The sequence below is a fragment of the Loxodonta africana genome, chromosome 14, assembly GCF_030014295.1.
Source record: "Loxodonta africana isolate mLoxAfr1 chromosome 14, mLoxAfr1.hap2, whole genome shotgun sequence".
In the NCBI taxonomy this organism is placed as follows: domain Eukaryota; kingdom Metazoa; phylum Chordata; class Mammalia; order Proboscidea; family Elephantidae; genus Loxodonta; species Loxodonta africana.
This window is the reverse complement of record NC_087355.1, coordinates 76,646,986-76,791,164: the sequence shown is the minus strand read 5'-3', so window position 1 is coordinate 76,791,164 and position 144,179 is coordinate 76,646,986. Positions and strand designations below refer to the sequence as shown.

Here is a 144,179-nt window from a genome sequence, read left to right as displayed (position 1 = left end):
TTTTTTTTTCATACTAAGTGTATTAGTTGCCTAGGACTGCTATAACAAAGTGTCACAAACTGGGTGGCTTGAAAAAACAAAAATTTATTGTCTCACAGTTCTGAAGCTAGAAGTCCAAACTCAGGGTATTCATAGTGCCAGGCTCTCTCCAAAGACTCCAGTGTAAGATCCTTCCTTGTCTCTTCCAGCTTCTGGTAGCTCCAGGGGTTCCTTGGCTTGTGGCAGCATCACTCAAATGCCTGCCTCCACATGCCAATCTTCTGTCTGCCTCTTTTCCTCTTTTTCTAAAAACACTAGTCCTATTGGATCAGCACCATCCTACTCTAGTGTGACCTCATGCTAGCTTAACTAACTGTATCTGCAAAGACTCTATTTCCAAACAAGGTCACATTCATTGGTACCCGGGGCTAGGAGGTAAGGATATCTTCTGACGGGACACAAATCAAGCTATAACACTAAGTCTTCAAAATCTAAGGCCTATTTTACACTTAGCCCCATTGCCATGGAGTCGATTCTGACTCATAGTGACCCTATAGGACAGAATGGAACTGCCCCATAGGGTTTCCAAGGAGCAGCTGGTACATTTGAACCTCAGATTTTCTGGTTAGCAAATAAGCACTTTAATCATTGCACTGTCAGGGCTTCTATACTTATAGCACATCTCCAATTGGACTGGCCACATTTCAAGTGCTCAATAGCCATGTGTGGCAAGTGGTCAACAAACTGGACGGTGCAGGTCTTCTTCAAGGCAAGCGATCTTTTACTCCTCCTAGTATCTCCACTCTACTCATCTTTATGCCTGGGGCTTGCCTTATGCCTACGCAGTATCCATGCTTTTGTTGCATAAACTTGAGCTCCATTTTCACACTTCTGCATGTGCCATCTTGCCTGTACTTCTCTTGCCACTGCTTAATTGAGTGGCACTATCATCATTTCTTGAAGGTTTCCCATAAGCCCTCTCTCTCTGCCCTCAATCACTAGTTGGCACCTCCCCATAGCTGGAACCAGTGAGAAATTTGTTCACAATGTGCCAGGTAATTATTCAGCTCAACACTGGTGTGGCTTCATGGTGTCCTGGTTGACTGCCTTCAGTCCTGAGCACCATACCTAATGAGCAGATACCAAGGGATTGGAGCCAGTTAAAAGGAGAGCAGCAGGGAGTGATAAAAGGTGGTGGGAGTCGGGTTTACATGAGGAGGCTGGTAAAGTCGAGTAACGTGAGCCTGCAGAGAAGCTGAGCTGGGTGAGTTGTTTGGACCGTGGCAGACACATGAAAGGGTATGCCGCGGACAGGGACCAATTATTCTCATTAGCCAGGAAGCAGGGGCTTGATCTGTGGCAGGACAGTTGAGATCAAAAAGCCAATTGCTATTGAGTTGATTTCGACTCAGGGTGACCTTGTGTGTGTCACAGTAAAACCGTGCTCCACAGGATTTTCAGTGGCTGATTTTTCAAAAGTCAATTTGCAGTCTTTTTTTTCCTGAAGTATCTCCGGGTAGTCTCGGTCTTGAGCCTCCAACCTTTCAGTTAGCAGCCGAACGTGCTAACCGTTTGCAGCACCCAGGGCTGCCATTCAGCTGTTCATGTGGTAGAGAAGAAAGAAGAGGCTGTGGCAACAAACATACCACTGTCCACTATCTACTCTGTCCACTTGCAAACTCTGTGACCTTGAGCAAATTACTTAATCTTCCTGGGCCTTGGTTTCTATAGCTTTAAAATGGGAATAGAATTTCAACTTTAAACGATGTTTGAGTAATAAATCATGTAGAACATATATCGTCAGACTGTAGCTCTCTGCTTGGCTTAGATAAAAGATGTAAGAAAAAAATGACTTCCTTTTTCAGCCCCTTAGAATCTCATGCCTAGAGCTCGGGATCACAGTAGGTAATATTTGTTGTTATCGTAGTTGTTAGCTGCCATCAAGTCAGCCCCTAACTCATGGTAACTCCATGTACAAGATCAGACTGTTGAGATCCATAGGGTTTTCACTGACTGATTTTTCAGAAGTAGATTGCCAGGCCTTTCTTCCTAGTCTGCCTCAGTCTGGAAGCTCCACTGAAACCTGTTCAGCATCATAGCAACATACAAGCCTCCACCGACAGATGGGTGGTGTCTGCACTGAGGTGCACTGGCCGGGAATCGAATTCAGGTTTGCAAGGAAGGTGAAAGTTTTACCACTGAACCACCACGGCCCTTTGCAGCTAATGTTCATAAGGGATGTATTTTTTGATGGGCTCTATTCTAAGTGCTTTACAAACATTAACTTATTTCGGATTTATTTCACAACAATTCTACAACATAGGTACTATTTTACTCCAATTTTTAAATATGAGGAAACTGAGTCACAGGGAGGTTAAGTAACTCACCAAAGACTTCACAGCCAGTAAGTGACAAGGCTGGGACTCAGTCCCAGACTATCTGGGCTCCCAACCACCTTGCTTATGTTGCTTTGTGAATGAGATGCAGATCTAGTTGGTGCTCCTTGCTCCATCCCAGTGGGCCACAAAGGCTGACTGTCTGACGTGTGGGTCCTAGAAAGGACAAAACTGAGCACAGATATCCCTTCCTCCCACTGAGATCTGGTTGGGAATCCCATTCCATTAGGCAGAAGTCAGCTTAAAATTGAGTGTAGCCCCATTGAGCTCTGGGGTCTTCAAAGGGCTTATGTCACTGGCAGGTGGAGAGACAGAGAATTGAGTGGACCACAGTGGACACAGAAGGAAGGGATGGGTGCTGTGTGCTGGCTGGCAGCAGTTAGGGACTCTCAGAATCTAAGGACCCTACAGTTGGGCAGCTTGTGGTACTTGTAGGAAGAAGAAAGCTTCTGAGTGTCCTTGCTTATCTTAGAAAAGATGAAAGCATCTTCAAAATAAGAACAAGGGTCATTTGCTAAGTGCCCAAAAAACAGGTAAACAAAGATAGTGCAGACAAGTGCAGAAACAGGAGAGGTCAGTTCCAACTGCGAAGGCACAGTGAAGAAGGAAGACAACTTACTTTATTAGGCGCCAACCATGTACCACCTATTTAAATGTATGGTCAACCAAAAACCAGCTGTAGTCTAGCCGTGCCGACTTGCGGAGACCCCACCTGTGTCAGAGTAGAAGTGTGTCCCGTAGAGTTTTCAGTTACTGATTTTTCAGAAGTAGATCACTAGGCCTTTCTTCTGAGGTGCCTCTGGGTGAATTTGAACCACCAGCTTTCCAACTAGTAGCCAAGTACATTAACTGTTTTCACCACCCAGGGGCTCCGAAATGTATGGTAAACTAAACCAAACCAAACCCATTGCCATTGAGTTGATTCCAACTCATAGTGACTGTATAGGACAGAGTAGAACTGCCCCATAGAGTTTTCAAAGGGCGCCTAGTGAATTCGAACTGCCGACCTTTTGGTTAGCAGCTATAGCACTTAACCACTTCACCACCAGGGTTTCCATAGAAAACCTCTTGCCATTGAATCAATTCTGACTCATAGCGACCCTACAGAACAGAATAGAACTGCTCCGTAGGGTTGCCAAGGAGCAGGTGGTGGATTTGAACTGCTGACCTTTTGGTTAGCAGCTGTAACTCCCTGTAGCTCTTAACCACGGCACCACCAGGGCAACCCAAATGTATGGTAAGTATCATTAATTCCTCCTGTCCGGCTTTTTTTTTAATAGATGAAGAAACAGACACAGAGGTTGTATAACCTGTCCAAAACCATAGAGTCAAATACGGTAATCAGGATCCAAATTCAGGCCTGACTCTAATACCTAAGCTCTGGTAGACCACGCTGTCTCCACTGGGGTTGACAAACATTAATCAAGTGCCTACTAAATATGAGACACCACTAAAGAAATTGTTGTTGTTGTGTGTTGTTGAGTCAATTCTGACTCATAGTGACGCCACGTGACAGAGAACTGTCCCATAGGGTTTCCTAGGCTGTAATCTTAATGGGAGCAGATCACCAGATCTTTTCTCCCACAGAGTGGCTGGGTGAGTTCAAACTGCCAACCTTTCGGTTAACAGCCGAGCTTTTAACCTCTGTACCACCATGGCTCCTTTTGCAAAGAAACTAGACGTGCTTAATCCCTTTTAGGAAGGAAATCTTTCTTTCTTATTTTCTCCCCTTCCCCCAAATCCTTGGCTGGCTTTGGACTTCTCAGGAAATCAGACTCTGTCTGGTTTCAGTATTTCCCAAATGTCTGGGGAGAATAGCCCTCATGGTATGGGATTGTGAGAAAGTTGTGCACTTTTTAATTCTCCGTCTATCAGTTTGGTGCTACTTCTTAACACCACTCCAGCATTCTCACCATCATTTCTAAGTGAAGATGGAACAGGGCTCAGGAACAGAACTTTGGGTGGGCGATGTGATGGAGCCGGAATTTAATATCATTGCTATGTTTACGTAGTATTACCCTCGACGGCGGTTTTATCTATTTAGGGTGACTGATACTGATTTTCCATTTATGGTAATGGTATAGTTTCCTTGTACGGCAAATTAATTTAGGATAAAAGTGACTCAATTAAAAATATTAGGTCGATGATAGTGTGTGTGGCACACAGACCTGTCAAAATTGTAAAGGCAATCCAGCAATGGCTGAGGTTTGGGAACCTGATCCAGGCCAACATTTTCCTTTTGTGGAAGGGATCAAAGTGCCAGCGAGAAGTTTCTTGTTTGTCTCCCAGCATCCCTGCTCATGTTAGCACTGGAGCAAGGTCTGCCCTGAGAACTGGAGACTTAGGTGATAACTTCAGCTTTGCCCCAGCCATGTGCCCTTGGGCAGGTCACTTGACTTTTCAGAGTTTTAGATTCTGCTGCGTTACATTGACCGGTGTAGTCCTTTAAAACCAGCTGCTGTCAAGTTGATTTCAACTCCTGGTGACCCGTGTGTGTCAGAGTAGAACTGTGCTCTGGAGGGTTTTCGATAGCTGATTTTTTTTTTGGAAATAGTTCACTAGGCTTTTCTTCCAAGGTGCATGTGGGTGGACTTGAACCTCCAACCTTTTGATTAGCAGCTGAGTGTTAACTGTTTGCACCACAATGGGACAGTAGTCCTTTAGTAGTTCCAGATTTTCTTTGGGGGTACCCTACTACCACCACTTTGTCGTTTGATCTCAAGAATTCTAACCGTGGGCTTTGTGCTCTTGTTTGCAGGGTGGGGGTAGTAATGCAGGGGAGAATGCGAGGAGCGGTAGGAAAATGTTGCCATCTATTCAGCCTCTTCATGCTCTTTCTTGTTAGAGTGGTAGGTTTATTTGCCCCCAAAGACTGGGTTAAAGCGATGGCTCCTTTGAACCAGTAGGCCACCGATTCCTTTAGAGGGGCGGTGTGGGAGCAACACTTCAGACAGCACACTTTCCAGGGTGACTTTATACTTAATGTCTGGTTGTATTTTCAAGACACATTTAGCTTTATTAGTGACTGCCAGGATACAAGAACAACGCTGGTCAAATTTGTCCTATAAATGGATATTAAATTGTGAATTTTCAAATTCTTTTCAGTATTTAGGCATGACTGATTAGAAAAGTTAATAATATCTTTTGGTCTGAGACCTGAAGTTATAATAATGCCTTATATTACCATACTTTATAGAGCAGGGGTTGGCAAATTTTTTTTATCTAAAAGGCCAGAGAGTAAATATTTGGGCTTTGTGGGCCATATGTTCTCTGTTGAACTGCTCGACTCTGCTGAGATAGTGTGAAAACAGCCATATACAATATGTAAAAGGATGAACGTGGCTGTGTTCCAATAAAACTTTATTTACGAAAATAGGTGGTGGGCCAGGTTTGGTCCATGGGTCACAGTTTGCCAGTTCCAGCTCTAAGGTATATCTATTTTTCTACCCTTCCCTCTGTGGCACATGCATATACACACATACACTCACATCTTCAGTGATGTTGTTTAAGAAGCAAGATGAGTGGTTAAGGAGGGCTTCAACTGAGACAAGACCCTTTTGTGTACTTTACCCAATGTCCTACAAATCATGAAACAGACAAAGAAGTACACATCTTAGAAAGAATAAATGAGATATAAATGTAAAGTGCCTGGTATGTAGTTTAAGTACTTAAACCTGTTGCTATGGAATCGATTCCAACTCATAGTGATCCTGTAGGACGGGGTAGAACTGCTCTATAGGGTCTCCAAGGTTGTAATCTTTACAAGAGCAGACTGGCATATCTTTCTCCCACAGAAAGGCTGGTGGGCTCTATACGACCAATCTTGTGGTTAGCAGTCGAGTGCTTAGCTACAGTGCCACTAGGGCTCCTAGTAAGTACTCAGTAGTTATTATATTCCCAACTCCATGTTATATCCCCACCCTCCCCTGCAACATAATATTAAACCAGAACTAGAGTCTCTCCGTTGTTTACCCACATTCACAAAGCCCTTGTAGCCCAGTTCCCTCCACTCCCACATCAGCCTGGGTCGTGCAGACGAAATTTTCTCAGGTGCAGTGTGGCTGTTCTTGGCTTTCTGGCCTGCTGGGCTCCTCTGCGTCTTGGGCGTGGAGAAAATCAAGCAACCTCTTCCAGGAATTCACTGGGAAAGAATTTCTCGGCAGCCTGCCTAAAAGCTATGCTGTGTTCTTAGAAAGCAGCTGTTGTATCTGGTAAGAGTTGATTATGTCAAACCATTGGCAGAAGCTGTTCTTTGAGGACTGACCCCAGTCTTAGGGCCCCAAAGGCTGTGAATGACAGCAGCACCACCTCCATGGGCAAAACCAGAAACCACCACCTAAACAGTCCTGGGAGGGTGGTGCATCCCAGAGGTTGGAGAACCCAACTGAGCTTCGGCTCACTCCCTGCAGATTGAGATCCATCAGCTCTGCTTCCTTTGAGGCTGGAAATAGTGTCAGAGGAACAGAAGACAAGACAGAACTCCAGCAGGTGACCAGGGCTTCCTGCTTCAATTCTGCCTCAAAGGGGCATTGTGTTAGCCAAGCTCAGTTCCATTCTCACTCTTCTGTGTTGGGACAAGGCCTCTGCCAAGCTTTCTATCTTGGTAGCTGTCATTGTGAACCTGGAGTCATTGAAAGTGAGAGCTGAAAATACCTTAGCCTAACTCCTTTTTTCCTATCATAGGAGACTGAGAACCAAGAAAGGTATATCACTTGTCTAACATCATGTAGTCATAATGAAAAGCCAGGTCTCCTCAATTTTCCAATTTTGTGCGATAGCCACAGGGAGGTTTTTGAGTTCTTATTTGAGTCTTTTAAAAAAGTTCAAGTATTCAATGACTTAACAGAATATTCATCCTCTTAAAAAAAAAAAGAAAAAATTTTTTTTTACTTCATAATCCAAGTTGTCAGCCAGTCCAGTCCTTATGCCTGCATATATTCATTTAATTTATTCACTAATTTATTATTAATTAATTTCAAAAATATTGATGCCTTCTGTGTTTAAATTACTATAATTAGGTTGTGTGTGTGTGTGTGTGTGTGTGTGTGTGTTAGGAAGGAATGTTACAATAGTAAGTCTTTCATTGTTGTGACCCGCAGGTATTTATAACCTCATAGATTCTAGGGGTCAGAAATTTGGGAAGGGCCCTGCTGCACAGACCTCTCTTGGGGTGTTTGCTTGGATTGTAGTCAGATGTTGTCCAGAGCTGCATCTTCTGAAGGCTTAGCTGGGGCTGGAGCATCCATTTCCATGTTGTCTCACTCACAGGGCTGGTGAGTTGGTGCTGGCCGTTGGCTGGGGCCTGAGCTCCTCTTCACGGGATGCCTGAGTGTCCCTGTAGCATGGGGGCTACTTTCCCCAGAGTGAGCAGTGCATGAGCCCAAGGTGGAAGCAGCAATGCCTTTTATGACTTAACACTGAGAGTCATACGCCTTCATCTCTGCTGTGCTTTATTGGTCAGATAGGGCCAGCCATGAATCAATGAATCCATGTGGGAGTTGGTTCCACAAGAGCATGAGAACCAGTAGGTGAGGATCATTGGGGGCCATATTGTAGATCAGCCTCCACATACTCCAAGTGAGAAACATGTGGATAATTATAACTCTGTATAGTAAATACCATGAAAGAGGAAGTATAGATTTAGGGAAGCAAATGATAAGTACAAATAACCTTATCTAGAGGGTAGAGTGGTTTAGTAGCGGAATTCTCACTTGCCATGCAGAAGACCTGGGTTCCATTCCCAGCCATTGCACCTCATGCACAACCACCATCCATCCGTCAGTAGAAGTTTGTGTGTTGCTATGGTGCTGAACAGGTTTCAGCGGAGCTTCCAGACTAAGACACACTAGGAAGAAAGGCCTGGTGATTTACTACTGAAAACCAGTCAATGAAAACCCTATAGATCACAACAGTCCAATCCACAATCAATCATAGGGATGGCGTAGGATTGGGCAGTGTTTTGTTTTGTTGTGCATGTGGTCACCATGGTTTGGGGGCTGACTCAATGGCAGCTAACAACAACAGAGGGAAGTGTGATGATAGTGGGGCTATTAAAGACTTTTTTTTGAGAAAGTATTTAAGCTGAGGTATGATGGTTTAGTAAATTGGACAGGGCTGGAAGTGAGGGCATGAAGAGTATTCCAAGCAGAAAGAACATCCTTTAGGATGCATCTTGAATGACATTTCCTCCAAAACTCTAGTCCTAGGAGACTCATGGCAAAAAAAAAAAAAAGTCTTGTACTTAAATAAGTTGAGAAAATTAGTATACTTCTGTTCTTCTGGATCCCTGGTGGTGCAGTGGTTAGGAGCTTGGCTGCTAACCATAAGGTCAGCAGTTCAAGTCTACCAGCCACTCCTTGGAAACTCTTTGGGGCAGTGGTACTCTGTCCTCTACAGGGTTGCCATGAATTAGAATTGACTTATCAGCAATGGATTTTGGTTTTTTGGTTTCGGTTCTTCTGAGAGGTTTATAATTCTCAACAATACACTAAAGGCTTGAGAAAATTTGCACTAAAGATATATTTTAACAGTTGAACCTTAAACATTTTACTTGGATCCGCAATCAACACCCGTGGAAGCAGCAGTCTAGAAATTAAACAATGTATTGCATTGGGCAAATCTGTTGCAAAAGACTACTCTTTAAAGTGTTAAAGAGCGAAGATGTCACTTTGAGGACTAATATGCGCCTGCCCAAGGCCATGGTATTTTCAATTGCCTCATATGTGTGTGAAAGCTGGACAATGAATAAGGAAGGCTGAAGAAGAATTGATGCCTTTGAATTATGGTTTTGGCAAAGAATACTGAATATACCACTGACTGCTAGAAGAATGAACAAATCTGCTTGGAAGATCTATAGCCAGAGTGCTCCTTAGAAGCAAGGATGGAGAGACTTTGTCTCATGTACTGTGGATATGTTATCAGGAGGGACCAGTCCCTGGAAAAAGACATCATGCTTTGTAAAGCAGAGGGTCAGCAAAAAAGAGGAAGACCCTCAATGAGATGGACTGATACAATGTCTGCAACAGTGGGCTCAAACATAGCAATGATTGTTAGGATGGCGCAGGATAGGTCAGTGTTTCATTTTGTTGTACAGAGTTACTATGTGTTGGAACCAACTCAGTGGCACCTAACAACCTAGCAACAACACTAAACTGGGTTAAACATGGGAAAACTTAATGTTCTGCAGAGCACATTTTGGGAAAAGCTGCCTTAGACAAGTATAATCAGTGCTTTTAGTAGTTTCCAGATCCTTGCAGGTGTTCTTCAGTAATTTAGAGGGTTAAGGGAAGAAGTCATGCCTGTTTCTGTTAGTTTTCTTACTTGAAAATCAGGGATCAGAGAATTCAGTCATTTACCCATGTATTGGAGCCCTGGTGGCACAGTGGTTACGAGCTACGCTGAGCTATGTCTGCTAACCAAAATGTCAGCAGTTTGAATCTGCCAGCTTCTCCTTGGGAACACTATAGAGCAGTTCTACTCTGTCCAGTAGGGTTGCTATGAGTTGGAATCGACTTGACAGTAACAGGTTTGGGCTTTTTTTTTTTTTTTTTGGTACCCATGTATTAGTGAATACTCTTTTGACTTTAAGAGATGAAACCTGATTCAAACAGGCTTAAACTAAACGTGGGAAATTATTAGGCGACCTAGTGACAAGATCAAGGGTAGATTTTCAAGATCTGCTGGATCCAGGTGCTCAAATCTGGTCATCAGGAATCTGGGTTACCTTATTCTCAGCCAGGCTCTTCTCAGTTGGTGGCTAAGAAGGCACCAGCAACTTCAATTTACCATCAGCCATTTTAGTAAACTTGGGAAACAACATTTCTGATGGCCGATGGCTCCAGCCAAAGGCCAATGATGGACTCTGTAGCTCTGGCCTGGATCATGGGCAAGGAGTATATAATTTCACACATTGGCCTTATCTGGGCCAGATACCTACCCCTGGGAGCCAAGAGGTTGGGGGAAGCCCCACCCAAGCCACACGTATTTACAGAGAAGGGAGAGGTGGTTCCCGAAATAGTAGAGAGGACTTCTTAGAAGAAGGGATCCAGACAAATAAAAAAGGTGCCCACTACTATCCCCATTTTTTAATTCCTCCCTTATTAAGTGTTAGTTTCTTGGCTATACACAGAGAATTCAGAGATTAATTGTAACCCCTTAGAAGGCACAGGGTCATGGAAACCAAAGAGTTACTCAGGCTTGGTGACTACTGAAGCCTTCATTTCTACACCCAACCTCCCAATGCAAGAGTTCTAATTCATGCCTCAGAGAAGCTACAAATGCCCACCTGGATCTTGTACAGACGGAGTGACAAATGTCTTTCTTGTACTTGCCAAGGGCAGAACTGCTCTTGTTGTTAATTGCTGTCGAGTTGGCTCTGATTCCTGGTGATGTCATGGATAACAGAACAAAACATTGCCTGGTCCTGTGCCATCTTCATGATCACTGGTATGCTTGAGTGCATTGTTGTGGCCACTGTGTATTTTGAGTGACTTTCAACCAAGGGGGCTCATCTTCTAGCACTATATTGGACAATATTCTGTTATGATCCATAGCATTTTCATTGGCTAATTTTTGGAAGTAGATCTTCAGGCCTTTCTTTCCTAGTCTGTCCTAATCTGGAAGCTCTTCTGAAACTTGTCCACCATTGGTAACCCTGTTGGTATTTGAGATACCAGTGGCATAGCTTCCAACATCATAGCAACATGCTAGCCACTATAGTACAACAAACTGACAGATGGATGGTGTAAAGAGAGATGGGAGTAATTCTTTCAGACCAGTCGTTCTCAACCAGGTCTAGGTATCAGAATCATCTGGAGAGATTGTAAAACCCAAATGCCTGGATTCCACCTTCATAGATTTTGATTTAATTGGTCTGGGGTAGGGGCAATGGGTATGGGCCTTCTTAAAAACCTCCCAGGCAATTCTAATGTACAGCCAGAATGGAAAACCACTGCTCTAAAGACCATGAGCTGCTTGAGAGCAGAGCTGTCTTTTGCTCACCATTGGCTCCTTAGCCCCTAGCACGATGCCTGGCATATTGTAGGTGCTCAAGAATTATTTGTTGAGTGAATGAATGAATGTCTCTCTGCTTGATTCTCTTTTATATCTCAATTAGTAAGTGTTAAGCCTTGGTTTTCCCCTCTCCTCCTACACACTTTGAATCCTGAAAATCAAGGGCCAGTGTTATCTGAAGGACATTACATATCTTCAAAGTGCAGTGTGCCCAAATCCCATGAATTCTCACAGCACCATAGTGAGGAAGGGTTTTTCCCTTTCCCACTTAACTAACAGGGCACTTAATCAGAGATCACACCAATGATTTGCCCCCAGGCCTCAGAAAGGAATAATGATAGGTTTGTGGGATCTTTGATGCAATTGTAAGTGAGCTGATGGGAAGTGATTAAACCTACAATTTGGAGACTTAAGAGGTTAATACAGGCTAGATGTTTTGAATCTGACTTTTGATTTCTGGGACAGGTGACCAGCATTAGATTTACCTACCTCCACTTTGAAAGCACTGTTTGTGTTGATGCTGCCTGGGACTGCCATCAGACCCTGTCAGCTGTCCCTGCCTCAGCTGTTCCTCGAGAGCATCCAGCGAGACGTAGGTTGTTCTAGTTCTTCCTAGATCTACAGAGGCCACTGTATCAACAGTCCTGGTTTCAGGAACTGGTGGGTTTAGACCAGGGATTCGAACCAGTCCAGAGCGGTTCAGGAGTGATTCAGTAATTGCCGATGTAAACAAGGGCAGTGTACACTTTGTATAGCAACCACATTCAAAACAGGACGGTCAGTGGCCAACTTTGAGAGGGGTGCCTCTGTTTGTTTCCTGTTATTGTTGTTAGGTGCCCTTCAGTCGGTATCAACTCATAGTGACCCTATGTACAACAGAATGAAACACTACCCAGTCCTGTGCCATGCTCATAATCATTGTGGTGCCCGAGCCCATTGTTGCAGCCACTGTGTCAATCCATCTCATTGAGGATCTTCCTCTGTTTCACTGACACTTTACCAAGCATGAAGTCCTTCTCCAGGGACTGGTCCCCCCTGACAATATGTCCAAAGTACATGACATGAAGTTTCTCCATCCTCACTTCTAAGGAGCATTCTAGATGTACTTCCTCCAGGACAGATTTGTTTGTTCTTCTGGCAGTCCATGGTATATTCAGTGTTTTTCACCAACAACGTAATCCAAATGCATTAATTCTTCAGCCTTTGTTATTCATTGTCCAGGTTTTGCATGCATATGAGGTGACTGAAAATACCACTTTAAAGAGGTCTTTTTCAGCAGATTTGTCCAATGGAATATATCATTTGATTTCTTGACTGTTGCTTCTTGGGTGTTGATTGTGTACCCAAGTAAAGTGAAATATTTGACAACTTCAATATTTTCTCCAAGTACTATGATGCTGCTTTTTTGGTCTAGTTGTGAGGATTTTTGTCTTCTTTATGTTGAGATGTAATCCCTACTGAAGGGTGTATTCTTTGATCTTCATCAGTAAGTGCTTCAAGTCCTCTTTGCTTTCCACAAGCAAGGTTGTGTCATCTGCATGTCACAGGTTATACTAATGTGTCTTCCTCCAATCCTGATGCTTTATTCTTCCTTGTATAGTCCAGCTTCTCAGATTATTTGCTCAGCATACAGATTGACTGAAGTCAAAATTGAGGGACTACAGATTTGGTTGCTATACAACAAGTATGTGGCTCTTATCTACATTGGCAAAGAATTGAACACAGAAACTTCCAGCCTGTGGCTGATGCTAAACACAATACTGCAATCATCAGTTGAGATAGAAAAGAGAGATGATCAATTTATCCACCAGGTGATGGTTCTCTTTCCTTCCTGGACTTACATAATTTAAACCTGATCACTCTTTCTGGTCTAGTATGCATCACCTTTTTCTGCAAATATGGGAAACTTCTTAAACTTAAAAAAATATATATATTTTTGCATTTTGTTGAATGTTATACTGCATATTAGGTTCTCATTTGATAATTTCTACAAAAGTTGTTCAGTGACATTAGTTACAGTTTCACAATGTGTCAACATTCTCACAATTGTGTTCCATTTCCAGTACTCGTGTTTCTCTGTCCCTCCTTGTCTTCTCCTCTTTGGTTTAGAGTTATTGTTGTCCTTTTGGTCTCATATATATGGTTTTTTAATGGAGCCCCTGTCTTAGTCATCTAGTGTGGCTGTAACAGAAATACGAGTGTATGGCTTTAATAAAGAGAAATTAATTTTCTCACAGTCTAATAGGCTACAAGTCCAAATTTAGGGCATTAGCTCCAGGGGAAGTCTTTCTTTCTCTGTCAGCTCTAGAGGACAGTCCTTGTCATCAATCTTCCCTTGGTCTGGGAGCTTCTCTGCATTGGAACCTTGGGTCCAAAAGACTCATTCTGCTCCCAGTGCTGCTTTTTTGGTGGTGTGAGGTCCCACTGTCTCTCTGCTCACTTCTGTCTTTTATATCTCAAAAGAGATTGGCTCAAAACACAATCCAATCTTGTAGATTGAGTCCTGTCTCATTAACATAACTGCAACCTATCCCACCTCTTTAACATCATAGAGGTAGAATTTACAACACAAAGGAAAATCACGTCAGATGACAAAATGGTGGACAATCACACAATACTGGGAACCATGGCCTAGCCAAATCGATACACGTATTTTTGGGGGACACACTTCAATCCATGACAGCCCCATAATCACAGACAATATCCTTTATTTTGTGTGCCAGTCTGTTACTTTGCTAAAAAGTGACCTCAGGGGATAGTTTTGTTTCAAAGTTTAAAGAGTATCTTAAAGCCATAAACTCAGGGAGCCCTTCAGTATCAACTGGTCAAGTAAGTCTGGAGTTTTCAAAAATTTGAGTAGTTCTGCTTTTTCTCCCATTCTATCTGGGTCCATCTACTGTGGCCCTGATCAGAAAGATCGGTAGTAGTAGCTGATCACCATCTAGTTTTTCTGGTCTCAGGATAGATGAGGCTGTGGCTTGGGTAGGCTATTAGCCCTGTAGACTAGTTTCCTTTCTGGGACTTTGGTTTCCTTCTTTCTCTTTTTCTCCTAACAAGTAGTGTCTTAGTTATCTAGTGCTGCTATAACAGAAATACCACAAGTGGATGGCTTTAACAAAGAGAAGTTTATTTTCTCACATTCCAGTAGGCTAGAAGTCTCAATTCAGGGCACCAGCTCCAGGGGAAGGCTTTCTCTCTCTGTTGGTTCTGGATGAAGGTCCTTGTCATCAGTCTTCCCTTGGTCTGGGAGCATCTCAGTGGAGGAATCTCAGGTCCCAAGGTCATGCTGTATTCTTAGCACTGCCTTCTTGGTGGTATGAGGTTCCCAGGTCTCTCTGCTTGATTCTCTTTTATATCTCAAAAGAAATTGGCTTAAGGCGCTACGTGATCTTGTAGACCTCATCAATATAACTGCCAATAATCCATCTTATTACATCATAGTGATAGGATTTACAACATTTAGGGAAATTACATCAGAAGATAAAATGGTAGACAATCATACAATCATAGAAGGGAATCATGACCTAGCCAAGTTGACAGACATTTTTGGGGGACACAATTCAATTCATGACAACTAGGGACCAATAGTTGTATCTTAAACGACCACTAGCAAGTTTTTAAGACCCCAGATGCTACTCACTGCACTAGGAGGCAGAACTTGAAATTTGTGGTGCCAATTGACTGAGCTATCCCATGAAACTAAGGCTGTATGCTTTCAAACACAGAAAACAAGTCTCACAAGGTGTTTGGGTATGTCTAAGAAGTACCTATAACTGTGTCCTTTATGATTATCTATGCATTCCCACGCATATCTCTATGTACACATACTTTTAGATACTTCTATCTGTGCACGCATATGCACTCACCTGTACCTACTAGTACACATATGTGTCTGATCACCTACATATGTGACCATACACTCATTTTTTGGTTATTGTTGTTGTCGTTGCCAAATTATGTATGTCATTAGCACAAACATCCTTTTCTTTTGTGCACTTCTTAGTGGCATCGCCTTCTTTGGTCAAGCTGTGCTCACTACACTCATATTCCATGCTACTTTTCCCATTACCCAAAATAAAAATATCTACAATCTAGAGAAAGAATCCACCTTCCATCTCACCCGTCCCTGGTACCACCCATGAACATTGGTCTCTTTATCTCTTGTCTTCTTATAAAAGTGGGATCATAAGATATTCGTCCTTATGTGGTTGCCTTATTTCACCTGGCATTATGCCTTCCAGATCCATCAATGTTATAATATATTTTGTGGACTTGACATTGTTCTTTATGGTTGTATAATATTCCATTGTGTGTATGTACCACTTTTTGCTTATCCATTCATCTGTTGAAGGGCACTTAGGTGGTTTCCATTTTTTTGCTATTGTGAATAATGCTTCAATGAACATATTTCTGTTCATGTTACTTCTATTAGGTCTCTAGGGTATATACTTGGAGAGTGATTTCTGGATCATAAGGTAGTTTTATTTCTAGTTTTTTTTGAGGAAGTACCATGCTGTTTTCCATAGTGGTTGTGCCATTTTACATAGGAATATTAACTCTTGACTAACTCTGCACAAGCCCAGTGATCCCTAGTTCTTTTGGAGCTAAAGTGAAGACTTTTCAATAAGATTGAAAATGCCTCCCTTGAAGGATTAGGGAAGACTCACTTGCTGCTGTGTGTAAGGAACATAGCAGAATGGGTGGTATATAGCAGAAACTCGGAGAATACTCCCTTACTTCACATTGATGAACATGCCTCCTGCTGAGCACCATTCTCCTATGTTTCATTCATTTGTTTATTCATTCACTTAGACACTATTATCCAAGTTCCACCACTAGCTTTGTAAGTTTGGGTGAGGTACTTGCTCTTTCTGTGTCTTTATTTCCATATCTGTAAGATAGGAATATTAACGGTCTTTCTCTTGAGGTGTTATAATGAGGATTCAATGAGATAACACACATGCCTGACACATAGTAGACATTTTATGAGTGTTATTAATATTATTATGATGTTGATGTTATATTATATAGGTACTAAGTATAGAATATTGAATATCTCAGAGTATAAACATGGACTAAAATAACAGATTTGAGAATGGAATCAAGGTCAAGAGAATTGGCACTTTTTGAGCACCTCCAGCATGCTCAAATTCTTTACTTAAAGCCTAACACAATAGTCCCTGGATAATTTTGCATACATCCAAGATGGTGAAAAACAAGAGTGATAGATGTTGGACGGGGCAAGAGAGTAAAGCCATGGATTAGTGAGTTGAACCCGGAACAAAGATTACAGTTAATGAGAGACAGGGATCAGAACCATGGAGAGCTCTTAGGAGAGGTAATGGGACACCATAAGCTGGAACAGAAAGAGTTTGGTACCTCTATCTCGGCTTGGTGGGAACTGAGGCATTTGCCCTGTTGGTCCCTTTGGCATTGACTTCTGTGCTTCCATGGAGATTCCTTGAAGGATATAAACTCACCAAATCCACTTTTGCTTTGCTCTGGAGATACTTTAGAACATTGTCCATCTGTCACCTAGAGACTTTTATTGAAAGTTTCTCTGGAGAAATTTTCTTTGGACTTTTCCAAGGAAAACTTCTGTCTCTTTTTGCCTCATGGATGATGCAAAGTTTTGATTCTGATAGTGTCTCCTCTTGATTTCTGGTTCCCAGGAACCTCAGAACATAAATCTCAGCATAGGCAGGACTTTATGACTGTATTGTTTGTACTCTCTTTTTCTTCAGGATCTAGTGATTCCTTCCTCTCCCATAATCCTTTACTATATTTTCCATAGTTGTGATTTTCAAATTTATATTTATCAATTTTATTTTGTGTATTTCCCATTGAAATAAAAAAATAATATTTTTTTATTTCCCATTGCTGTTGCTGTGTGCCACTGAGTCAATTCCAACTCATAGTGATCCTATAGGACAGAGTAGAGCTGCCCCATAAGGTTTCCTAGGCTGCAATCTTTATGGGTATGGATTGCCAATCTTTTCTTCCGTGGACCTGCTGGTGGGTTCAAACCACTGACCTCTCAGCAGCTGAGCACTTAACCATTGTGCCACCAATTGTTGTTGTTAGGTGCCATCAAGTTGGTTCCGACTCATAACGACCCTATGTACAATAGAACGAAACACTGTCCGATCCTGCACCATCCTCACAATCCTTGTCATGTTTAAGCCCATTGTTGCAGCCACTGTGTCAATCCATCTCATTGAGGGTCTTCCTCTTTTTTGCTGACTCTCTACTTTACCAAACATGATATCCTTCTTCAGGGACTGATCCCTCCTGAAAACATGTCTGAAGCATGTGAGACATAGTCTCGCCATCCTTGCTTCTAAGGAGCATTCTGGTTGTACTTCCTCCAAGACAGATTTGCTCATTCTTTTGGCGGTTGATGGTATATTCAATATTCTTTTCCAACATCAAAATCAAAAGGCATCAATTCTTCTTCAGACTTCCTTATTTATAGCCCAGCTTTCACATGCATAGGTTGTGATTGAAAATACCACGGCTTGAGTTAGGCACACCTAAGTCTTCAAGGTGACATCTTTGCTTTCAACACTTTAAAGACATACTTTGCAGCAGATTTGCTCAGTGCAATGTGTCTTTTGATTCCTCGACTGCTGTTTTCATGGGTGTTGATTGCAGATCAATGTAAAATGAAATCCTTGACAACTTCAATCTTTTCTCCGTTTATCATGATGTTGCTTATTGGTCCAGTTGTGAGGATTTTTGTTTTCTTTATGTTGAGGTGTAATCCATACTGAAGTCTTGGATCTTCATCAGTAAGTGCTTCAAGTCCTCTTCACTTTCAGCAAGCAAAGTTGTGTCATCTGCATAACACATGTTGCTAATGAGTCTTCCTCCAATCCTGATGCCCTGTTCTTCTTCATGTAGTCCAGCTTCTCAGGTTATTTACTCAGCATACAGATTGAATAGGTATGATGAAAGGATACAACCTTGACCCACACCTTTCCTGACTTTAAATCATGTGGCATCCCTTGTTCTGTTTGAACAACTGCCTCTTGATCTATGCACAGGTTCCTCGTGAGCACAATTAAGTGCTCTGGAATTCTTCACAGTGTTATCCATAATTTATTATGATCCACACAGTTGAAAGCCTTTGCATAGTCAATAAAACACAGGTAAACATCCTTCTGGCATTCTCTCCTTTCAACCAGGATCCACCTAACATCAGCAGTGTCTCCGGTTTCACGTCCTCTTCTGAATCTGGCTTGAATTTCCATCAGTTCCCTGTTGATATACTGTTGCAGCCGCGTTTGAATGACCTTCAACAAAATTTTACTTGTGTATTTTTTTTAAATGATATTAATGATATTGTTCGATAATCTCTGCATTCAGTGGGATCAACTTTCTTGGGAATAGGCATAATATAGATGTATTTCCCACTAGTATCCTCAAATCCTTCAAGGAAGAAGTTGAGCTCTAAAAATTCCAATAAATAAATAAGAAAACACATGTCATTTCTTACAAAAAGGGGACGAAGTGAGGCAAAGCGCTGAGGGATAGTATGGACAGATAAGAACAATGGCATCCACCCCATCAAGTGAGGCAGAATTGTTTTTGTGATTATCTTTGACAACTCTCCATATTTCTTGACTCTCACCTCTTTGTTTACTAAGTTCTTATTTGTATAACCTGCTTTTATGACTTTTATCAGATTTGACAATTAGCTTCATTATTTGGTTTAGAACTTGGATTTTACCTTTGTCTTTCCATTGACTCCCTGCTACTCACCTATTCCCAGATCATGGTCCTCATACTTTATATTGAGCATATGCTCATGCCTGTGTTTTCATCCACTTCTCATCATTGGCTCATGTGTGATTCCACCTCTGGGCCTCATCTATACCTGCTAATACCTTTCTGCCTAAGGGTCCAGAGTTGGAATCCATTCCTGGACACACCAATCATGGCCACATGCTCAAATCCATTCCCCATCCAGCTTGACACCTGCTTTATTGAGGAAACTAGAACATAATGGCTTTTTAACTCAAAGAATTGGACCCAGTAGTTGACAGTCTTTAGGGTCCCTTCCAACTCTGAGTTTCTATATTAGAATAGTGGAGAACAAGTAACATGTGTAGCCTCAATGCACAGGTCAAAACAAGCACTCAATAAATGTTCATTAAAAATGGTATAATACTGTACAGTTTTAGTACACCTAATACATTTTTTTTCACTTGATCCACACATGTAGCAGGCATATATAGTCCCATATCGGAGATGAGGAAGACTGAGTTCCAAAGACATTAAGTGATTTACTCAAGGTCAACAGAAGTAGGAGGTGATGAAACCTGAGCCCATGAGTACAAATCTTCTGATTCTAAAGTTCAGTCTCTTAGCATTGATTACATAGACACATTTGTAGAGAAGGAAAGGAAGAGGTATCTTGGGAGGGGGCACATAACCCACCTCATGAGTTCCCTTTCATGCAAGAGAGTCTTTAAAATACTCTATTATTTCCCAGGAATGGATACTTCATAAACACCACATTTAGAGGTGGGGAAAAGTCTGCAGAGCCTGAGGCAGGGAAGGTTAGCTTAGAGAAAAGATTTCTTACTCTAATTATGCCATTACACACACACACACAAAAGAGGATAAGCATATATTATTACACTTTTACCTATACTGGCAATTAAGATTGTAATCTGGGTGACTATTAGAGCTTGTAATGAGATTATATCCCCCTATTAAAAGCATGATCCAGTGGCGTAATAAAGAACATTTCAATTCTACTTAGTATGCTATTGGTCTTGAGGGAGATGTGAGAAGGCCTTCAAAGCCACCATAAGTGAAGATTCACACCAGAATGTTTAGGATGCTTGCAAGTTCCAAGGTATCTAAAATTAAAACCTTTTTTTTTTGTATTTTTTCCCAATTCAGTTGTTCCAGGTTTTGAAATTTTTACTGTCTTTTCTTCTTTCTTCTTTTGTTACTATATTCCTGAAAGAAATACTATAATTTAAAAAAAAGTCATCAGAACCAGTAGAGAAATGTATCCCCATATGATGCATTTGAAGATAATTTTTAAGCTAAGTGCCATAGCAATGAAAAATATCTTTATTATCATTGTCCAGATTTATGTTAACTTTATAGCATGTCAAATATTCTTTTCTGATGATTTTTAACTTAAAGATGTCCAGTTGTTCTCAAAACTCATTGGTCTCAAAGCTACATTCCTATTCATCTGTTGTCTGGGAGCCACTTGCCATTTTATGCTTCAATTTTCTGTACAAAGTCCACAATAAGGATTTCCTGGGGAGGAAATAACAGTGAACCTACCTCAAACTGGTTGGCTAAAGAAAAACAAAAGTTAGTCTATTGATTTATTTAGGTCTCCTAAACCAGTAAGCCAGTTGCTGTGGGATCAGTTCCAATTCATGGCAATACCATGTGTGTCAGAGTAGAACTGTGCTCCATAGAGTCTTCAACGGCTGATTTTTCAGAAGTAGATCACCAGGCCTTTCTTTCAGTATAAGTTTTTGGTAGTGTATCAAGGCCTTCCTCAAGAAGACCCAGCCTCCCCTTCATTCAAGGGGTTCTAGGTCTGTAAACCGGCTCAAGTGTGGGAATTGGTTGAGAAGCTGCGACGATCTGTTTTGGTGATTCAAGTTAGACTTCTGTCCATTTGACCTAGCACTCTTACTTTTACAGATAGAATAAGAATTTAATAGATTGCTCATCTATTTCACTCATAGGGGCACCATGACTAAGTAGCCAATGCCACAAACCCATACGAGTCTGACTATTGTGATTATTGCTCTGACTCCATTGTCCATTATGGTAGCCATGCTCACCTTGTCTTCCACCATTATCCCATATCCTTAATATTCATTCCCATACATATTTCCCAGATATCTGTCTGTTTAAATTGGTAAAATCATGCAGTTCTTTTGGAGTGTAGTACACCTCCCATGGGTCATACTTTGTACCTCACCTTTTGGGGTCTGATGGAACTTAAGTCTAGTTATAAGTCCAGAAATACAGATGGGTGGTGAGGGGTCCCGAGGAGAGTCAGCAGTGTCTTGCAAAGCAGCTACCTTAGGGGAGGGAGGCCATTACATACTCTTCCAGCAAGCTGGTTAACCTTCTCAGTCAGAGGTAGAAGGGTTGCTTCTGGTGGCAAAGAAGGCTTAGCAAAATTTAGGGATTCAACACCCCCAGGCTAATCAGGATTTGCACAAACGTCTGGATCCAATATCCAGAATCCCATTCCTTCTCAGTTAATGTCCTCATTTGAACAGCAAACACCTTGTGAGCTTGGGAATTGAATTTGCGTTGTAATTTTGTCACTCACACAATGAAAACCTGGGTTTGATTTTCAGCAATCTCGGCTCTGTGACTACAGGAGATAAGGGTAGACATAGATACAGATTTTGGTACTGAAAGTGATTCTAAAAGAACAAAATCTTAAGAATCAAATCAGTTGTTTGCAGCTACATTTTACAGGTAAGGAAGATGAGGCTTAGAAAAGTTAAAAATTTGTCAGTAGTGTCCACAATAGTTAATGTTAGGAATATAAAAAACAAACCAATTGCCTTTGAGTCAATTCCAAGTCATGGTGGCTCCATGTGTTGCAAACAGTAGAACTCTCCTCCATAGGGTTTTCAAGGTTGTGACTTTTTGAAAGTAGATTATCAGGCTCTTTTGTAGTGCTGCTAGGTGGGTTTGAACTGCCAACCTTTTGGTTAGTAGCTAAGTGACTTAACCATTTGCACCACCCAGGGACTTCATGTTTGGGATATGTTGTTGTTGTTAGGTGCTGTCAGGTTGGTTCCAATTCAGTGTGACCCCTATATACATCAGAACGAAACACTGCCCATTCCTCTTCCATCCTCACAATCGTTGCTAGGCTTGAGCCCACTGTTGCAGCCACTGTGTCAGTCCATCTCATTGAGGGTCTTCCTCTTTTTCACTGACTCTCTACTTCACCAAGCATGATGTCTTTCTCCAGGGACTGGTCCTTTCTGATAACATGTCCAAAGTATGTGAGACAAAGTCTCGCCATCCGTGTTTCTAAGGAGCATCCTGGCTGAACTTCTTTCAAGACAGACTTGTTTGTTCTTCTGGCAGTTCATGGTATAGTCAGTATTCTTTGCCAGCACTGTAATTTAAAGGAATCAATTCTTTCTCAGTATTTCTTATTCATTGTCCAGCTTTAGCATGCATTTTATGAGGCTATTGAAAATGCTATGGCTTGAGTCAGGCACAACTTAGTCCTCAAAGTGACATTTTTGCTTTTTAATACTTTAAAGAGGTCTTTTGCAGGAGATTTGCTCAAGGATCCACATCATTTGATTTCTTGACCGATGCTTCCATGGGCATTGATTGTGGATCCAAGTAAAATGAAATTCTTGACAACTTCAATTTTTTTCTCCGTTTATCATGACGTTGCTTCTTGGTCCAGTTGTGAGGATTTTTGTTTTCTTTGTGTAACCCATACTGAAGGCTATGGTCTTTGATCTTCATCAGTAAGTGCTTCAAATCCTCTTCCCTTTTGGCAAGGAAGGTTGTGTCACCTGCATATCACAGGTTATTAATGAATCTTCTTTCAATCCTGATGCTGCATTCTTTTTCATATAGTTCTGCCTCTCAGATTATTTGCTCAGCATACAGATTGAATAAATACAGTGAAAGGATTCAAGCCTGACACACACCTTTCCTGATTTTAAACCATGCAATATTGCCTTGTTCTGTTCAAATGACTGCTTCTTGGTCTATGTACAGTTTCTAGACGTGCACAATGAAGTATTCACTAATTCCTATTCTTCTCAATGTTGTTCATAATTTGCTATGATCCACATAGTCAAATGCCTTTGCATAGTCAATAAAACACAGGTAAACATCTTTCTGGTATTCTCTGCTTTTATCCATGATCCATTTGACATCACCAGTGACATCTTGTTCCCCATCCTCTTCTGAATCCAGCTTGAATTTCTGGCTGTTCCCTGTTGATGTACTGCTGCAACCACTTTTGGATTATCTTCAGCAAAATTATACTTGCCTGTGACATTAATGATACTGTTACATAATTTTTGCAGTTGGTTGAATCACCTTTCTTTGGAATGGGCACAAATATGGATCTCTTCCAGCTGGTTGGCCAGGTAGCTGTTTTCCATGTTTCTTGGCGTAGATGAGCAAGTGCTTCCAGCACTGCGTTCATTTGTTGAAACATCCCACTTGGTATTCTGTCAATTTGGGTTATAGATATACTGATATCAATAGTAGGGCTCTTGTCACTATTCCAGATTGTTGCACTTGCTGTGAGTTTTTTTTTTTTCCTTCCTGATGCTGGCCCTCTATACAGCTTGACCCAGAAGTCCTTTAATGTTGATCTGATTGAACTCTAATTTCCAGCAAATGACTCTTGAGTTTCTTTACGGAAGAAATCAAAGATTCGTAGGGAAACAGGATAAAGAATGTTCATTAGGCACCATGACAGTAAATTTTGCTATCTTCATTGTGTAGTACAACCCATTGTTTATCTAATCATCTTTTAATTAATTGGCAATTAAGGTTGCTAAGGATGTGAAGATGCCCGTTAATACAAGCTTGGCAAATTACTCTCCTGATCTGAGGAAAGACAAATTTCAGTTATCTCTCTCTCTTTTTTTTTTTTGTGAAATCAGGATCAGTTACCTTTTCTTTTATAATTTATTGTTCATATTTTTCCAGGAGTGCTCAATATGGCAAACATACTGGAGAAAGAGCATAAAAATCATGTTTTCTATGTAGCTATGACATCAACTTCCTTTGTGACCTTGAATAATAGGCTTACACTGTCTGTGGTCGTGGCTCAATTTTTTTTCTAATCTCAATTGCTGGTTAAGTTGACACTCAAAATAACTGAACAGGAGAATGAGATATAATTAGTTTATCCTGTCTTTGGACAAAATCATGGATGCATAGAATGATAAGGAGCTAAGAATATCTTCTCTCCAAAGTCCTCACTTTGGAGAAAACAAAACAAAAGCAAACAAGAAAACAAACACAAAACAGAAAAAAAGATAGAAAACCAAAGTGAGTGCCAAGTAATTTAATTGCCTCTTTGGCCATCCAAATTGACCTATATTTTGGTTAAACTTTATAAACCTAAATCCATTCTTTACCTTATTTAAATAAGCTTTAAAATACATTTGTCACAGGCTATTGAAAGCAATGCACCATAACCAATGAGATTAAAGTGTGTTCCATGGAATATCACTAGGGGTCCTTATGCAAAGTGTATTGATGATAGCACAGATGATCCTTCCTTTCAACTATCTTTGATCAACTATGTGGACCCTAACATCGCTAATTAGATTGTGCACTTTATAATCCAATACTAGTCTAGACAAGCTGACGTCTTTTGCCATCCTTCCTACTCTTTCTACCCCAAGAGGATCTTGGCTCATGGTTTTCCCTGAATGGAAAAACTTTCACCCTCTCTGAATCCCAGTCTGCCACTTGTCTGGATGATCTCTGGTGACATCTCTGCAAAAAACATTTTCTCTCTCTTTTTGTTAGAGTCTTTTTAGAATCTAGTCTACTTCGCGCCCCCCCCCCCACAAAAAAAAACCATTGCCATTGAGTCAATTCTGACTCAAGTTGACCCCATGTGATACACAGTAGGGCTGTAATCTTTACGGAAGCAGATTTCCAGGCCTTTCTTCTACAAAGCTGCTGGGTGTGTTCGAACTGCCAACCTTCAGGTTAGTCTTGTTGCTCTGGAGTTGTTGAGTGCAAACTGTTTGCACCACCCAGGGACCTGTTAAGAATCCAGTAGATGATGGATAAATGCCTGTTGATGGAATGAATGGCAAGAAGGTGGCTTAGATGTATGGATTATTGTAAACTCCACTCACTTTCTTGATTCTAGATGTGGTCAGAATGTACCTACTTGCACTGAACATATTCTGTGACTAGGACTGATTGGTTTATCATATCACCGAAACAGACTCGATAGGTGTGATAAATATCAGCTGGTAATATATTAAAAAATGGAGAGAAATATTTTGTAAAACATAGGGATTAGGGGATTTATTAATATTTGGGGTACTACTGCCCTCTATGTGTTGGCCTAATGCCATTCTCATTTGGGATTTCTCAGTTCAATATTCCAATATTTGTGATACCTAAAAAGAGGAAGAATTAACATTTTTGTACTTACCATGTGACAGACTTTGTGATGGGCACCTCACATACATTATAACATTGATTCCTTCAACAGTTCTGAGCTGCAGATTAAAGAACTCAGAATCAGAAAGTTTAAATAACTAGTCCAAGGTCACAGAAAAAATCAGCAACAGAAAAAAAAAAAAAAAAAAACCTGAATGCAAGAATATCAGGTTTTGAAGTCTGTTTTCATCCAACCATGATATCCTCAAACCTATAGATTTTGAAAAGACTATCTCTCTGGTCCTCAGTCTGCTCCCTGCCAGTGTGGGTATTATTGTTTCCATGGGTCCATGAGCAAGGCAGGCCCACTGGCCAACATGACTCACAAGCCACAGCCGGAAACTGGTACCTGAGAAATCTTATAAAAATCAGTCTGGTTTTTTGGCTTCCTCATTACCGCACCCAGGATAATTATAATTATATGCCTTTTGTCTGTGGAAACTAATATCAAAGGTCCTGACAAAGAGTATCCCTGGTGGGAACTATTATTATCCCCATTTTATGGCTAGAGAAACTGAGGTATGGATTCGTTAGATGCCTTGCCCAAGGTCAGTTGATGAGTCAGAGAATTGAGTCTACATCTGTTGGACTACCAGGCTACCTACAGACCCTTGTACCATAATTCTGCTCTCGGCCCAAAACACCTGCCATGTTTATTAGACTAGTATTACCATTCCCTAGGTAAAAATTAAGGGATTAATTCCAGCTAAATCATAGCATTTGTATTATTGTGAGGTCCATGAGAAATAGGCTCTGTCTCTCTGGGAAATAGGTCACACGTCCTAGTGTTTTTCTTAGGATTCTGGAGTAGGGATCTTGGGAATGAATAACACCAGATCAAGAAATCCTCAGCCACATAATCAGAGGCCATTTTCATCCCCTGGAGAGGTTCAATTTAGTGGTCACTTAGAAGGCTTAGAGCACCTTGCCTTTGACTAACACTTTGCCCGTAAAGCTCACTGAGTTGAATGCCATCATGCAGAGAGCAAGAGGCAGATGGAAAGAAACCTCAGTGTGTTGGAAGACTGGGCTGATTTCAGAGTCTGCGTTCAGTATCTGGAGTTGTATTTGAGAGGGAGTCCCATGACTTGTTTTGTGTGGAATTTGTATGTTGTTGTTGTTAGCTGCTACTGAGTTTGCTTCGATTCTGGGCGAACTTACGTATAATAGTACAAAATGTTGCCCTTCCTGATAGTTGATATGTTTGAGTCCATTGTTGTGGCTCTTGTGTCAACTCATTTCATTAAGGGTTTCACTTTTGCTGACCCTCTCCGTTACCAAACATGGAGTCCTTTTCTAGCAATTAGTATTTCCTGATGACTTGTCCAAAGTAAGCAAGCTAAAGTCTCACCATCTTTGCTTCTAAGGAGCATTCTGGTTGTATTTCTTCTAAGATTGATTTGTTTGTTCTTCTGGCAGTCCACGGTATATTCAGTATTCTTCTCCAGCACCACATATCAAAAGCATCAGTTCTTCTGTCTTCCTTTTTCTTGTCCAGCATTTGCATGTATGTGAGGTGATTGTAAAGACCATGGCTTGGGTCAGATGCATCTTAGTAATCAAAGTGACATCTTTATCTTTTAAGACTTCAAAGAGAAATTTGTATATCTGAGCATTAATGTGTGTTGAGTGGCTTAATGTATTAGTTAATGCAGAATTCTAGAGTTTTGGTCCCAAGACAGGTTATACAACAGAAGTGTGTTTAAAGGTCAGGCCTGAAGAAAAATCCAGTTGCTGGGATTCTAGTCACAGCTGGGGATGGAAACTACCAAGAGAATGAATCTCATTGTGATGAGAAATCAACCTCAGTCAACTCTGGACAAGGGGCAAGAACAGAGCTGTCATGGCCAACACATGAGATATGGAGACTTAAATGGCCCCCTTGGGAAGGGGATAGAAAAAGCTGCTCTGAATCTATGTAGATATGAGACTTCAGGCTGCAATTGACTTGTTGCTACCTTCTAGATAGTTGTTCTTTTACTTTCTGTGCCTACAAAACTCTACTCATCCCTTAAATGTCACCTGATTTTGAAGTCTTGCTTCAAGGCAGAATTATATACTCCCTCTTCTACTATGTTCATATTGCTGTTGTGGTATCTATTGGTGTTTCCATTGCCTGTTTGTTACATCTGTTTCTCCCAAAAGACTGTGAGCTCCTTGTTGTTGTGTTGTTAGGTGTCCTTTGAGTCTGTTTCGACTATATGGACCCTATGTACAACACAATGAGACACTGCCTGGTCTTATCCCATCTTCACAATCATTGCTATGTTTGAGCCCATTGTTGCAGTCACCGTGTCAATTTATCTCATTGAGGGTCTTCCTCTTTTTCATTGGCCCTCTACTTTACCAAGGATGATGTCCTTCTCCAGGGACTGGTCCCTCCTAGTAACATGACCAAAGCACATGAGATGAAGTCTTGCCATCCTTGCTTCTAGGCAGCATTCTGAACTTTCTAAGTGCCAGTAATATAGGCACACCTTGTTTTATTGTACTCCACTTTATTGTGCTTTGCAGATATTGTGTTTTTTACAAATCGAAGGTTTGTGGCAACCTTGTGTTGAGCAAGTCTATAGGCACCACTTTTCCAACAACATGTGCTCACTTTGTGTCTCTGTGTCACATTTTGTTATTTATTGCAATATTTCAAACTTTTTCATTATTATTATATCTTTTATGGTGATCTGGGATCAATGATCTTTGCTGTTACTACTGTAACTGTTTTGTGGCCCCACGAACCACACCCGTATAAGAAGGCAAACCTGATCGATAAATGTGTGTGTTCTGGTTGCTCCACTGACCAGCCATTCCCCCATCTCTCTCCCTCTCTTCCAGCCTCCCTATTCCCCGAGATACTACAATATTGAAATTAGGCCAATTAATAACCATAAAATGGCCTAAGTGCTCAAGTGAAAGGAAGAGCCTCTCATCTCTCAATTTAAATCAAAAGCTAGAAGTGGTCAAGCTTAGTGAGGAAGGTATATCAAAAGCTGAGACAAACCAAAAGCTAGGGCTCTTGCACCAGACATTTAGCGAAGTTGTGAATGCAAAGGCAAAGCTCTTGAAGGAAATGAAAAGTACTACTTCACTGAACACAGGACTGATAAGGAAAAGCCTTATTGCTGATATGGGGGACGTTTTACTGGTCCGGTTGGAGGATCAAACCAGCCATAACATTCCCTTTGGCTTAATCCAGAGCAAAGCCCTAACTCTCTTCAATTCTACGAAGGCTGAGAGAGGTGAGGAAGCTGCAGGAGAAAAATATGAAGCCAGAAGAGGTTCACGAGGTTTAAGGAAAGAACCCATCTATCTCCATGACATCAAAGTGCAAGGTGGAGCGGCAAGTGCTAGTGTAGAAGCTCTAGCAAGTTATCCAGAAGCTCTGGCTGAGATAATTGATGAAGGCGGCTACACTGAACCGCGCCTGATATTGGAGAAGACGCCATCTAGGGCCTTCATAACTAGAGAGGAGATGTCAATGCCTGGCTTCAGAGCTTCAAAGGACAGGCCGACCCTCATTAAGGGCTAATGCAGCTGGTGACTTTAAGCGGAAGCCAATGTTCATTTACCATTTCAAAAATCCTAGGGCCTGTAAGAACTATTCCAAATCTACTCTGCCTGTGCTCTATAAATGGAACGACAAAGCCTGGGAGACAGCACATCTATTGACAACATGGTTTACTGAATATTTTAAGCACACTGTTGAGATCTACTGCGAAGAAAAAGATTCCTTTCAAAATAATACTGCTTATTGACAATGCAACTGGTCCCCCAAGAGCTCTCATGGAGATATACAAGGAGATTAATGTTGTTTTCATGCCTACTAACACAACATCCATTCTGCAGCCCAAGGATCGGGAGTAATTTTGATTTTCAAGACTTATTATTTAAAAGAAATACATTTTGTAAGGCTATAGCTGCCATAGATAGTGATTCCTACAATGTGTCTGGGCAAAGTAAATCGAAAACCTTCTGCAAAGGAGTCACCATTCCAGATGCCATTAAGGACATTAGTGATTCATAAGAGAAGGTCAAAATATCAACCTTAACAGGAGTTTGGAAGAAGTTGATTCCAACCCTCATGGATGATTTTGAGGAGTTGAAGACTTTTGGTTTTGGTAAGACTCCAGAGGAGGGAGTAACTGTGGATGTGGTGGAAATAGCAAGAGAACTAGAATTGGAAGTGAAGTCTGAAGATGTGACTGAACTGCTGCAATCTCTTGATAAAACCTTAACGGATGAGGAGTTACTTCTTACGGGTGAGCAAAGAAAGTGGTTTCCTGAGACTGAACCCACCTCTGGTGAAGATGCTGTGAACATTGTTGAAATGACAACAAGTAATTTAGAATATTACATACACTTAGTTAATAAAGCAGTGGCAGGGTTTGAGAGAATCTACTCCAATTTTGAAAGAAGTTCCACTGTGGGTAAAATACATCAAATAGCATCGCATGCTACAGAGAAATCTTTTGTGAAAGGAAGAGTCAAACGACGCAGCAAACTTCATTGTTTTCTTAAGAATTGCCGCAGCCACTCCAACCTTCAGCAACCACCACCCTGATCAGTTAGCAGCCATCAGCATTGAGGTAAGACCCTCCACCAGCAAAAACATTATGACTTGCTGAAGACTCGGAAGATGGTTAGCTTTCTTAGCAATAAAATATTTTTTAATTAAGGTATATACATTGTTTTTTAGACATAATGCTATTGCACACCTTAATAAACTACACTATAGTGAAACATAACTTCTGGGAAGCCAAAAAATTCATGTGAGTCACTTTATTGTGATATTCACTTTATTGTGACAGTCTGGAACTGAACTCGCAGTATCTCCGAGGTATGCCTGTATAGAGATACATCTCTCCCTGCACTAGAGCATAGGGATCAACACACCTACGTGGCATTGACTTGGCTGAACAAGAACCAACAGGAAGAACTTTGTCAAAGATCAGCTGACCACAGGTGAATGGATTTAAGTCTGGGTTCTCGATTCTGTTCCATTTGGTCTATGCGTCTGTCATTGTACCAGTACCAGGCTGTTTTGACTACTGTGCTGTGTAACAGGTTCTGAGATCAGATAGTGTGAGGGCCTCCTACTTTGTTTCTTTTCTTCAATAATACTTTGCTTTTTGGGGGCCTCTTTCCTTTCCGTTTAAAGTTGGTGATCAGTGTTTCCACCTCATTAAAGAATGCTGCTGGTATTTGGATAAGGATTGCGTTATGTCTGTAGATTGTTTTGGGTAGAATTGACACTTTCACAATGTTGAGTCTTCCTATTCATGAGCATGTTATGTTTTTCTATTTATGTACGTCTCTTTTTGGTTAAGTGCTACGGCTGCTAACCAAAGGGTCAGCAGTTCAAATCCGCCAGGCGCTCCTTGGAAACTCTATGGGGCAGTTCTACTCTGTCCTATAGGGTCGCTATGAGTCGGAATCGACTCGACGGCACTGGGTGGGTACGTCTCTTTTGGTTTCTTGCAATGGTGTTTCATGATTTTCTTTGTATAGGTCTTTTACATCCCGAGTTAGACTTTTTATCTTTTTGGGGACTATTATAAATAGTATTGTTTTCCTGATTTTCTTTTCAAAGTTCAATTTGTTGCTGTATAGGAATCCAACTGATATTTGTATGTTTATATTGTATCCTGCAGAAACCCTGGTGGTGTAGTGGTTAAGTGCTATGGTTGCTAACCAAAGGGTCGGCAGTGCAAATCCACCAGGCACTCCTTGGAAGCTCTATGGGGCAGTTCTACTCTGTCCTAAAGGGTCGCTAGGAGTTGGAATTGACTCGACAGCACTGGGTGTGGTTTTTTTTTTCTTCTTCTTCTTCTTTTTTTTTATTGTATCCTGTTACTCTGCTCAATCTTTCTCTTAGTTCCTGTAGTTTTCTTGTGGAGTCTTTGGGGTTTTCTATGTGTGGGATCATATCATCTGCAAATAGGGACAGTATTACTTCTTCCCTTCCAATTTGGATGCCCTTTATTTCTTTTTCTTTCCTTATTGCTCTAGTTAGGACTTCCAGCACAGTGCTAAATAGAAGTGGTGATAAAGGGCATCCTTGTCTTATTCCCGTTCTCAAGGGGAATTCTTTTAGTCTCTTTGCATTGAGAATGATGTTGGCTGTTGGTTTTGTATCAAAAACTGACAAACAAACAAAAAAACCAACCTGTGGCCAATGTGTTGTTTCCCACTCATAGCTACCCTATATGACAGAGTGGAACTGTCCCCTAGGGTTTCCAAGGAGCAGCTGGTGGATTTGAAATGCTGACCATTTTTGGTTAGCAAACTGAGCTCTTAATCACTGTGCCACTAAGGCTCCATTGGTTTTGCATAGATACCTTTTGCTGTGTTGAGGAATTTCCCTCCTATTTCTATTTTATTGAGAGTTTTTGTGTGGAATGAGTGTTGCCTTCTCTGCGTCAGTTGAGATGATCATGTGGTTCTTTTCTGGTGTCCTATTTATCTGGTGGATCACGTGGATTGATTTTCTAAGGTTGAACCATCCTTGCATACCTGGTATGGATCCCACTTGGTCATGGTGTATTATTTTTTTGATATGATGATGAATTCTATTGGCTAGTATTTTGTTGAGAATTTTTGCATCTATATTCATGACAGATGTTGGTCTGTAATTTTATTTGCCTGGCTTTGGTATCAGGGTTATGATCATTTCATAGTATGAATTTGGGAATATTCCTTCCTTTTCTATGATCTGAAATAGTTTGAGTAGTAGTGGTGTGAGCTCTTCTCTGAATGTTTGGTAGACTCCAGTGAAGCTGTCTGGGCCACGGCTTTTTGTTGTTGTTGTTGGGAGTTTTTTTTTTTTTTTTGAGTTACCTCTTCAGTCTCTCCTCTTGTTATGGTTCTGTTCAGATTTTCTATCTCAATTTGTGTTAGTTTAGGTTGGTAGTGTGTTTCTAGAAATTTGTCCATTTCCTTCAGGTTCTCAAATTTGTTGGAGTACTCTTTCATAGTATTCTGTTATGATCCTTTTCATTTCAGTGGTGGCTGTTGAAGTATTCCCCATCTCATTTCTTATTTGGGTTATTTGCTTCCTCTCCTGCTTTTCTTTTGTCAGTTTGGCCAAGGGTTGTCAATTTTGTTGATCTTTTCAAGGAACCAACTTTTGGTCTTGTTGATTCTTTCTATTGTTTTTCTGTTCTTTATTTCATTTATTTCTGTTTAGTCTATATTATTTCCTTTCTTCTGGTGGCTGTGTGCTTTTGCTGTTCTCCTTCTATTTGTTCAAGTTCTAGGCCTAATGTGATTTTGGCCTCTTCTTCTTTTTGATGTATGCGTTTATTGCTATAAATTGACATATGAACACTGCCTTTGCTCTCTCCCAAATGTTTTGATATTTGGTAGTTTGGTATTTGTTTTCCGTCTCATTTGATTCTAGGAATTTTTTTATTCCCTGTTTGATTTCTTCTATTACTCAGTTGTTTTTAAGCAAGGTGTTATTCAGTTTCCACATACTTGATTTTTTTTTTCCTTGCTCTTCCTTTTATGGCATTGTGATCAGAGACAATGCTTTGTATTATTTTGATGTTTTGGATTTTACTTCGGGTTGCTTTGTGGCCTAAAATGTGGTCTATTCTGGAGAAAGTTCCATGTGCATTATAAAAGAATGTACACTTTGCTGCTGTTGGGTGGAGTGTTCAATGTATGTCTATGAAGTCAAGTTGGTTGATTTTGCCCCTTAGATCTTCTGTATCTTTGTTGAATTTCTCATTAGATGTTCTGTCCTTTACTGAGAGTGCTGTGTTAAAGTCTCTACCATTATTGTGGAACTATTTCTCTTTTCAGTGCAGTTAGTTTGTTTTATGTATTTTGGAGCCCTGTAGTTTGGTATGTAGATATTTATCAAGGTTATGTCTTCTTGGTAGATTGTCCCTTTAAACACTATATAAAGTCCTTCCTTGTCTTTTATGGTTGATTTCGCCTTAAAGTCTATTTTATCTGAGATTAGTATTGCAACTCCTCCCTTTTTTTGTTATTGTTTGTTTAATATATTTCTTCCATCCTTTGGTTTTTAATATATTTATGTATTTGTGTCTAAGGTGTGTCTCTTGTAGACAACATATTGATAGGTCATGCTTTTTTATCCATTCTGCCACTCTCTGTCTCTTTACAGGTGCGTTTAAGCCATTTACATTCAGTGTGATTATTGATAGGCATGGGTTTGTTGCTGTCATGTTGTTGTGCTTTTTTTTTTGTGGAGCTGCTATTCCTCTTACTTTGCTGTGTTCAGTTCCTTTTGTTTGTGGACTTTCTTTTCTTTCATTTTTACAGATTTTGTGTTTACTGAGACTGTTTTTCTTATTCTAATGAGTAGTTTTTTTAACTTTCTTTGTGGTTATCTTGAAATTTACCCTTATCATCCTAAGTTTGGACCAGTATTTTATTACTTGATATTGCCTAGACTTCCTCTCCATTTGTAAGTACTATGTCTACACCATTTACTCTTCCTTTTATTGTTTCAATGTTGTTGTCATTTACAGATCGATGTCTGTGTTTACCTGTTTTAAGCCTTTTAGCTTTGTTTTATTATTTAGAGTTCTTTACCTGGGTTGGTATTTGGCTGATGCTATTTTGTACCCTAGACTCTGGTTGTTGTGTGATGTTGTTTGTTCCCTAACTGAAGGATTCTCCTTAATATTTTTTTTTAAGTTTGGTTTGTTTTTTTATTGACTTCTCTTAATTTCTGTTTATCTGAAAATGTCCTAATTTCACCATTGTATTTGAGAGAGTGTCTTGCAGGATTTATTATTCTCGGTTGGCAGTTTTTTCTTTCAAGATTTTATACATGTCATCTGTTTTGGAAATTCAGTCATGCACAAATTTTTGCTCTTGATTGTATCTCACATAATTCTTAGGTTTCTTCCTTCTTGTCTGTGATTTTTCCTCAAAGTGAAGTTCCTGTGTTTGGCTTTAATCTTGCTGATTTTGTCTTCCATTGTTTCAAATTTGCTCCTAAAACCTTCTATTAAGTTGTCCATTTCTAAGATTTTATTGTTTATCTTTTGGATTCCTAGTTACTGTTTTTGTATGATTTCCAGTTGTTTGTTTATTTTGACATTTTGTTCTTGTATTATTTTTCTGAATTCTCCTACTGCTTTTTCTGCACTTTCCTTGATTTTAACTTTTTTTTTGTCTGTGTTTTCCATGATTTTGCCTATTTTTCCTTTGGTTTTGCCTATGTTTTCCTTGATCTCTTTCCTTATCTCTTGGAGATTCCTAAATATTAATCTTTTGAGTTCCATATCAGGTAGTTCCACTGCCTTTTCATCTACTAAAGGTCATCTGATTCCTTATTTTGGTCGCTTGCTGGAGCCATCGTGTCTTGAATTTTTTGTTTCAGTATTATCTGCTCTCTCTGAGACATTATGGTATTATTTTCTTTCTTTATTGATCATCTTTTCATTTGTGTCATCCTGTTTCTTTGCTTTATTTTGATAAGTCAGGGCAGGCAGGCCAGGTGTGCTTTGCTACTTGTTCGTTTGTGGGCATGATAGTGCTCACTACCTTGTCCCAGTTGGCCGGGAAGCAGCCCCCAGGACAAGCCCATTTCACTGTACACTTATTTGGTCAGGTGGCTGAGGATGGACTGGGTGTGCACTATTTGCCTCCTAAAGTTGGTCCAGTGGTGTGGAAGCATTCACACACCTGATAGGCTGGGGTGTCAGACAGGGAGTAGTATGGGCTCACTTCCCACCATTCAGCAACTAGTCAAGCGGCAGGAGGGAGGGGCAGTATGGTCCCAGTGCAGCAGCGGGTCTGAATGCCAGGAACCTTTTAGCTGTGGCAGCATGGCAGGGGCTGATGGGAAGGGGTGATGGTGTATGGGGATAGGTGGGGAGGAGAAACAAAGGTAAGAAGGAAAGAAGAGAAAAAAATGGTATCATGGTGGGGTCCAGTGAGTGGTGGTGGGGCCAACCTGGGGGCTGGTGGGAAGGGAGGGGAGGGGATGTATAGGACTAGTTTGGAGGGAGGAAGAAAAGAAAGAAAAAAATGGCAAAGTGGTGGGGGGGCTGCAGTTGGGGGTAGGGCAGACCTGGGGCAGTGGTGGGCCAGTGCGATAGTGGCTTTTGAGCTGCAGTGGTGTAGCAGTGTCCAGCGGGAAGTGGGGAAGGTGGCATACAGTGCTAAATGGGAGGTAGAAAGAAAAAAGAGAAAAAAAAAAAAACTGGCTGCAGGGTGGGGGCTGGTGAGTGGGAGCAGGGCAGGCTTGAAGGCTAGTAAGAAGGGAGGGGAGGTGATGTATTAGGCTAGGTGGGAGAGATAAAGAAAAGAATGAACAGAAAGCAAAAAAAAAAAAAAAAAAATGGCGTGGTGGAAGCCAGCAGGTGGGGTGGGGCTGACCCGGGGTGGTGGTTGGCCAAAGGCTCTCTAGCCATGGCAGTGCAGTGGGTGCCCATGGGAAGGGGTAGAGGTGGCATATGCAGCTAGGTAGATGGGAGAAAGATAAGAAAGAAAGGGGAAAAAAAAAAGAAAACAAAAGTCACAAAGGAACCCTGCAGGTGGGGGCGGGGTCAACCTGGGGTGGCAGTAGGCCAGTGGTTCTCTAGTCACAGCAGCAAGACAGGGTCTGGCGGCAAGGTGTGAGGCAGCATATGAGGCTAGGTGGGACGGAGAAAGAAAAGGAAGAAAGAGAAAAGAAAAGAAAAAAAAACAGCGGCACAGTGGGAGCTGGAGACTGGGGGTGGGATGGACCTGAGGGCTGTTTGGAAGAGAGGGGAGATGACTATGGGACTAGGTGACAGGGAGAAAGGAAAAACACACACAAAAAGAGAGGTGCAGGGAGAACCGGTGGGTGGGGGCAATGCAGACTCAGGATGGTGGTGGGCCAGTGGCTCTCTCTCCCTGTGGTGGTACAGTGTGGCCTAGTGGAAATGGGTAGAGGTGGCGTATGGGGCTAGGTGGGAGGGAGAAAGAAAAAGAAGGAAGGGAAAAATATGGCATGGCAAGAGCCCATGGGTGGGAGTGGGGCAGACCCAGGGTGGCAGTGGGCTGGTGGTTCTTTAGCCAAGGTGGAGGTGACTTATGGCGCAGAAAGGTGAGAGGTGGGAAAACATGCTTTTTTTGGTTACTAGGTGCTCTGTCTCCTGTTAGGGGCTCTGTGAAGTTGTCTTCCCCTACTCCCTGTCCAGGGTTGTTGTTGGCAGTGTTCCAAGATGGCAACACTGTGTTGAGTAAGTTGGCAGGGGACCTCCACTCTATATCTCTCCTACTTCTCTGTTTTCTTTCAGTTTCTTCCTCCATTTGGTGTTTGATTTGGTTCTTTATCCCTTCATTTGATGCTTAGGTTTCTAGGATTGATATTTGTATCTGTTTATTTAGTTTTTCAGGTCTTTGCTGCAGAGGGATGGCATCGTGCATATGTCTAGGGTGCCATGTTGACTCCGCCCCCTTGGCTGTAATTTTTGTGAAAACAGATCACCAGACCTTTCTCCCATGGTGCCGCTGGGTGGCTTTGAACTGCCAATCTTTTGCTAAGTAGCTGAGAACAAACCATTTTCAACACTCAGGGACCACAAAGGGGCACAGTTGCTAAATTATAATACCTAGCCTATCACTCCTATTTCCCCTGCACTGTGCCCTGGCCATCATGTAAAACTGTCATGAATTATTAACCTAGGTTTAATAAATACAGCATTAAATGAGTTTACCCAGCACTGAAAAATCTGGCATAGATCTAACTTCAGGGTGCATATAAATCAACGTGCAAACTGGCGATCCTTCCCTCGGAGGACCGTTGTGTATGGGAAGTATTCATTAGACTCTCCAAAGCCCCATTTACTTAACAGCTTTCTCCCAGTTTAATATCTCCCGTCTAATGGCCCTGGTGCTGTGATGATAGACATCATGGAAATGCAGAGCGAAGGGAAGAGGTAGATAAGTATACCAGTTTACATGGGGTAAATTACACACTAGAACTGCCCTTTCGCTATTTGCCTGAAAGTTCATTTCTTCAGCTGATTCATCCCTTAGGCAGGGTTCCACTCTAAAGCCATCCTTCGCACTACAGAGTGTTTGGATGGCTGGGTGCAAAATGGATTTTGCTAACAGGTTTATTCCTCTAAGAAAAATATTTTTACTTTAGAGCAGGAGCTTTGAGGATTCATTATCAACATGTAAATTGAAATTCCCAGGACCAGGACAAAGGCGATTAGAGCTTACATAGGACTCAGTAAAGAAGACATTAAGGAATTCATTCTAAAATAATTGACTTCAATCAGGGCTTCGAACAAGTTCGGTCCAAATGGAGCCCCTTGCATTTTTAACAAGTTCCCAGGTGATGCTAATGCTGCTGGTTGGGGACCAATCCTGAGAACCACTAATAGAGCAGTGGTTTTCAAATTTATTATACATGAGAATTACCTGGGGATCTTGTTAAAATGTAAATTCTGATTCAGTATATCAGGTGGAAATGCAAATTCTCAGCAGGGGTTTGGACCGGAATGAACCAGTTGGAAGCCTTGACTTCAGTGGGCTTATCTGACTCTGTCTCCCTCACCACTGCTTCCCTGTCAACCACCTTTCCTGCTCCTCTGCTTTATCTTTATTTGACCAAATTGCAGGCAAATGTAAAAGCCTCTATTTTCCTTTCATTATTTATTAATTCTATAATTAATCACACACATATCTAGTTAGTAAAGGACATGTGTGCACCTGCCATCTAGTTTAAGAAATACATCACCAACATCTTCAGAGGGCCGCTGTTGTCCCTCCCTGTTGCATCTTTTTCCTTCACCCTCAGTTAATTATTCTGTTTCTTAAGAACTTTGCCAACCAAAAACGAAACAAGACAAAGCCTAAACCAGCTGCTGGCTAGTAGGTTCTGATTCATGGTAACCCCATGGGTTTCCGAGGAAAATTGCACTCTGTGGGCTTTTCATGGTTGTGACCTTTTGAAAGCAGATCACTAGGTCTTCCCTCTGTGACAGCTCTGGCTGGGTTTGAACCGCCAATCTTTTGGTCAGTTGCCCAGTGCTTAATTGTTGGCACCATCCAGGGACTCCTATAAATTTGCCACCTACTTAACATTCTTTGAACGACGTTTAGTTTTGTCTATTTTGGACTCTAATTAAACGGAATCGTGTTGTATAGATTCTTCTGTGGCCTGTTTCTTTCCCCATTGTGTTTTTGAGATCCGCCCACTTTAAGGTGTGCAGTTGTGGTTCACGCCTTGTTACCGCTATGTAGGATTCCAAAGTCTGAATGCACCAGCATTTGGACATTTGGGTGGGTCTCATTTTCTTTTGCTCTAATGAACAACGCTGTTATGAACACCCTTGAAAGTGTATCCTGATAAAACCCCATTGCTGCTGAGTCTGTGCCTACTCATAGCGACCCCAGTTGTGCGATGGTTCTTCTCGGGCATGGATTTCCAATCTTCTTCACATCTTGAAACTCATGGAAAACGATACTACTATTAACAGAGCACAAGGCGTAACCTAGAGGGACCTGGCTGTCTCCCTTTGGGCTGTGATAAGTTCATTGCCTTTTATTTATGTTACATAATTTGATAAGAAAAATAAAGTAAAGTAAAATATTTCCGAAACTTAAATGAGAAATATGAGCTTGATTCCATAATTTCTTTATATCAGGCTTTATGCTTGAAGTTTCTATATGTAGTTTTTCATGAGGTCTTTTTAATGGTGAGCCCTTCAAGTTCTTGACGGTCATTATATAAGAGAACCTCGCACAGGTAGGTGATAAAAAATGAGTGCCATAATTTTCAACTCCAAAATTTTATAACTGAAGGATCTAGTAGCTCTTTTTTTTTCTTTTATTGACAAATACAATATCGAAATGACTTGCCACAAAGCAAATAGAGGTCAATACTTTTGAATGGATTTCCATACTTTTAAGACATTTTTATCCTGCTTTTTATTTAAAATGATATTGCAAACAAATCCTATTTTATTACATACCCATCTCTTGCCGAATATTTAATTTGCTTTCTTCTTGTTATTTTGTTATTATAAACAGCAGTGTGAGGAACATTCCTATAGAGAAGTGGTTATTTATGGCCGAGAAGTTTCCATAATGTAGATTTCTATGAATAGAAATTACTGAATCAAAAAGCACAATAGCTTTCAAGGCTTTTAATGATAGCGATAAATGACTTTCTAGAAAGGCTAATACATGCACATTTTGACCAGCTGTGCATGAATTGAACCATCTCAACATGCTATTGGTTTAAAAATTCCGATTTGATGTTGTTGTTAGGTGCCGTCGAGTTGGTTCCGACTCATAGCGACCCTATGCACAACAGAATGAAATACTGCCCGGTCCTGAGCCGTCCTTACAATCGTTGTTATGCTTGAGCTCATTGTTGCAGCCACTGTGTCAATCCACCTCTTTGAGGGTTTTCCTCTTTTCTGCTGACCCTGTACTCTGCCAGGCATGATGTCCTTCTCCAGGGACTGATCCCTCCTGACAACATGTCCAAAGTATGTAAGACGCAGTCTCGCAATCTGGCCGCACTTCTTCCCAGACAGATTTGTTCGTTCTTTTGGCAGTCCATGGTATATACAATATTCTTCACCAACACCACAATTCAAAGGCATCAACTCTTCTTTTGTCTTCCTTATTCATTGTCCAGCTGTCACATGCATATGATGTGATTGAAAATACCATGGCTTGGGTCGGGCACACCTTAGTCTTCAGGGTGATATCTTTACTCTTCAACACTTTGAAGAGGTCCTTTGCAGGAGATTTACCCAATGCAACGCGTCTTTTGATTTTTTGGCTGTTGCTTCCGTGGCTATTGATTGTGGATCCAAGTAAAATGAAATCGTTGACAACTTCAATCTTTTCTCCGTTTATCATGATGTTGCTCATTGGTCCAGTTGTGAGGATTTTTGTTTTCTTTATGTTGAGGTGCAACCCGTACTGAAGGCTGTGGTCTTTGATCTTCATTTGTAAGTGCTTCAAGTCCTCTTCACTTTCAGCAAGCAAGGTTGTGTCATCTGCATAACGCAGGCTGAATATCAAATTAGTCTGTATTTCTGTTTCTATAACTACAGGTTGATTGAACATTGGCTTGCTCTTATACTTTCTGATGATTTCAAATCTCTCTTCTCTGAGTTATTCTTCCAACCCTTCAGCAATTTGTTTTTGCGGTCTCACCAGTATACCTAAACTTCCTGTATATTTAAACTATCTTGCTTTATTCAGGTTTATAGTCTTAAAATGTACCTACAACATCATACATTAAATTAATTGGCTGACTAATTTATTTATCTAACCAGTCCACAAAATTTCCCGAGTACCTACTATATGCCAGTAAAAGAAGCTATGGACAGTCTTGAATGGTAATTATGTTATCGTGTGGATCGTCATCTCCACAAATAAGTCTTTCAGTAGATGAAGGCTTTCATGTGGCAGGATTTTTATTTTTTAAAGCACATGCTCAATGAATCAATGAGTCTTAGAACTCAACTTGTGTATTAATCCCTTAGATGGCTGCATAACTGAATAATAGATACGATAGAGTAGGCATATGCAAAATACTTTTAGTATCGAGCGCATATGACTTAGTTAACTTTATAACATTCCACGAACATAAGAATTAATATCCTTGTTGTAAGATGAGGCAGTGAGGCTCGGAAAGGTTTATCGTGTGGCTTGAAGATACAGGAATTGGAGCATGGGATACGGTTTGGGATCCGTGTCCACCTGCATACAGGACCAAACCTGTTGCTGTCAAGCAGATTGTGACCCATGGTGATCTCATATGTTACAGAGCACAACTGCTCCAAAGGGATTTCCTCTGTAACCTTTACAGGAGCAGATCGCCAGGACATTTTTCCACAGCACTGCTGGGTGGGTTTGGACTGCTGACCCTTAGTTTGGTAGTAGAGTACAAACCATTTACACCACTCAGCCTACAAGATCCACACGTTCCTATTAAATAACACTACCTCTGAGTGGTAATAGGTCCTCCTTTGATTTCTGTTCATGTCAAACTGCAACCTTTTCCTGTTACCCCTTCTATGATACTCTGAGATTTCAGGAACAAAAAGAGGCAATCATTCCTCTTGGTGGTCCCATTAGCAAAGGGGCTGGTGGGGGAGAGAAATCGCTGGCACTGTCTTCTGGGACGTCCATTCCAAACAATGCTTTCTGTATTAACTACTTCCTGATCCTTTTTCCCTAAGCTGAAGAAGATACCACTGAGCTTTTGGGAGGTAGAGAACAACAAAAACTCCGACCCACTGTATAAGCCCAGATCAGGAAATTATCCTTCTGTTCCTTCCTCTCCCAAATAACTCCATTATCTCTTCTTCTGTATGTTAGATATTGGCTGTCTGGATCATGCTGGGAGAGGATCCAGGCTTGGGGAATGTGAAACATGGCATGGTTGCCGGTATGGCTTCTCTTTTAGGCAGATGTCTCAGGCCAGGGGCCAGGTTGGCAGGGATTATTCCAGGGTCTTTCACGTGCTGTCCTTTTTGTCTCTGGTCCAGCTGTTTTTTTCACAATGGTTGCAAGGATAACAATTGTCACTGGCGATCTCAGCTTGCCTGGGGTGAAGAAGAGAGGAGCGAAAGCTTCTTTTACCTGGAATCACAGCATGATGAAGGGAAAGGTAGGGAGGCTTGTGACTAAAGGCCATGTCTTCACTTACCAACTGGGTCACCTTGAAAGTTCACTAAAAACAAACAAACAAAAAACCCTGTTGCTGTTGAGTTAATTCTGACTTATCCCTGAATCTCAGTTCCTTATTTGTAAGATGGAGATTGAAAAAAATCTACCTTGCTATTAAATTTTTTTTTTTTTTTTTTTTTTACTGAGATGTGGTTTCTGTTAGCTGTTGTCGAGCTGGCCCCCAACTCATGGTGACCCCACACACAGTGGAATGAAATGTGCCCGGTTCTGTGCCATCTCCTTGATCAGTTATGACCCATAGGGTTTAATTGGCTGATTTTCAGACGTAGATGGCCAGGCCTTTCTTCCTAATCTGTCTTAGCCTGGAAGTTCCTTTGAAACCTGTTCACCATGGGTGACCATTCTGGTATTTGAAATACTGGTGGCAGAGCTTCCAGCATCATAGCAACATGCAAACCACCACAGTATGACAAACTGACAAATGGGTAGCGGTACTATTACTAATACAGGTGTAATTAAAATCACAGGGTTTTAACTGGGGTCATGTTTATCCTACCACTCTAAGGCAATAATGCTTATTGGGAAGATCAATTCCATCTATAGTGGAACCAGCCTCGTTGGAGCTGTGTAGGCCTTTGAGTGAGCATAAATATTGATAAACAAACGCAAACACCAACACATGGTGTGATTAAGCAGCATCTGGAAGTATAAAGAGAGACAGAGAGGCCATGATTTAGTTCAGTGAATTCTCTGCTTCTTGCATCTCTCTTCTTCATCATTCTGGGTCCAAATGACCATTGGATTTATTGCCCCAGTCATTGACTGACAGGCTGGGCCCTCCTCTTCTCCTGTCAATTGGTACCTTCTTTTTCTCTTGAATTAATCATTCTGCAGGAATGGAGCAATGCTGTGAAAAGTACATGTTGAAAATTCCTCAGGTCCTTAGTGATTTGCTGTTGACACAATAAACTGTTTTCCTCAAAATTTCTTTCATTTAATCCTCTCTTAATCTATGTGAGGTAGACAACATACCTCCACTTCCTTGATGAAGAAACAGGTGCTTGCAGATGTGTCTAGGGCCACACAGTTTGATAGTGGTGGATCCAGTTCTAGGCTCCTTCCGCTTCCTCAGTGATTCCTTTCAGCTAGGTTCTCATATGAGTTTTACTATCTTCAACAAACATGTATTGTCTACTATATGTCAGGTGCTGTGGTAGGCTCTTGGAGAAGAAACAGAAGAGTTAGATATAGTGCTTACCTACTCAGCTTTCCAGACCAATAGGGGAGACATACAAGACATAGGTTGCTTCAGTAGAACACGATGTGTGCTCTAAACATGATATATACAAATGCTATGTTTGCAGAGAGAAGGAGGTAGCTTCCTGATGGCTGAAAGGACAACTTGGAGAAATTGTCACAGATGAACTGACCTTAACAGTTAGTATGGAAGACAGATAGGAGTTTGTCAGGCAGAAAATATGGGAAAGACATACCAGGAAACAGAAATTGGAATCACAAGCAAGCCCAGGGACATGGTAAGTGACATGCAGAGAGGGATGATGTGTTAGTGGGACATGAGGGAGGAGGGAGTTGGTGCAGAACAGTGGATAGGCAACAGGGCACAGATGGCCTTACATGTCGTGCTAGGAGTATGGACTTTTTCCCTTAGGGCCTAGGCAAATTGCACTGTATTCTGTTTCCATTTCCATTGGGTGGCCTCACCGAAAGGGAAATTTTCTTGCCTAACTGGTCCTTGTGACTTCTGTGCTTCATCCTAAGGAAATGTTTAGCTTAAATGGGCCACGATAGCTTATGTCCCACCATAACTTGGAACTTCCTTGTCCCACCAACCTCCTGGGAGATCCCACTGCTGCAGTAGACAGAATACTGGGTAGGAGTCAGGGACCCTTGGTGGCACAGTGGTTAAGAGCTTGGCTGCTAACCAAAAGGTTGACAGTTTGAATCCACTTGCCACTCCTTGGAAAGCCTATGGTGCAGTTCTACTCTACCCTATAGGGTTGCTATGAGTAGGCATTGGCAACAGGTTTGGCTTTTTGGTATGTGTGTCAGAAGAGGTCCCTGGGTGGCACAAATGGTTAAGTTCTTGACTACTAACCAAAAGGTTGATGGTTCAAACCCACGCAGATGTGCTTCAGAAGAAAGGCCTGGTGGTCAGCTTCTGAAAGGGTCGCAGCCTTGAAAATTCTAAGGAATGTAGTTCTACTCTGCAACACTTTGGGTTGCCATGAGTTGCAGTCGACTTGATGGCAACTGGTTTGGTGTGTTTTTGATTCATGTGTGTCAGATATCCAGTTGTCCTTCATCATTTGGGATCTTACGGTCCCAGTCACTTGTGAGTCAAGGTGACAGGTGGCAGGGGCCAGGTTGGTCAGGAAGTATGACCCAGACTCCCTCAGAGCCATCAACAAAGTGCTGCTATATTCTTGTCCAAGTATTCTGTGTCAAATTCATTTGTTGAGTTTGATGGAACTGACAATCCTCTCAGGTCCACTTCCTTTACCTGCTGGGATAGTTGTGTTTGAACTTCAAAGCTGCCTTCCACCAGAGAACCCGGATGGAGCAATGAGAATTTTCAGCCTGTGGCTTTGTTTTCCCTTGGGGCTGGCCATCCCGGAGCCAATAGGAATTTCACTGTCTTTGTTGTGGCAAGGTTTTTCCTTGCCGCTGTTTGCTTTGGAGCCCTTCAGGAGTGCTCTGTGGTTATTTCAAGTTAAGCCTGTCAAATGAGACTGTTTTATTTTTAATAGCAATGTTGGAGAGTAGAAAGAGAGCCCTGGGTTAGAAATCAGGAAAAGGAAAAAAAAAAGAAAAAGAGAAATCTAGCCCTTGTTTCAGACCTGTTGTTCCCTTCACTGGCTATGTGTCATGCCCCCATAACTGGGTCTCAGGGAAAGAGGGTTAGTCCTACCACTACCAGTTGCCAGGAGTCAGTTCCAACTCACGGTGACCCCATGTGTTTCAGAGTAGAACTGCGCTCCACAAGGTTTTCATGGCTATGATCTTTTGAAAGCAGATCACCAGGACTTTATTCCAAGGAGTCTCTTGGTGGGTTTGAACTACCAACCTTTTGGTTAGTAACCAAGTGCCTAACCGTTTGTGCTACCCAGGGATCCGTGGGTTGGCCCTAATGACACAACATTCACAAAATTTTTATGAACATCAAAGGAGATCATATAGTGAGACTGATTCCTAACCTGTAAAGTGTCTGACTGATTTATCAACATTCATTCTCATTTTAATTTTTATTTAAAACAGGTATAACTCATAAAACTTTTTTTTCCTATTCCAGGAAGTGGGCCTCAACCACCCTAGTCCTCATGATCTTTCTTTCTATGAACTGATGAAGAGATAGCTTCACCTCTTTTGAACTTAGACATAATGCTCCTTTTGTTATTTCTGTATTTATGTATCTCATGCAGAGGATGAGGTCCTGGGAGGTATCCGGCTTGTCTCTATTTTCCTTTTTGCTTGTCACAGTGCTGAGCATACAGTAGGCACTCTGTAAAAACAGTTACACTGTATTTCCATTTATACCCTTAGTGCACTAGTAGAGAGTGTGTTGTGTGCTTTTGAGTTGATTCTGACTCATAGTGATCCTATAGGTCAGAGTAGAAATGTCCCATAGGGTTTCCTAGGCTGTAATCTTTACAAGAGCAGATTGTCAGGTCTTTCATCCTGCAGAGCAGCTGGTGGGTTCAAACCCCCGACCTTGCAGTTAGCAACAGAGTGCTTAACCATTGCACTACCAGGACTCCTTAATAAAGAGTATAGAGCTCTGAGAAAATTCAATAATTGGGGTCATGTGTATTCTACCATTATCAACCTGCATGATTGTTGAAACTTAGGACTCAGTAGTTTACTTTGGTCTTTATTGCTTCTCAGTGAGATGTAGCTCTTTACACCGCTTTGCAAGAATATGTAGATTTTCCAGTCTAAGGAAACCACAAGATGATAATCAGGCAAAGGAAAGTTTGTTTAGAGCATGGAAACGTTGCACAGACTGGAAGTTCTCACCCTTAGCCGCTGACTTCTCCATATTTCCCAGTCTCCCTTGCAGTGAGAACGGCACATGACTGAGTTCTGGCCAATGGAAGGTGGGTGTCCCCAAAAGTGGTATGCTTCATGTCTGGGTCAATTATAAAATCTCTTGTGCGATCTGCCTTGTTTTCTCTTTTTTAACTCACTGGCTGATTGAAACAAGGGCTCTAGTGGAATACTCTGAGGAGAACCTAGAATAAGGACTGGCCAGCTTTTTCTGCAAAAGGCCAGAGAGCAAATATTTCAGACTTTGTGGGCCATACAGTCTGTCGCAAGTATTCAAATCTACCATTGTAGTGTGAAAGCAGCCATAGACATTAAGTAAACAAATGAGCATGGCTGTGTTCCAATAAAACTTTATTTATAGGCAGTGAGTTGATTTGGCCCATGGGCCATAGTTTGCTGACCCCTAATCTAGAGAATGGTGTCACCATGGGTTGTAGGAGGCTGGGATCCCTGAATCACCACGTGGAAGGCTTCCGGCCAAATACCTATTTGGGCTATGACATGAGTAGAAATTAGCCTTTATTTTGCTTAAGCCGCTAAGATTTTTGGATTATTTGTTAAAGCAGCTAATATCAATTATCATGACTAATATTGAAACATTCTAGAATTCTCCTTTTATTTCACTTCTTAGTTCAATCATCAATCCTGCCAATTTTGTCTGTAAAATATTTTTCATATCTTTGTCTACACTGCTCAAGTTTAGGCCCTTGTCATTTGTCATCTATAGGACTGCTATGGCCTCTCTCCAATTCATCTTCTGTGCTATGGCTAGAGAAATAGCTAGAAAGATGTTCCAAACACAAAGATAATGGCCAACTCTCTCCCTGAGCCTCTGCTCAGTCGTCCTGGCCTTTATGACATCCTCTGAAGCATAAGACTGGTTAAAATGCAACTTTAGGGTCAAAAGACCTAGGTTTAAATAGTAGCTCTGCCACATCCACCTGTGTCTTTGCTTTGCTTTGGTTTCTTCGTCTGCACATCGAAGGCAATGACACCTTCCTCGCTTGACTGTTAGGGGGATGAAATGGGATTATGTTTGTAAAGCAATTCCCAGTGGGGTGATTGTCCTTTTCCATTATTCTTTGCACTTCTAATATCCTGCATTTCCTTCTAAGGCAGGGTGAATGGGGGTGATTTTGCCCCAAGGATACATTTGTCAAACTCTGGAGATATTTTTGATTGTTTCAACTATGGGGATGTTACCGGCATCTACGGGATAAAAGCCAGGGATGTTGCTAAACATGCTACAATGCACAGGACAGCCCTCACAACAAAGAGTGATCCAGGCCAAAATGTCGACGATGCTGAAGATGAGAAACTCTCTTCTAAGGAGATCTGTGTGAAGTTACAAAAATTCACTACCCAATGGGTGTTCATTTGCCAGGTACGGAATTTAAAGCATCTCTGAAATTGAGGGTTGTTAAAGAGGTTGTACTCTCTGGTTTTCACCAGCCCCGCTACTCTTTTGTCACGATATACATTTATGGTATCTTCTAGCCCTGGAAGGCATATGAGTTTATTACCCCTGGTGAACTTTCATCTCCCCCAACAGACAATAACTTTCTCAAGGACAAAAAAGACAAAACACAAAACAACCACAGTTGTGTTGAGTCACCTCTGACTCATGGAAACCCCATGTGTGTCAAAGTAGAACTGTGCTCCATAGGGTTTTCATTGGCTGATTTTGGGAAGTAGATTGCCAGGCCTCTGTTCCTAGACTGTCTTAGTCTGGAAGCTCTGCTGAAACATGTTCAGCATCATAGAAACGTGCAAGCCTCCACTGACAGACAGAAACCCTAAAACAGCAGATGGAAGCATACAGAAGACTGGGGCCATTAGGAGAGAGGGGAAGCACCACCACATCCTAATATAGTGAAAAATGAATGTTTACAGTGATGTGTTATTAAGAAAAAGCAAAATCATTAGCATGTCCTCTCCTTAAAGAGCCCTGGTTAAGCAATGATTAAGTGCGTGGCTGCTAGCTGCAAGGTTGGTGGTTAGAACCTATCCAGTGGCTCTGCAGGAGAAAGGCCAGGTGATCTGTTTCCACAAGGATTACAGCCAAGAAAACCTATGGGCAGTTCTACTCTGGTACATGGGGTTGTTAAGAGGCAGAATCAACTGGATGGTACCTGTTATGTATTGAATTGTGTCCCCCCAAAATGTGTGCCAAGTTGGCTAGGCCATGATTCCCAGTGTTGTGTTGTTGTCCTCGATTTTGTGATCTGATGTAATTATCCTACGTGTTGTAAATCCTAACCTCTATGTTGCCAACGAGGCAGGATTGCTGTTGCTTTTAGGTGCCATCGTGTCGGTTCCAGCTCATAGCGACCCTATGTACAACAGAACGAAATACTGCCGGTTCCTGCTTATATGGTACCTTCTGAAATGGTTGAATGTCACTAATTCTTTTTAGTTTAGTGACTGTTCATTCCTTCCATCTTCTTTTGGTGCTTCCTGAGTCATTTTATATTTTTCCCATAGAATCCTTCACTATTGCAACTCAAGGCTTGAATTTTTTCTTCAGTTCTTTCAGCTTGAGAAATGCTGAGCGTGTTTTTCCCTTTTGATTTTCCATCTCCAGGTCTTTGCACATGTCATTATAATACTTTGTCTTCTCAAGTAGCCCTTTGAAGTCTTCTGTTCAATGCTTTTACTTCATCATTTCTTCCTTTTGCTTTAGCTACTCAATGTTCAAAAGCAAGTTTCAAAGTCTCTTCTGACATCTATTTTGGTCTTTTCTGTCTTTTTAATGACCTTTTGCTTTCTTTATATATGATGTCCTTGATGTCATTTCACAACTTGTCTGGTCTTTGGTCATTAGTGTTCAATGCATCAAATCTATTCTTGAGATGGTCTCTAAACTCAGGTGGAATATACTCAAGGTCATACTTTGGCTCTCGTGGACTTATTCTTATTTTCTTCACTTTCAGCTTGAACTTGCATATGAGTAATTGATGGTCTCTTCAGCAGTCAACTCCTGGCCTTGTTCTGACCGATGATATTGAGGTTTTCCGTCATCTTTTCCCACAGATGTAGTTGATCTGATTATTGTGCATTCCATCGGGCGAGGTTCACAATTCCTGTGTATTCCATCGGGCGAGGTTCACGTGGATAGTCGCTGTTTATGTTGGTGAAAAAAGGTTTTTTCAGTGAAGAAGTCGTTGGCTTGCAAAATTCTATCATGCAATCTCCAGCATCGTATCTATCACCAAGGCCATATTTTCCAGCTATTGATCCTTCTTCTTTGTTTCTGACTTTCGAATTCCAATCTCCAGTAATTATCAATGCATTCTGATTGCATGGTCAATAAATTTCAGATTGTAGAAGTAGGTAAAAATCTTCAATTTCTTCATCTTTGGCATTGGTGGTTGGTGTGTAAATTTGAATAATAGTCGTCTTAACTGGTTTTCCTTATAGGCGTATGGATATTAGCCTATCACTGACAGTGTTGTACTTCAGGATCCCACTCCAGATTTCTGAATCTATACTTCAGGATAGATCTTGGAATATTCCTTTTGATGATAAACACAACGCCATTCCTCTTCAAGTTGTCATTCCCGGTGTAGTAGACTATATAATTGTCCAATTCAAAATGGCTAATACCAGTCCATTTCAGCTCGCTAATGCCTAGGATATCAATGTTAATACATTCCATTTCATTTTTGATGACTTCCAATTTTCCTAGATTCATTCTTCAGCAGGATTAGAGGCAATTATGTTAATGAGGCAGGGCACAATCTACAGGATCAGGTTGTATCTTGAGTTGATCTCTTTTGAGATATAAAAGACAAAAGTGGGCAGAGAGGAGAGAGACCTCATATCAGCAAGGAAGAAGAACCAGGAGCAGAGTGTGTCCTTTGGATCCAGGGTCTCTGGGCTGAGAAACTCCTAGACCCAAGGGAAGATTTATGTTAAGGACTTTTCCCCAGAGCTAACAGTGAAAGAAAGCCTTCCCCTGGAGCTGGCACCTTAAATTTGGATGTCTAGCCTCCTAGACTGTGAGAATAAATTTCTGTTTGTTAAATCCATCCACTTTTATTTCTGTTATAGCAGCACAAGATAACTAACATGGTACCCAACAACAACAACATTTCCTTAAGACAGGAAGGTTTGCATACAATTGAAAAGGATTTAAAAAAAGTTTAAGGGTACAGTTAACTTAAAGTTTTGGTAAAAGGACAAAATTCAGGCCAGTGAAGTTACTCAAAGCGTGTAACCAGCTTTTAGCACAATGCAGGGGAGCTCAATTAATGGTTGTTGATAAATAAATTGATTAATGCAACTGGGACTCTAATCTACGATTGAGTGTTTCCAGTTTGACAAGATTAGCCCAGGTTTGCTTTGTCATCCATCCTGATGAGTGTAGACTTTTAACTTTATAGACTTGCTTTGGCCAACAAAGACATACACTTCAGGAAACTAAGCTAGATCTAAGGTGGATATGGCTTAGAGAAAGAGTAGAGAACTTGGGGTGTTTGGCTCGTTGAGGTTGTCTCGTTAGAACCTGATTCTTAGGTCTATAATTCTTGGTACACTCATCAACGTCCTGAGGCAAGCCATAAGGGGTTGGATTAAGATGGAAAACTGGGCAATGGATCCTGGTAATGGTTGCACAACATGATTAAGGTAATTGGTGTCACTGGATTGTACATATGAAAACTGTTGAATTGGCAAATGTTGTGTTACATGTATTAAAAAAAAAAAAGGCTTGGGGTCTGTCATTGACTCTGTGATGTCTGCTTAAACCTCCTATAACTGAACAAGTCATATCCCTTTCCATGATGCAATTGTCCTTTTAATAGACTTCCAGGATAACACTGATCAGTTCTCTTGTTTTTTTTTTTTTGTCTTTGTTGGTTTTCCCTGTTTAAACCTGAGTTCTTCAGGCAGGTCCAGGTTGTGTTCATTTTTGTGTCCTGAGCATCCTGGAGGTTTGGGTATGGGTGGATGTGAGTGGGGAGCTTCTCATCTTCATCTCGGTTGACCAGGTCTGAATCCTTAGTCTCCTGTCTTTGATTCCTCCCTTTAATGCTTCAAACAACTGCTAAATCCTACTACTTCTACCTGTATATTACCTCGCTAATCCATCAACTCATCTCTATTCACCCTAGCCCTCCCTTGGCCCAGCCTCATTGCCACTCATTTACCTGCCTTCAGACTTGTTCCCTGAAATATATGCTATCTCTCCTGTCAGTGGCAGAACTAAGACATTTTATTATTATACAATGCAGCTAACATGGTAAGATACAATTACAGTAATGATAACATCCACCACATACATAGGACTTCTGGGCCAGGTACTGCTCAAAGCACTCACATATATTTACTCATCTCATTGGCAGCGCAACTCTATGAGGTAGGCACTTCTATTTCCCCTGTTATTTTTTTTCCCAAAGAGGAACCTAAGATGTAGAGAATTTAAGAGATTTGTCCAGAATTACGTAGTAAGTGTCAGAACTGAGATTCAGAATCAGTTCTTGAAGAAGCTTTTCTTAAACATGGGATGATTTTGAGGGGAGAAAAATTGCACTTAGTAAAGGATAACAGTAGCTTTGTGATTTTTGGGTTCCATTTAAACTTGAGTTTGTTCCATGCATTCATTAATTCATCTAGTTATTCATTCATGAATTATTAAAAAATATTTATTGACATTGCCAAGTGATGTTCTAGGTGCTAGAGATACAGCTTTAAATAAAAAAAAGTCAAGGTCCCTTGCTCTCATGAATGCTTCTTTCTTATGAAGACAGAAAATAAACAAACCATACATTCATAAGATAGTCATAAATGTTATACAGAGAAGTAGCGGGTGATGTAATAGAAAGTGACTGGGTGGTCAGGGAAAGCCTACTGGTGGTCAAGAGCTGAATGACAAGGAACCAAGTAAGAGAAGATCAGGAGGAGAGCCTTTCAGGCAGGAGGACTTGTTAATGCAAAGGTCCTGAGGTAAAGCTGAGGATGAAGCTCAGCTAAGGAGGCAGGTGGTTCAGGAGGAGGTCAAGAAGGACGATCAGGTCATGTAGCCCTTTGTAGACCAAAGTATAGACTCTAGGTTTTGTTTCAAGTGTGATGGGAAGTCACTGAGCTACTTGAAGCAAGGCAGTGACATTATCTGAGTTCTGTTTCTGCACGCTCACTCTGGCTGCTGGGTGGAGAATGGATTATAAAGGGCAAGGGTAGGAGCAGACATTCCAGGAGAGAGGTGAGGGATGCTGGTGCCTTGGGCCCGAGTGGTGCTAGTGGAGATGGAGAGAAGCAGGATGAGTTTTAGAGGCTCAGGGCCAGCATTCGCAGAAAAGGCTTTAGAAGACTTGGAGCTTTCCATTAGGGCAAGACGGTGCAAGGGAACAGACAGGGAAGCCACATTCCTTGTTTCTGTCCATTGTCAGTCCTGTGGGCACTCCCCCGGCCCTAAGAACGTCTGCTTTCTGTTGCAAATGTTCAGAATATAAAGTGCTGGCACTAACTCATGTTAACAGGCAACCAGAGACAGAGCCATAAACCAGAGTGGGCCACATGGAAGAGATGGGAGCAGCAAGATACGGGCAGGCCATCACTTCAAAGATGAGCATCGCCAGCATACTGATGGGCCTGCAGCAGCAACCTTCCATCACTCTGTTGTGAAACATCCAGCCCAGTATATCTACATTTCTCCATCTCCCTTCTCATTCATCCAACTCGGCCCCATCTTCTTATCCACTATGTCTTCATGGGAGACATGCTGGGGATTTCACAGACATGCTTATTTATATGTTGCAAGAAGTGTAAGAGGCTGGTGACAGAGACACATAGAAAGTTACTGCACAAGCAGATCTAGGTCTGTTCATCCCTTCCGATTCCTGCTTAACTTGATGAATAGATGTGCTGTGGTTCCTGCTGGAACCTGTCTGCAGATCTTGCCTGTGTTGTTGCTATATTCCTGACAATGCCATCCCTCCTGGCATGGGTTTCTGGAATGATCTGCACTGCGGAGTCATACAGGGCTTTCAGCGGCGTGTTACACAGCTGGGGGTAGGAAAAGGCAAGCATAAGTTCATTATTGGGCTGTGGAGTGGTCCCAGGGCTAAGCGGCTGCTCTAATGTGAAGTGGGGAGGATCATAGCCAAGCTCCCACCCCAACCTGCCCAAAACAAGTTACCTCCTCATTACACCACAACCTGAGTTATTAAGCTGGGCTTGGTGTGCAGTTTTATTTTTCATCTTTTTCCTGATTATCAGTTAACAATTGATCATCAGAGAAAATTTGGAGGATTCAGAAAACAACTGATGAGGCAGAAAATGATTTTCCATTATCCTACAACCCGGAGGCAAACTGCTCTGTTATTTTGCATATTCCCTTCTGGGCTTTTAAAATATTTTCCCTCTGCACATTTTATGAGTCGGAATCTACTCATTGGCAATGAGTTTGGTTTGGTTTTGGTTTTATGGAGCTGAGTTTATGTTGTAGGTACAATTTTTCATTCTACATTTTCCCACCTAGCTTTGTATCATAAGTCCTTTCCCGTCATATTAAACATTGTTGAGGCATTCTTTCATCCCTCAAGTGTCTGTTGTCAATGATCTGCAGGCATGACTTGGCTTTGGAGATAGAGTGAGGACCAATACAAGTGTGGTCCGTGCTCTCAGAGAGTCTTCAGTATAGCAGCAATTTGAACGTTTTCATTTATTTCATCTTCAGTGTTTTTTTTTTTTTTTAAATCAAGTTCACATTTTTCAATTGTGGCTAAGATCTGCATAAAAGGTTTATTATGAGAATTAAATAATATGTGAAGTGCTTTGCACTTTACCCATTGTCATCGAGTTGATTTCTGACTCATAGTGACCCTATAGGATAGAGTAGAACTGCTCCATAGGTTTTCCAAGGGTGTAAATCTTTACAGGAGCAGACTGCCACATCTTACTCCCACAGAGCTGCTGATGGATCTCAACGACTGACCTTTTGGTTAGCAGCAGAGTGCTTAACCAGGCTGCTTAACTACTGTGCCACCAGGGATCCTCGTTAGCATTTGTCTTAGTTATCTAGTGCTGCTGTAACAGAAATACCACAAGTGGGTGACTAACAAAAAGAAATTTGTTTTCTCACGGTCTAGGAAGCTAGAAGGCCGAACTCAGGCTGCCAGCTTGGAGGGGAAGGCCTTCTCTGTTGGCTCTGGGGGAAGATCCTTATCATCAGTTTTCTCCTGTTGAGGAGCTTCCCAGTGCAGAGACCCTGAATCCAAAGGATGTGTTATTCTCCTGGCTCTTGTTTCTTGGTGGTATGAGGTCCCCATGTCTCTCTGCTTGCTTCTCTCTTTTATATCTAGAAAGAGATTGGCTAATCTTGTAGATTGAGTCCTGCCTCATTAAGATAACTGCCTCTACTTCCACCTCATTAACATCGTAGAGGTAAGATTTACAACGCATAGGAAAATCACATCAGATGACAAAATGGTGGACAATCACACAATCCTGGGAATCATGGCCTAGCCAAGTTGACAGGCATTTTTCAGTGGAACGTAATTCAATCTCTAACAGCACTTTGGTACATGATTAAACACTCAAAACATTTGCTTTCATTAGGTTGTTTTCCATCTTATTCAGCTTTGAGCCTTCTTTCGTTAGCCCAGAATGAGAGCCTGGTAACAGCTTCACAGCACTAATGAGAATTTGGCTGGGGAGGTCATCACCTGGCAGGTGACACAGGCATCAAAGGCAATAATGCATCAGGATCTTTCAGGCCCTCGTAGACTGGGGTTGTGGACCAGGAGCAGGGACTAACTGGGTTTGCCTGGGCAACTAGTGCCACCAATGCATCACAGAAGACAGATGTGTGAGCTGCACCAGGGAAATGATGAGGATTTCCTGGAAAGAAAAGATCCTGTGAAATGGAAGGAAGAGCGTGTGGAAGAGCACTTGGTGTTCATTGTGCCCCTGTTGGGTTTACCACGCCTATCCTATATCTTTTATCTGGCTCATGTCTTGTAGGATTGTGCTGGTAGCAGCCGATCTGATGTTGACATTGCTTCCTAATGTACATTGTTTCTGAAAGCGCATTTTACAGGTGAAGCCTTGGGGCCTAGAGAAGGGAGCTGCACAGTGGGGGCACAGCTGGCTGTGAATTGCCAATTTTGTGCTTCTGCCTCATATGCAGCTGCTTCTGGTTCCCTGTGTTCTCCCAGGGCTTCCAACAAGTTCCTTCTGATTCAAATCTCTGCTGAGAATTTGCATTTTCACCCCAGATATACTGAATCGGAATCTACAGTTTGACAAGATCCCCAGGTGATTCTCGTTGTTGTTGTTAGGTGCCGTCGAGTCGGTTCTGACTCATAGCGACCCTATGCACAACAGAATGAAACACTGCCTGGTCCTGCGCCATCCTCACAATTGTTGTTATATTTGAACTTATTGTTGCTACCACTGTGTCAATCCACCTCGCTGAAGGTCTTACTCTTTTCTGCTGACCCTGTACTCTGCCAAGCATGATGTCCTTCTCCAGGGACTGATCCCTCCTGACAACATGTCCAAAGTATGTAAGATGCAGCCTCACCATCCTTGCTTCTATGGAGCATTCTGGTTGTACTTCATCTAAGGCAGACTTGTTCGTCCTTTTGGCAGTCCATGGAATATTCAATATTCTTCGCCAACACCACAATTCAAAGGCATCAGTTCTTCTGTCTTCCTTATTCATCGTCCAGGTTTCACATGCATATGATGCGATTGAAAATACCATGGATTGGGTCAGGCACACCTTAGTCTTCAGGGTGACGTCTTTGTTCTTCAACACTTTAAAGAGGTCCTTTGCAGCAGATTTGCCCAATGCAATGCGTCTTTTGATCTCTTGACTGCTCCTTCCGTGGCTGTTGATTGTGGATCCACGTAAAATGAAATCCTTGAAAACTTCAAACTTTTTTCTGTTTATCATGATGCTGCTCATTGGTCCAGTAGTGAGTATTTTTGTTTTATGTTGAGTTGCAATCCATACTGAAGGCAGTGGTCTTTGATCTTCATTTGTAAGTACTTCAAGTCCTCTTCATTTTCAGCAAGCAAGGTTGTGTCATCTGCATAACACAGGTTGTTAATGAGTCTTCCTCCAATCCTCATGCCCCGTTCTTCTTCATATAGTCCAGCTCCTCAGATTATTTGCTCAGCATACAGATTGAATAGGTATGGTGAAAGAATACAACCTTGATGCACACCTTTCCTGACTTTAAAACAATCAGTATCCCCTTATTCTGTCCGAACAACTGCCTCTTGATCTATGTAAAGGTTCCTCATGAGCACAATTAAGTGTTCTGGAATTCCCATTCTTCGCAATGTTACCCATAATTTGTTATGATCCACACAGTTGAATGCCTTTGCATAGTCAATAAAACACAGCTAAACATCCTTCTGGTATTCTCTGTTTTCAGCCAGGATCCATCTGACATCAGCAGTGATATCCCTGGTTCCACGTCGTCTTCTGAAACCAGTCTGAATTTCTGGCAGTTCCCTGTCTGTAAACTGCTGCAGCCATTTTTGAATGATCTTCAATATTAATGATATTGTTCTATAATTTCCACATTCAGTTGGATCACCTTTCTTGGGAATAGGCATAAATATGGATCTCTTCCAGTCAGTTGGCCAGGAAGCTGTCTTCCGTATTTCTTGGCATAGACAAGTGAGCACCTCCAGCGCTGCATCTGTTTGTTGAAACATCTTAATTGATATTCCATCAATTTCTGGAGCCTAGTTTTTTGCCAGTGCCCTCAGAGCACCTTGGACCTCTTCCTTCAGTACCACTGGTTCCTGATCATATGCCACCTCTTGAAATGGTTGAACATTGACTAATTCTTTTTGGTATAATGACCTTGTGTATTCCTTCCATCTTCTTTTGATGCTTCCTGGGTCATTTAATATTTTCCCCATGGAATCCTTCACTACTGCAACTCGAAGATTGAATTTTTTCTTCAATTCTTTCAGCTTGAGAAACACCAAGTGTGTTCTTCCCTTTTGGTTTTCCATCTCCAGCTCTTTGCACATGTCATTATAATACTTTACTTTGTCTTCTCGAGACGCCTTTTGAAATCTTCTGTTCAGTTCTTTTACTTCATCAATTCTTCCTTTTTCTTTAGCAGCTCGGCGTTCGAGAGGAAGTTTCAGAGTCTCCTCTGACATCCATCTTGGTCTTTTCTTTCTTTCCTGTCTTTTCAATGACCTCTTGCTTTCTTCATGTATGATGTCCTTGATATCGTTCCACAACTTGTCTGGTCTTCGGTCACTAGTGTTGAATGTGTCAAATCTATTCTTCAGATGGTCTCTAAATTCAGGAGGGATACACTCAAGTTCATATTTTGGCTCTCGTGGACTTGCTCCGATTTTCTTCAGTTTCACCTTGAACTTGCATATGAGCAATTGATGGTCTGTTCCACAGTTGGCCCCTGGCCTTGTTCTGACTGATGATATTGAGCGTTTCCTTTGTCTCTTTCCACAGATGTAGTCAATTTTATTTCTGTGTGTTCCATCTGGTGAGGTCCATGTGTATAGTCACCGTTCATGTTGGTGAAAGAAGGTATTTTCAATGAAGAAGTCATTGGTCTTGCAAAATTCTATCATTTGATCTCCGGCATTGTTTCTATCACCAAGGCCCTATTTTCCAACTACTGATCCTTCTTCTTTGTTTCCAAGTTTTGCATTCCAATTGCCAGTAATTATCAATGCATCTTGAATGCATGTTCGGTCAATTTCAGACTGCAGCAGCTGATAAAAATCTTCTATTTCTTCATCTTTGGCCCTAGTGGTTGGTGCGTAAATTTGAATAATAGTCGTATTAACTGGCCTTCCTTGTAGACGTATGGATATTATCCTATCACTGACAGTGTTGTACTTCAGGATAGATCTTGAAACATTCTTTTTGATGAGGAATGAAACACCATTCCTCTTCGAGTTGTCATTCCCAGCATAGTAGACTATATGATTGTCTGATTCAAAATGGCCAATACCAGTCCATTTCAGCTCACTAATGCCTAGGATATTGATGTTTATGCGTTCCATTTCAGTTTTGACGATTTCCTATTTTCCTAGATTCATACTCCGTACATTCCAGGTTCCGATTATTAATGGATGTTTGCAGCTGTTTCTTCTCATTTTGAGTCGTGCCACATCAGCAAATGAAGGTCCTGAAAGCTTTACTCCATCCACGTCATTAAGGCCAACTCTATTTTGAAGAGGCAGCTCTTCCCCAGTCACCTTTTGAGTGCCTTCCAACCTGGGGGGCTCATCTTCCAGCACTATATCAGACAATGTTCTGCTGCTATTCATAAGGTTTTCACTGGCTAATGCTTTTCAGAAGTAGACTGCCGGATCCTTCTTCCTAGTCTGTCTTAGTCTGGAAGCTCAGCTGAACCCTGTCCTCCATGGGTGACCCTGCTGGTATCTGAATATTGGTGGCATAGTTTCCAGCATCACAGCAACATGCAAGCCCCCACAGTATGAAAAACTGATTTTTAAGTATAATAAATTTTTGAGACCCACTGCTCTACTAGTGGTTCTTGGAATTAGTGCCCAACCAGCAGCATTAGCATCACCTGGAAACTTGTTAGAAATGCAAATTTCCAACAGGGGTTCAAACCAGAAGAGACTTGTTCCAAAGCCCTGGTTCTCTCCTGTCAGCTACAGCTTAGAGTTTTCTACAGGCTGTGAGAGGATTTCCTTTTGGATGATATTCAGATAGATCACACATGTTGCTTCCTTACCTACTGCTGTTGCTGAGGAGTAGCCAGCTAGGCCCTTGGGTTTCCAAAATGCAGCTGAACAACAAGAGAAGACCTTGTCCTGTCTAATAACGAAGTCCTCTCTTTTCTCTCTTGCTCTCTTAGGTTTACATTAAAATTAGACTTTGCTACATACACTAAGTGAGAGCAGATCTTTAGCAGACAGTCAAAGAGATTAGGAATGAGGATGGCTGTAACCAGGGGACTTGTGAATCCCAAGTGTTTGACAGGGTGATGGTTGCCCTCCCCAGCACCCCAATATACACCTTATGTCAAACACACACAACACACACACTTACTCACAAACTATGCTGCATCTGGGTTTGGTCCAGGTTGTTCTTGGAAAGTGAATTAATATGCAAATAAAAATGCAAATTGAATTATGCAAACAGATATGAAAATAGGACAGTAAGAAATGATTTAGTTGAAATTGACCTCCTCCCTTCACAGAGGTGTGGGATTATGCAAAGTGACATGAGTAAAGTTCTTTGAGTCCAAACAGGATCTTATTTTCAAGTCTTCCTATATTAGTCATTGCCTAGCTCTCTTCTCTAGAGGAAGAGCAGTCTGGGAAAGCCAGGATTAACTGAGCTCATACTATTTGACTGGCCATGTTCTAGGCATTCGACAATTGTTCTCTAAGTCAACAGTCACCACAACACTATAATCACCATTTTACAGAGGAGGAAACAAAAACTCAGAGAAGTGGAGGAATGTGTCCAAAGGTCACTCAGCCATCAAAGGTAGATCTGGTTCTTATGTGACTTAAGGCTATATTGACATGATCAATACTCCATTTCTCTCCTTCAGTTTTCTAGTTCTGTTTCCATGATGTATGAACTCTTTTCCCCTCCTCTTCTTCATATTCCTAAAACTGTTGTTGATGGCTTTAGAGGCTATAACTACCTTTGTTCATACCCAGCAGGAAAGAGATGAAGATGAAGGGAACTTCTATTTCCTAGAAACTCTAGCAAGTAGCTCATTGACTCTGATTGGCTTGTGTGCTCATTGGCTAAAGCCCGTGATTGAGAATGGAGAAAGGAAGATGGTCCCAGTTGGAAAGGTGAGAGAGTGGTCTTCTGTAGAGGCAATCACAGATGTTTGCTATAGGGTATTTGGAAGACACAAATTGTAGGAATAAATTTTGAGAAATGGATTAAAAATTGAGCCTTACAGTGTTTTTTTGCTATAAAACTCTCAAATCGATCCAGGCTTATGGTGACCCCATGTGTGTTAGAGTAGAACTGTGGTCCGTAGGTTTTTGGTGACCGATTTTTTAGAAGTCGATCACCAGTTCTTTCTTCCAAGGAGTCTCTGGGTGGACTCCATGCGGCTAAGTGTATTAATCATTTGTGCTGCCAATGGATTCATTCTTTGGTTAAGTTATTTAGTTTAAAATTAATAATAAATGTGGGCATTCTAAGGTTTCCCATCTAAATGTTGGCTGCTGGACTACTGAAAACAATGGCTATCCCCAGGCTTGGGTTTGATGCATTAGATGAAAATAGCCCCACTGGAGAGAGCTTGGATAATTGGGAGGTCCTGTGGGGTGTATCTAGAGCCCTGGTGGCACAGTGGTTAAGTGCTGAGCCTCTAACCGAAAGGTCAGCTATTTGAACCCACCGGCCTCTCCACAAGAGAAAGATATGGTGGTTTGCTTCCATAAAGAGTACAGCCATGGAAACCCTACGAGGCAGTTCTACTTTGTCCTATAAGGTTGCTATGAGTCGGAATTGACTTGATGGCAATGGGTTTGGTTTTGGTTTGGTGGGTGTTAAGCTGCCTTGCACTGAAAGCCATAACCCTAATTGTAGCCAGGCCACTGACTTTGGTGACTTCATCCCATCTCTGGGTCTATGTTTCCTTTTTGGAAAAAAGGGGGGCAGCCCGGGTAACAAGAACGACATGTATTTCTCTAGTTCTTTATGGTTCACGGTTGCCTTATTTTGTCACTATCTCACGTGATCTTCACTATAATCCAGGGAGTGAGTGTTATCGTTACCCTCAGCATTGTTACTTCCAATTTATAGATATGGACAATGAGGCTCAGGGAGATGGAGCACTTTGCCCAAAAACACACAGCCAGGAAGTGACTATGACTTGAGCCTAGAATTCCTTACTCAAAATCCAATCTTCTTTTCACACCTCTCTGCCTGTTGTTGTTGTTAGGTGCAGTCGAGTCAATTCTGACTCATAGCTACCCTATGTACAACAGAACAAAACATTGTCAGGTCCTGTGCCATCCTCACAATTGTTGTGAAGTTTGAGCCCATTGTTGCGGCCACTGTATCAATCCATCTCATTGAGGGTCTTCCTCTTTTTCACTGACCCTCTACTTTACCAAGCAGGATATCCTTCTCCAGGGACTGGTTGCTGTTAATAACATGCCCAAAGTAGGTGAGACGAAGTCTCGCCATCCTTGCTTTTAAGGAGCATTCCGGCTGTACTTTTTCCAAGACAGACATGTTCATTCTTCAGGCAGTCCTTGGTATATTCAATATTCTTTGCCAACACCATAATTCAAATGCATCAATTTAATACACCTTTCTGCCTAGCAAAGCGCAAAGATCCCTTCCTTGTTTGCAACCTCATGGTGCTGAAGCTCCAATGCTCTCATTTCAGCCTAAGAGATGAAGAACCACCAAGTCAATGCCTTGGGCTAATGTTCCTTGGCTGAACATCTTTTTGGAGCACTCCATCTTCTGTTTACCAGCATGAAAGTTAGTTAGCAAGAGCTCCTTCCCCATGAGGAAAACAGCAGGAACAGCAATAACAACAAGAACCAACCAAACAAACAAACAAAAAAACCCCCAAACATTCTCTAACTTTTGTGGAATTTAAGAAAACAAGAAGGTTTATGGTCAGTGTCCGCTTTGGGCAGAAGTTAGTAGAACAGAAATGTATCGTCTAAGAGCAGACTATGACTTGGGAAAAATTTTGATTTAGCAGAAACCTAATTACTTATGTATACATGGGACACTTTCTCTCCCTTTCCCAACACACGCATGTGTGCACGCACACACGAGCACACACACACACACACACAAAGTTAATTGTGATACAAAGAATCTTCTGGAAAGGATAGTTAATTGGTTCTAAAAATACCTTGGTTAACAAAAGCAGTGGCTCACTTGTCCAGGCTTCTGAGGAGTCAGCAGGAAGACTTGGCCATGAATTCTCAGTTGCAAAGTAAACCTTTATTTCAGGACAACATGTTTTATAGTACCATAAAAGAGGAGGAAAGTCAATAGCTCTATCTAATATCAACAGAACCAAGAAAATACTTTACTGATTCTATATTGTTCAAGGACTAGAGAATAGGAATACTTGCCCTTAGCCAACTACTTGCAAATCTCAGAGGTGCGGCTTCTGCTTTTGACCAAGAAAACCTCTGCTTTGCTCTGGTACATCCGAATGGATCCTTTATGAGTGGGTCAGCCAGATAAAGTAGGAACTCTCTTAATCAAACTCTGGTTAACAGTTTTGCCAGATTAAACAGTATGTTTTCCTTCTGTGAAAGGCAAAGAGTGCTGCCTGCAATACATGAAACACTCAACGTTCAGAGTCTACTCTGATAGGCCCATAAATTATGTTCCCAACAGGTGAATTGTATGCTTACCAAAAATAAATCGTGTTTGTTCACAAATTTACTTATGTCAGCTGTACTGTTTCTTGTAATTATATCACTTAATTGTTATATAAACAGATAAAATTATGATTGCAAAAAAGTGTTGCTCCAACTACAAAAAAAAAACTTGAAAAAGACAACTTGCTAATAAAATTGTTGTTGAATTAGAAATAGGTGGAGTTAAGACAAATGTAAATGATTGGGAAAAAATGAATAATCTGAACTTAGATTCCTTCCCAGGTGTTTTTAAATTGTCACTCCACTCCAGAGGAAGACTAGGACCCGTAATCCTAATGGGTATATTTTATATAAGAAACATGATTTGAATGCCAGTCACTGAACCTATGATCAAAGGGCAAATCTAGCCCTTAAATTAGAAGATTAACAGCTAGATGAACATTTTTATGTTTTCAGTGAAAATAAAACACTTAAAAATGTTTACCCACTTTAACAAATCTCTCAGTTAACCAATTAGCTTTTGGATTCAATCATACTGAATAAAAGAGTTCTATTGTGTTGGTGGGGGAGTCTTGGTGGCACAGTGGTAAAGTGCTCAGCTGCTAACTAAAAGGTTGGCCATTGGAACTCGCCAGCCCCTACAGGGGAGAAAGATGTGGCAGTCTGCTTCCTTCAGGATTACAGCCTCAGAAACCATGTGGGGCAGTTCTACTCTGTTCTGTAGGGTCTCTATGAGTCCTAATTGACTTCATGGCAATGGGTTTGTTTTTTTTTATTGTGTTGGTGGGGTCCCTGGGTGGTGAAAATGGTTAATCACTCAATTGCTAGTCAAAGATTGGTGGTTTGAACCCACCCAGACATGCCTCTGGAGACAGGCCTGGCGATCCGCTTCCGTAAGGTCACAGCCTTGAAAACCCTATGGAGCAGTTCTACTCTGATTCACATGGGGTTCCATGAGTCAAAACTGACTTGATGGCATCTGAGAACAACAACAACAGCGACATTGTGTTGGTGAATTGTAGTAAATGAGAAAAATTCTGAGTTCTCTCTAGCTTGCAGATGCTCTTCTAGACATACTGTCTTTTCCCCGAATGCAATTAAATGAAGAGTCAGTGTGTTATTTATTTATTTTGTTATTGCTGTTGAGAATATACATAGCAAAACATATACCATTTCAAGTTTCTACAGGTACCAGTTAGTGATATTGATTATAATCTTTGAGTTGTGCAACAATTCTCGCTCTCCTTTTCTGAGTTGTTCTTTTCCGTTAACATAAACTCACTGCCCCCTAAGGTTCCTATCTAATCTTTTGAGTTGCTGTTGTCAATTTGATCCCATATAGATAGTTCTTAAAAGTGCATGATGCTCAAGGCAGACTTTTTTTTTTTTTTTTTTTTAACCAGTTAAGCTAAACTATTGTTTGGTTTTAAAAAGTCTTCAGGGGATATTTCTCGTTTAGGGTTTAAAAATTATCTCAGGCAATAGTTTCAAGGGTTCCTCTAAACTTCATGGCTCCAGGAAGTCTGGAGTCGATGAGAATTTAAAATTCTATTCTGCATTTCCCCCCTTTTGATTAGGATTCTTCTATGGAATCTTAGATCAAAATGTTCAGTGATGGTAGCCAGGCACCATCGGTTCTTCTGGTCTCTTGGCAAAGGAGGCAGTTGTTCATGGAGGCACTTAGCCACACAGTCCATATCCTCCTCCTGTGTCTGACTCTCCTTCTTCCTCTGTTGTTCCAGGTGAATAGAGACCAATTACTGTGCCTTGGATGGCTGCCTGCAAGCTTTTAAGATCCCAGGCACTATGCATCAAACTAGGAGGCAGAACAGAGGTACTAAACATATTATTAGGTCAATTAACTGGGATGTCCCAAGAAACCATGACCCTAAACCTTCAAATTAAGAAACCAAATTCCATTAGGCTTTTTTTCATTGTACTTAAGCAACCTCTGCAGCTACTCTTTCTCTTTTTTTTGGTTGTTGAAAATGTATCTATCACACAGCATTTGGCAATTACACCTTTTACAGGTGTGCAAATTATTGATAGTAATTACAACAATCAGCTGTGCAACCCTACCCCAATCTCCGTGATATTTCCATCACCCTTAAGCCCCCTTGGAAACCCTGGTTGGGAAATGGTTAAGTGCTATGGCTGCTAACCCAAGGGTCAGCAGTTCAAATCCACCAGGTGTTCCTTGGAGACTCTATGGGGCAGTTCTACTCTCTCCAATAGGGTCGCTATGAGTCAGAATTGACTCGATGGCACTGAGTTTGGTTTTTCTGTTTTTAAGCCCCCTACCCCCCTCCCACCTGTGGTAATAATTTTGTTCTCTATACCAAACCAAACCCAGTGCCATCGAGTCGATTCTGACTCATAGCGACCCTATAGGACAGAGTAGAACTGCCCCATAGAGTTTCCAAGGAGCGCCTGGTGGATTTGAACTGCTGACCCTTTGGTTAGCAACCATAGCACTTAACCACTATGCCACCAGGGTTTCCTTGTTCTCTATAAGTGTGTTATTTTTGATGGCACGAAGAAAAAATTTGGAGGAATATTAAAATTTTTGATTCAAAGGCAATTAATTAATTGGCATAGTTCTTTATTCTTCCTGTATTGTATTGGTAACTCTATGGGGCAGTTCTACTTTGTCCTATAGGGTCCCTATGAGTCGGAATTGACTTGACGGCACTGGGTTTGGTTTTTTCGGTTTATTGTATTAGTTGGAAAATTTCGGTTACCACGACTCAACAGCATCTAACACCACTCCCCCAAAGGAGTCAGTTGAATTAGGAAAAATAAGTTATTTGAGCCGATATGTGTCAACCATCTAGAAAATTAGGGCACGTCATGTAGGTGTGCAAGTTCACACAAATTCCACTTTTTAAATATTTTTAGGAACTCCCTGTCATAGGTTTAATTTTGGATTTGCGCCGCTATGTTACACATGGCTTTCTGGATCATCCACTCTGCTGATCACCTGTATGGCTTCCTCTTATATCACCTTACTATGCCTTATTCTATGCCTACTTACTAATAACTCTTCTGATTCTCTCACGCTCTCTTCTTGTCCCCAGAGAGGAGGTTCTTAGGTAATACACGCTTCTTTGAAGATAGGTCTGGTTTTACTGCTGTTGAAATAGTGGCACAACGAGCGTTTCATGTGTGTACAATACTTGTTTGTTTTACAAGTGTTTTCACATACGTTACCTTACTAGAGCCACATGACAAACCTTTTTACATCCTTTTTAATAGTTAAGAGATCCGAAATTCAAAGACCAAAGGAATTTGTCTGCATTTGTCAGTTAGTAATCGGCAGAGCAAGTATTTAAATTAGGAGCTTCTAACTTCAGATCCAAAGCTCTTTTCTGATCCACCAACACAACCACAGAGTATTTCAGGTTTATTTGTTCTTTCTGGAATACCTATGTCACAAAAACCTTTCATGGATCCATTTAGCAAATAGTTTGTTAATTGCATGCTAGACAACTGGGTATACAGAGATAGGCATTATTAAAAAGCAGAGGTTCCACCCTGGGGATGTTTGGGACTAACTTGTGACAACATACAAAGGCTCACATACAAAGGTTCACCCTAGAAAATCTCCATACGTGCTTTTCACATGCATTTTACATAGCAGGTGAAACTCAGAGAAGCTCAAACATGCATTTTAACATGCTGCCGTTGGGTAACTGCACAATTATCAGCAAGCAATATGTTGGTGTGAACATGTGCTCTTGATAATTGCTACCATTTGCCACAGAGTGAGCTGTGTATTTATTTACCACATTATTATTGCAAAAAAGAAAGTGTGTGATTTTGTTGGTATCTATGTAATTAACTTGTACTTCACTGTGTATTTTAGCTTTAACTGCATCTCATGACTTCCAAAGAGCTGTTTGGAGCAATGCAGAGCAGACTTCATGGTTCTGTCCACAAGGATGCTTACAGGTTGAGCATACTTGAAGTTGATTATTTTTGAGCCAACTGTTGGTATCAGTTTTTAATTTACTGTGGACTTGTGCCAGAGAATGTATGCTTCAGTACAAAGCACCTCTTCTTTCTCTACTGATTTTGTGTAAGTTCTTTCTACTGACCTGGTTACTCTCCTCATTCAAACATCTGCTGGCCTTATTCAAGATAGGACAACAATACCTATTCTGTATATGCTTCATCGACTTTGAAGTTTATGATGCGGTTTTGTATATACGTAACGTAGCCATCCTGGAATAGAGCTTTATTCGGAGCCTATTTTTGTAAGAAGGTCTGCTTTTCTTGTCTGGGTGACTGAATTGTTTTTGCTATTCTTTTAATTTAAATGTTTACTATAATATTGCTATTGTACAGAACATTGGAAAATAGAGGAAAAAATTTATCCCTCATTCTGCTTTACTGACTTAATATCCGTTAACGTTTTGGTATATTTCCTTTCAGTCTTTTTTCTTTTTTTTTACACATGTAATTAAAAACAAAAAAACAGAGTAGTGATCACAGTAGGCAGAGAATTTGATATTTTTCTTCTTTACTTAACATTGTATCTTTTCTTTCCTGTGCTCCAACATAAACTTATAAACACTTTAAAAAATGAAATGCTTAGGCACTTTTTCCTGTGAATGTTGGTAAGTGAAGCTAAAAGCATTGGACATTTCACACACACACACACACACACACACACACACACACTTACAAGAAGACTCTGAAAGGTGGAGAGAAGAAGGCAGACTGACTAGGGACCTTGACACCTGAGGAACAACATGGCAGTGAGTTCCCTGGGTTTTCATTTTTGCTTCATACATCCCCACCTGGGTGCTGGAGAAGCTGGTCATTTGGAAATGCCAATGGGCACAGAAAAAAAAAAAAAAAAACCTCAGAGAAAAGATTATTCTTTTCAGCCAGTGGAATAGGAAAGCAGTAGCCTTAGCAAGAAAGAAAACTTTTAGACATCAATTGCTGCACTTCAGCCAAACACCACAGAGAAAATTGTGGCCCAATCCTACCCTGTCAGTAAAGATCAAGTGGGGAGCCTAGACTCCCACTCTCACCAAGCTATAAGAAGGTGGCATCAAAGAAGGTTAAATGGGGGCCTGAGACTTTCATCTTTGCAGGGCAGTAATGAGTGCACTGGTATTGGCAGAGGCCTAGCAGGGTATCCGAGCTCCCACCCCTACCAGCAGTAATGAGGAGCCCCTCCCTGCTTCCTGAGTATCAGTGGAGGTTGAGTGGAGCACCTGGACTCTCACCTCCACCTGGTAGTAATGAAGTAATACTCCTCTTCTACCCACAGCCTGGTGTCAGACCTGCTAAGACAGAAGATTTAAATAGGAACCAGTGTGTCATAACCCCAAATGTCCAGGACTCAATTAAAAAAAAAATCACTAGTCATCCAAAGAACCAGGGAAATTTTGAATGAGAAAAGATGTTGGAAAGATGCCAACATCTAGATGACAGAGATGTTAGAATTACCTGACAAGGATTTTGAAGCAGCCATCACAAAAATGCTCCAATGAACAATTGTTAACACATTGAAAAAAAGAGGTCTTAGCAAAGAAATAGAAGATACATAAAGAAGAACCACATGAGAATTTTAAAACTAAAAAACGTAATAACTGAAGTAAAAAAAAACTCATTGAATTATCTCAATAGCAGAATGAAGGGACAGAGTAAAAATATCAGTGAATTTGAAGATAGAACAATAGAAATTACCCAATCTGAACAACAGAATGAAAACTGACTGGAAAAAAAAAAAAATGAATAGAGCCTTAGGGACCTGTGGGACTATAACAAAAAGCCTGCCATTCATGTCATCAGAGTCCTAGAAGGAAAGGAGAAAGACGATGGAAGCTGAGAAAGTACTCAAAGAAATACTGACTAAATTTCTCAAATTTGACAAAAGGCACAAACCTACAGATTTAAGAAGCTAAGCAAATCTCAAAAAGGATAAACCCAAATAAATCCATGCCAAGGCACGTATTCAAACTTCTGAATGCTAAAGACAAAGAAAAAATCTTGAAAGCAGTGAGAGAGAAATGATGTCTTATTTATAGGGGAAAACAATTTGAAAGATAGCATATTTCTCATCAGAAACCATGGAGGCCAGAAGGCACAATCGTTTTCAAGTGCTGAAAGACAAGAACTGTCAATCCAGAATTCTATATCCAGAGAAAATATCCTTCAGGAACGAACGTGAAATAAAGCTATTCTCAGATAAAGAAAGGCTAAGAGAATGTGTTGCCCACAAATGATGTTCTCTAAAAGGAAATCCTCTAAACAGAATGTAAATGATAAAGGAAGGAATCTTGGAATATCAGGCAGGAAGAAAGAAAAATGGAAAGAATAAAAATATGTGTAAATACAATAGAATTCCTTCTCCTCTTGAGTTTTCTAAATTATGTTTGACGGTTGAAGCAAAAATTTTAACACTGAGTGATGTGGTCCTCAAAACATGTATAGGAACTACTTAAAGCAGTTATATCATTCATGGGGGAGAGCAAAAGGGAGTCAAGGTGGAGGGGGATGGGTGTGATTATGAAGTTTTAGCATGGGGAAGAGCTTAGTGGTGTTGGACTACTTCTGCATCTTGTGATGGTGCTTACAGGAATCTACCCATGTGATAAAATGTCATAGAACTATATATACACATTGTACCTACATCTGTTTCCTGATTTTGACATTGTACTACATAGTTGAGTAAAGTGTAACCACTGGGGTAACCTTAGTGAAGCGTACACCACTTTTCTGTACTAGCTTTGCAATCTATAATTATTTAGATAATTAATAATTATAGATGGCGAATCTATAAGTATTTAAAAATAGAAAGTCTGAAAAAAATGAAGTGGTTAGTGAATAGATAAATAAATTTTGGTACATACATACAATGGGATACTACTTAGCCCCAACTTGGATGACTCTCAAATGCACTCATTATGCTAAATGAAAGAAAAAATGAAAGAAGCCATACATAAAAGGCTACATACTGTAGGAATTCATTTATTGATTATCTGGAAAAAGCAAAACTACTGGGAGAGAGTCAGGTCAATGGTTTTCTGGGATGGGAGGCGACTGACTCCAAAGGGACATGAGTGAAATTTTGGGATATGGAAATTTTCTATACTTGATGGTGGCGGTGGTAGTTATACAACTATGTACATATTTCAAAACTTATAAAACTATAAATTTTACCTTCATAAGTCCAGTTTAATAAAAATTAAAAGAAAGCATCATAATACATTTAACCATACCCATAATTGAATATATAGTTGCTTTTTTTTTTTTTCTCTTTTTCATCATCAAAAATAGTGTGATCATAAATACCTGTGAGCAAACAACAATGTTTCTCCCGGGACTTTGTATTATTTCAGTAGGCTCTGTTCCCAGAAGTTGTATTGCACGGGTGGATGGAAAGGAGTGGAAGGATAAATGCTATGAACATTTTTACAGCCTTGGAGGCATAATTGCAAACCTACTTTCCACAGTGTATGTTTTAAACCAGTTTATAATGCCACTACGAAGGTATGAAAGTACTTCTTTTCCCACACCCTTGTGGGCCATGGGGTTTTGATTGCAAATGTCAGTTACTTCCACTGGGTTTAGATATCGCTTCCTGATAATTGAAGGGTTTGTATTTACTTGAGGCTTTATAATTATGGTATATAGGATTAGCTGAGCAGAACTGAACCCACACTATCTACAGTTCACTAAACATCCACCTAAACATTCACACACATGTGTGACAAACTATAAATACTATTCATCTGTAGCTAGAGTGTGATTCTGGTAATTAATAGCAATTTTCCTCTCCAGAATATTGGTGACATCCATAGATAGGAGAATTAGGGAGATATCGCTATCCTGGGAGGAGTCCTGGTAGTACAGTGGCTAAAGCGCTTGGTTGCTGACCTGAAAGTTTGGCTGTTTGAACCCACCAGCTGCTCTGTGGGAGAAAGATGTGGCAATCTGGGACTGTAAAGATTACAGCCTTGGAAACCCTATGAGGAAGTTCTGCCATGTCCTATAGGATCGCTATGAGTGGGAATTAACTCCACAGCAACAGTTTTTTTTTTTTTAAATCCCTATCCTGGTTCTGGTACAGGCCCCTTCCTTTTTTTTATTTGTTGTGCTCTGCCCCTCGGTTTTTCTCATATATTCTTGTTCCACACGATTCCATGTACAGCTCTATTCTAGATTTAAATGATCCTTTGATTCTGGTTTGGGCTGATTTGCAAGGTTAATTCTTAATGTCATAAACTGCTCAAGATACACGTTTTGAGAATCTGGTAGCTTCATCTACTCTTTTTCTATAGTTGCAAGGAGTTCTCTCTGCATTTGATATTGCTGGGTATATGCAACACTTTGCACTAAGGAGATGTGGCTTTTTTTTTTTAACCCGTTTTTTTTCCTTTTCAGAATATGCCTGCTGCAGTAGCTTGCATTTTGAAGTGCTTTGTCTCTGTGATGCAGTGAGGAGCCATGTTTTATAGCCTTTCCTGGTTTTGGCCGAATGGGAACAATTTTGGGGTAAGCATTTCCCTAAAAAATAATCTCCTACTAATGGGAATCCTTCTATTTCCTTATTTCCTGCCCATATCTATTATCTGGGCAAGTTTTTTGCTTACTTTATCCCATTTACTTTTCATATCACTCTCCAGAGGAGATTTTAACACTCCCATTTTGTATGTACATAAGAAGATGACAAAAGCCCTCCTGCACCAGGACCCCTGCTAGAAATTATCCTCCAAACTCAGTGTGACACAACTCAGTTGTTGTTAGCTGCTGCCGAGTTGGCCCCTGACTCATAGAGACCCCATGGACAACAGGACCTGACTGTTGTGATCCATAGGGTTTTCACCGACTGTTTTTCAGAAGTAGATTACCTGACTTTTCTTCCCAGTCTTCCTTAGTTTGGAAGTTCCGGTGAAACCTGCTCAGCATCATAGCAATATGCAAGCATCTACTGACAGACGGGTGGTGGCTGTGAATGTGGTGCCCTGGCTGGGAATCAAGCCTGGTCTCCTGCATGGAAGGAAGGAACTCTACCACGGAACCACTAATGCTCCCTGATCTCTACACAGAGCTTATGTATTAGCCTCCTTGGGCACCATAACGAAGTACCACCAACTGGGTGGCTGAAAGCAATAGCAATTTATTCTCTTACAGTTCTGGAAATAAGAAGTCTGAAATCAAGGTCTTGGCAGGGCCCTGCTGTCTCTGAAGGATCTAGAGGAAGATCCTCCCTCGTGTCTTCCTAGCTCCTGGTAGTTCCTGGCAATCTGTGACGTGCAGATGCATCTGCCCAGCTTTGCCTCTGTCTTCCATGGCCGTCTTCCCTCTGTGTGTCTATTCTTTGTGAGGACACCAGCTATTTTGTATTAGGGCCCATCCTCCTTCATTATGACCTCATATTAACTAGTAACATCTTTAAAGACCCTATCGCCAAATCAGGTCACATTCCCAAATACTGGGGCTAAGGACTTCAACATATCTTTTTGGGGGGACACCATTCAACCTTTAACAGTTGGCTAGGTGGGCTTCAAGGGGCCCTGGTGGCACAACAGTTACATACTTGGCTGCTAACCCAAAGATAGGTGGTTCAAATCCACAAGTAGCTCTATGGGAGAAAGACCTGGTGATTTGCTGCCATGAAGATTACAGCCTAGGAAACCCTATGGGGTAGTTCTGTTGTGCCCTATAGGGTCGCTAGGAGTCAGAATAGGAATCAACTCGATGGCAACTTTTTTTTTTTTTTTTAGGTGGGCTTTACTTATACTCAAGGGCCATCCCTGCTGCTGTACTGCTCTGGTCTCGCCTCATTCCCATCCCCTCTCTATGGTTGCCCTTCATAGTGCTGCTCAGAAGATGTCTCAGAAGCGGCCCAGGTCCACACACTCCTGTCTTTGGAAGTACCCTGGTGTCTCCAAATATCAGGGTTGGGGCCTAATTAATCACCAAGACAAAAATCATGGTGACCCTATACACGTCCCCGTGGGTGTGTGGTGACCTATGTGCGTCAGAGCAGAGCTGTGTTCCCTAGGCTTTTTAATGGCTGATTTTCCAGAAGTGGGTTCCCAGCTCTGTCTTCTGAGCTGCCTCTGGACTCGAACTGCTAACTTTTTGGTTAGCAGCCAAGCTCTTAACCATTTGCACCACCCAAGGACTCCTAATTGATCACCAGACCCTGACAAATGGTAACTTTTCCCTTCGTCCTAATCTAACGCTCAGTTTCCAAGTCTTTATTGGAAACTGGAGGATTACCTTCTTTCCCCGGTTATTAACAGTGGAACCACCCAGTCATTTCCATGGGAATTATACCCCCATTTACAGGTACCTTTTGTCCTAGGTCCCTGAGGCAATCATGCAGCAGGTCACCATTAGTATATTTCTCAGATTGCGGTAATAGTCCTAAATAACACCACAGATTGAAGGATAGTGATAATATCCAGCATTTGTTGACTCTTACCTTGTGCTGGGCTCAGTGCCATATATATATATATATTTTCTTTTTTTTTTAATTGTGTTTTAAATGAAAGTTTCTCATACCAAAATTTATGCACATATTGTTATGTGACCCTAGTTGCTATCCCTGTAACGTGACAATATACTCCACCTTTCCACCCTGGATTTCCCGTGTCCATTCAACCAGCTCCTGTCCTTTTCTGCCTTCTCATCCCACTTCTGGATAGAAGTTACCCATTTAGTCTCGTGTACCTACTTGAATTAAGAAGCACACTCTTCATGAGTATCACTTTATGTCTTATAGTCCAGTCTGCTCTTTGTCTGAAGAGTTTCAGTGCCATATATTTTACATGCACTATCTTATTTAATTCCCACTCTGACAGATAAGAACCATACTTACCTACATTCTCAAGATGAGAAAACTGAGATTCAGAGAGATTAAGTAACTTGATTGATCAAGGTCACACAGCTGGTACGTGGCAGAGCTGGGATAAACGATAACCACTAGTAATGTTTTGCTATAGTTTTACAGTCATTTTTCTGTCCATACAGTTTTAAGTGAATTTGTTAATTAAAATTTAATATCCCTAAATGTATACAAATCCTAAGCATACAGCTTGATGAATTTTCGCAAAGTGAGCACATGTGTAAAATCAGCATCCACATCAAGAAACAGAATATGAGCAGAACTCCAGAATGGAATGAGTATCAGCTGAATCTGCTCAATAGAACTGTATAACCATTCATTTGTATTTATAGAAATCATATATTCTAATACTCAATTAGCAACTTGAACGAACAATGAAAGTGCTTACCTGAGCTGAACTCAAATTCAGCTGATGTTGATGAATAAAAACATTTGCAGATAGTATTTCATATTAGGCTCATAATAGCCTTATAAAGTGGGTTGTATGATATACATCCTACAGGTGAGGAAACCAGGGAGTGGTGACATTCTACAGGTGTGGCCCCAGGAGTTTAAGTGGCTTGGCCTAAGTTGCAAAGCTGGACTTAAACCCAGGCATCTGGACTTTCATTCACTTGCTCCAATGTTTATTGAGTACTTATTAAGTGCCAGCACCGTCCTAGGCTTTTGGGCTATTTCAGTGAGCCAAACATAGGTCTCTGCTTTTTCAATGCTTAGGTCTCTGCACCTTTGATGAAGGGGGACAGAGACTGACCATAAGTCATAAACAGTATAAATCAGTCAATAGTATTGTATGCGAGAAGGTGTCTCAGAAAAATGTAAAATTAGAGGAGCATATGGAGAAGAAGTTGTCAAGGATTTCATTTTACTTGGATCAACAACCAACATCCATGGAAGAAGCAGTCAAGAAATAAAACAGCATATTATGATGGGCAAATCTGCTGTGAAAGACTTTTTTCAAGCTTCAAAAAGCAAAGATGCCAATTTGATGATTAGGTGCATCTGACCAAAGTTATGGTCTTTTCAATTGCCTCATATGCATGTAAAAGTTGGATAATGAAAAAGGAAGACTAAAGAAAAGTTTATGTGTTTGAACTGAGGTGTTGGTAAAGAATATTAAATATACTGTGAATTGCCAGAAAAATGAACAAGTCAGTCTTAGAAGAAATACAACCAAGATGTCCCTTAGAAACAAGGATGGTGAGACTTTGACTTGCTTACTTTGGATACATCATCAGGAAAGACCAATCACTAGAAAAGGACTTCATGTTTGTTAAAGGGCCAACAGGAACAAGGAATACCCTCAATGAGGCAGATTGAGACAACAGCCACAACAGTTGACTCAAATATGCCAACAATCATGAAATGGTGCAGGACCGTGCAAGCTTTCCTTCTGTTGTATATAAGGTCACCATGAGTCAGACTCAACTTGACAACAACCACCACCCCCACCAACAACAAGGGGGATCAGGAGTGTTGGAAGGGAGGTTGTGGTGACTGCAACTTTAAATAGGGTGGTTAGAATAGACCTCATTGAGAAAGTGACATTACAGCAAAGTCTTGATAGCCATAGGAAGAACATTCTGGGAATGGGGAACAGCTGGTACAAAGAACCTAAGGTGGGAATATGAGTTGTTTGTTGCTAAGGAGGTTTAGAGAGGTAATCAAAAAAAGAAAAAAAAAAAAAAAACCCATTGCCGATGAGTCGATGAGTTGATTCCGACTCATAGTGATCCTATAGGACAGAGTAGAACTGCCCTATAGGGTTTCCAAGGAGCTGCTGGTGGATTTGAACTGCTGACCTTTTGGTTAGCACGCTTAGTGCTTAACCACAGCTCTACGAGGGCACCAGAGGGGTAATATGGAGGCTAAATCACAAGGAGCCCTGTTGGTCACTGAAGAATTTAAATCCAGAGCTGTCCCTTTATGCCACAGCCAGCAAGCTAATGTTTCACCAGCAACTTTATCCAATACGCATTGTAATAATCATTTAACAGGTCAGTGTGGGTTACGCTGGCCAAATCCTAGTGCAAAAATATGCTAGAAACATTCAATCTTGTTTCTAATAAGACTTGGAATAATTTTGAAATTATTCAATCAACCCAGTAAATATGAATTAAACATTTACAGTTGTACTAAATATTCGAAAGATAGGAACCAAAACAGTCTATCAAGTAATTGTACATATTTGTGCATTTACAAAATGAATATTCATGAGAGCTATGTAAATATATATTTAGTCATTTCCTCTTCCATGTGAAGAGCCGCGGCTGAGCTGTAGATGGTAACTCTCTTGCATATCATTATGAGAATGGCACAGTAAACAATTTTGAAACTGCTCTTAGGAAAAGATCAGAGTCTGACCATTGCCATGAGTTTAGTGCTCTTAGAACTGAAGACAGGAAAGTCCTAGAACATGCTTGTCCTTGTGTCAGGCATCTGGGAAAGGAATGACTGCTATCTTGTAGGTAACTACCTGCCTGCAACAGTTTTGCTCACCATAGAATTAGCTCTCACAATTTTCCGGCTAAAGTCAAAAAGAGAAAAAGGTCATATATGGGACACCCCTAGGGTTTTGTGTGCCTCCAGTGACTCCAAAATTTCTCTCCTACTCAAAAGAGCATTTTGAAATGCTATCGGTGGGAATAATAATACTTTTGGATTAATTGTTAATTTATTCTAATTTATTCAAAAAAGAGCCCACACTGCTGTATGGTGCCTATTAATAGTAACATGACTGGCAACCCCTCACAACTGCTCATGACAATTCTTGTAGGTCCTTCTGCTATGCTCTGAAGTTGCTCTAGGTAAGGGGATTGATGGAAGAATATACATTCTATTTTTCTCTTTATGTGAAGACCTTATGTAAATCTTTCTGGGAATCAGAACTTTTAAAAGCATCTCTATTTACCACTTGTCTGTCAGTTTGTTGTACTGTGGTGGCTTGTGTGTTGCTGTGATGCTGGAAGCTATGCCACCAATATTTCAAGTACCAGGAGGGTCACCCATGGATAACAGGTGTCAGTAGAGCTTCCAGACTAAGATAGATTATGAAGAAGGAACTGGTGATCTACTTCTAAAAAACAAATTGGCCAGTGAAAACCTAATGAATAGCTACTGACCAATGTTTGGTATAGTGCTGGAAGATGAGCCCCTCAGGTTGGAAGGAACTCAAAGTACGACTGGACAGAGCTGCCTCCTCAAAGTAGAGTCAACCTGAATGATATGGATGGAGTCAAGCTTTTGGGACCTTCATTTGCTGATGTGTCATGACTCAAAATAAGAAGAAACAGCTGCAAACACCCATAAATAATTGGAACATGGAATATACGAAGTATAAATCTAGGAAAATTAGAAGTCGTCAAAAAGGAAATGGAATGCTTAAAGATTGATACCTTAGGTATCAGTGAGCTGAAATGAACTGGCATTGGCCATTTTGAATCAATCATATGGTCTACTATGGCGGGAATGACAAATTGAAGAGGAATGGCTTTATATTAATTGTCAAAAAGAACATTTCAAGATCTATCCTGAAGTATAACAGTGTCAGTCATAGGATAATATCCATATGCCTACAAGGAAGATCAGTTAATACTACTGCAGTGTGATAGATCACTTGTGTGTGTGCCATTTCTAGCCATGGTCTTGTAACTCCCACACAAGGGACTGGGGGGTACTGTGTGATAGGGTAATTGTGGCCCACCAAAGGGACTGATCAGTTTTGCCATCCCACTGGGCTTGAAATGAGCCACCCCAGAGGAGGGAAAGAGAAGAACCCACCACCACCAAGGAAGGGGAGACCAGTAGAAGAGACCTGAAAGAGATGGCACAGTGGGCTTCCCAGCCCACAGAGCAAGAAAGCTGAGTACCTTTGGGCAGAGACTGAGGGCCAGGTAGAGACGTGCCTGTGAGCATGGCTGGGAAGAGGCTGTCCTGATGGAAAAACTGTACTCTTTAGTGTTCCTGAGCCTGAATTATAATCTGTTACTTCCCTAATAAACCCCATAATTGTAAGAATTGTCTGTGAGTTCTGTGTGGCCATTGCAATGAATTATCAAACCCAGCAGAAAAGTAGAAAGTGCTGTGGGAGGGACGATTGATGTCAGAATTAGTAAAGATGGCAGAGAGTGGAGACATGCCTGACCCCTACCTCATAGGAATGAGCCTTGGGCTGTTGATCTTCATTCTCCTTTCCCCTTGTGAGGAGAGAAGAGGTGAGACATCTCCCCGACGCTGTTTTTATAACAACTATAATTCAAATTACACACTAACCACTAAGGCCAAAAAGGAGGAAATTAAAGATTTTTTACCAACTTCCGCAATCCCAAATTGATCATACATGCAATCAAGATGCATTGATAATTACTGGTGATTGAAATGAAAAATTGGAAACGAAGGAGCAGTAATTGGAAAATATGGCCTTGGTGATAGAAATAATGCTGGATATCATACGACAGAATTTTGCAAGATCAGCAGCTTATTCATTGCAGATACACTTTTTTTTTTTTTTTAACAACATAGACGATGGCTATACATGTGGGACTCACTGGATGGAATATGGAGGAATCAAATCAACTGTACCTGTGGGAAGAGACAGTGGAGATGCTTAATATCATGAGGCAGAACAAGTCCAGGGGTCTACTGAGGAACAGACCATCGATTGATCTTATGAAAGTTTGAGTTGAAGAAAATTAAAACAAGTCTATGAGAGCCAAAGTACTACCCTGAGTACATTCCACCTAAATTTAGAGACCATCTCAAGAATAGACTTCACACACTGAACACTAATGACTGAAGACCAGGTGAGTTGTGAGATGACATCAAGGACATCATACACGAAGGAAGCAAGAGATCATTAAAAAGACAGAAAAGACAGGAAATACCAAAATGGATGTCAGAAGAGACTCTGAAACTTGCTCTTGAACAAAGAGTAGCTAAAGCGAATGGAAAAATTGATGAAGTAAAAGAGCTGAACAGAAGGTTTCAAATGGTGGTTTCAGAAGACAAAGTATTGTAAAGAAATGTGAAAAGCCTTGGATAAAGAAAACCAAAAGTGAAGCGTATGCTTGGCATTTTCTCCAGCTGAGAGAACTGAAGAAAAAACTCAAGCCTCAATATGCAATATCGAAGAATTCTGTAGACAGAATATTGAATAACACAGGAAGCATTAAAAGGGATGGAAGGAATACAGTCATTGTACCAAATAGAATTGGTTGATCTCCAACCATTTCAGGAGGTAGCATATGACCAAGTACCAGGGGTATTCAAGGAAGAAGTCCAAGCTGCACTGAAGAAATTGGTGAAAAACAAGGCTCCAGGAATTGATGGAATACCAATTGAGATGTTTCAATAAACAGATGCAACACTAGAAGGACTCACCCTTCTATGCCAAGAAATTTGGAAGACAGCTACCTGGTCAACCAACTAGAAGAGATCCATATTTGTGCCCAGTCCAAAGAAAGATGATCCAGCAGAATGTAGAAATTATTGAACGATATCATTAACATCACATACCAGTAAAATTTCGCTGAAGATAATTGAAAAGCAGTTGCAGCAGTATATTGTCAGTAAACTCCCAGAAAGTCAAGCCAGATTCAGAAGAGGATGTGGAAAGAGGGATATAATTGCTGATGTCAGATGGATCTTGGCTGAAATACCAGAAAGATGTTTGTTGCTGTTGTTATTAGGTGCCGTCAAGTTGGTTCCGAATCATAGCAACCCTATATACAACAGAAGGAAACACTGCCCGATCCTGCACCATCCTGACAATTGTTGCTATGCTTGAGACCATAGCTGCAGCCACTGTGCCAATCCATCTCTTTGAAAGTCTTCCTCTTTTTTTGCTGATGCTCTACTTTACCAAGCATGATATCCTTCTCCAGGGACTGGTCCCTTCTGATAACATGTCCAAAGTAGGTGACATGAAGTCTCACTGTCCTAACTTCTAAGGAGCATTCTGCCTGTACTTCTTCCAAGACAGATTTGTTTGTTTTTCTCACAGTTCATGGTATATTCAGTATTCTTTGCCAACACAACATAACACAACACAACATAATTCAAAGGCATTAATTCTTCTTTGGTCTTCCTTATTCATTTTTAAGCTTTCACATACATATGAGGTGATTGAAAATATCATGGCTTAGGTCAGGTGCACCTTAGTCCTCAAAGTGTCATCTTTGTTTTTCAATACTTCAAAGAGGTCTTTCGCAGCAGATTTGTCCAATGCAATAAATACATCATTCGATTTCTTGACTGTTGCTTCCATGAGTGTTGATTGTGCATCCAAGTAAAATGAAATCCTTGGCAACTTCGATATTATCTCCATTTATCAAGATGTGGCTCAGCAGTTAAGAGCTTTTCTGCTAACCAAAAGGTTGCCATTTTGAGTTCACCAGCCGCCCCCTTGGAAACTCTATGGGGACCATTCTATTCTATCCTATAGGATTGCTGTGAGTTGGAATCCACTTGATGGCAACAGGTTTTTTTGTTTGTTCATTTATCATGATGTTGCTTATTGGTCCAGTTGTGAGGGTTTTTGTTTATGTTGAGGCGTAATCCATACTGAGGGCTGTAGTCTTTGATCTTCATCACTAAGTGCTTCAAGTCCTCTTTGCTTTCACCAGGCAAGGTTGTGTCATTTTCATACTGTAGGTTATTAATGAGCCTCCAATCCTGATGCCACATTCTTCTTCATATAGTCCAGCTTCTTAGATTATTTGTTCAGCATACAGATTGAATAAGCATGGTGAAAGGATACAACCCTGATGCATACCTTTCCTGACTTTAAACTCCTTGTTCTGTTTGAATGACTGTCTCTGGGTCTACATACAGGTTCTTCACAAGCACAATGAAGTGAGCTGGAATTTCCCTTCTTCGCAATGTTATCCGTAATTTATTATGATCCACAAAGTCGAATGTTTTTGCATAGTCAAAACACAGGTAAACATTTTTCTGGTATTCTTTGCTTTCAGCCAAGATCTACCTGACATCAGCAATGAGATCCCTCATTCCATGTCCTGTAAGCCACCACAGTATGACACACTGACAGATGAGTAGGGGAAAAATGTTCTTGAGAGAAACATGACACCCTTGTTTGTGGACATTGGCTATCGCTGATATGCCTAGTTAAAACTTTGAGCTAGTTAGAGAGACTGACATTTGGTAAGTGTTGAGGACTTGGGACAACTGTAGAAGCAAATTGAGCATGGGTCATTGTCTCTTGGGTCCTGTTTTTTGGAGACAAGTCAAACAAAGATATTCTGACTCTGCAGGGCACTATCACTGGTATGGTGGATCAGGTGGTTACTCAATGGTCTTTTGGGTTCTTTCATCTCATTCAGCAAAAAAGAGGAAGACCCTCGATGAGATGGATTGACACAGTGGCTGCAACAATGGGCTCAAGCATAACAACGATCATAAGGGCGGCACAGGACTGGGAAGTATTTTGTTCTGCTGTACATAGGGTAGCTATGAGTTGGAACTGGCTCAGTGGCACCTAACAACCGCATCTCATTCAGAGTAAAAGTGAAAGTCCTCACCATGATCTCTAAGGCCCTTCATAATCTGCTTCACCTTCACCTCTCTGACTTTATCTGTACCTAGTCGCCCCCTCACTAGTTTGAACCACCTCAGCTCTTTCCACTAGTTATTCCCTCTGACCAGAGTTCTCTGTGTCTTGAGGGGCTATCTTCTTCACTTCCTTCATGTCTTTACTCAAAAATTCCTTTTTCAGTGCTGTCTTCCCCTATTCAAAAATCTCAACTACCTCTCCAATGGTTCATTTCTCCTCCCTCCATTTTTCTTTTCTCCTAAGCACTCACTGCTCTCTAACACTCTCTAACAACATTTTACTTATTTATCTTTAGTGTTGGCTCACCTACGACAACGTACACTCCACAAAGGCACGGAGCTTTGTCTATTTTGTTCATTGCTGTGTCCCTGGCACCTTGAAGAGTATCAGCCACATGGTACGATTCAGTAAATGTTTACTGAATATTTATTTGTCTGTGCAATGTTTTGTTCTCCTACTTCTTTTTTACAAATACATTCAATGATTCAGTAAATAATCACTGAATGACTGTATGCATGAAAGGAAGAAGTAGCAAAATGCGGCATTGTATAGACAAGGGACTGTGTAGGGAGAGACAGTAGGAGCAAGAGACAGAGGTGCGATGCTGACAGTCTTTCCAGAAAGCTGTCCAGTTCCAGTCTCTCAAGAGCCTGGGTGCCCACAGCCTATCCTTGAAAAATCTCCCTTTTCTTTTAAGCTACCTTAAGTGGGCTCCTTTTTATTGCTACCAAAAAGCCTCTAAGCAAAAGGAATTGAGTCAAACTAGGCAGCTCTAATTGTTTTCTCAGCACCCAGGGTGTCTTGGAGGATGGGGTTCCTACGCTGTTAACAGTTTTGTGGGTCTCTTCCCTGCTTCCTCTCTCAGCTAACTAGGTTATAGACAACTGGTGTTTCCCCATGTGGCAAAGTGGAGCACACACAGCAATCCCAGCCTCCTCTGTCTTGGCTTTCCATGCACTGCTGCTTATCTCCAAGTGATTTCAGCTGGTGGAGGTCTGCTGGCTTTTCCATGCTCATCAGGAGGTGGCAGTGCCGGGGGCTGCTGCCAGCTCTGACTACTTACTTGAAGCATGCTTTGATGAATTAGCGCAACTCAGCTAGTCATTCACTTTGAATTTTATCCTTGCTTCTTCCTCTAGCAAACAATTAAGGAGCAGCAGTGGCTTCCTGCAGGGGAGACCAATGCCTTCTGTCCTCGGCGGAAACAGCTTGGCATTCTTCCAAATGATAAATGGTGTGGACCAGCAGTGCCAGTCCCCTCTGCTTGCCAGCATCCAAATAAATAAGCATATACATGTATGAAATAAAATAAATCCAAATCACAAACAAGGACACCAATCAAGGCTGCCAGTGAGTCCAGTGACTCAACGTGGGGGCTGGGAAAAGCATCCTTGAACTTGGCAAAGCAGCGAGCCCAGGAGTAATGCAGGCCACATGAATAACTGGGCCCAGTGACAAGACACCAGGTTCTCCTCCTCCCGGGTGAGTAGCCGGGTCCAACCTCAAAGGCTCCTGAGTAAGAGGAAAATGTCTCTTTAACAGTATTAAGGGACAATTTATTATGTGTATCCTTCCAGGGAAGCACAATGTCAGTGCAGGCCCATTGCATTTGCATTATTTCCAGACAACAGCAGCAGCAGAAAGGGACACTGATTTATTTCAGAGCAAGCACAGGTGAATTTAATGTCTATTGGGACCGAGCCGGGGGAACTTAACCCATTCTGGGCTCTTGAATGCTTTAGGGAAAGCCATGTTATTTTGGAAGGGTCCTATCTGGGATCTCGGGTTTAATTTAGCTTCCCTTAGCCTGTGGTTCTGGATCACTTGGCCAAAAAAGCTCTTATAGAGTGAAAAGGACAGGAAAAATTCAGTTTAGGACCAGGAAATTTGGGTTTGTGCCCTAGCCCAACTAATTTTTTTCTGGGTGACCTGGGCAAATAGATCCTTCCAAGACTCGATTATCTCTTTTGTAAAATGAGTCGTCGAATACCTAGCTGGCTCTTGACCACTAACTCAAAAGTTGGCAGTTTGAACCCACCCAGAGCTGCCTGGAAGAAAGGCCTGGAGATCTGCTTCTGAAAGGTCACAGCCTTGAAAACCTATGGAGCAGTTCCACTCTGCACACATGGGACACCATGAGTTAGAGGTGACTTGATGGTAGCTGGTTTGGTTTTAGTTTGGGGCAGGGTTGTAGTGAAGATCAAGTAAGGAAATGTGTTAGAGAGAGCTTTGTGAATTGTACAATTGTCATTGTTTTTGGGTGATATCAATTTCAGATTTCTAGAAGACAAATAGAAGATTTAGGATTATTTTTGGGTGGAATACCTCTACTTGCTAACTCAGCAAAGAGAGCTCTTTTCTTAGAAAAATCATCCAGGAGGAGGTAATCCAGTTACCCATTGAACTCTGGCTTTAGAGAACTATAGAACTGCAAAAGATTATTCTAGAATATGTTTTGAAGATATCTCTTCCAACCCTCTTGTTTGACAGGTGGGAAAACCGAGGCTTAGGGAATTGAAGTAGATTGTGAACATTTTAGGAGATGTAGGTGAACTGAACTGAATTAACTTTCTTCTCTCTTCCTCATCATTTCTCTGTTTTTCAGAATGCCTTGTGTCATGGATTGAATTGTGTCCCCGCCCCCAAAATAAGTGTAAACTTGGCGAGGCCATGATTCCCGGTATTGTGCCATTGTCCACCATTTTGTCATCTGATGCGATTTTCCTATGTGTTATAAATCCTACCTCTCTGATGTTAATGAGGCAGGATTAAAGGCAGCTATGTTAATAAGGAAGGACTCGATCTACAAGATCAGTTGTGTCTTAAGTCAATTTCTTCTAAGAAATAGAAGTGAGAAGTGAGCAGAAGGACAGGGGGACCTCCTACTACTAAGAAACAAGAGCCACAACAGCGTATTCTTTGAACCCAGGGTCCTTGTGCTGAAAAACTCCTCGACTGAGAAAGATTGATGACAAGGACCTTCTTCCAGAGCCAACAAAGACAGAAAGCCTTCCCCTGGAGCTGGTGCCCTGAATTTGGACTTCTAGCCTACTAGACTATGAGAGAGTAAATTTATCTTTGTTAAAGACATCCACTTGTGGTATTTCTGTTATAGCAACACTAGATAACTAAGACACCTTGTATTCAGTAAGCATTCAGTAAATGTTGGTGGAAGTGACAGAATTCAATCATTGTCAACTGCGATCAGTGTTGCTGTTGGCAATACTAGCTTGGAATCTTTTTTTCTCTGAACCACACTCCAAGTGTCTCTTATTTAAATATCAAAACTTATGAGAAATGTGTTCATTGGTCAATTTGAGTCTTCTTGAAGAGGAACATGGCTCAATAATCCAGCAACAATCTGGTAAAGGCTCTAATTTCAGCTCCTGACAGTAATTCTTTCAAGTCTTAAAGAGCATTTTATTCTTATCAAAGCCATGTTCAATAACATTTTTAACTTATACTCATGACAAATTTACAAAATGTGGCCCAGCACATTCTTATTAAATTCTCCCAAAGATATGATGAAGGAGGCAGTATTAATTTTTGCACTTCACAGAAGGAGAAGTTGAGGCTCTGAGAGGCTGTGACCTACCCAGTGACATATAGGCACTGTCAGGACTGGAATTTGAACCCAGAACTCTTGATTCTTAGTGTATTCCACTGGTATTTTTGTTGTTGTTAGTTGCTGTCGAGTTGGTTCCAACTCATGGTGACTCCATGCACAACAGAAGAAAACACTGCTCAGTCCTGCATCATCTTCATGATCATAGCACTATATCAAACAATAACCTGAAAACAGGATTTTCATTAGCTAGTTTTTGGAAGTAGATCGCCAGGCCTTTCTTTGTAGCCCATCCTAGTCTGGAAGCTCTGCTGAAACCTGTCCATCATGGGTGACCCTGCTGGTATTGAAATACTGGTGGCAGAGCATCCAGCATTACAGCAACACACAAGCCACCACAGTATGACAGCCTGACACTCAGGTGGTGGATTTCATTAACATTAAACCAAAAACAAACCAAACCCATTGCTGTCAAGTCAATTCTGACTCATAGCGACCATATAGGACAGAGTAGAACTGCCCCATGGGGTTTCCAAAGAGCAGCTGGTAGATTTGAACTGCTGACCTTTTGTTTAGCAGCTGTAGCTCTTAACCACTGTGCCACTTACAAAATATCAGATAGACATACTTTGCTTTAGTTTCTCCTCCTCACCTTTTCTTCCCTCCTTCCTCTCTTCCCTCCCTTGTTTCTCACAAACTTTTACTGTATTTAATGTGTTGCTGGGCACTCAAGCAGGTGGGAAAAACACTACAGCAGCCTCCATCTTGGAAGAGATGGCATTCTACTGAAGAGGATTTATAGGTAAAAAGAGAATCCCAAATGCAGGTGATCTTTATTAAGCACTAACCCTGATTGATTACAGCCTGGAAGGGTTAATTGGCAACCACCTAACAGCCTGAAAGATTGGAGAAAGATAAATCTTTATCCAGGGCACTGGTTCTGCCTTAATCCTAGAAAAAAAGCTCACTGGAATCCTGGGTTGCCCCTTTCACAATATCGAGGCTTTCATATCCATGCCTTCGTTTTCCCCCTCTCTCTGTCTTGCGTTGAATGAAAGCTGGGTGTGACACATCCACGTGGAATCTGCAGATTGCTGATTCTTTTAAACCTACTTTTGTAAATACCAATAAAACAAGTCTCAACACTCGTTCCTAAGTCCAGGGAATTCATTTAACCTGGAGCCCTGGAGGAAGGAAGCCCCTCCCTAATAACTTTTCTGCTTTTAGGGATCTCACCTCAAACTGAAACTTGTCTTCCTGATCTTCCTTTTTTCCTGCCTGTCTGATTCTGAGTCAATTACTCTGTAATCCCCTCTGGTTTCCCTCCTTTGTCTGCCTCAGCTTTGTCTAGACAACTGAATTGGTTAGGTTTGCCAAATTAATTATTCCACTGCACAGTGGTAATGTCTGGGAATAATGCCTCATAGACAGTTAATAAATATTTGTTCAATGAATAAAAGAATGGATGAATGATTGAAAAATTATTGGGTTCAAGTATTGGCCCTATCATTTACCAGTTGCATGACTTTGGGAAGGGTATTTAACCTGTTTGTGCCTCACTTTCTTGAAGGGCTTTGAACCGGTTCAGAACCGTTCCATAATTGCCAATGTAAACGTGGGCAGCATTGCATAGCCCCAAATCTGTTGCCTGAGTTTTTGACCCAAATAGGAAACAAATAGCTGTGCCTCGCTCAAATACAGCAGCCAACTGTGCTGCTTTGAATCTGTGTTGGTTTTCACAGTCCTGCCAATGATCCAATCTCCCACATCAGGCTTGAAACTTTTGGGATCTATGCAGGAGATTGGCAGGATTTTAGAAAGGGACACACATTCAAAGCAACACAGCCAGCTGCTGTCTTTGAGCAGGGTACCACTGTTTGTCTCCTACTTGGGTCAAAATCCAACGAGCAACAGATTTGGTTGCTATGCAACACATACGATGCCCTCATTTATGTTGGCAATTACTGAACCGTTCTGAACTGGTTCAAAGCCCTGGTTTCTTTTGCAGAATTGTGTGTGTTATAAAAATGCATATTTTTATATTTAAATAAAGTTTTATAATATATTTTAAATATACTTACATGCATTTTAAGTATAAAATATGTTTTTATATTTATGTAATATATAACCAAAAAACCAAACCAAAACCATTACTGCTGAGTCAATTCTGACTCATAGTGACCCTATAGGACAGAGTAGAGCTGCCCCATAGGGTTTCCAAGGAGCTGCTGGTGAATTCAAACTGATGGCTTCTGGTTAGCAGCCAAGCACTTAACCACTGTGCCATCAGGGCTCCGTGTAATATATAAAGCAACTTTAATTCAGTCTGGTACTCAAAAAAGAGAAAAATTGTCATTATCATTGTCACAGAGATCTGTGTGTAACTTGGGAGCCACAGAGGGGACGCTTCTGAAAGGCAAGGAAGGTCAGTGTTAGCTACGAAAAGTATAGGATTTAAATAAGTAGAGAAAAGTGTGCAGGGAAGGGTGTTTCAAGCAGTGATACTAGGGTAAAGGAGTGAAGTCTAGAATCTTCTGAAGACAAGGAAGAATGAAAGGTGAGGAGTCAGGCATAACTATAGAAAGAGGTGAGAGGATGTAGGAAAGTGGATGATCAGATGGATGCCTAAAATTGTCATCAGTTGAGTATGTATTACATGGCTATCATGACTATAGATGTGGAAATATGGCACAGACTATGCGTCCAAGAAGGAAGACAGGTGCCCAATGCCGCATGGACTGGTAAGGGCCATACCAAAAACACCCGTTACCTTTAAGACGATTCTGACTCATGGTGACCCCATATGTGTAGAGTAGAACTGTGCTCCATAGGGTGTTCAAGGCAGCAACCTTTGGAACTGGATTGCCAGGCTTTTCTTCTGAGGCACCTCTGGGTGGGTTGAAACTGCCAACCTTTCAGTTAACAGCTGAACACTTAATCTTTTGAGCCACCAAGGGACTATACACACACACAGGCACACACAAAATATCCCAGGTTTCCAAAGTTTGGGTAACCCGATGGAAATGGAAGAGCACAATAATTGGAGTTCGAAGGCTTGGGTCGATTAAAGGAGGCCCAGTGGCACAATGGTTAAGCGCTCAGCTGCTAATCCAAAAGTTGGTGGCTCCGAGGGCAAAAAGACCTGGTGATCAGCTTCCGTAAAGATTTCTTGTTGTGTTGTATGCCATTGACTTGATTTTAACTCTTGGTGACTCTGTAGGACAGGGTAGAATTGCCCCATAGGGTTTCCTAGGCTGTAATCTTTATGGGAGAAGATTGTCAGGTCTTTTCTCCTGTGCAGTGGCTGGTGGGTCCAAACCACCAACACTGCTCTCAGCAGCTGAGCACTAAACCATTGCATCACCTGGGCTAGAAAACCCTATGGGCAGTTCTCTGCTGTCACATGGGGTTGCTATGAGTCAAGATCACTTGACGGCATGTAACACAGCAACATTGCTGATTAGTAAGTGGGCAAGTAACTCCTTTTAGCCTCAGGGAACCTATCTGTAAAATGGCAACAATAATCTATTACCGAGAGCTACCCAGGGACACAAATAATATTTATAAACATGAGGTACACGTATACTAGGTTCTCAGTAATTGCTAGTTGCATCTGAATCTACATTACAGTAGAAAAATGCAGGAAGACCAAGATTTCTGGGACAGTGTACGCCCAGGAGGGAAAAATAAAAGATTTGGTTTTAGATAGCGCCTGATGATTCACTGCTGTGTTTTAAATTGCTCAGGCAGTGTCAAGGTGGAAAGAGGCACCAGTCAGTAGGTCCATTTCCCAGGTGTGTGTGAAAATCCTTAGTTTTTGGCAGTTTTCAGTCCAACCCAGAAGTAATAGGATTAACTCCTGAAGAAGTCGAAAACAAAGAAATCCATAAATTACAGCCTCAGAACTTCTCTTGGTTTGTGTGGGAGGGAGACCGCTCCTGTATATGATGCTAAACGGCAGCCATGGTGGGACAGGGTGTGAGGCGGGGAAGAAAGACGGATGGCAGACTGGGTTGACTTGTGGAGAAACAACTGGTCAGATGTCTGGGTCTGGAGAACAAGTCTCCCCTGTCTGTGCCCTTACGTAGAGTGCAAAGCTAGCTGTAATCCTGTGCTTTCCAAGGAACAAATATTCTACAAGTTTATGGCAAAATTGACATGACTCTATCAGAAAAAACATTTACTGAGTGCTTATATGTGCAAATGCCAAAGGAACCTGGAGTTTATTAAGCTGGGTTGGGTGTCCCTCTTTTCCTTCTCCTAGCTCCCTAGGGCTATTTTGGGTATGACTCTGACCTCATTGAGTAGAAACAATGAGTTAGTTTTCTTCACTATCCCATTTTTGTTTGTGTATCTCTACTAATTAGTACAGTGCTTAGCACATAAGAGATACTGAAGACATGTCCACTGAATCAAAGTAGTCTCAGTGGAATTGAATTTTGACTCTGGGCTAGGCACCTCCAAACTGGGCTCGTGCCCGCAGTGGTACAGTGTAGTGCTTTGGGAGTCATTTTCGGCTCCAGAGTAAACATGGGCAGTGTCATGAAGCTTTGACTGTTCCTGAAAAATTGATGGAAAGAAAAAGGCAAGTAACTGCTGAATTATAGGAAATATATTGTTGTTAGCTGTTTCTAAGTTGGCTCCAACTCATGATGACTCTATGTACAGCATAAGAAAATGTCCCTTGGTCCTATGCCATCTTTATGATCATTGGCATGTTTGAGTCTGCTGTTACAACCACTGCGTAGCGCCTTCCAATGTAGGGGCTCATCTTCCAGCACTCTATCAGAAACATTCTGTGATCCATAAGGTTTTCATTGGCTAATTTTTGGAAGTAGATCATTAGGCCTTTCTTCCTAGTTTGTCTTAGTCTGGAAGCTCTGCTGAAACCTGTCCACCACAGGTGACTATGATGGTTAATATTGTGTGTCAGCTTGGCTAGGCTGTGATTCTCAGTGGTTTGGCAGACATTGGGCTGATTGCTCTTCCGTGACATAATGTAATCATCTCCATGATGAGATCTGAAATGAGCAGCCAGTACGTTGAATGGGAAGTTTCCTTGGGGGTGTGACCTGCCTCCAGTATGTAAATGGGTGTTTCAGCAAGGCTCACTCGCTCTCTGGATCCCACATCCAGCACGTCATCTTCTGACCTCTGGTTCTTGGAACATGAGCCAAAAGCCTACCACCTGACCTGCAGATCTTGGGATTGGCCAGCTCTTACAACCCCATGAGCCAGCAACCTTTCACCTGACCTGTCGATTTTGGATTCATCAACCCCTACAATCACATGAGTCAGGAGAAGCCTCCAGCCTGATACCTGACCCATTGATTTGGGACTTGCCAGCCTCCACAACTGTGTAAGCCATTTCCTCGAGATAAATCTCTTTATATTTATATACATATGTTTCACTGATTTTGCTTCTCTAGAGAACCCAGCCTAAGACAGTGACACTGTTGGTATTTGGAATACCAGTGGCATAGCTTCTAGCATCAAAGCAAAAAGCAAGCCACCACATTTTGACAAACTGACAGATGGATGGTAGATGTAATATATTTTAAAAAAAAAAAAAAAACCAAATCCACTGCCATCAAGACAATTCCAACTCATAGCTATGACAGGTAATATAGTTATGTAAAAATGAATCTTGATGCGTTATAAAGTAGAATGTCAAATTAACAGAAATTTTAGAGAAAAAATACACAAAGTCAATGTTCGCTCCTTCCATGACCCTGACTTGTTGGTTATGCAGTTTCCTCGGATTATTTTGGGGATCATGTATGGTTTGCTACATGAAGGCAATCCCTATTGAATTCCCAGCGTGGATCACAGTGCCTGGCACGTAGAAACCCATTGCCATCAAGTCGATTTCCACTCATAGTGACCCTATAGCACAGAGTAGAACTGCCCCATAGGGTTTCCAAGGAGTGTCTGGTGGATTTGAACTGCCGAGCTTTTGGTTAGCAGCCAAACTCTTAACCACTGCTCCACCAGGGTTTCAATAAATAGTTGCACTCAATAAATAGTTGCACTCAATAAATAGTTGCTGACTAAGTGAGAGTGGTTTCTGAATTATTGCTCGTGTGCTTCTCTCTTTCCTCAAAGAGTGTAAGCTCCTGGAGGGGTGCCATAGCTATCTTTGTGTCTCCAGTTCCTGACACATCATAATAAGTTCTCGCTATAGGTTTGTCACATGCTTTATTTTTTGTCTACTGGACCTAGCACAGTGGCCTGCAAATGGAAGACACTATGCCCATTTTTATTACCGATGGCAGCCTTGGGGTCATGGAGAGATGTGATCAAGTTCTGGCTGTGCTGCTTATCAGTTTGAGCACCTACTTACCTAAGCTTCCTTTGCCTCAGTTTCCTTGACTATAAAATAAGGACAACGATCCCCACCTCATAGGGTGGATGCAAAGTATAAATGATATTTTTTATGTAAGAGACTGAGCACATAGCAAGACTGTAGCAAATGGTATTCCTGTCTTCCCCATTCTTTCTGTCTCATTGCTAGATAATTGTTAATGGGATTGATGGTAGGATTTAAAAAGGGTACATGTGGGCACTAGTTCCATGATTTGGCCCTGATTCTACGGAATAAGGTTCTGGATTTGCCTGGTTTTGAGGAAATCCCTTTTGGGGGTTTAACCTTCCTATCAGCGAAGTGGGTACAATACTTGTAGCCATTCTCTGCTGGTGTTCTGGAAAGAAGAATGAGATAATGTCTAGAAGGAGCCTTGAGCTTCAGAGATGAAAGTTGCTGTAGAAATTCAAAGCCCAGGACTGGGTACTATTACTTTCAGCGGCTGCTTGGACCCTGTTAGAGCACAAGGTTTCCTGTCCCACAGACACAGTCATCAGCTCTGTCTCCTTCCAAAAACCCCTTTAAAGGGCCTGAGAGCACCCTTTCAAAGGGGCTTTAGGGAGTAGTGGAGAAACACGTACTCAAGGGGTAGTGCTTTGCTTCTGCAGCCTCTCCCACCCCTCCCCTGCCTCCTTTGCTTGCTCTGAGTTTGAAAGTAATTGCTTTTTGGATGGGAGGAAAAATGAAGCAATCCCAGGGATAACTGCCCTCATGGTCAGTACGTCTGGATTCAAATTCTGACTAATCAATTGTCCCCTGGGTCTGATATGAAAACAACGATGTTCCCTGTGGTAGGGCAGATCCTCAGCAAGCTGGGCTTTATTTGCCACTTGAACCAACCTTCAGTGCAGCTCAAAGGCAGCCTGAAATCTTTACAGAGTTGCAAGCTTTCTTTCTCTTTCCCCCCGTTTTAATTTGATACGAAAGGATGCATGGGTGGCTTATGGATCCTATTTCTTGTTCTTACAAAATAGAGGAATGAGCACGTAGGGTGTATTTACAGGCAGGTAACACTCTTGGTTGAAAGGAGACGCTGGCTACTTTACAGGACTAGGAAAAAAATTTCTTGTTTTTCTGTTGATGAGGTTGTTAAATCTTTGCAGTAATTTTTTTCATGCAATGAACGCTAGGGTGTTTTACTGTTAGCAGCCAAGTCACTTCTTGTCCCAGAATAAGATGATTGGTGTGAGCCTGTGAATCAAATCTAAGTGAAGGGCAACATGTCCCTTTCAGATCACAGATTGACTGTGAACATTTCTCTGTTGACTATTATCAGACAGTGCAAACAGACAAGAGAGCCATTTTAGCGGGCTTAAGCAAAGGAAAAAAAAGAACTTAACAATATGAGGCAGTTTTCTGGGTCTCTGAGAGGGCTAGAGAGTCACACTTGGAGGCTCTATGGACAAACACCATGTCTAAACTCTACCATGAAAACGTTCCAGCAGTGGTTCCTCACTGCCATTGAGCACAGTGCCACAGCTCACGTTCTGGACTTGGGATGCCGGCAATCCCACCTCTGCTGTTCCTGAAGGTTGGCCACAACTGCTGTCTTTAGAGATAGAGTGTTCCACTCAGCATCTGCCTGCTCATCTTGCTCACTCTCCATGAGTTTCTCATGTGGGCATGTGGTTGGTGGGGCTGACATCCAGAGGACAGGAAAGTGAGTCTCCGGTTTCTATCTCGGGGATGTGGGAAATTTCTCAGACATGGGGATAATGTTCAAATGATTTTGAGCAGCCAGAATACTCCAAATGCCTACTACATTTCTTTAATGCTGAATGTTATTAAAGAAAGTCTAATCATAGACAATTATTGAAATTATTGAGAGCTTAGTACATGCTAAGTGTGGTGCTATCCAGTGGTTAAGAGCTTGGTGGTTTGAGGCCACCAGCCACTCCTTGGAAGCCCTATGGGGCAGTTCCACTCTGTCCTATAGGGTTGCTATGAGTTGGAAGTGACTCAGTGGCAACGGGTTTTATCCTGTTCAAACCCCACAATGACTCTGATGACTATGTCTGTGGGTCAGGGCGCCTTGTGCTCTAAAAGAGCCTAAAAGATGAGGAAATGGGGTACAAAGTGGTGTGAAATTTTCCCAAAGTCATAAAAGGATTTGATGCCTGCTTGACTTTTCTCTCTGTAGTTGGTTTTGACAATCTTCTAGAAAATATTTTGGCAGGGGACTTAGTCTACCTAAAGACTTGGGTAGCTTTGGATGTACTTTATCTGGAAATTTTGACCATAAATCTCCAGAGCAAAGATGGTGTCTTCTACCTTTGTTTCTGCCTCGGCACCTAGCCCAGCTACCTGCACCCCTGAGTGCCCAGGGCATTCGTGGTCACTGACAGGCAGGCCATGCCTGTGTAAAATGCCACACATGATACCTACACATGTAACCCAGAACCAAATGCAGCACTGGAAGAGTACAATGAAGATGCTTTCCTGTTTAACAATAGATGATTTTATTGCTGTAGGTTGCAAATTTCAGGTAGTTATTTCAAAGTTAGAGAAGCAGTATCTCACAGTGTTGAAGACACTCTAGAGTAGGGGTCCACAAACATTTTCTATAAAGGGTTTTGAGGGCCAAGAGGCAAAATTGGATATATTTTGTAGGGATTTATATAACTATTTAAAATATACATATAAAAATGTAAAAGCCATTTTTAAATCATGGTCCATACAAAATCTGGTGGCCTATGGGCCATTGTTGGTTCACTTCTGCTGTAGATCTAGGTTATCTGAGTTCAAATCCTAGCCCTGGTGCTGGCTGAATGATGAGCTTGGTCAGATTATTTAGTCTCTCTGTGCCTCCATGTCCTCTTACATAAAACAACAGTAATCATAGCACTTACTCTCTTAGGTTTTCATACCCAAAATCTCAATGGGAGCTTACAGACTCTCCAAACTCCCCAACCCACCCCAGATCTTCTTCAGCCTCCTTATATCTCTCCTTTTTCTCCCTATCTTCATTCCTTTTCTTAGCTTTTTTTTTTTGTGAAGTTTGATGCAGTTTCTCTGGCCCCCCCCCAACTTTTTTTCTCTCTTCTTGCTTATTACCTGAAACCTTGACGAAAGAGGAGAACCCAAAACCATCCCCAGCAAGAAATATTTTTACTCAGGGATTTTCCTACTTCTCCATACCAGTATTTCTCTATCTAGTCTCCTGATTTGTCTCAAAAATGCCAGAAATCACAGTTGGCAAGGATGGGATTCTCCTTGAAAAGTAAATTTAGGAGAGGAAGTTGGGCTAGGAGATGAGAACAGAGAAGGAGGAGGATAAGTGAGCAAGCAAAGAAAAATTGGCTTTAGTGTGTGAGCTCATAAAAAATGGGGCTCAGTTTATACACTCTATTTTGAATGAGCCCATTTACCAATTTTCCAGGAGACTTTTCCTTAAATGATCCTTGAGAATATTATTTTTTAATGGCTGTATTCCATTGTATAACTCTGCCTTAATGTAAACAAATAATCCTTTTGTCGGCTATTCAGATCAAATACAATGTTGTCATAATATGAGTGCTGATTATGATTAATGTTTTTGATAGTATTTTATTTTAGGCATGTTTCTGAAGATGGCAGAAGAAAGCTTTTGCATCGATAATTTTTGCCTTTTGCTAGATGTGGTGGTGATGTGTAACCAGTGTTTGTCCCATTTATAAGTTGCACTTGAGAATAAAATAAATACCAATTCCCTAAGTTCCCCCCCGCCCTTGGAGATGTCCTTATAAAAGTGATGGTATTTTATTCTCTATTTTCAGTGGGAACATGGGGATATATTTCATTCCATTGCTTCAAGCTACAGATTAAATGGGAACAGGAAGGGAAAGCAGAGTTTTGCAAAAGCTGCATAACAGGTTTTTACAACTTCGCAGTCTACTTTGAGCCTAGAACTTTCTCCTTAATTTGTAAAACCACGTGAATTTCAGAAGAGACTAATCAGTTTTTGAGTCACTAGCACTTAATGAATGTAAATGTGGTGGTGTAAGAGTTCGTAAGCTTTACTATCTTTTAAGTTGTCTTCACTTAGAAGTGAAGATGTGTTGGAACTCGTTGGTGGGTCATGGAAAAGGAAAAAAGAGAGGGGAGGCCAGAAGGAAAAGGATGTGGTTTTTGCCAACCTGAAATTCAGCTGAAACCTGCAAGAACATCAAACAAGAAAATTAAGGTTATGGGGTGATCTTGAAAGAAACAAACAACCTTGGGGTACTTCAGAATTTACATATTCTCAAGAGGACAGATGAGATGACTCATGAAGAGAAATGTTGGCCCATTGGCCAAGAGCTTTAAAAAATCTTTTAGATGTAGTCATAGATCTTTCATATGAAGAGGAAGTCAAGATGATATAAAGAAATAAAAATTGGTTTAAAATTAGAAAAATAGGGGTAAATATTAAGGTAACCAGAGAAAACTGATAATCCTACACACTGAAATAAAAAATAAGAAAAACATGAAGACTCACAAAATACAAAATCAGCAACACTTAAAAAGATGAGAAGAAAATACATAGAGAAAAATGACTCAGCACAAAAAATTAAGTGAAACAAAGAAACTGTCAACAACACAGATGCACATAAAATACAGCAAAATGACAGCACTAAACTTACACATATCAATAATTATGCTGAATGTAAATGGACTAAATGCACCAATAAAGAGACAGAGAGTGGCAGAATAGATTAAAAAAAAAAAAAAATGATCCGTCTATATGCTGCCTATAAGAGACACACCTTAGACTTAAAGACACAAACAAACTAAAGCTCAAAGGATGGAAAAAACATATATCAAGCAAACAACAATAAAAAAAGAGCAGGAGTGACAATATTAATCTCTAACAAAATAGACTTTAAAGCAAAATCCACCACAAAGTTTAAGGAAAGACACTCTACATAATGATTAAAGGGTCAATATACTAGGAGGACATAACCATAATAAATATTTATGCACCCAACAACAGGGCTCTAAAATACATAAAACAAACTCTAACAGCATTGAAAAGAGAAATAGACAGCTCCACAATAGTAGTAGGAGACTTGAACACACCACTTTTGGTGAAGGACAGAACATCCAGAAAGAAGCTCAATAAAGACACAGAAGATCTAAATGCCACAATCAACCAACTTGATCTCATAGACATATACAGAACACTCCACTCAACAGCAGCCAAGTATATTTTCTTTTCCAATGCATATAGAACATTCTCCAGAAGAGACCACATATTAGGCCACAAAGCAAACCTTAACAGAATCCAAAACATCGAAATATTACAAAGCATCTTTTGTGACTGTAAAGCCATAAAAGTAGAAATCAATAACAGAAAAAGCAAGGAAAAAAAAAAAAAGTCAAATACATGGAAACTGAAAACATCTTGCTCAAAAACTATCAGATTACAGAACAAATTAAAAATGGAATAAAGAAATTCACGGACTCAAGAATGAAAACACATCTTACCAGAACCTTTGGAGTGCTCAGAGGCCAATTTATAGCAATAAATGCACACATCCAAAATGAAGAAAGGTCCAAAATCAAAACATTAACCCTACAACTTGAACGAGGAGAAAAAGATCAGCAAAAGAAGCCCTCGGGCACCAGAAGAAAAGAAATAATAAAAATCAGACCAGAATCAAATGAAATAGAGAACAGAAAAACAACTGAAAGAGTTAACAAAACCAAAAGTTTGTTCTTGAAAAGATCAACAAAAGCGATAAACCGTTGTCCAAGCTGACAAAAGGAAAACAGAAGAAGATGCAAATAACCTGAATAAGAAATGAGATGGGTGATATCACAACAGACTCAACTGAAATTAAAAGAATCGTAACTGAGAACTATGAAAAATTGTACTCTAATAAATTAAAAAACCTAGAGGATATGGACAAATTTCTAGAAACACACTACCTGTCTAAGCTAACACAAACAGAGGTAGAACAACTAAATATACCTGTAGCAAAAGAAGAGATTGAAAAGGTAATTAAAAAACCCCCAACAAAAAAAGCCCTGGCCGTGATGGTTTCACTGGAGAATTCTACCAAACTTTCGGAGAAGCGTTAATGCCACTACTACTAAAGGTATTTCAGAGTCTAGAAAAGGATGGAATACTCCCAAACTCATTCTATGAAGACAAGCATAACCCTGGTACCAAAACCTGGTAAAGAGACCACAAAAAAAAAAAGAAAGAAAGAAAATTACAGACCAATATCCCTCATGAACGTAGATGCAAAAATCCTCAACAAAATTCTAGCTAATAGAATTCAATAACATACCAACAAAATAATTCACCATGAGCAAGTGAAATTCATACCAGGTATGCAGGGATGGTTCACCATTAGAAAAACAATCAATGTAATCCATCATATAAATAAAATAAAAGATAAGTACCACCTGATACTACCAATTGATGCAGAAAAGCCTTTTGACAAAGTCCAACACCCATTCATGATAAAAACTCTCAGCAAAATAGGATAGAAGGGAAATTCCTCAACATAATAAAGGACAAAGCCAGCAGACAACATCATCCTAAATGGAGAGAGTCTGAAAGCATTCCCTTGAGAATGGGAACCAGACAAGGATGTCCTTTATCACCACTCTTATTCAACATGGTGCTGGAGGTCCTAGCCAAAGCAATTAGACTAGAAAAAGAAATAAAGGGCATCCAAATTGGTAAGGGAAAAGTAAAAGTATCTCTATTTTTAGGTGATATGATTTTATACAGAGGAAACGCCAAAGAATCCACAAGAAAACTGCTGGAACTAATAGAAGATTTCAGCAAAGTATCAGGATACAAGATAAACATAAAAAATCAATTGGGTTCCTCTAAAAGAGAGCTTTGAAGAGGAAATCACCAAATCAATACCATTTACAATAGTCCTCAAGAAGATAAAATGCTTAGGAATAAATCTAACCAGAGACATAAAAGACCCATACAAAGAATACTACAAGACACTACTGCAAGAAACCAGGAGAGACCTACATAAGTGGAAAAACATACCTTCCTCATGTATAGGAAGACTCAACATTGCAAAAATGTCAATTCTACCCAAAGTGATCTACAGATACAATGCATTCTGAATCCTAATTCCAATGACATTTTTTAATGAGATGGAGAAACAAATCAGCAACTTCGTATGGAAAGGGAAGGGGGCCCAGATAAGCATTACTGAAGAAGAAGAACAAAGCGGGAGGCCTCACACTACCTAATTTTAGAAACTATTATACTGCCACAGTAGTCAAAACAGCCTAGTACTGGTACAACAACAGATACGTAGACCAATGAAACAGAACTGAGAACCCAGACATAAATTCATCTGCCTAAGAGCAGCTGATATTTGACAAAGGGCCAAAGTCTGTTAGATAAGGAAAAGACAGTCTCTTTAGCAAATGGTGCTGGCATAACTGGATATCTACCTGCAAAAAAATGAAACAAGACCCAAACGGCACATCATGCACAAAAACTAGCTCAAAATGGATCAAAGACATAATATAAAATCTAAAATGATAGAGATCATGGAAGAAAAAATAGGGACAATGTCAGGAGCCCTAATACATAGCATAAAAAAAAAAAAAATACATAGCGTAAACAGAATGCAAAACATTACTAACAGTGCAGAAATACCAGAAGAGAAACTAGATAACTGGGAACTCCTAAAAATCACTTATGCTCATCAAAAGACTTCACCAAAAGAGTAAAAAGACAACCTACAGACTGGGAAAAAAGTTTTGGCTACGACATAGCCAGTCAGGGTCTGATCTCTAAAATCTACAAGATATTGCAAAACTTTAAGCACAAAAAGGCAAATAACCCAATTAAAAAATGGGCAAATGATATGAACAGGCACTTCCCTAAAGAAGACATTCAGGCAGGTAACAGATACATGAGGAAATGTTCACAATCATTAGCCACTAGAGAAATACAAATCAAAACTACAGTGAGATACCATCTAACCCAAAAAACACAAAATAGTAAATGTTGGAGAGGTTGTAGAGAGACTGCAACACTTATACACTGCTGGTGGGAATGTAAAATGGTACAATCACTTTGAAAATCAATTTGGTACTTCCTTAAAAAGCTAGAAATAGAAGTACCATAGGATTCAGCAATGCTACTTCTTAGAATACATCCTAGAGAAATAAGAGCCATCACTGGAATAGATATATACATACCCATGTTCATTGCAGCACTGTTCACAATAGCAAAAAGATGGAAACAACCTAGGTGCCCATCAACATACAAATGGATAAACAAATTATGGTATATTTACACAATGGAATACTATGCAATGACAAAGAACAATGCTGAATCCTCGAAATATCTCATAACATGGATGAATCTGGAAGGCATTATGCAGAGTGAAATTAGTCAGTCGCAAAAGAACAAATACTGTATGAGACCACTATTACACGAACTCAAGAGAAGGTTTAAATGCAGAAGAAAACATTCTTTGATGGTTACGAGGGTGGGGAGGGAAGGAGAGGGGAATTCACTAACTAGATAGTAGACAAGAATTATCTTGGGTGAAGCGAAGGACAACACACAATACAGGGAAGTCAGCACCACTGGACTAAGCCAAAAGCGAAGAAATTTCCTGAATACAACCAATTACTTTGAGGGACAATGTAGCAGGAGTAAGGGTCTGGGGACCATGGTTTCAGGGGACAACTAGGTCAATTGGCATAACAAAGTTTAAGAAAATGTTCTGCATTCCACTTTGGTGAGTGGCGTCTGGGGTCTTAAAAGCTAGTGAGCATCCATCTAAGAGGCATTAATTAGTCCCAACCCTCCTGGAGCAAAGGAGAATGAAGAACACCAAAGACACAAGGAAATTATTAGTCCAAGAGACAAAAGGGGCCACATAAACCAGAGACTCCATCAGCCTGAGACCAGAAAGATTAGATGGTGCCGTCTACCATCAATGACCGCCCTGACAGGCAACACAACAGACAGTCCCTGGTGGAGCAGGAGAAAATTGGGGGGCAGAACTCAAATTCTAGTAAAAAGACCAGACGTAATGGTCTGACAGACTGGAGGAACCCCAGAAGATATGGCTCCCAGACTCTCTGTTAACCCAGAACTAAAACTATTCCCCAAACCAACTATTGAGACAAAGAATAGACTGAACTATAAGACATAAAATGATACTCATGAAGAGTGTGCTTCTTAGTTCAAGTAGATGCAGGAGACTAATAGGCAGCTCTTGTACAGAGGTGAGATGAGAAGGCAGAAAGGGATAGGAGCTGGTTGATGGACGTGGGAAATCCGGAGCGGTAAGGAGGAATGTATGGTCATACTATAGGGATAACAGCTAGGGTCACATAACAATTTGTGTATAAATTTCTGTACGAGACACTAACTTGAGCTGTACACTTTCACCTAAAGCCCAATAAAAAAACAAAAAACTTCTTTTAGAACTTCTTTATCTCCTCTCTCACCCTTCTACAATTTTTTTTTCAGTCAACATTCCTTTATTCAAAACATATTTATTAAGAGGCTACTATGTGCCTGGTTCTGTTTTAGAAGCTGAGGATTCATCTGTGAGCATGTCAGAGAACAGGGGAGGACTATCCAGTGGGCAAGGTAAGCACAGTGCTTACCTTGCTTACTAGATCGTCTGTAGTGAACAAGTTCACTTTTTTTTTTTTTTTTACCACATTAAAGATTCTGCTTCTAGGTATGGCTGGTATCTGTCTCTCTTCAACCCCACAGCACCTTCATATAGAATCAAAGCCTCTTTTCAAATTTACAATACCTAACAGGGACGAACGACCCAGTAAGCAAAGTAAGCATGGGCTTACTTGTGCTTACTTACCAATCTGTAGTGAATCGAACATGTGAAACTGTTCACTACAGATTAGTAAGTAAGCACAAGTAGGCCCATGGTTACCTTGCTCGTTGGATAATCCGCCCCGTCAGAGACGATCCTTTTTCTCACATCATTTGCATTTTGATGGGAAAGACAGACAAACCAGTAAATCGTAAAATCTTTTCAGTAGTGAAAAGTGGTTCAATATAACAAAGTAATGGGCTGGGTGTGGAGTTGGCCAGAGAAAGGACCTCCGAGGAGGAGACGTCTGAACTGAGAGCTGAGGGCTAAATGATGGAGCCATCATTGGAAGGTTTGGATGGAAAGAGAATTACTGATTGAGGGAACAACAAAGGAAAATGCTCTGAGGTGTTTTATTATTTATTGCTGCAAAACAAATTACCCCAAACTTCATGGCTTAGAGACACGAGCATTTATTATCTCATAGTTTCTGTGGGTGAGGGATTGGGACATGACTTAGCTGGGTCTTCTGGCTCAGGTGCGATTACGTGTTGGCCAGGGCTGCAGTCATCTTATGGTTGAACGGGGAATGGGTTGGCTTCCATGCTTACTTGTATGGTTGTTGGTAGGACTGTTTCTCCTGGGCTGGTGGATGGCGGGCTTCCATTCACTGCTAGCTGTTGGCTGAAGGGCCCTCAGTTCCTTGCCATGTGACCCTCTCCACAAGGAAGATCACCACACAGCAGCTGGCTTCATCAGAGAGAGCAAGCGAAAGGGCAAAAGACAGAGTACTAGCAAGATGAAAGTCACAGTGTTTTGAACCAACTTTGGAGCTAACATCCCATCACTTTTGCCTTATTCTGTTCTGTAGAAGCACGTCATCAGGTCCAGCCTACAGTCAAGGGGAGAGGATTACACAAAGGCATGGATATCAGGTTTGGGGATCATGGGAGGCCATCTAAGAAGCCTGACTACCAGAGTAAGAAGAAGTCTGGCATATTAAAGGCACAGACAAAGGCCTGAGTGGCTTGAGCTTAGTGAGTGAAGGAGAGAATCGTATAAGAGCTGGGTGGAGGGTGGGGGCCAGATCATGTAGGGCTTAATAGGCCAGGGTCAGTTGTACTGAAAGCCATTGGTGAGTGCTGGGTATAGAAGTGAATGGATCTGGTTCCAGTTCTAAGCAGATCACTCAGGCTGTCTCACTCATGTGGGTAGTAGAGTGGCTAGTACTCCTTTCCTTCAGCTCTCAGATGTGAAAACTAAGATGGAGAGAAAATACACATCTTGCCTGAGGTCACAAGTTTGAAAAGTGGCAGAGTTAGGGCTTGAATTTTCAAGTTTGTTGGACCCCAGACCAGCTACTAGAGTTGTGTGATCTTGGTTGCCTGATATGGCTCCTGGAATGTAAGCCTCAGTTTCTTTATTCATTAAGAGAAGACAAAATTCTTGCCCCACAAGGTGAGTGTGAGAATCAAGTGGGAAGAGATGTGTGAAAGTGCTTCGAAAAGTATTCAATAGTTTCTTCATGCAGAAAGTGTTATTATCGCTATTATGAATAGTACATGGACTGTTTGGAGATTTTGAACTTGGTGTGTTCCCAGTCAGGAAGCAGCACTGGGTCATAGAAAGACAATTAGACAGGCCCAGGTAGAAAAAAAAAAAAAAAGAGAGAGAGAAAGAGAACTGGCTTTCTCACTAGTTTCAAGCTCTGTGACCTCTTGCTAATTATTCAGCCTCAGTTTCCTCAACTCTAAAATGAGAATGCTAACCCTGCTCTTCAGGGCAATTGCAAGGCTCACGTGGGATGATCTGGGTGAGGTCTGTAGCACACAGCTGGCACACAGTAGGTATTTTTTCTTCGTCATAACAACTTACCATGTCCTGTCTGGAGGTACAGAGTCCCTACATGGTGCAACAGTTAACATTCTTGGCTGCTAATTAAAAGGTTCAAGGTTTGAGTTCAAGGTACCTTGGAAGAAAAGCCTGGTAATCTGCTTTCAAAAAACCAGCCACTGAAAACCCTTTGAAGCACAGTTCTACTCTGACACACATGGGATCATCGTGAGTTGGAGTCAATTTGGCAACCGGTTTTTTTTTTTTTTGGATCTATAGGCACATTTGGAAGTAAAGTCAAGCATCTCTTGTTCTCTTGTTCCTCAGTGGAGACCTCATGCATTTTAAGGAGCAATAAGCTTGGTGGCCTGGGGCAGCCTGCTCCACACCAATATCCTTATTTCCAGGACTCAGCTTGAAAGACCAGGGCTATGTCATTTCTCACATCTTTCTTCTGGGTGAGTTTCTCATTTGTAAACATTTCTCTACCGTTTCTTTGTAGGGATACAATATTTTTTTTCTACTACATAAACCCATCTTGGAATAGATTCTCCTGCCCCAATTTAGAGAATCTTTAATTCTGAACCTTTTGCGATCCTCTCTCCTCCCACTTAGCCACAGGCCACACCCCCATTTGAGCTGCATAAATAAAGAATTTTAAAAAGCCTAAATAAAATGCAGAACAATAATTTGTAGTAATAATAAAAGTCAATGCCTGGCAAATTCTTGAGTGTAAGGCAGAACTGTTTCTCCTGACAGATGGAAATGATGTTCTCCTGAACGAGACAGGAGAGGAAAACCTAATGGTAACGGTGAAGCAGAAAGTCAGTAATGGGGTTTGCATCATGACATTCAGGTTGGGCCCTCGGGACAAAGACGTTGGTGTTGAGCAGGCTGCCCTGGGCCACCAGCCCAGCTACCCCTGCATGAGGTTACACAGAAGGCCCAGGGACACTGAGGTTACTTCCGATAGAGCAGCAGAAACAGATTAAACCTCTCAGGGGCCCCAGAGAGCTACGTTATGCTCAGATTAGCAAAGAAAAGAACAGATACTGACTACTGACTCCCACCTGGTTAGGCTGAGTCTTTGCCAGAACTTTCAGAGGTGCTCACGAATGGGGATCAGGAATTGAGGGAAGCAGAAGATGCTGTTCCCAGCCTAGGACCGACCTGTGGGCTTGCATGCTATTATTTCTTCACTTAACCAATTTCTAAAGCTCCACACAGTAGTATTTGTTGTGGTGTCTTGGTCTTATAAATGTATCTTGTTATCATTATTATCTTTTTATTCCACAAAGCTTTACGATGGGGTTATAAAATGGGGAATTGGCAGGGGCACTGGAGACTATTTTATTCAGACTTCTCCCTTCACACAGAAAGAAACTGAGACTCCAGAGGGGAGAGGACTTGGGTCTCACAAATGTTGTCTGATCTTGGCTCTGACCATAGGTACAGATAGGAGGGGATTTTACTGCAGTGAACCAGCCTGGGGAACCTGAGATGGTGAGTACATGTTAGTCCTTAGAGAATCTAGAGAATATTAGTTGTCAACGTCAAGAAGATATCTGAGGATGGGGGATGTATGCACTGACTTGCGTCTCCCAAAGAGGTATGTTTAAATCCTAATCCCTGGTACCTGGGGAAGTGACACTGTTTGGAAATAGGGCCTTTTATCAGTTAATGTGGAAACCCTGGTGGCATAGTGGTTAAGCGCTATGGCTGCTAACCAAGAGGTCAGCAGTTTGAATCCGCCAGGCGTTCCTTGGAAACTCTATCGGGCAGTTCTACTCTGTCCTATAGGGTCTCTATGAGTCGGAATTGACTCGACGGCAGTGGGTTGGTTGGTGGGTATCAGTTAATGTGACGTCATATTAGAGTTGGGGAACTCCTAATCCAACATTAGTGGTGTCCTCATAAAAGAGGAGAGACAAAGACAAAGAGGGCCATTTGTCTTATGGCCATGGGAGGAGGAAGGCCAAGCAAACAAACAAAAATACCCAACCTTGTTGCCTTCGAGTTGATTCTGACTCATGATAACCCTCTGTGTTACAGAGTAGAAATGTGCTCCTAGAGTTTTCTCGGCTGTTATCTTTATGGAAGTAGATTGCCAGGCCTGTCTTCTTTGGCACCATTGGGTGGATTTGAACTACCAGTCTCTAGGTTAGCAGCCAATTGCAAACTGCTTGTGCCACCCAGGGACCTGAAGAGAAAGGCAGAGTGGAGTTATGCTGCAGCTGCAAACCAAGGAATGCCTGGAGCTTTCAGAAACTGGTAGAGATTTGAAAGGATCATCCTTAGAGCCTTCGAAGAGAGCATGGTCCTGCTGACACCCTGAGTTCCTACTTCTAGCCTCCTGAACTGTGAGAAATAAGCATCTGTCATTTTAAGCCACTCACTCATGGTACTTTGTTATAACCATCCCAGGAATCTAATACAGGGCATCAGGCCAGAGGATCTCATGTGGCCAGAGCTAGACTGAAATGAGAAGTGGGAGCAAGAACAAAGAAAAACAAAGAAGCCATACGAGATTTCTGGTCTCAAATCTGATAACATTCCACTGCCTCTATTGTCACCACCCTGAACCTTGTCACCATCATTTTTTTCCTGGACAGTCATCTGTGTAACTAGTATCCCTGCTTCCTCTCTGAAACCCTAAATCTATTCTCCAACAGCAATCAGATTGGTTCGTTTGAAACGCAAATCAGATCACGTCAATTCCTGCTTAAAATCCCTACCAGTGATTCTCCTGCACACCTACAATAAATACTCAAGGCCACCAAGGCCCACACGATCGGCTTCTGCGAGCATTACCTCATTGTCTACCCACTGTCCCTTGCTTCCCCTTGTTCCGGGCACACTGGCCTCCTTGGAAACTCTATCGTGCAGTTCTACTTTGTCCTATAAGATCTCTATGAGTTACCTTGAGTGCACCAAGCATGCCCCTGCCTCAGGGCCTTTGCATGCACTAGCTGTTTCCTATTCCTGGAATGCTCTCCTCCTTGACGTTTGCATGGCTCATTCTGTCACAGTGGTGCATGTGTGGTGTGTGTGGCCTCTTTATTCCCTCTGACTTGGTGAATCATGGAAGTGCAGTGTCAGCACCTAAAAGCAAATGTCTCCTTAAATTTTGTGACCTCATTATTTCATTCACCTTCCCCTACTTGCTACCCTGCTTCTTAGGAAATCAGTGTGTCAGAAAATGTGGATTTTATCCTTTTTTTTTTTTAATTCAAAAAAGAATTTTGTCTTATCTAAAATGACAATGATTTTCAGGTTCAAAGATGCATGCAACTAGTCAGAAAAAAGAAAAGGCCCTGCTGTTTGCACCTAGCCAATCCATCTCCCCAGTAGTTGTTCTGCTGAAGAGCTGGGTGATATTATGACACAATAGAAAAACATATTACCCATTACAAATGGCATTGCATTATAAACTATAAATAATTGATAGGCAATGATATAGAATAATAACTTTCCCTCAGAGCTATTTGTCTGAGGCCTTAACAATTTTGCTCTGTTGAGTCATAGACTAAGCCCTGAGTAGCAGATATAATAATGCCATTGTGACTGAGCAGACAGACAGAGAAAATGAAGACTCTGGGGACTCAGGAGCTAGAGGCTGAGGGGGGTGATAGGTTAAGGTTGCAAGATTTAGCCAAAAACAAATCCAAAGGACACATGAATATTGCATGGGACATCATTATACTAAAAAATTATTTGCATTTATCTGAAATTCAAATTTAACTGAGTGTCCCGTATTTTATGGGACAATCTTACTGTATTAGTTTCCTATTGCTGCTGTAACAAATTATCACAGATTTAGCAGCTTAAAACAACATGTCACGGATTGAATTGTGGCCCCCAAAAGCATGTGTCAATTTGGCTAGGCCATGATTCCCAGTATTGTGTGGTTGTCCTCCATTTTACTACTGATGTAATTTTCCTATGTGTTGTAAATCCTAATCTCTGCCTGTGGTTAATGAGGCAAGATTAGATATGTTAAAGAGGATTAGGGTGAGATGTAACATTCTTACTTAGGTCATATCCTTGATTCAACTTAAAGGGAGTTTCCCTGGGGTGTGGCCTGCATTGACTTTTATCTCACAAGAGATAAAAGAAAAGGGAAGTCAGCAGAGAATGAGGGATCTCATACCACCAGAAAAGAAGTGCCAGGAGCACAGTGCATCCTTTGGGCCTGGAGTTCCTGCGTGGAGAAGCTCCTAGACCAAGAAAAGATTGATGACAAGGATCTTCCTCTAGAGCCGACAGAGGGAGAAAGCCTTCCCCTGGAGCTGATGCCCTGAATTTGGACTTGTAGCCTACTGGATGTGAGAGAATAAACTTCTGTTTGTTGAAGCCATCCACTTGTAGTGTTTCTTTTTATAGCAGCACTAGATAACTAAGACACACACAAATTTACTATCTTTCAGTTCTGAAGGTCAGAAGCCCAAAATCTGTTTCAATGGGTTAAAATCAAGGTGATGGTGGGGCTGTGTTCCTTCTGGAGGCTTGAGGTGAGAATCTGTTTCCTTGCCTTTTCCATCTTCTAGAGGCTACTTTCATTCTTTGGCTCCTGGTTCCCTCTTCAGTCTTCAAATCCAGCATCACACAAGTCTACATTTTAATTTTCACAGGCATTTGTCTCTCCGTCATGAACTTTAAGCACTGTCAGCTTGCAAAGATACTCAATTTCTTCTATCAGGGTGCAATGTTGAGGGTGGTGGTGAAGCTCTCAGAAGGGTGAACTGTAAAGCCCATTGGTCTGGTGGTTGACAGACATAAGTCCTGTCTCAGCTGTCACAGCATTGGCCAGCTGAGTGTCCTTGGGAAGTCCCTCCACCCTGTTGGCCTCCTCTCCCACATCTCTACAGTAAAGGCACTTGGTGAGATTATACCTAAGGTTCCCTCTGGGCCTAAAGTTCTAGGAACCTATAACTCATTCACCATGGAGTTCAGGTTCAGTTTTCTCTGGGCATGAAATAAATGTCAAACCCAAAAAAATAATAAGGAGCTCTTGTGGTACAATGGTTAAGTGCTCAGCTGCAAACCAAAAGGTCATTGTTTCCAACCCTCCAGTGGTTCCACAGGAGAAAAGACCTGGCGATCTGCTACAGTAAAAATTACAGCCTAGGAAACCCTATGGGGGCCATTCTACTCTGTCCTGTATGGTCACTATGGGCTGAAATAAACTGAAGCCCAAATAAACTTCACCTTTTAATTATTCTTAGCATCCAGATACACAGCCCTTCATCCCCACCTCACCAGTACCTAGTACTGTATTTGACACTGAATTGGCAAAACAGAATTGAGCATCTAAATCATGGTTAATTATCTCTGAGCCCAAGAATTGAGGTCTCACCTTTGGCAGTGAGGCCCATGTGTGTCAAACAGGCCTCTTTTCCGTCCCCAAGCTCACCTAAAGTTAGGGCAAAAGACACTTTCTTGACCAGTCAGGGTGTTGAAATATAATTATTATTTATTTAAAACTCATTACGTGCAAGCCTTTTGCATGGAACCAATTAAGAAATCTCTTAAAGGAAAATATAATATTATACTTGGTGAAGCTCAGTTTTCTTGGGCCCTTCTAATGTGTTAGAAAGCCCCATAGGTCTTGACATGTTTTTACATGTCTCCCTTTTAAAAGCCTGCTGCTGCCAGGGAATTTGGCCCCTGGTGACCCGTGTTGGTTGTGGGTTTCTCCAAAATGAAATTATGGGCACATTGAAGGTGGAGGTGAAGCAGGCAGTGGGGATTGGGAGTAGGGTGTTGGGTACTTATGCCGGGTAAGGTGTCAAATTTTACATGTCTGGGTTTTGTTTCCACCAGGCCCCATGCTCTGAAATCACCATTCTGTTATATATACTTACTGGAAGCGCTGGCTCTGTTTCAAAGCAACCACTCTGGAGTGGGTACATCAGGATGTAAAAGTAGATGGTGGTAGGCCAGTTTTAGATGGAGCAAGCCAAGGGGCTATGATTCAAAAGGGTACATGAGAAACAACTTTCCAGAGACCAGCAGCCTGGAATCGGAGAACCAGAAAGCTAGGGAGGGAATTTGGCTGACCACTGGTTCACCCTGGAATCTCTCTGGGCTCTGGTTTCCCGGCAATGGGTCAGACTCTACGACCTTTAGGGCTGTGAGGTCCCTTCCACATATAGCATCCCCTGAGTCTAAGATGACCCCTGTGGATGTCCCAAAGTTCCACCCTTCCTACCCTGGAGACTCATTCCTGCTGGTAAAGAGAGAGTGGACTTTAGCACAAGCCTTCGGCAGCAGAGTATAAACCACAATATTGCCTTGCAGAGCTCCGTGGAAACATGTTTAAGTTCTGTTTGGAGAAGAAAGGAAAGCACAGTCAAGTAAATGTGCTACTCAGGCCCTTAACTGGTCAAGCTCTCTTCTCAGTTTCCAGAAGTCTAAAAGTGGCTGTCAGCTGCAGACTGCAACACACACAGCATCGTCCCTTGCCTCCCTGTCTTTCGAAATTTTGGGGGCTTATCTTCTAATGTGAGCAGGACTTCGCACAAAAGGCAGGGGATAAAACATGGCTTTAGACTTGTTTTGACCCTTAAGAAGCCTACAGTCAGAAGGAGAGATAGGACTATGCATTAAGAGTTCACATTACTGTGAGGGTGTGGGCCATGTTGGAGGCAGTACTGTACAGTGTTTCTAAGTCCTGGAGCCTACCCAAGTTCAGTATCTGGCACCACCATTTGCTAGCTGGAAGACCTGGGGCAAGACACTATGACTTAGCTTTGTCATTTGTAAAATGGGAAAAGTAATAATACCTATAGGGTTGCTATGAGTCAGAATCGACTCATGACACAGTGCCTGGCACATAGTGTGGCTTCAACAGATACTAGATAACATTTAAGTCCTACTACGAGCCAGGAATTGAGCTAAGCATTTGATAGGCTAATTCATTTGGTTCTTCCAAAAAACTCTGAATTTGTACTAGTGTTGTTGTACTAGTAGTATTGACAGATAATGACACAAAGGCATAAAGAAACAAAGTAACTCACAGCTAGTTAGTAGAAGCTTTAGGAAGGGAATCAAGACAGCCTGGCTCCAGAAACAGTGCCCTTAGCCTCCGCATCCGATAAACATCAGCTATCAAAGCTAAGACATGTATTATTTTATTTGAACCTCATAATACCCCTAGTGAGTGGTTGTTATAAGCCTCACTTATACTAATGGAGACACCAAAGCTCAGAGAAATTAAGTGACTAGGTCAAGTTCTCATGGGGAATGTTAAAAACCAGTGAGTTTTATACTGTCCCACAACTTGGTGGAGAATCTATAAAACAAAGCAAACAAAGCAAGCAAGGAAACAAACAAACAATTACTTGCTGTTGAGTCAGCCCTGACTCCTTCTAACGCCATGTATATCAGAACAGAACTGTGCTCCACAGGGTTTTCAGTGGAGGATTTTTGGGACGTAGATTGCCAGGCTCTTCTGCTGAGGCACCTCTGGGTGGACTCAAACCAATTTTTAGGTTAGTAGCCAAGCACATTAACTATTTGCACAACCCAGGGACTCATCAAAGAAGGCAGGGTATGCTAAATAGCCAAAGTGTCTAGAATAAAGCCAAGCATAAGCCTTAGGCCAAGAACTTAGTATTTCATACCCATTACCCAGGGGCATAGATTACCTTGCTCCCTGGGTAATCTGTTCCTGTTAAGGATTATAAATTTGAAAAGAGGCTTTGATTCTGTAGGAAGGTGCTGTGGGGTTGGGAGAGAGCCATACCTAGAAGCAGAGTCTTTGATGAGGCGGAAAAATGTGGAATTATTCACTATAGATGATCTGGTAAGCAAGGTAAACACTGTGCTTACTTTGCCTATTGGATAATCCACCCCTGCTTATCTCATGGTGCTTTATAAGCAGGGCAGTGCCTGAAATATCCACAGTTACTCAGTACAGGTCCTGGGACTGGCCTCAGGCTGGAAAAATTTAGCCTTCTGGGGCCCATCCCACACCCACAGAATCAGAACTTCTGAGGTGAGACTTAGAAGTCTGTGTATGACAAACTTCTCACATGATTTTGATGTGCAGCCAATTTGGAAAGCACAGCCACCGCTGTCCCTCTCTGTGAAGTTGAACCTAAATCCCCGAGTGGCATTTCCCCATTGAGTGACCCCAGAATGGGGTTATGGGAGAAGCTTGGTGGTGGAGTCAACAACATTGAGTTCAGTTGCTGACTAGTCTGTCCCTCCAGACTTGTTGACAATAAGCAACCCAGCCAACTTCACCAAGCTCCGGTCTCCTAGTCTGTAAAACAAAATTCGTAGTAGACTGGGTTGTTGTAAGGTGCAAACGTGTTGACGTGTGTAAAAGGCTAAACACAAAATCTGGTCCCCACATGTAAGTTTTCTTTCCCTATCACATCTTGGTGAATGTGCTTTCTTAATTGTGAAGGGCTACGCAGAGAGAGCGTGCCTTGCCCTGAAGAGTTCTAGACACTTGGTACACACTTTTCCAGTTGAATTTTCACTTGTGGCCATATCCGGAATCATTATGGTTTCCAAATACTTCTAATGTTTCTTGATGATGATAATATTAAGGTATGTCCACTAGTCTTTGAAACTAGCTGTCTGAAAAATTTTATCTGTAGATAAAAATTGATTCTAGAACATCCTTGTCCTTAATTTCCCCTTCTTGAGTCAGAAATGAACATAGTGGTGGATTTCCTCCAAATATACACAAAGAAGAAAAACTTAAATTAGTCCCTTTGGGCTATTCCTAGGCAGGAAGAGCCCTTGTACGCGCTTGATATAATGTCCTGGGCATCTTTTTAAGCCTGAAGAGGCTAATCTGTAAACTCTAGTGGGTGGTATAATGGTTTCAGCCAAGGAGAGATCTGGACCCTGTAAAATACATGAGAAGCACCATAAGTTCACCCAGGTTGGAGAAATCACTCCATTAGTTATAAATGGCAACTTATACCTCCATGATTCCTCTCCCAGAAACTGTACTGTGTCATAAAGGGCTCAATTATTTTCTGGTTCCTGCAAAAATGACTTCTCATAGCAGTAAAATAAAATAAAATGGTTTCCAATCATGACTTGGCTCTCCCTGTGATTTGGCTCAAGGGAAGGAATCATGCCAGCTCAGACCACGCCAATCTGAACATTTTATTCTATTTCTTTTTCCCACTGGAAATTAATCAACTGACTTTTTGGTAGGCTTCTCAGCCTCATGAGCATGTTGGTTAGCCTGAGTCAGGCTGAACTCCCCTGGGCACTGACAAGGTGCCTTTTTTTCCCTTCAGATTAGAGAGCTAGATTCTGATATCCTCTGTTGACACTGTCACTGTCTTCATTTTGCAGTCTCCTGAATGATCTCAGCCCCTGAGTATGTTGTGTTGTGATATGTCGTGTTTGGGATATACAAGCAGAACACGGCATTGACCTTGCCTTCAAGGAGTTTGCTGCCTTGCTAGGGAGTAAGCACTCATACCCACCAGGCCCTCTGCCATTGAGTTGATTCTGATTCATAGTGACCCTGTAGGACAGAGTAGAACTGCCCCATAGAGTTTCCAAGACTGTAATTCTTTACAGAAGCAGACTGCCACATCTTTCTCCTGAGGAGAAGCTGGTGGGTTTGAACCACTGACTTTTCAGTTAGTAGCTGAGTGCTTAACCATTCCACCACCGGGGCTCCTTAAACATTCATACTTAAGATAAATTTCAGAATAGTAGAAGACAAGACGTGATCAGATGTTGAATGGAATATATCCAAATGGGTTTGGAGAGGTAAGTTGGAGCCAATGAATTTGGTTCTTGTAGACGTGTGGTGATCAGAGGGAGAAGTTATTGCTGTCTGGAGTTTAGAAGTTTCTTGTAGGATTGGTACAGTTGGAATGGACAAGCAGGGAGGAGAAAGGATGGCCTGCCATACTGGGGTAATGACCTGAGCAGCAGCGTGAGAATGGGGCTGAGCATGACAGGCCTGGATTTAGGCAGGTGGTCATTCCCCACCATCAAAATTATGGGTGGTCTCGGATCTGAGCATGACAGGAAGTCTTTTCATGATGACCATACCCTCAAAAATACTTCTTCTTCATTTCAGTCCAGTATGCTGTGTTTTAGGGGCCGTTAAGTTGATTCTGACTCATAGTGACCCTATGGATGGATAAAAGAATGAAACACTGCCTGGTCCTGCACCATCCTCAAAATTGTTGCTGCGTTTGAGCCCATTGTTCAGCAACTATATCAATCCATCTCACTGAAGGTCTTCCTCTTTTTCACTGACCCTCTACTAAGCATGATGTCCTTCTCCAGGAACTGGTCCCTCCTGATAACATGTCTAAAGTATGTGAGATGAAGTCTTGATATTCTTGCTTCTAAAGAGCTTTCTGGCTGTACTTCTTTGAAGGAAGATGTGTTATTCTTCTGCAGTCTATGGTATATTTACTATTCTTTGCCAACATCATAATTGAAAGGCATCAATTCTTCTTTGGTCTTCCTTATTTATTGTCTGGCTTTCACATGCATATGAGGCAATTGAAAACACCATGGCTTGAGACAGGCACATCTTAGTCCTCAAAGTGATATCTTTGTTTTTGTTTTTGTTTTTTTTTTTTAACAATTTAAAGAAGTCTTTTGCAGCAGATTTGCCCAATGAAATATGTTGTTTCATTTCCTGACTGCTGCTTCCACGAGCATTGACTATGAATCCAAGTAAAATGATCCTTGACAACTTCAATATTTTCCTCATTTATCATGATGTTGCTTATTGGTCCAGTTGTGAGGATTTTGCTTTCTTTATGTTGAGGTGTAATCCATACTGAAGACTGAAGTCTTTGATCTTCTTCAGTAAGTGCTTCAAGTCCTCTTCTTTTTCAGTAAGCAAGGTTTTGACATTTGCATAACACAGGTTGTTAATGAGTCTTCCTCTAATCCTGATGCCTTGTTCTTCTTCATATAGTCCAGCTTCTCGGATTGTTTGCTCAGCATACAGATTGAATAAGTATGGTGAAAGGTTACAACTCTGACACACACCATTCCTGATTTTAAACCATGCAGCATCCCCTTGTTCTGTTTGAAAGACTGCCTCTTTGTCTATGTAAAAGTTTCACATGAGCACAATTAAGTGTTCTGGAATTCCCATTCTTTGCAATGTTATCCATAATTTGTTGTGATCCACACAATTGAATGCCTTTACATAGTCAATAAAACATTTTTCTGGTATTCTCTGCTTTCAGCCAAGATCCATCTGACATTAGCAATAATATTCCTTGTTCCATGTCCTCTTCTGAGTCAGGCTTGAATTTCTGGCCACCATTTGGATGCACTTCAAGCCACTGCTCAGGAGGCAAAATCCTGCATGCCCGTGGTATGTGATTCAAGCTAGGAAAATGAAGTGTGAAGCCTGTTTGAGCAGATGAACTGGGAGCAGTATGGGCGTCTGCATATGCTGGTCAACAATGCCTATGCAGGGGTTCAGGCGATCCTCAGCTACAAGGGGAATGCATTCTAGGAAAGCCCTGCCTCCATTTGGGATGACATCAACGACCTTGGACTCATTGGCCAGTACTTGTGCACTGTATATGGGGCATGGCTGATGGTAACAGCTGGCTGGGGTTCATCATGGTCACCTCTCCATTGGGGAGGTACAGTATGTCTTCAGTGTCCCTTGTGGTATGGGCAAAACTGCGTGCGACAGGCTGGCTGCTGACTAAGCTGCAGTGCCATGGTGTCAGCTACATGTCTCTGTGGCTAAGGCCAGTGCAGACAGAACTGCTGCTGGAGGACATGGCCAAGGAGAAGTCCACTGAGGATCCCCTATCAAAGCAGCTCAGATCTGTTTTCTCATCCTCAGGGACTACAGAAATGAGTGTAGAACAACCCCCGTCAAAAAGCCTAGGGAGTCGCTGGTTGGAGTAAATAGATAATGCACTTGCTGCTAACCAAGATGTTGGAGGTTTGGGTTCACTCAGAGGCTCCTTGGAAGAAAAATCTAATGATCTACTCCCAAAAAGTTAGCTACTGAAAACCGTGTGGCGCATAGTTCTACTTTGACGTGCATGGAATCACCATGAGTCAGAACAGGCTGCGAGGCAAATTTTTTTTTGTTTTTTTTAAGAACTAGGGGAGAAGATCTCCCGAACTATACAGAAGAATATGCCCTGTACTTTTTCACTCATAATTAAATAAATGTTTGAGTAATTATTTGTTTAGTGGTTGTCTTTCCCACCAGACAGTACGCTTCATTAAATAGTAATACATGAAAAAGACTTTGCACGGTGCCTGACTCCTATTTAGGACTATTTAGGACTGTTGCCCGTTTTTGCTACTTGAATTTCATGAGTGTGAAGCATGTTTCTTTCCAGTCACCACTGTGTTCCTAGTGCTGAGCACGATGCCTGGTGCAAGAAAGAGTCTCAATGATGCGTTTATGGAATAAATGAACTCTTGATTTTCCCCTCCAAACTACTCCTGTAGCCTTCCCCATCTCAGTAAGTGGTAATTCCAATCTAGGGTTTCTCAGGTCAAAAACCTAGTGTCAGCCTTGAGTCCTGTATTTTATACCCGACACCTATCCTGCCAACAACTGCAGTCAGCTCTGTCTTCAAAAATTATCCTTACCAGATGGCCCTTCACCATGCCTTTTACCACCACTCTAGTCCTAACAACCATGACCCCCCAGCTGAACTGTGAGTGTAGTCTCCTAGCTTCTCTCCTTGCTTCTGCACTTGGCCCCTCCAGCCTTCTCCATGGAGTACCTAGAAGGAGCCCTTAACAAGATAATTTAATGGAGCTGGTGGTGCAACTGTTAGTTGCCTGGGGGCTAACCAAAAGTTTGGTGGTTTGAATCCCCCCAGTGGCTCCACAGAAGAAAGACCTGGTGGCCAGCTTCCTCTAGATTACAGCCTAGAAACCCCTACGGGACAGTTCTACTCTGCCGCATGGAGTTGCTGTGAGTAGGAATTGACTCAATGGCACCTAACAACAACAACAAAATGATATCATGCATTTGTCAAAACACATAGAACAGGAAGAATGAGCTCTAGTATAAACTATGGATTTTAGTGAATCGTGCATCAATATTGGCCACGAATTTTAACAAATACACCCCACTAATGCAAGATGTTAAAAATTAAAAATAGGGGAAATTGTGTATGTGGCGGGACAGGGAGTATATGGAACTCTTTGTACTTTGTGCTTGATGTTTCTGTAAACCCAAAACTGCTCTAAAAATTAAAGTGCATTAAAAAATAATAACTAAGAGCATGTCACTTTTCTGCCCAGACATCTCCAATGGCTTCCCACTTCACTCAGAAGAAAACCCAAACTCCTTAATCTGGACTACAAAGTACCATGTGGTCTGTCCTCAGCTAACTCTGACCTCTATCACGGTCCTTTTTGCTTCCTCTGCTCTGGCCATTTGGCCTTCTTATTGTCCTCAACAGCCCAGTAGTCCCTCCTCTCCTTAGCCTTTCACTTTCTGTTCCCTCTGCCTGGAAGGCTTTTCCCCAGACATCTATGTGGCTCCCTCTATCCCTTCTCTCAGTCTCCACTCAAATGTCACCTCATTAGGGACTTTTCCTGGCCGCTGTAAGTCAGCACCTTGGCAGCTCCAGAGGTTTTCATTCTCTTACCTTGCTTTATTTTTCTTCACCTGTGATAGTATATGTTTGTTTCTCCTCTGTGTCCCACTCTAGAACATAGGAGAAAGGATTGTATCAATTTTATTCAATGTTGGTATATCCAATGCCTAGAATCAGGCCAGGCACTTAGTAGGCAAGAGATATTTGTGAGATATATACATCGTTCCTGATTTATGACATGGTTTTGTTCCAACAACTCTGTTAGAAGTTGGTTCTGATGGAAGTTGAATATTGCTCTTTTTTTTAGCTTTCTTTATTATTGCCTTTTATTAACAGTGTCTTTATAAATCTGATCTTTATTTGTCTTTGGGGGTTGGAAATATTACATACCAACTTATGGATATATTTGAATATATAAAAATTTTAACATATACATACACAAAAAATACACAAATCATAAAAAAAAGGGTGGTAGTAAGTGTGGTTCCTCTCGATTACATTGTAAATCAGGGACTACCTGTATATATGAAGGAATGAGTGAGGGAAGAAAACACACACACACCTCTATGAAAGTGGTTGTTTAAAATCACCTACTCTGTGCCAGGCCTTATTGTAGGTATAAGCCCTTAACTTGCATGATGTATTTTAATCTCCACAACAGTCCAATAACCCATTTTATAGAGGAGAAAGAGAGCCTCATTGAATCACTTGGTCAATATCTCAGTGAATGAAAGTGGAGAGGCCGAGCATCTAACCCAGTTTGGGTGTCTCCAGAGCCATTGTCTGACTGCCTCAGCTTGCCTGCCCAGCCTGCTGTGAACACTGACCACGTGCACTGCTGCCTTGAGGTTTCTGGAGGGAGACTTCAGAAAGTGATGTTGAAACAACGCGCTTCTATGTCAGTCATGAAAATTTAGGATGGAGAGGAATTTACTGTCAACAAGTCAGAACAGCTTACCCTGGGTGACTAACCTGAACACCTACCTTCAGACTTGCCCTTTAGGAGGAAAAGGGAAGCAGAAAAGGTGAGTGAGAGGAAAAAAGTGGAAGGTTCCTCTAGCAGGTGGCCAGGCCTTCCTGTCAGGACATTTCTGACTCTCCCTTTGCCGGAGTTATTACTCATTTGGGGAAGATGAGTTGCATGGCACAGGCTCATGGAACAGTCCCAAGTTAGGAGCTTGGGGAGAAGGGACAGAGTCAGCAATGGGTAGGCCCAATGTTGGCTTTGAGAACCTAGTTTTTTAAGCATATAATATTGCTTGGCAATTGACAATTTATTAAAAACCAATTACACTGATGTACTGAATTGGCCGTTCTTAATTTGGGACTTGAATTTGTCTTGCCACCATTGAGTTCTCAGACATAAAAGTTGTGTGTGTAAAACTATATACATTTAATGATAAATATTACTATAATAGGATTATATAAACAAAAATATGCAGCCTCCAGTTTGCAGTCCCTTTTGGAATTTTTGAGAGTAATATTGATTATATGCTTTGTTTGTCTTACCCACTGAATTTAGAACCTGCCTCCCAAGTGACATGCACCTCAGCTCTACTCAGACTGTAGAAGGCTCTCCTGTTCACACCTTCATGGATGTTTCTCTACTACGTGTGAGTTTTATAGCATTAGCACACACCCTTGGAGAATACAGACACGGTGGACTTTTTGCATCGTGATGTAAATCTGCAGATTCACCACTCAATAAGTATTGACCTAGTGACTTTGCCTTTTTTCCCTACCTTGTAAGCATTTCCAACGATCCAGGAATTTGAGGAAAGAACGTGTCTCACAAAGGTAATGTTTCCCTAACAAGTAATCTGGGGAACTCATGTTACGTAGGGCTGACACAAATGTTATTTTATTTAAAAATTTAAAAACTATGTACTCTAAAGCATAGATGAGATGTTTGGGGGGTAGTGAGTCTAAGTCAATGGTAGTGAACCAGTATGGGCAGAGACAGTGAGAATGGTGCCACAACATGAAGGATATAACTAATGCGACTGAACTGTTCATTTAGAAATGATGAACGCGTGTTATGTTATGCTGTGTATATCTTCACCAAAATTAAAAAGATAAAATAAAAGCAATTTGTACTTGAGTGATAAAAAGGATTCCCTGGGTAGTACAAACAGTTAACATGCTTGCTGCTAACTGAAAGGTTGGAGGTCCAAGTCTGTCCATAGACACCTTGGAAGAAAGGCCTGGTGGTCTACATCTGAAAACCCAGCCATTGAAAAACCCTAGGAGCAAAGTTCTGCTCTGACATACATGGGGTCGTCATGAGTTGGAGTGGACTTGTTGGCCACTGGAACTGGAGTGATAGCAAAATGAACATCTTTAAACACTCGAATCACGTGCACTGAGATGCTTGCATTACGAAGAGCAAGTGGAGCTGAGACAGACCGAGGCAGCAGCAGTTCATGCTTCTCATCGCATGTTCTTGTCAGAGTAGAGCCTCTCTGGTGGAATCATGGTCTGAATCCAGCGCATTATTCAAATTGTTCTCGCTCTCTTCCCCCTCACCCCAACTTAGGTAGTGGGGCTTTGTTATTTAATGCACACATCAAATGCATGGCGTATACTGTGAACAAAGACTGACAATCTTGGAAACCCTATGGGACATTCTACTGTGTCCTACAGGGTTCTTTTGAGTTGGAAGTGACTCGACAGCAACAGGAAATTCTGTATACTAGAGGCCTTGGATTCTGAGTTGAAAGCTCTGAGTTTGAGCCTGTACTTCCATACCCCCTCCTTGAGGCATAGACTGGGTGGCTGTTCCACCAACGCTTTCTTTTTTCTTCTTGAACACACCTTTTCTGGGTCTTTCTTGAAATTGGGTGTGGCCATGTGACTGTGTTTTGGCCTATGACTTATGACAGGTAGCCATGACTCCCACTCCCAGGCCAGGAATAGAACCTTCTGTGTTTGATCCTCCAAACTCTGATCCTGTTTGGTTTGATGTCAATGAGTTTGACGTCAGTGGCCTTGGAAATCACATGTGGGTGGTGGTGGAACCATGAGATGGAAGGACCCTGTATCCAGGATTTGCATCTGGAGGAGAGCCATCCACCATTCAGGAAACCCCATCTTGGACTTAGGTGAGTGTCATGGATTGAATTATGCCCCCCCCAAAATGTGTGTATCAACTTGGTTAGGTCATGATTCCCAGTATTGTGTGGTTGTCCTCCATTTTGTGATGGTAATTTTATGTTAAGACAATTAGGGTGGGATTGTAACACCACCCTTACTCAGGTTACCTCCCTGATCCAATGTAAAGGGAGTTTTCATGGGGTGTGGCTGCACCACCTTTTATCTTAAAAGATAGAAGGAAAGGGAAGCAAGCAGAGAGTTGGGGACCTCATACCACCAAGAAAGCAGCACCAGGAGCAGAGTGCATCCTTTGGACCTGAGGTCCCTGTGCCTGAGAAGCTCCTTGACCATGGGAAGATTGAGGGCAAGGACCTTCTTTCAGAGTTGACAGAGAAAGAAAGACTTCCCCTGGAGCTGACACTTTGAATTTGTACTTTTAGCCTACTTTACTGTGAGGAAATAAATTTCTCTTTGTTAAAGCCATCCATTTGCGGTATTTCTGTTATAGCAGCACTAGATACTAAAACATTGAGCAAGAAATTAAATTTTCTTGTTTTAAGCCACTGTGATTTAGGGGTTTATTTGTTACAGCAACTAGCATTACTTTAACTAATGCCCTATTATTGTGAGACTGGGGCAAGCTACTTAATTCTTCTAAGTTTCAGCTTTTTTTTAAGTTTCAGCACCAGCCAGGGTTCCTACCAACAAGAGTTCCTCCCAAAGAGAATGGCTGGTACACTCAAAAGAGGCAGTTGAGAGAAGTTCAATATAGAGATGATTCACAAAGACGTGGGCAAAGCTAAGGCAAATGCACAAGGGATAGTAAAACATTCCAAGGCTAGTGACAGCAGAGAGCTATTATCACTCTAAGCTTGTTGTTGTTAGGTGCCATCGAGTCGGTTTTGACACATAGCAACCCTATGTACAATAGAACAAAACACTGCCCAGTCCTTTGACATCCTCACAATCGTTATTATGTTGAACCCATTGTTGAAGCCACTGTGTCAATCCATCTTATTGAGGTTCTCCTTCTTTTTCATTGACCTTCTACTTTAACTAGCATGATGTCCTTTTCCAGGGACTGATCCTTCCTGATAACATGTCCAAAGTATGTGAGACGTAGTCTTGCCATCCTTGCTTCTAAGGAGCATTCTGGTTGTACTTCTTCCAAGACTCTAAGCCTAGGGTAGGGCAATGAGAGGAAGCATTTGCTAGAATCTGCAGCAATGCAGAGCTGTAGGAACAGAGTGCTTGGAGGGGACTGTGATTGATGGAAGATTGCAGCCAACCTAAGGTCTGGCAAGGAAAAAGTTGGAGCTATGGAAAGCCAGATGTCATTCTCCAGCTACCTTCCAATCTTCCTGCAGATGGACCCTGTTGACTAAACCTAACTGGAAGCCAGAGGAGCTCGTTGGTGTAGTCCATAAATGTCAGCTTCCCAGGGCATGGGCCAAGCATAGAAGAGTGGAGGGAAGATCTGGAGGAGCAAATGAAGAATTTCAAGCATAGTTTCCTTATGAAAAAAAAAAAAAAAAAAATTGGCGACCCTAAGTACCTTCCTTATAGAGGCTGCACTGGAGAATAAGATTATATACATAAAACAGCAAATAAGGAAAACAGAAAATAATAAGCTCTTAATAAAATATTGCTCTTAACATTACTCTCTGCCACCTACTGCTGAACCATTGTCTGCTGATTTTGGGGTTTTTTTTTCTTTCTTTCTTTCTTTTGGTTTGGTTTTAACCTCCTAGTAATTATTGACTTGCTCCTTAATGACAGGAGAATTCCCAGCAGGAATTTAACTCTGGCGGTTTCCTGGAGGTTGGCATCTTACCTCTTCATGATTTATTTTTGGCCATAGGTGGGGCTTGAGAAAATATCCAGTTTCATGGTCCTTGGAAGAGTCTTCCTTCTTAGTTTCAGCCACTCATTGTTATCTCCAGGGTCCTGTTGCCAGAAACTTCCCTGCTCACCACTCAGACAACAGCCATGTCTGAAGTATTTGCCTGCTGCCTGCCTGGGCTTCACCACTTCATGTTTCATGCCTGCTTCTGGGTTTATTGGATAGAGTTTCCTTTTCATGAATGGGAGAGGCGTTGGCCTCTCCAAGTAAATGATGGGAGATTAGCATCCTTGTGAGGTAGGCTTGTTATAAGGAAGGGAATCTTAAATTTTAACCCCTTCTCTGCCTCTTACTTGCAGTGTGACCCTTGGAAATTCCTTCCCTTTCTCTGGGTCTTAGCTTCCTCATCTGTAAAATGGGACTCATTGTACCCATCTCACTGGGTAGGTGTGGGGAGATAATGAGATATAAGTGCATAGAAGTCCAGACATTTCTCCTGACACATACCAGACATTTGATGCTTATAGAAAAATAAAAATTTCTAAGGTCCCATTAGGACCCTGACATGCTGATTATTCTGGAGCTAAAACTGGAGCTGACCAGGTGCTGTGGGGCCAAAAATATTCAGAGAGCCCCCCCCATGCTACAAAGTGTCCTCCTTAGTCTAGTTGATAAGTTCTTACTTTAAGTGTTGCTAATACTTTTTAATACTTTTCTCTGGAGTAATTTGAGTCCCCAGATGTAAGCCCATTCCCTGCAATTCCTCAATGGTAATATGGGAGGTGAAAAAAATGATGTTAAAACATACCTTTTGAGTAGTGGAATGAGAAAAACATATTCAAAGATGCAAATGCCAGGAAAATAAGAGCCTGGATTTCTGGGAATCTTTTGGCTGAATATAATTACTTTTTTTTTTCTATTTTTCCATGTGTGATATATGGCACCAGCCTTTCCTTGATTATTTCTGGAATAAATTGTCATTCAATGAGTCTGGGAGCCAGAATCACTTGGGTTAGAGTAGAGCAGGCCTGGGTCCAAACCTCAGCTCTGCCTTACTTTGGGGAAGTTGCTTTACAAATCTATTATGTCTATAAAATAAGCATCATGTTGCCACTTATCTCAAGGTTTGTTTGAAATTCTTCAAAAAGTAATGTAAATAAGGCCCCCTGCAGTGCTTCAGGAAGAGCACTCAATAAGTGGTAACAATTATACAATGAAACCTGTGAGAACCAGAACTCAGTACGACCGCTTTGTTTTCCTGGGTCTTGCAAGTTTTCCACGTTTGACAGGGTGTGGTCTTACCACTTTTCTATCACTTGTTTTAGTGGAAATGTTTTCCACCTTACACAGGTTCTGTCTGCTTTTGCAGGAACAATAATCATGTAATTTTAGAGATCCCATAATCCATTTCATTCACTTTATGTCTGAGGAAACTGAGGCTCAGAAAGGGGAGAGATGATTCATTGAAGGCCACTCTATTAGTGTATCTAATCTAGGTTTCCTCACTTCTGCTATCACTTCCTGCCTACTACACCTATATTGTATTTAGAAGTGTCACCAATAAACAAACAACAGAAAGCAACCTTAAGAAGATTTATGGTAGTCTTCAAACCACTTGGCTCCTAATGGAAAGGTTGGAGGTTTGAGACCACTCTGGGTAAGTTGTTTTTACATCTCTGAGCCTTGTTCTCCTGACTCTAAAATGGGGATGATCATATCAAACCAACATCAAAAGTTTACTAGGTGGATTTGAGATAACAGACATAAAGCATTCAGCACAATGTCTGGCACAGAGTAAATTTTCAAATAGTGGGGCTTCTTTTTATTCCCTTACAAGGCAACCCCACATGACCTCTCAAATATATGCCTGAGTCAGGATGCTGAAGTCACAGGCACACAAATACAGAATGTTTCCTGGGTCTGTTCTGTTTCCCCTATACCATGCTGCCAAGTTCTTCATGGGTGCTGGCTTGCGTTCTGCACCATGGAATGGGGGGGGGGGGGGTGCTTCTTTCTGATTCTGATTTCCTGTGGATAGAGGGGAAAACCACACAGACACACATCAACACACACCATAGTTACAGTTACAAAATTGTAACTAATAATACTTGTCATGGACTTCCAGCCAACATGGCGCCATAGATGGAAACACCACACCATTCTTCCACAGCCAAGACCCAAAAAACTAAGTAAAAGAGACAAACATCAATCCTGAACCCTAAGCATCAAATGAAGAGATAAAGAACTCAGCCAAGCTCTGAATGGAATAAGAAACTGACACTGTCGGGGAACAGAGTGAGAAGAGATACGTGCAGAGGTCCCCTATCAGTTAATGCAGCATGGATTCACCATCTTGGACTCGGAGATCAGCAGACAGGGAGTTTGGGAAAGCAGCTTCATGGAACTCCAAGCAGCAGATGGAACACCCAGTAACCAGTGATGTATGCTTTCCCACTCCCCATCTTTCTGCTCCTATTCGACCTCCCCTGCTTCTTAGCTGGCTGTGGTAGCTGGGTTGGTGGGAAAGTGCAGGGTAGGTGCTGCTTGGATTCACCCTGCCCACTTAAGAGATTGGCAGACAGGGAGTACGTGAAAGCAGCTTCAAGGAGCTCCCAGCAGGAGACAGATCACCCGGTAACCAGCTGTATATGCTTTCCCACCCCCTATCCTTCTCCCCCACTTCTCCTCAGCCTCCTCTGCTTCTTGTCAGCCACAGTCTCTTGGCAGAGAGGCACTGGCTTCAGCCCCTTGCTGCTTGGATTCTCCCCACCTACACTGGCCAGCTCCTGGAGTGCCATTTTTTTTGTTGCTGCTGTTGCTTTTTTCCACTTCTTTTGGTTTCTTCTGTGTCTCTCACCACCTCCCCCTCCTTTGTCTTGAACACCTGGCTCTGTGTGCCATCTTTGCTTCATCTTGAAAGGCTGTGAAGTGCTGTTTGACTGGGAGCTGCTTCCCTGGCCCATGCTGCCATGTTGGTGGGATCCAGGGGACATTTTTTTTTTTTTTTTATTGCTGTTTTACTTGTTTGTTTTCTTTTTCCTTTTCATGGCTTGGAAGCCCCTTCTAGCTGGGCTGTACTGTACATCCTGGGAGCAACTTTCCTGGTCTGCTTAGCTGTGTCAGTGGGATCCCTGAGGGCATTTCTTCTTCTTCTTTTTTTTTTCCTTTTTGTCTTTCTTCATTTCTCAGTTTCTCGCCTTTCTATACTTACCTTCTTTTCCTGTTTCCCGAATAACTGCCTCTTTGTGACATCTCTACACCTTCTAGCCAGGCTGTACTGTGCGGCCTGGGAGACACTTCCTCAGTCTTCACAGCTGCACTGGTGAGATCCCTGGGGGCTTTTCTTTTCTTCTAATTTTTATTTATTTTTTTTCTTTTTCCCTTTTTGTTTTTCTCCACTTCTAGGTTTCTCTTCTCTCCATTCCAACAGCAAGCTCTCTTAGCACTTTTGTTTGTTTGTTTTTGACTCCTGGTTCTCTCTCATCTCTTTCCTCTTTCCCACACTCATCTTAGCTCCACATATCACAAACCTCCTCCCTCCTTCCGTGCACTGAACATCACACCCCTGAGCAGCACAAGCACAGCCTACAAGAACCTGCCCAGCACTGATTCCCAGCCTGCCCTGTCGGCTCTAGTACATGCCACAAATAATCCATCCCAGCCCCACCCCTTCAGCTGGACCTGTCCTGCTGCGCCATAGCTGAGTGACTGACCCTGCCCATTGGAGATGAAAACTATTATGCCCACAGACAAGCAAACAACAAAGAATGCACAGCCTGCCTGCTCAGACATAACCAAATAAAACAAAAAAGCAGGATGAAACAAACAAATCTATAATCAATGAGCAAAAATAATAGCTACTGAATGTCCTGAAGACAGCAGACAATATCAACACACATAAAAAAAAACAAGAAAAGATGCTTCCAGTAGGCATCCAAAATAAAACACCCAGGTGACTTCCCAGAAGAAGAAAAGGCACTAGAACTACCTGATAGGGAATTCAAATCTCTAATATTAAGAGTTATCCAAGAGTTGAAGCAAAAATCAGACAAAAATGAGGGAAAATAATAGGCAAATTCATGGAAAATACAGACAAAAAAAGTGGAATAATTCAGGAAAATAATACAGGAACAAAATGCCAAAATAAATTCACAACTAGAAATCCAAAAGATAAACAACCAGATTTCAGGAATGGACAGTGTCATAAAAGGGCTTAAGAGCAGGTTTGAAACAATGGAAGACAGGATCAGCAAAGCTGAGGACAAACACTTGGATACAACTCTGAGGAAAAATCAGAAACAAGAATGAAGAAAAATGAAGAAACTGTGAGAATTATTTATGAGTGATCTGAGATCCAGAACAGGGAGAGGAAACAGAAAACACACAGAGGATTGTTGAAGAATTGCTGACAGAAAGCTTCCCTAGTTTGAAAGATGAAAAGCTGACCATCCAAGAAGCTCGATGAACCTCATACAGGATAGACCCCTAAAGAAAATCACCAAGGCATATCATAATCACACTCACTAAAACTGAAGACAAAGAAAGAGTCCTGAGAAGAAAAAAAAACAGCTCAAAAAAAAAAAAAAAAAGAAAGAAAGAAAAGTCACATACAGAGGAGAAACAATAGGGCTAAGCTCTGATTATTCAGTGGAAAGCATGCAGACAGGAAGGCAATAGGATGACATATATAAAACCTTCAAAGAAAAAAAAAAACACCAACCAAAAATAATATATCCTTCAAAACTCTCTTTCAAATATGACAGTGAAATTAGGACATTTCCAGATAAGCAGAAATTAAGGGAATATGTAAAAAGCAAACCAAACTTACAAGAATGATTAAAGGGAGTCCTTTGGTCTGAGAACAAGCAACATCAGACCACAGCCTGAATTTAGGATGCAAGATCATACCAGCCAGATACCAACCTAGGAAATGAACTCTCAAGGACTAATCAAAACCAAAAGAATTGTAATGGGGAACAAGAGAGGTTAATCTGTAAATGACAATAATGTCAGAACAATAAAAGAATAAATGGTATAGAACTTTCTAATGGAGAGGAAGGCACGGTGATACCAAGTAATAGTAGACTGGTTGAAACCTAGGAAGATAAGGCAACCAGAAAGTAAGTTAACAAACCTACTCATCAAAATAAGAAAAACACGAAGTCTCAGTAAAAACAAAAGAAATGAAGAAAAAAAAATCCACAAGCAAAAGGAATTCAGCACAGGAGAGAATAAGGAACAAAGAAAGTGTCAGCAGTACAAAAAAAGGACAAAACGACAGCAATGATTACACCTATCAATAATGACACTGAACATAAATGGCCTAAATGCACCCATAAAGAGACAGAGAGTGACAGAATGGGTAAAGAAACAGGATCCATCCATTTGCTGTCTACAAGAGACACACTTTAGAAACAAAGATGTAAATTTATTAAAAATCAAAGGATGGAAAAAAAGTATATCAAGCAAACAGCTGCTAAAAATGAGCAGGAGATAAACTAGACATTGAAACAAAGTCCACCATAAAAGACAAAGAAGGGCACTATATGATGATTAAAGGGACGATCCATCGTGAAGACACAACCATAATAAACACCTACACACCCAATGACAGGGCTCCAAAATACATTTAAAAAACTCTGACAGCAATGAAAAGAGAAATTGACAGTTCCACAATAATAGTAGGAGACTTCAACATACCACTCTTGGTAAAGGACAGAACATCTAGAAAAAAACTCAACAAAGATACTGAAGAGCTAAAGGGCACAATCAGCCAACTTGACTTCACAGACATATATAGAACACTCCACTCAACAGCTGTAAAATACACATTCTTTTCCAATGCACATGGAATGTTCTCCAGAATAGACCACGTCTTAGGCCACAGAGCAATCCTCAACAAAATACAAAACACTGAGATAATACAAAGTATCTTCTCTGATCACAATGCCATCAAGGTAGAAATTAACAACAAGAAGAGAAAAAAAAAAAATCATGTGGCAACTGAATAGCACCCTGCTTAAAAACCACTGGGTAATAGAAGAAATGAGAGATGGAATCAAAATTTCCTAGAATCAAGTAAGAATGAAAACACATCATACCAAAACCTTTGGGACACAGCAAAGACAGTTCTCAGAGGTCAATTTATAGCAATAGATGCACATATCAAAAAAGAAGAAAGGGACAAAATCAAAACATTAGCCACACAACTCAAACAAATAGAAACAACAGCAAAAAAAAAAAAAAAAAAAAAGTCTACAGCCACAAGAAGAAAGGAAATAACAGAGATCAAAAACAGTGCTAGAAATAAATGAAATACAGATTAGAAAAGCAATAAAAAGAATCAACAAAACCAAAAGTTGGTTTTTTGAAAGGATCAACAAAATCGACAAACCACTGGCCAAACTGAAAAAAGAAAACAGGAGAGGATGCAAATAACCCAAATAAGAAATGAAATGGGGAACATTACAACAGACCCAACTGAAATAAAAAGGATCATAACAGAATATTATGAAAAACTATACTTTGACAAATTTGAAAACATAGAGGAAATAAACAAATTTCTAGAAACACACTACCTACCCAAACTAACAAAAAATGATGTCAAAAATCTTAACAGACTCATAACAAGAGAAGAGATTGAAAACGTAATTTAAAAAACTCCCAACAACAAAAAAAACCACTGGCCCAGATGGCTTCACTGGAGAATTCTATCAAACTTTCAGAGAAGAGCTTACACCAGTACTACACAAACTATTTCAGAACATAGAAAAGGAAGCGATACTTCTGAGTTCATTCTATGAAGCCAGCATAACCCTGATACTAAAACCAGGCAAAGGCACCATAAAAAAAGAAAATTACAGATCAATATCTCTCATGAATATGATGCAAAAATTCTCAACAAAATTCTAGCCAATGGAATTCAGCATCATATCAAAAAAAGAATACACCACGACCAAGCAGGATTCATACCAGGCATGCAAGCATGGTTCAACTTTAGAAAATCAATCAATGTAGTCTATCACTTAAATAAAAGGAATGGAAAGAAAAACATGATCATCTCAGTTGACGCAGAAAAGGCGTTTGACAAAGTCCAACACCATTCCTGATAAAAACTCTCAATAAAATAGGTATAGAAGAGAAATTTCTCAAAATAATAAACAACATCTATGCAAAACCAATGACCAACATCATTCTAAATGGAGAGAGGCTGAAAACATTTCCCTTGATAAAACGAAAAAGACAAGATGCTTTTATCGCCACTCCTATTTATCATTGTGTTGGAAGTTCTAGCTAGAGCAATAAGGCAAGAAAAAGAAATAAAGGGAACCCAAATTCGTAATGAAGAGGTTAAACTGTCCCTATTTGTGACTGATATGATACTATACATAGGAAACCCAAAAGACTCCATGAGAGAAATATTGGAACTAATAGAAAGATTCAGCAGACTAGCAGAATACAAGATAAACATACAAAGATCAGTTGGATTCTTATACACCAATAAAGAGAATGATGAAAAGGAAATCAGGAAAACAATGCCATTTATAATAGCCCCTAAAAAAAAAAAAATTCTTAGGAATAAATCTAACCAGGGATGTAAAAGACCTATACAAAGAAAACTACAAAACACTAATGCAAGAACCCAAAAGAGGTCTACATAAATAGAAAAACTTACCATGCTCATGGATAGGTAGACTCAACATTGTGAAAATGACAATTCTACCCAAAGCAATTTACAAATACAATGCAATCCCGATCCAAATACCAACACATTTTTTAAAGAGATGGAAAAACTAATCATTAACTTTATATAGAAAAGGAAGAAGCCCCAGATAAGTAAAGCACTATTGAAGAAGAAGAATAAAGTAGGAGGACTCCCAGTACCTGACCTCAGAACCTAGTATACAGCTATGGTAGTCAAAACAGCCTGGTACCGGTACAATGACAGATACATTGACCAGTGGAACAGAATTGAGAACCCAGATGTAAATCCATCCACCTATGTTCACCTGATCTTCAACATGGACCCAAAGTCCACGAAATGAGGAAAAGACAGTCGTTTTAATAAATGGTGATGGCAAAAACGGATGTCCAGCCACAAAAAGAAAACAAACAGGACCCATACCTCGCACCATATACAAAAACTAGTTCAAAATGGATCAAAGACCTAAACATAAAGCCAAAAAGTATAAAGTTCATAGAAGAAAAAATAGGATCAACGCTAGGGCCCTAATACACGGCATTAACAGGATACAAACCATAACCAACAACACACATACTCCAGAAGATAAGCTAGATAACTGGGATTTTCTTAAAAATTAAACACTTATGCTCATCAAAAGACTTCACCAAAAGAGTAAAAAGAGAACCTACAGACTGGGAAAAAATTTGTGAGCTATTACAAATCAGACAAAGGTCTAATCTCTAAAATCTACAAGAAAATCCAACAGCTCTACAACAAAAAGACAAATAATCCAATAAAAATGGGCAAAGGAAATAAACAGACACCTCACCGAAGAAGACATTCAAGTGGCCAACAGACACATGAGGCAATGCTCACGATAACTAGCCATTAGAGAAATGCAAATTAAAACCACAATGGAATACCATCTCACCCCAGCGTGACTGGTATGAATCAAAAAAAACAGAAAATAACAAATGTCGGAAAGGCAGAACTCTTATGCACTGCTGGTGGGAATGCAAAATGATACAACCATTTTGGAAAACGATATGGCGCTTTTTTCCTAGAAAGCTAGAAATAGAAATAGCATATGATCTAGCAATCCCACTCCTAGGAATATATCCTAGAGAAATAAATAATCACACAGACATATGCACACCCATGTTCACTGCACTATTGTTCACAATAGCAAAAAGATGGAAGCAACCTAGATGTCCATCAACAGATGAATGGATAAACAAACTATGGTATATACATACAGTGGAGTATTATGCAATGATAAAGGACAATTATGAATCTGGGAAGCATCTCATAACATGGGTGAATCTGGAGGGCATTATGCTGAGTGAAATATGTCAATCATAAGAGTACAAATATTGTATGAGACCACTACTGTAAAAACACATGAAAAGGTTTACACACAAAAAGGAACAATCTTTGATGGTTATGAAGGAAGAGTGGGTGGGGATGGAAAAACACTAAATAAACAATAGATAAGTGGTAACTTTGGTAAACAGTAACACAGTACACAATACTGGTGAAGTCAGCACAACTTATACAAGGCAAGGTCATGGAAATGCCACAGACACATCTAAAGTCCCTGAGGGACTGAATTGCTGGGCTGAGCACTGTGGGGACCATGGTCTTAGGGAATATCTAGCTCAACTGGCATAACATAGTTTATAAAGAAAATGTTCTACATTCTACTTTGATGCGTAGAGTCTGGAGTCTTAAAAGCCTGTGAGTGGCCACCTAGGATACTCCACTGGTCTCACCCCTTCGGGAGCAAGGGAGAATGAAGAAAACTAAAGATACAAAGGAAAGATTAGTTCCAAGGATTAATATACCACATCTACCATGGCCTCTACCAGACTGAGTCCGGTACTACTAGATGGTACCTGGTTACCACCACTGAGTGCTCTGACAGGGACCACAATAGAGGGTCCTGGACAGAGTTGGAGAAAAATGTAGAACAAAATTCTAACTCACATAAAAAGACCAGACTTACTGGCCTCACAGAAACTGGAGAAACCCCAAGAGCATGGCCCCTGGACACCCTTTTAGCTCACTACCGAAGTCATTCGTGAGGTTCACCCTTCAGCCAAATATTAGACAGGCCCATAAAACAAAACAAGACTAAGGGGCACACTAGCCCAGGGGCAAGGACTACAAGGCAGGAGGGGGTAGGAAAGCTGGTAATAGGGAACCCAAGGTCGAGAAGGGAGAGTGTTGATATGTCGTGGGGCTGTTAACCAATGTCATAAAACAATATGTGTACTAACTGTTTAATGAGAAACTAGTTTGCTCTAAAGTAGAAAGAAAAATATAGTGCTTGTCACAAGAATTGGATTCCAGGATTAGAATATGCATTGGAACGAGAACTTAAATGTGCTCCTCCCATCTTGCTCAAATTACTGTGCTCGTTTGCTGTTCTTGACTGTTACCAATAAGTAGATATGGGATTCAATTTAGATTCCATCACCTGTTATCCTGATGGTCTTGAGCTCCTTTCTTGGGGTAATGACCTGCCTCTCAAGTTTGTTGTGAGGTTTAAGGCAGCTGAGGTGTGTGACTTCCTCAATAGACAGTAGCTATTACTCTAATCATATGTATGACTAGCTTCAGTTACTTTAAGGATGAAATATTTAAAATGCCATTTAGAATAAGTGTGTGTGTATTGGGGAAAGGGAAGTACTAACTTTTCCTGAGGATCATGAAATGAGCTCTATGACTTACATAAATTATCTTCTTTAATCCTCACAAAACACGAGTGAGGCACATACTACTATTCCCATTTAGCAGATACGGAAAAAAAAGGTTGGCCTAAGCCTCATAATAGTAAGAACAGGTGCCTAGACTTGAACCACGGAAGTTGTTTAAGATGATGCTCTGCTTCGCTAAATCTGTTTGGACAAAGGGAGTGCAGGCTCACAGGGAGACAAGTTGAAGTTTGTGACTTATATAACTGCTCATTTGCCTGCAAAAACTAAAAATTTATAGTCTTTAAGTTTAGTTTAGGACAATAATATTTTATGGGGATACCACCGGCTGGTGTTGGGGATACAGAGAGATGAAGGGGCTTCTATGGCAATACCAAGGTGGAACAGGGACATCAGCCCAATGTAACATTCCATTTCAGTCTCATCCAGACATGACAAGCAGACAGCCCTCGTGAACCAGCTGATGGACAGAAAGCCAGCTTGTGTAACTTAGGCACGCATTGGCAGGAAGCACTGAAGACTGGCAGCCCAGGGGCTTGGACATTGATAGAATCCCTGATGAAATGGAGTTGGGTGATTATAGAGTCAATCTGCTTGAAATCAAGATATCACAGTAGAACAATTTCCTCCATCCTGCCATTTCATTTATCACCATTGTTTGTCTTCATCATTATTACTCACATCAATTATTTATCATAATGCTGTTTTCCTTCCTAGCCCTCTTTCCTGTCTGACATGCGAATCTCTCGCTATTAAATCAAGGGGAAGGTGGAAACATTAATCCTTCTTACATCATCATTCCTTCTGGACTAAGAAATTTTTCAGTGGTGGCAGATAAATAGGGAAAAGTCAAGATGGATAAAACTGTTTTTCTTGTTCTGTGAAACTTATTCCAGTTGCCATTTAAGTTGTTGTTTCTTTGGGGTTGGGTCTCAACTAGAACAATGAAAGTGGGGATGTAGAGGAGAAGGAAGATATGTTGAATTTTAAGCAGCAGAAGAAACAACACTTGGGATGGCAGAGCAGCTGGTTGCCTCCCAAGATCCATTATCTCCTGCTTAGTAACACAACATGATTTTATGTGAGGTAGCAGGACACTCAGCTAAAAGACTATTTACTAGCCTTCCATGCCACCTCATTACGGCTAATGAGAATTAGCAGGACTATACTGTGAAACTGCTGCTTCAGTTTTTCATACTGTGGGGACTTGTGTGTTGCTGTGATGCTGGAAGCTATCCCACCGGTATCCAGATACCAGCAGGGTCACCCATGGAGGACAGGTTTCAGCTGATCTTCCAGACTAAGGCAGACTAGGAAGAAGGACCCAGCAGTCTACTTCTGAAAAGCATTAGCCAGTGAAAACCTCATGAATAGCAGCAGAACATAGTCTGATATAGTGCTGGAAGATGAGCCCCCCAGGTTGGAAAACACTCAAAAGGTGACTGGGGAAGAGCTGCCTCCTCAAAGTAGGGTCAACCTTAATGACATGGATGGAGTAAAGCTTTCGGGACCTTCATTTGCTGATGTGGCACGACTCAAAATGAGAAGAAACAGCTGCAAACATCCATTAATAATCGGAACCTGGAATGTACAATGTGTGAATCTAGGAAAATTGGAAATCGTCAAAAATGAAATGGAGCTCATAAACATCAATATCCTAGGCATTAGTGAGCTGAGATGGACTGGTATTGGCCATTTTGAATCAGACAATCATATAGTTTACTATGCTGGGAATGACAACTTCAAGAGGAATGGTGTTGTATTCATCGTCAAAAAGAACATTTCAAGATCTAACCTGAGGTACAATGCTGTCAGTGATAGGATAATATTTATACGCCTACAAGGAAGACCAGTTAATACAAGTGTTATTCAAATTTAGGCACCAACCACTAGGGCCAAAGATGAAGAAATAGAAGGTTTTTATCAGCTGCTGCAGTCTGAAGTTGATCGAACATGCAATCAAGATGCATTGATAACTACTGGTGATTGGAATGCGAAAGTTGGAAACAAAGAAGAAGGATCAGTAGTTGGAAAATAGGGCCTTGGTGATAAAAACAATGCCAGAAATCGAACGATAGAATTTTGCAAAACCAATGACTTCTTCATTGCAAACACCTTCTTTCACCGACATAAAATGGCAACTATACACATGGACCTTGCCATATGGAACACACAGAAATCAAATTGACTACATCTGTGGAAAGAGATGATGGAAAAGCTCAATATCATCAGTCAGAACAAAGCCAGGGGCTGAATGTGGAACAGACCATCAATTGCTCATATCTGCAAGTTCAAGCTGAAACTGAAGAAAATCAGAGCAAGTCCACAAGAGCCAAAATATGACCTTGAGTATATCCCACCTGAATTTACAGACCATCTGAAGAATAGATTTGATGCATTGAACACTAGTGACTGAAGACCAGATGAGCTGTGGAATGACATCAAGGACATCATCCATGAAGAAAGCAAGAAGTCATTGAAAAGAAAGGAAAGACCAAGATGGGTGTCAGAGGAGACTCTGAAACTTGCTCTTGAACATCGAGCAGCTAAAGCAAAAGGAAGAATTGATGAAGTAAAAGAACTGAACAGAAGATTTCAGAGGGTGTCTCAAGAAGACAAAGTAAAGTATTATAATGACATGTGCAAAGAGCTGGAGATGGAAAACCAAAAAGGAAGAACACGCTCAGCGTTTCTCAAGCTGAAAGAGCTGAAGAAAAAATTCAAGCCTCAAGTTGCAATAGTGAAGGATTCCATGGGGAAAATATTAAAAACGCAGGAAGCATCAAAATAAGATGGAAGGAACACACAGAGTCATTGTTCCAAAAAGAATTAGTCAATGTTCAACCATTTCAAGAGGTGGCATATGATCAGGAACCAGTGAAGGAAGAAGTCCAAGCTGCTGTGAAGCCATTGGCGAAAAACAAGGCTCCAGGAATTGATGGAATATCAATTGAGATATTTCAACAAACAGCTGCAGTGCTGGAGGTGCTCACTCGTCTATGCCAAGAAATATGGAAGACAGCTTCCTGGCCAACTGACTGGAAGAGATCCATATTTATGCCTATTCCCAAGAAAGGTGATCCAACCAAATGTGGAAATTATAGAACAATATCATTAATATCACACGCAAGCAAAATTTTGCTGAAGATCATTCAAAAACAGCTGCAGCAGTATATTGACAGGGAACTGCCAGAAATTCAGGCCAGTTTCAGAAGAGGACGTGGAACCAGGGATATCATTGCTGATGTCAGATGGATCCTGGCTGAAAGCAGAGAATACCAGAAGGATGTTTACCTGTGTTTTATTGACTATGCAAAGGCATTTGACTGTGTTGATTATAACAAATTGTGGACAACATTGCGAAGAATGGGAATTCCAGAACACTTAATTGTGCTCATGAGGAACCTTTACATAGATCAAGAGGCAGCTGTTCGGACAGAACAAGTGGATGCTGATTGGTTTAAAGTCAGGAAAGGTGTGCGTCAGGGTTGTGTTCTTTGACCATACCTATTCAATCTGTATGCTGAGCAAATAATCCGAGAAGCTGGACTATATGAAGAAGAACAGGGCATGAGGACTGGAGGAAGGCTCATTAACAGCCTGCATTATGCAGATGACACAACCTTCCTTGGTGAAAGTGAAGAGGGCTTGAAGTACTACTAATGAAGATCAAAGACCGCAGCCTTCAGTATGGATTGCAGCTCAACATAAAAAAAAAAAAAAAATTCTCACAACTTGACCAATGAGCAACATCATGATAAACGGAGAAAAGATTGAAGTTGTCAAGGATTTCATTTTACTTGGATCCACAATCAATAGCCATGGAAGCAGCAGTCAAGAGATCAAAAGATGCATTGCATTGGGTAAATCTGCTATAAAGGACCTCTTTAAACTGTTGAAGAGCAAAGATGTCACCTTGAAGACTAAGGTAAACCTGACCCAAGCCATGGTATTTTCAATCACATCATATGCATGTGAAAGCAGGACAATGAATAAGGAAGACTGAAGAAAAATTGATGCCTTTGAATTGTGGTGTTGGTGAAGAATATTGAATATTCCATGGACTGCCAAAAGAATGAACAAATCTGTCTTGGAAGAAGTACAACCAGAATGCTCCTTAGAAGGAAGGATGGCGAGACTGTGTCTTTGGACATGTTGTCAGAAGGGATCAGTCCCTGGAGAAGGACATCATGCTTGGCAGAATACAGGGTCAGCAGAAAAGAGGAGGACCCTCAATGAGGTGGATTGACACAGAGGCTGCAACAATGAGCTCAAGCATAACAATGATTGCAAGGATGGCTCAGGACCGGGCAGTGTTTCGTTCTGTTGTGCATGGGGTTACTATGAGTCGGACCGACTCGACAGCACCTAACAACAACAACATACTGTGAAACTGGTGCTTAAAAAAAGCTGAATTTGTTGGCAGTTCCCTGCCACCCCAGCCTGCTGACAATTTCCTTCTTCTGACGTAAAACATGGATGTGATGGTGGCACTCCAGCAGTCATATTGGACTATGAATTGACACTAGGATGGAAGGTGTAAGCTAGAGAGTAGAGTCGAAGGAAGGATCTTAGATCCCCGATGACCATTATGCCACCAAATCAAATTTATGCTCCCTACCACTAGGCTTCGTTTATGCAAGAAATATTTAAACATCTGACTTATTCAGATCATGGTATTAGGAGGGTTTCCTGTTATAAGCAGCAGATCCTAATCCTAACAGATAAGCTTGATAAGTGATTAGTTAGGGCATGGATTGGAAAGGTGAGGAAGAGGGAAGAATCAAAGACTCCCAGGTTCTTGGTTTACATGGCCAAGTAGATGGTGGCATCATTCACTGAGACAGGAGACTTAAGAGGAGAAACAAGACCGAAGAGGAGAGGATGAGTTTGTTTGGGATATGTTGAGTTGGAAGAGGCTATGGGGAATTTAGGTCGAGGAGTCTTGCAGGCAGCTGGATATAAAGGGTAAAAATAAAGTGTAAGTACTATGAATTAGGGAAGGAGATATAGACTTGGCTGTAATTGTTCTGAGGAGCCATCGAGTTGATTCTGACACAAAGCGATCCCATGTGACAGAGTAGAACTGCCTCATAGTGTTTCCTAGGCTGTAATCTTTACTGAAGCAGATCACCACGTCTTTCTACCACAGAGCTGCTGGGTGGGTTTGAACACTAACCTTTTGGTTGCAGCTGAGTGCTTAGCCATTGCACCACGAGGGTGCATTTGGCCATAATTAGCATGTGTGTGATAGGTGGCTGGAATAGATTAGATTGCTCAGGTAGATCTAGATGGTATCGAGAATTAACAAAGAGAAGCTGAGGGGCGTTCTTGTGGGACGACAACTGAAGATGATATAGAGATATGTAAACATATAATTGTGATTCCAGGCAGGACGTGGTAAACATACCACCAAGGCTACATTTTATTACTCTTCCCCCAGGTAGTTGTGTATTTAATGGGTGCCAAATAAAGAAACAAAAAAATAAAGCAATTAGTTTATCTGTTTCTAAGGCAGATATTACTGCCAAACAGAGGTTCTCATCAGCATGAGCACACTGAGTTGATAGAATTTCAGTAACATCAAAGCATTGTGATGCTGGAACGTATGTGTTCCCATCACAGGCATGCAAGTGACTCACATTAGGGTTGTAAAATATTGAAACTGACTAATGACTTCCCCTAACACCTTCAAGGAGTCACTGACTAAGCGACAGAGCATGGATTTAGGAATCAGTCAAGAATGGACCATAGATACCCTTTCTCAGCCCTATCGTAAGCTTCATTTTTGAAAATCTTCAGACTTGTGGTATTAAATAAGGTACCCACTAGCCACATGTGGCTTTTAAAAATTCAATTAATTAAAATGAAATACAATTAAAATTTAGTTCCTCAGTCTCACCAGCTACATTTCAAGTGCTCTATAGTAGACACATGTGGCCAGTGGCTGCCATATTGGACAGCACAAGCATAGAATATTTCTAATATTGTAGTAAGTTCTAGTAGGCACTGTTCTAGAAGATTTGAAAGAAAAAGAACTTTTCAACTTTGTTACTTAGAGTGTTGTCTGAGTAATCTGCAGTAGCTATCACCTGGTTACTTGATAGCCATGCAGAATTTCAGACCTACTGAGTCAAAATTACTGAATCTGAATCTGTGCTTTAACTGGACCTCCCAGGGGATCTCTATGCACATATCATTGCCTTAGAGAGCATTGATTTCAGCCACCCTGCTTTGATTGTTTTCAACCTGGGCTGTATTTGGAAGCCCGTTCCTGGGTGGCACAATCGTTAAGAGCTTGATGACTAACCAAAAGATTGGTGGTTCGAATCTACTCAGAGGCTCCTTGGAAGATGGGCCTGGCTATCTGTTTCTAAAAGGTCACAGCCTTGAAAACCCTGTGGAGCACAGTTCTACTCTGAAACACATGGCACCTGGTTTGGATTTTTGGTTTGGGGAGGTTTACAACTGACTTAACGGCAACTTTCGGAGGAGGGGGGGTTGGGGAACTTTAAACACTATGGATACTCCTAGAATTCCTGATATAGTTGGTGGAGTGTAGCTTGGGTACTAGGAGTTTGAAAAGCTCCTCAGGTGATTCTAACACGTAGCCAAGAGCTAAAGTAGGGAGGCTCAGAGAGGGAAAGTGGTGGGCTCTGAATGACACAGCTCCCTCCTCGCAGGCTCCCTTACTTCCTGACTCTGAGTCCAGTACTCATTCTTTTACACTATCTAGCCTCGCCTTCATCTGACTGAATTCTAGAGGAGCCCTCTAGACTGATCAAAGTTTTCTTTTCCTCTCTGTCTTTAAACTTGGAAATATAACCCCAATATCCTCAAGTGGAGGTAACCCAGGGACTGCATTGTAATTGCTTGTTCTTGTCAGGTTGGTGACTGATGGATTTTCCATCTGCAGAAGCCTCCCTTTAATGGACAATGCCATGCAGACTGGGAGTGGGACACCCCTGGAGAAGATCAATAGTCTATTATGGAGGCAGCCAGCTGGGAGACACCATGGGGGCCTCTTGCCTTCGGGCTCACAGGCCCAGTGCAGAACTCGGGTCAGTCGTGAGGGCTGAGGATGAGGGAGCCACTAATGAACCCACCAGAAGCCCACGGCAACACTGTGGCAGGTCTGTGTGCAGGGCACCTCTGTGCTGGCCGTCAAAGCCTGCACATTAGGGGGCCCTCAGGCTAGGCAGATAGCTGACCCTATGTTCCTGTCACACCCAGTTAGCCACATCCCCCTGCAGTCAGCCTCAAACTTGGCCTAGAAGAGACTGCTGGGAAGGCAGAAGAGAAGGGAGTTCACAGACACTACCCATTACCCCTCTGTCTGCCTTTCTCTCTCCTCATGTATTTCACTCATTCCAGATGCAGTGGAGTGGAGGGCAAAACAGCAGCAATAGTGATAATTATAATAATCAGTATTTACTGAGCACTTAGGGAGCCCCAGTGGCACAAGGTTAAGGTTGGCTGTTAACCGAAAGGTTCGAGATTTGAACCCACCCAGCAACTCCATGGCAGAAGATCTGGGGATCTGCTTCTGTAAAGAAGACAGCCTTGAAAACCCTAAGGGGCAGTTTTACTCTGTTACATGGGGTCTTCATGAGTCAGAGTTGACTGAACAGATCCTAATGACAACTGAGCACTTCCAATGTGCAAGGAAGTTAGCTAATTTCCTTTATTCATTTTTCATTTAATTCTTACAGCACTATGAATTTGGGCTAGGTTTTATAGCTGAGAAAAGTCAGGCTCAGAGAATTAACATGACTTGTCCAAGGTCCACATCCAGAAAGTGGGAAGACGAGGATTTAAACCCAGAGCTGTTACTCAGCAAAATCCATGCTCTTTACAGCTAAATAGTTCGGTCTCCCAAAACATGTGAGACTCTCAGAGCATCTGTGTGGAGAGGAAAATGCAGGAGAACAGCATTGTAGTAATTACACAAGTCTCACTAGCATTGTCTACTAAATTTTTAAAAATTAGGGTAAAACCCAACCCAGTGTCGTCAAGTCGATTCCTACTCATAGCGACCCTATAGGACAGAGTAGAACTGCCCCATAGAGTTTCCAAGGAGTGCCTGGCGGATTCAAACTGCCAACCTGTTGGTTAGCAGCCATAGCACTTAACCGCTACACCACAAATTAGGGTATAGTTTATAAACATATATTGCACTGATCTTAAGGATACCGCTTGATGAATTTTTTGCTAATGTGTACATCTAAGTAACCACAACTCAGTTCAACATATAGAACATTTCCATCATCCCAGAAGTTTTTCAGTGTCTCCTGCTAGTCAATAACTCCCACCAAGAGATAGCAAATACCATGATTTCTTATCAGCGCAGAGTAGTTTGCCTTGTCTTGAACTCCGCATAAATGGAATCATACCGTGTATACTCTTTTGTGTCTGGTATCTTTCACTTGGTGTATTTTTGAGACTCACCAATGCTGGGTTGTTCCTTTATTGCTGTATAGTATTCCATTTTATGACTATGTTACAATTTGTTTTCCATTATTCCTTTGATGGACTTTTGGGCGGTTCCTTATTAGATTTTAAATTCCCATCGAGCAGGACAAGACTCTACCTGTCCTTGTGTTCACCCCAACCTTAAACCAACACTCCTGTCAGCTCACTCCACCTAGTCTCAAGCACAGTATATTACATAGGGAAGGGGTTTCAAAATGTTTGTTGATGGAAGGACTTGCTGACGGAGAATCTGGAGTCTTATTAAAATATCTGGAGCTCAAGCTGATGAGCTTCCTACAAGTAGATCCTCAGAGAGACCACCATTTTTTTTTTTAATGTGCTCTTCCCAAGGTAGGCTAGGAGGTGACTGTAGACTGTTGGACTCTATCAGTGTGTTCATGGCTGGGAGCCCAGAGACGACTTTTCACCAAGCTTTGTGAACTAGGATGAGCCAAGTGATGGTTCTCTTTCCTCATTTGGAAAATGAAGATAATGTATCTAGCTTTGACCCAGCCCACAGGCCTGCTGCGGAGTTTGTTGTTGCTCGGTGCCACTGAGTTGACTTCCACTCATAGTGACCCCATGTGACACAGCAGAACTGCCCCATAGGGTTTTCTGGGTTTTAATCTTTATAGAAGCAGATCACCAGGTCTTTCTTCTGCAGAGCTGCAGGGTGGGTTCAAACTGCCAGTTTTTCAGTTGGCATCGAGCACTTAACTGCTGCACTACCAAGGCTCCTACAAAAGAGAGGGTAAAAGACTTTGAGGCCACCAATTTCTAATAACCTTCGGCCTCCCAGGGTTATCAATTTTCACAACAAGATGAGTGCAAAGGGAGAAGGGAGACAGAGAATGGTCTTTTTGGCTCTGTTTCCTGCTTCCCTTAGATCTGTCCCTGGATCCCATTGCATCTGGCTGCCGCTGATTTTCATGTCAGTTTTATAAGGTGTGGATTCCTGGCCAAGCTGCAGAAGTGGTCGGCGGTATGGATGCTGGGTGCCACATGCAGGAGAGATGAAGTATACTCAGACATTCACCCTTCAACTCAGCACCAGCACAGACGTTTGTGGAATGTGGACGGGAAATTCCTGATGGAGACATCCATGCCAGCTTGAAGCATCCAGTTCGGAACTAGCATTTGAAGTCACCTGAAGTTCAGAAAATTCAGATAAGGCTGGTTGAAACAGGTGGGGAAATCAGAGATAACATTCTTTCCTTCTAGGTGAAGAAAGGAAAATATTTCTTTATAACTTCCTGCTCTTGTACAGCTCATTTATTCACTATAGATTGAATGCCTACTATATGCCAGGCTGGGTGCTGGGACAGAGATAAAAGTGTCCTTCTGTGTTCCTGAGAAATGTACTGCCGAGTGAGAAAGACACAAACAAATGATTGCAATACAGTGTGATTGGCAGATAACCGGTAGGCGTATCGGATCCTTGGAGTATAGACAGAGCAGGAAGGAGGGGAATGGAACAGCATTTCTCAAGTGTCTACTGAGGGCAAAAGGAGCTCTGGTGGCACAGTGGTTAAGCCCTTGACTGCTAATTGAAAAGTCGGTGGTTTGAACCCACCAAATGCCCCACAGGGGAAAAGATGTGGCAGTCTGCCCCCTTAAAGGTTATGCCTTGGAAACCCTATGGGGCATTTCTATTCTGTCTCACATGGTCGCCATGAGTCAGAGTTGATTCAGTGGCAATGGGTTATTGAGGGCAAATACTACACTCCTTAATTACAGGTGCTCTCATTTCATCCTCACAGTGCTGCTGGAGCGGCAATACACTTGCCCCCTGATTCTCAGGGAGGTAAAACAATCTCTCCAGAGTCACACAGCTGGGATTTAGAGAGACTGTTAGAGTTGCATTTGTCTGGTGGTAAAGCCCTGACTAGTTCCACCTTTGCCGGAGGGCCTGGGGATGGCATCCACTCCCGGGTGGGCTGTGTGTGCTGAAGGCTAGGTGGGATCTGCCAGGCTGACCAGGGTAAAGGGTGTCCAGGCAGAACAAGTCCAGGCCACGAGACATCAAAGAGGCAAGGAAGCGTGGAGACTTTGGGAAAGTGACCAGTCCTATCTGCAGCTGGAGTCCCTGGGGCATGGCATAGGAGGGGGGTGGAAACTTTTAATGTGCTCAGCTGCTAACTGAAAGTCTGAAGATTTGAGTCCACCCAGAAATGCCTCAGAAGAAAGGCCTAGCAATCTACAAAATCAGCCGTTGAAAACCCTATGGAGCACAGTTCTACTGACACACATGGGGTAGCCATGAGTCGGAGTTGATTCAACGGCAACTGGTATTTGTGGCCAGAGAGCAGTGTTCATAGGAAATGGGGGTGGGGAGGTAAGGATAGGAAAGGAGAGGTGAGAGAAGGGGCTAACAGTACAGGTGGCACTGGCTGGCATATTGCGTATTTATGCCATGGTGACATTCTAATACTAGGAAGGAAGCTACAGTAGTCTTGTGATTAATCAACTGATAGATTTTGAGTTAGTAGTTAATTTACTAACCATACTAATATTTAGCAAATTGAAGAATGTCCTGAATGTCCATAGGCAATGGGGCAACAGGGGCAGTACAATAGAGGGAAAGAGTCCCAGGTTTGAATTCATAAGATGTAGCCTTTTTTTTTTTTTAGCCTTGTTTCTTGGTCTACCACTTGGGTCTATGTGATTTTGGACTGTTATTTAACCCCTTTGAGCTTCATTTTCCTCCTTTGTGAAGTGGGAACCATCTTGAGTCCCACAAATAGAGCCACAATACAAGTAGCATCCTAGCTGTGGATCTGCTTTGCAAACTATGAAGTGCTGGGCAAACATTCATCGCCCAGGGTCTAGCATAATAGGAGCTTATGGTCTCAAAAGTGGCACCCTTTCCCTTGACTGGATTTCTTCCAGAAAGAAAGTGAAAATAGCTTTTGTAAATGTACTTTTTTTTTTTTTTGCAATTGTTTTGCAAAAGTTTCTCTGTTGCTCTCAGGCTGGTTATAGATTGTCTTGGGCATCCTTTGAAAGAAGACCAACCCAGGGAAGCCACACTTGTCTTTGTGTGGCTGAGTCCCCTGAGATGGAGAGATGAACAAGGTTCCTATGGGGCTCCAATTGACCTTGAGGGGAGTAGGAGTCTCCCTGTTTCAGAGGTAAGGAAACTGAGGCTCTGATATGAACTAATGTAACTAAGGTCACGCTGCGAGCCAAGCCCCGATCCAGAGGTGAGACCCGGTCTGCTATGTTCAGAAGCTGTGTTCTTTTCACTACCTTCTATTGCCTTCAGTAAAAACTTCTCAGAGCAAACATTCTGTCGGTTCAGTTAAAGGCAGGGGTGGCGGCGGAAGTCTTTGCAAGAGTGATGAATGCCCTGTCTGCCAACCCTCAGAAGAAAACCCACCTAGAGCCAGTTGAGATCAGCCTGGGCTGTAAAAAGCTAACAGCTTCCAGAGTGAGAACTGCGTTTCTCTTGTTGGCTGCAGCCAGCAGGACAGCAAGTCAGGAATGAGGAACCAGGAAGCCACTGAGAGAAGAGTTTGCTACTTGGACCGTTTCCTGGATACTATAGTCAAATAAGGCAAAAAAAAAAAAAATTTTTTTTTTTAATAGCTTAGTCAGGGTGTGTGTGTGCGTGTGCATGTGTGTGTGAGCTTGCAGTTTTAAAGGAAACTTTCTCAAGCACATCACATTCAAGACTTATTCAAGAAATGCCTGCAGCTTAGCTCGGTGAGGCCATTCTTGCAGATGGAGGCTGCCTTCTCTGCTGCAGAAGTCTGCAGGTAGAATACCCGTCCAGCGGGAACGCACTGTCAAACTGCATTAGTATCACCTGGGCTGAGGTTGCCCACGGCTCCCTTCCCAGATTAGAAGGGGGAAAGCTGAACAGGGCTAGGATATCTCGGGAATGACATTTAAAAAGCCACAGCTGTCCCAGCTGAGCCTGGAGCCAGGGAAGCACTTGGAGCATACATTATTTATGTCAGCAATCTCTGTCAGTGCCACATCTGGGGATAAAGGATCAAACCCCGACAAATTTAATTAAGGCCCATCACATAGATGAAATTGAGACGCTAGACTAGGCAATTTGTAATGGTTAGAAAATGCCCTTCTAAGCCTCATCTAATGCATTGGCTTCTTGGCATCTCCCGGAGAAAATTCTCCAGATACACTCAAGAGAGATGACACCTTTTAGAGGTTCAGAGACCGCATAAAGGTTGGTGATAGATGTTTTTCTTAGGGGCGATTATGGCTGTTTAGTCTAATAGCCCCCCTATTCATACCATCTTAAGGGCTTAATAAGAACTGAAATGGTGC

The 144,179-nt window shown here is 41.4% G+C and overlaps 1 pseudogene; it reads left to right on the top strand.

Moving 5' to 3' along the window:
* The first annotated feature begins 29,652 nt into the window (after positions 1-29,652).
* LOC100660468 (dehydrogenase/reductase SDR family member 1-like) lies at positions 29,653-114,518 on the top strand (annotated as a pseudogene).
* The last annotated feature ends 29,661 nt before the right edge of the window (positions 114,519-144,179 follow it).